This window comes from Perognathus longimembris, chromosome 22 (assembly GCF_023159225.1).
Source record: "Perognathus longimembris pacificus isolate PPM17 chromosome 22, ASM2315922v1, whole genome shotgun sequence".
In the NCBI taxonomy this organism is placed as follows: Eukaryota; Metazoa; Chordata; class Mammalia; order Rodentia; family Heteromyidae; genus Perognathus; species Perognathus longimembris.
In genome coordinates, this window is record NC_063182.1 from 14,139,509 (window position 1) to 14,283,687 (window position 144,179).

At 37.6% G+C, this 144,179-nt stretch overlaps 1 protein-coding gene across 4 annotated transcripts; it reads left to right on the plus strand.

Moving 5' to 3' along the window:
- The first annotated feature begins 17,531 nt into the window (after positions 1-17,531).
- On the plus strand, positions 17,532-115,219 carry Vcan (versican). 4 transcript variants are annotated; one of them, XM_048331153.1, is made up of 15 exons: positions 17,532-17,950; positions 28,880-28,955; positions 35,076-35,450; positions 37,652-37,826; positions 37,912-38,039; positions 49,583-49,876; positions 55,708-58,647; positions 72,775-77,973; positions 81,500-81,613; positions 83,439-83,552; positions 88,618-88,776; positions 90,289-90,371; positions 108,167-108,311; positions 112,715-112,897; positions 113,043-115,219. In XM_048331153.1, exons 2-15 carry the CDS (start codon positions 28,886-28,888, stop codon positions 113,168-113,170), a joined length of 10,107 nt encoding a protein of 3,368 aa, XP_048187110.1. In that variant the 5' UTR covers positions 17,532-17,950; positions 28,880-28,885; the 3' UTR covers positions 113,171-115,219. The 4 variants fall into 4 exon arrangements, with proteins under 4 accessions (XP_048187110.1, XP_048187112.1, XP_048187111.1 ...); XM_048331155.1 differs by lacking the exon at positions 72,775-77,973; XM_048331154.1 differs by lacking the exon at positions 55,708-58,647.
- The last annotated feature ends 28,960 nt before the right edge of the window (positions 115,220-144,179 follow it).

Sequence of the window (144,179 nt, forward strand, 5' to 3'; positions counted from 1 at the left end):
GTATCTGGTTGTCCAATCATTATCTATTGTAAAGATCATTATTTTCCCTATTAAATTACTTTGGCACCCTTGCTGAACACCAGTTGACCATGAATTTGAGGGCTTATTTCTAGACTCTGATTATGCTCCATGGATCTGTGTGTCTTTCTTCATGTCCTCAATTGACAACTGGCCAGACAGGAAAAGGTTCAGCTATGCAGCTTTTAGATATTTACATATTGATGTTCATAGTATCTTTTATATGCAATGAACAGAAAACCGAAAACAACCCAATTATGAATCAATACGAGATTGGATACATGAATGGGTACACATTATGACATATGCCATGCAGTAGAATAATATACACTAGTAAAAAGAAATCAACTATTGATGGTTACTATGAATAAATCTGAAAGCAAGTGGGAGAGAGAGAGAGAGAGAGAGTTGTCCAATTGTGATGAAATACATCTAATAAAGTGTATCATTTAAACCTTTTTTGTTTGTAAAAAGCCACAAAGTAGAATGTTTATTCTCAGAATTTTTTAAAATAAGAATAATTGGTTCAGAGATAGCCTGATGATTATTTTTGGGAACCACTACTACATGGGGCCTTGTACTAAGCCTCTATGTTCATTCTATCCAGCAATCTCCAAAGAACTCTCTGTAATAAAACTTGTTATAATGCCTATTTTACAGAGAAGTAGACTGAGAATTTCTCTTTGGAGAAAATGTGGACTAAATAACTTATTAATTATATTCAGTAAACGAGTAAAGCTTTATTTTTTAGATATGTTCAGCACATATTATTGTACATTGGGGTGATACTTACATACACCCACATAATGTACTTTGATCAACTTCATCCCATCTAGACAAAGTGCCACTTTTCAACCCAGGAAACCTGTTACTGCTTAAGCTATTATATTTCCTGGAGCAATTTTCAAATGACAAAACATAATAGGTTCTCTAATGATTTGAACTCAGTTGTGAGGGTTGAGAAGGAGTCAAAAGTATCTCAGAGGTAAAAACCAGATACCATCATTCACATCATTCATTTCTTATTGAAAATTTCAGAATATTTGGGTGTCATACACTGTTCCTGACATTTGGGATACATCACAAAAAACAAACAATAAGCACAAAACCATAGGGTACCCAGTTTTAAAACCTCATGTAATCTGTTCATCATGGTCTACAGAGTGGATGCCATGATGGAAATACAGTGGTTTCTCCCAGGGGGCAGCAGCAGGAGAGGCTGCCCTGTGGGTGGGGGAGGGGGAGGGGCAGGGAGGTTCCCTTCAAGAAAAATTCTTGACTCTAATAGTAGGACATTTACCTGGAAAACTGGAGGACTTGAGTTCCATCCCCAGTACTGCTGAAGGAAAGAAGGAAAGGGAAGAAGGAAGGAAGAGAAGGAAAATTTGTTGATTTGTCTAAAAAGCTGAAAGCAAAGAAAGACCCTTAACAGGATAAAGAAACAAGATAGACCAAGGCAGTTCTAAAGGATCAAAATGTTTTCAAAGATAGAAATCACTGAGAAATGACCTTTTGTGACAAGTGGTTAAAGAAAGAATCATAAATATTTGGGTTGGAATTTTTTGAAAAGGAAAAAGATTATTCCCTGGGCTGATGTAATTTACAGGAATATTTAGCCATGCAATGCATTGGGCTTCACAGCCCTGGAATTACAAAAATAGATATATTTGAGGAAGTTATCTGCAGTACTTGCTTCAGGTCACCGTGTGTGTGACCAAGAGCTCTAAATGCTTGGATCTCTAAGTAGTGGAACAGTAAAATTGCCGGGCTAGATTTACCTCCCCTGGTGCAGGGATGCTAAGCTTACTCCCTTATCAGTGCTCCCCTTTCCACCCTCTCCCCTGGGCACCCGACCAGCAGGTGGCCAAGGTGGAGCGAGGGACACGGGCTAGCCTAAGGTACACGTGGCCAAACGAGATCCCCTTTTCCTCCCTCCTTACCCACCAAGGAAGCCAGGCGCAGACGGATCTCGGAGACGCTTCTGAGAGCAATCCGGTTTATTCGGGAGGGGCTCACAGTAATATAGTAGTGATGACGAGGATTGAGCATGAGCTGGCGATAGGCTGGCGAGCTTGTCTGTCCAAGAGCAGCTCCCAAAGACCTCCCTCATGGGCTAACGTCACTTCCCATAGTACCGCCCTGTGTGCTCGCTGGCGCAAGGTGGGGGATGGTCTCAAAGCTACCCCTTCTGGTTCTGGACCCAGAAGGAGATAGGTGTGGCTCACTTCCAGGGCTGGGGGAAGGGCGGTGTCTCGGGAGCACTCTCTTCGCCCTTCCCCCCCTTAAGGCCAAGATGAATCCCCAACAAGTAAAATAAAACTAATGTGTGCATTTTAGCATATATTTTATAGTACATAAATAGTAACAAGACCACCTAAAAACTATTTTAATAAACGAGTAGGTGCTTTTCAAACTTGTTCTTATAAACTTTACACTTGTGGGAAATATTACAAAATTAGTTTTCTATATCTTTTCACTCATTAAGAAAATGTAAGTCTTCAAATACAAGATATTTTATATTTATCTTCCTCTCAGAGTTCCATTCTTACAAAGTCATTGCTTTATTTTTGTCAAGAAATTGTGTATAGTGTTTAGTAGCATGAACACATTTCTCAATTACCTTCTTAAATAGTCTCTGATTCTACTTCAATAGATTATTGAACCAATTTATAATCATTGCGTTAATTTTGGAGAAAGTCCCAAAGATAGCTTTTATATTATTTTGTTTTTACAGGTCAGAATTTCCTGACGATTTGGAAGCTTCGGTTTATGTTTATTATGGCTACCTCAGGGACTGATAGGAGTCTGAGAACATGGGTAAAGTTCTTACAAAAGTCCTTCTTAACAAGAACATTTCTATCTCTGAGGACTACCACCAAGGCTGAAACCATTCTCTTGTGCTACTTTAAAGCATAATGTCGGGGCAGGTGGGGGAAGAATGACACAGAGAGAGAGACAGACACACACAGAGACACACAGAGAGAGAGAGAAACAGAGAGAGAGGTAGAATAAAATGGGGTGATTATTTCCAAGTTTTCAAATAAAACTGAATGATGTAAGGAGCCAAATTATCAAAAATGAAAATAAAATATCATCACACAAGTGTTTATTAGAATGTCCAGGATGATAGGGATTTACAGAGCACTTAACTAAGTGGTTGAGGTCACTTAAATGTGATAAGTAATTTGGCCACACACTTCCCGGGCCCTCCCCTTTTCTGAAGAAGGGGAAGCAGAGCAGTATGCAGGGTGTCAGAAAAAATAGAGGGGGGGGGGTGTCTGGTGGAAACAGTAACAACTCCCTGAGGACTTAGAATATTCTCACTCTTTATAAATACAGTCTTGGCCTTTTCCTGGAAAACCTTATAGTCTGAACCAGTGGGCATCTCAGTCTGACATAACAACATAGGTCACATGAATGGCATGCATTTGCAACATAGATTGGTTGTTGTACTCTTATTTCTGCTCTTCATGCACCCAACCCTTTTTCCTTCTCCAAAAATAATAGAAATGCTTGACTATCTATAGACGTACATGGTATGATAAATAAAACAACACTGTGAATCAGTCCTATTTTGGCTACTTGAGGTCATTTTTTTCCTCTGAACTTCAGATTTTCCCCCATGAAGCTATAGTAATATCACCTACTTTCCACAGCAATCATGTGCTGTCAAGATTAGGAGATCATCAACTAATTTTTGTTGTTATTATCTTTATTAATATCATAATCATGTTTAGAGAATCAGAAATTGGAGCTTATCTGAGATTATAGTATCTTTGGGGCAAATATAATTCAGTATTCAAAATATTTTGGTCTTGAAAGACATAATGTGATGATTTGATAAGATCGAAGAAAAGCTAGAAACCAGTGTGGTCATTTGCTTTTAGTTTAATCAATTAGGAGGACTATTCTTTTTAAAAGCTAATTGTAGTTTCCCTATTCAATTTAAAATTTCCTACTGGCTACAAAGTTTTTGAATGTAATGTACCCAGAAATGGGTGTTATAATTGATCCCAAATCACTGTTTAAATATGGTTATAACAGCCAGGAGTCAATATGAAAGTAATTGAATGTGCCTCTGCTAATTTCACCATGTATAGTGATATATGGTTTAATCTGTAGCAATACAAACATTACTTATGAGTAGAAAATTGAATCAGTGAAGATTGCTTCTTTTTAAGATGATTTCCTGTGGAACATATTTGAACAAAGAAAAAGAATTAGACTTCAATGAATGATAAAATTTTGTGAATTAGGCTATGAACCCACACTATTTTTAAGAATGTGTCATAGGTCTGTGGAGACAAAAATCTAACTTCATAGTCTCTAATATTAGGCATATGTGTTTTAGAGAAATGGGGCAACAAATTCATGGCATTGTTTTGCTTTGCTTCCTCTAAATACAAAAACTTGCCACTTTCTCTTAAGGCTTCAAGTTTGATATGATAGATTTCAGGGATAAAAACTATACAGTACACTTGCTTTCTCAAGCAACAAATTATTTCAGTCCTCACTTAACTCTATCTCCCAGTTAAAGTGCAATGTTCAGCATAGGAAATAAAACCATTTAAATAAATAAACCCCACTGGGAAAATACTTTCTGTAAACAAAATTTGAATTCTGTACTTAATCTTTCTTTCTTCAAAAAGTCTTCAGGTATATTTGTTAAAATTTTAAGCCCTGACCCTATGTGTAGTTACTGGTACCTATTTCAATATTCAAACCACAAATCTCTTTCAAAATGTCAAGTAACTATGAGTGCAAAGGGATGTGGGACCTGTAATACTTTTGCTGGCACATGTAAGTAAAATATGGGCTATGGGTATTTAATGGATGAAAATGAAACACCTGTACATGTAGGTTTTATAACTGCACTAGTACAGATTTTCACTTTGACTATCGGATTTGAGAAATACGCTCTCTCTGAGATCACAAAAATAATATAAGAAACACCTCTAGTTTTATTTTTGTTTACCTTTCTTTCATTTCCAATAAATTCTGATCCTAATAATGTAACTCCACCTTTTCTTCTTAAGAATACAAAAATGTTATTACATTTTGCATTATAATGGAAGCTACTCATGTTCTTCCTTAGAATTTATCATCTTTGTAGGGTGTTGGAATCAGGGTTTATGAGCAGGGGGCTGCATATCTTTGACATGAGAAGTAGGGCTGTGTTTTAAGATGTCATGCTCATTCAGAGGACATCACAGTGCAGTGTGCAAGCTCTTTATATAATGTGCTCATTGTGGAAACTTCTTCAAAAAAGTTAAAATGATACTACCATAGGAACCCGAGATCCCACTTTGGGCATATACTCTCCAAAAATGAAATTGTGTTGAAGAGATAAATGTATTCCTATTGCAACATTAGTCTCCATAGCCACGATTCAGAAGCAACTTAAATATCCATCTAAGAATGGATATATATTGTGTGTGTTTGTGTGTGGGGGGGGGGTGTTGATAGAGAGAGGGAGGGCAAAAGAGAAGGAGAGGGAGGGAGAGAGGGAGAAAGCGAGGAAGGGAGAGAGAAAAATAGAAGGAGGGGAGAGCATTAAAAAGGCAGAAATCATGCCCCTTTGACATAGTAGATAAATATAGAGCCATATAACAGTACAGATAATAGAAGACAAATACTGCATGTTCTCACTTACCTGTGGAATCTAAAGAAGCTGAACTCATCAAAGTAGAGTTGAAGGAGTCAGCAAATAAGGACAACAAGGAGCTGTTGGTCAGGGGGTGCAGAATCTCAGTTATGTGATGAACTTGCTCAGATTGGAGTCCTAATGGACAGCATAGTGACTATACTTAATACTAAACTGAAATGTCCTCAAAGAGAAAATCCTAACTATGTGGATAAGTTAACTAGCACGAGCATAGAAATCATAGGACATACCAAAACATAACATATACCATGAAAAATACATTTTAAATTCATTAATTATAGCTTAATAGAGATGAAAAAGAGACAGAGGGGTAGAGAGTAGAGGATTGAAGATTAGAAAAGAGCAAGAGAACAAGGTCTTAAAAGTATATCAATACTTATGAAATCTATCTAAGATTAATGAAACTAATTTCAATGAGAAGGGAGAATTTGATCTATTGATTTGGTCAGAGACTGGATAGAAAGTAATTTTTCAGGTTTTTGTTTTTTAATCTTGCTGAATAAAATTTATCAGATTCTGGTTCAAGCAAGTCAAACATGTACCCACCTTTTTCGTTGTTTTTCTATTCCTCTCATTGTTTTCCTCTCTTCCCCTGTCTCCAAGTTAGCACTATTCTCTCCCCACTTTTCCATACATACCTTTATTCAGTCTTTTTAATTTTGTTGGTGGTAGTGGTACTGATGGTACTGGGGTTTGAACTAAGGATCTCATTCTTGCTCCATTACTTAAACCATGCCCCTTGTTTGCTGTGCACTAGTCATTTTTTCAGGTAGAATCTTCTGCTTCTGTCTATGATGATCCAGGATCCTGAACCTACCACCTGCACTTGCCATGTCCTGGGGATTACAGGCACACACCATTACCAAGCCCTGATTTGTTGAGATGACATCTTTCTGACATTTTGCTGGCACAGACTTTGAATCACTATCATCCTATCTCTGCCTCCCAAGTAGCTGGAATTAGAGGCATGAGCTACTGTACCTGGCATACAACTTCAGTCTCAATGAGGCATCTCTGGGTATTTTAGGAAACAGTTCCTAATTATAATTAAGTTTCTGGCATAGTCCCCAGATTCATGCATTCTTGAAACCTGCTTTTCTACTTCTTCTTTTCCTCCCCAAATGTAATTATCTCTGCCACAATGTATATTTTATTTTTATTTTATTTACAGTTTAATGTACCAGTCTGTATTTACAGCTGGTAGAAAACTGTTCATTTCAGTCTCAGAATACACAGATTCCAAGACATAAAATCACAGGAAATATATTGGTTTGGAATCTATGGGAGGAGGACAGAATTGGCAAAATTGTTCCTTAAGATCCCCTTGGGGAAATACAATCTCTATTGTCTCTTGAGTTGCTAGGAATTTTGTTTTCTCAACTCTAAGGGAAAAGATGCTTTTGTAGCTGCTGCAGAAAAGGTTCAAGATCATTCAAGGCTGCTGCTTATATAAGGTGAGGGCAGGTGACACAAAGGGAGGAAGTTGGGCCGGCCTTGAGCATCTTGCTTTCCAGCTACCTTTTAGTCTTATCCTTCCTCATTTTTTTTCTTATTTATTGCTAAAGTGATGTACAGAGGGGTTACAGTTTCATATGTTAGGCCTTGGGTACATTTCTTGTACTGTTTGTTACCTCCTTCCTCATTCCCCCGTCCCCCCTCCTTCTTTCCTTCTCCCCCATGAGTTGTTCAGTTGGTTTACACAAAATAGTTTTGCAAGTATTGCTTTTGGAGTCATTTGTCTTTTTATCCTTTGTCTCTTGATTTTAATAATCCCTTTCACTTCCCTAGTTCTAATACCAGTATATACAGTATCCAGTGTACTCAGGTAAGATTCAGTGATAGTGTGGGTAAAACCACAGGAAGGGGATACAAGAGGATCATCAACAATAGACACTAGGTTTCACATGGCATGTTGACAGTAATTACAACAGTAATATAACACTCATTTCCATTCATAGGGGCATAGCTATTAGGCTCTTGTGATCCTCTGCAGTGACTAGCCTAAACCTGTGTTAATTATTCCCTATGAGGGAGACCATAGAGTCCATGTTTCTTTGGGTCTGGCTCACTTCACTTAGTATAATTTTTTCCAAGTCCTTCCATTTTCTTATGAATGGGGCAATGTCATTCTTTCTGATAGAGGCATAAAATTCCATTGTGTATATGTACCACATTTTCCTGATCCATTTGTCTACTGAGAGGCATCTGGGATGGTTCCATATTTTAGCTATGACAAATTGTGCTGCGATGAACATTGTTGTGCTGGTGGCTTTAGTGTGTTCTTGTTTGTGGTCTTTTGAGTAGATTCCCAAAAGTGGGGCTGCTGGGTCATAGGGGAGCTCTATGTTTAGGGATCTGAGGAATCTCCATACTGCTTGCCAGAGTGGCTGAACCAGTTTACATTCCCACCAACAATGAAACAGGGTTCCCTTTTGGCCACATCCCCTCCAGCATTTATTATTGTTAGTTTTCTTGATAAAGGACATTCTTACTGGGGTGAGATGGAATTTCAGTGTTGTTTTGATTTGCATTTCTTTTATGGCCAGTGATGTAGAGCACTTTTTCATATGTCTCTTGGCCATTCTCATGTCCTCATCAGAGAAGTCTCTTTTTAAGTCTTTAACCCATTTGTTGAGGGAGCTGTTGGTTCTTTCTGGTTTTGTTTTGGAGGAATTTAGTTTTTTTAATTCTCCACATATTTTAGATATGAGGCCTTTGTCTGTTGTATGGCTGGTAAAGATCTTTTCCCAATCTGTGGGCTTTCTGTTTATCTTGAGAGTTATGTCCTTTGCCCTGCAGAAGCTCTGCTGTTTGATGCAGTCCCATTTGTCCATCCTTACTTTGATTTGTAGCATTCCTGGGTCTTTGTTAAGGAAGTTCTGTCCTGTGCCAAGGAGCCCAACTGTTTCTCCTACTCCTTCTTTTAGTGTTTTCAGGGTATCTTTTTTAATTTTGAGGTCTTTGATCCATTTGTAATTGATTTTGGTACAGGGTGATATATAAGGATCTAGTTTTAGTTTGTTGCAGGTGTTGAACCAGTTTTGCCATCACCATTTGTTAAAGAGGCTATCTTTCTTCCATCCTATATTTTTAGCTCCTTTATGAAAGATTAAGTAGGCATAGTTCTGTTGGTTCATTTCTGGGTCTTCAATTCTGTTCCATTGGTCTTCAGGACTGTTCCGGTGTTCTTATTACTATAGCTTTATAATATAGCTTAAAGTTTGGTATTGTAATTCCTCCACCACTGTTCTTTTCTGCTTAGGATTGTTAAAAATCATACACCATGATCAAACTGGATTCATCCCAGGAATGCAAAGTTGGTTCAATATACACAAGTCAATTAATGTAATCCACCACATCAACCGGAGCAAGGTAAAGAATCACATGGTTATATCTCTAGATGCGGAAAAGGCATTTGATAAAATCCAGCGCCCATTTATGATAAAAGCCCTGGAAAAATTGGGATTCCAGGGAACACTCCTGAATATAATAAAGGCAGTCTATGACAAATGAACAGCAAGCATAATTCTAAACAGTGAAAAGCTAAAGCCATTCACTTTAAAATCACGAGCAAGACAGGGATGTCCGCTCCCTCCCCTCCTCTTCAACATAGTACTAGAATTCCTAGCCAGAGCAATTAGGCAAGAAGAAAACATAAAGGGGATCCAAATAGGAAAATATGAAGTTAAACTTTCTCTCTTCGCAGATGACATGATCCTATACTTAAAGAATCCCATAGACTCTACTCCCAAGCTATTAGAGCTGATCGAAAACTTAGCAAAGTAGCAGGATATAAAATAAACCCTCAAAAATCAACGGCCTTTCTCTATGCTAACGACCCGAAGACCAAGGCTGAAATCAGGAAAGCAACTGCTTTTGCAATAGCCTCAAACAACATAAAATACCTAGGAATAACCTTAACCAAAGAAGTGAAAGACCTTTATGATGAGAACTTTAAAAACATGAAAAATGAAATTAAGGCAGAACTAAGGAAATGGGAAAACCTCCCATGCTCCTGGATTGGGAGGATTAATATAGTCAAAATGGCAATATTTCCAAAGGCTATCTACAAATTCAATGCAATACCCATTAATATCCCAGCATGAATGAAATAGAGGACGCACTCCAGAAATTCATATGGAACAATAAAAGCCTTCCTCATTTTTTAAAAAAAATTAGTGAGTCATGGGGCTTGAACTCTGGGCCTGGGCACTGTCCCTGAGATCTTCAGTTAAAGGCTATGTGCTCTACCATTTGATCCACAATTCCACCTCCAGTTTTCTGGTGGTTAATTGGAGATAAGAGTCTCATGGACTTTCTTACCTGGGCTGGCTTTGAACTATGATCCTCAGATCAGCCTTGTGAGTAGTTAAGATTACAGGTGTGAAGCACCAGCATTCATCCCTTCCTCATTTTAAAAAAAAGAATCACTCATACATTGGTGCCTTCTTTGCCTTAAAATTTTCCTATCATTGCTAATCTACTGCCTAAGCTTCTCCAGAACACAATGTTCTCTAGAGGATTCAAACAGGCGTTTACTAATGGGGAGGGCAGATGGGGAGAAACCATAAAAGAAATGAAGAGAGTGAATAAGGGAGTGAAATGACTCCTTCCTTTCTCCTGCCCATCATCCTTCCCTTGACTCCTTCCTTTCTCCTGCCCATCATCCTTCCCTTGGAGCATTTCATCTTGGAGTTTCACCCTGAAATCCCTCAGATGGGCATTACTCCACTCAGTCCATAGTTTAGTTTTATTTTGTCTGCTAAAACTTTTAAAATATAAAATATTGGACCAGGAGCCTCATATCTTAAGTATCTGGAACTCAGCAGCTATGCTCTCTCTAATTGACACTTTCCTTGCTGATCTCTATTGTTTACATCTCAGACTACTTTATTCTTTATGTTATCCTTATGATCTCAGGCATTTGAATTTGTAATGTTTCTCAAGGTATAGAGTATGTTTTTTCATATTGTCATCTCTGTTCTCTAACAAACTTCTCAGGGTAAAAGACACGCCTCAATATGTGGAGCTACTCCACTTTTCTTAATGTGTATGTTTATGTGTGTATGAATCTATGTATATATATATATGCATCTGTCTGTCTGTCTGTCTATCCGTCTCTGTATCACCTAGATCAACACCTATTGGCTTAGCTGTCTATATTGTGTAGGAAAGAGCAAAAGTGGGTAAAATGCAGTTTGGTAATTTTTTTTTTTTTTTTTTTTGCCAGTCCTAGGCCGAGAACTCAGGGCCTGAGCACTGTCCCTGGCTTCTTTTTTGCTCAAGGCTAGCACTCTGCCACTTGAGCCACAGTGCCCCTTGGGCCATTTTCTGTATATGTGGTGCTGAGGAATCGAACCCAGGGCCTCACGTATACGAGGCAAGCACTCTTGCCACTAGGCCATATTCCCAGCCCCAGTTTGGTAATTTTTAGCAACCTAAAGGAAGGACGGGAGAAAGGGAGCAAGCATGATTGGGTGTATTAAGTATCATGGAATGCTGCTAAGAAAGTATGTGTATAATGTGAGCAGATACATAAAGACCTTGATCAGGAGAATTTAGTGCTCATCTGGCTTGAACTTCACTGTTAATTCCTAGGGTAACAGTTCTCAGGACTTATCTACCTGGCTTTTTCTGGGAGTTGAGGTATCAGGGTGTCAAACTAGGTCTTTTAGAGGGAGAAGAGGCAGAGGTTCAGAATGGAGATTTTCCTATACTGGTGAGTGAAAGGTGTCCAGAGAGATAATCCCTGTGTTGGAGTAAGATCACTCTGGCTCAGACAAAGCAGCTGATAGAAGGATTTACATTCCTTCCTCAGAACCTGTGACTTGCCACCACCTTCTAACCCAAGCAAGGTAGCAAACTCACAACTGCCAGTCCTGCAATCCTATCTAGCCTTGGTAGTAGTGAGAACATTGGCAATGGTGGAAAATGTAATCCACACCTGGTCATTGTCCCTGAGTCTCCATTTCTGTGTAGGAGGATTTCCAGTGGTAGCCTCTATATCTTTAAGCCTAGAATGTTCCCTAGTTCCTTGTCCGTGTGTGTGTGTGTGTGTGTGTGTGTGTGTGTGTGTGTGCATAGTCTGTGTGTTATTCCCTGGGGCGGAGCCGAGCCCGGGGTGGGGGTGGGGGCATGGGATGAGGTTCTATCACCTGCTTGAAATGCCTGTTCACTTACCTCCTTCCCTTCCCAGTCTCCTCATCCCATGCTCTCCTGTAGATGTGTGGTGACCTCACCTCCCAAACAACTTGCACTCAAATCGTCATCCAAGAACGTGCTGCTGTGGGAATGCTCATGGAGATGGCCACTTCCACATGATGTGGGAAGGAAGAGGCAGCTGCAGGCAGCTGCCACCAGCTAGAGAAGAAGACAAAATTTCCCTACAGAGTTGGAGAAATGGGCAGTGGATAGGGCAGTTGCATCTTCTCAACTATGTTTCATTTTCTTTTCTTCTGAGGGAAGTTTTTACATTGGATTTTCTATTGAAAATCACATTATTTAGCTTCAAGTCATTCTGTTCTTTTGTTTCTAAATTCGTACAATTTAACAGTCAGAGACACTTAGAGTAACTGATTTCCTGGACCGTTTTGCTTGCTAGGATGGATGTTTAATGCTTCCATTCTTCCATTCACTTAGTTCTTCCTTCCTTCCTTCCTTCCTTCCTTCCTTCCTTCCTTCCTTCCTTTCTCTTTGCCTTTCTTTTCCTTTTTCTTTCTTTCTTCCTTTTTATATAGTATGATAGTTTGATTTATCAACTCTGGAAGACTTTCCGACACTTAAATAAGCCCAAGGACATGTTACTTAACCAATTGTTAGTAATATGAAGAAACTGACTTCTTCATATTAAAAATATCATCAATAAAGCTAATGCCTTGGATGCAATGCAAAGACTATGGGCATAAAGTATATTTTTCCAGTAGAGGAAATAAATAGGTTGAGTTATCATTCTTACTTGATTCATTTATAATCAATGATGTGCTTTTTCAGAAGAGTTTCTGATTAATCCAGCTAGTGCACATGAGAGAAAAAATGCTTTGCTTTAAGCTCATTGGTCATCATGAAGAAAAAAACTATAACCTTGATAATATTAATGAATTAATTTTTTTTCTCCAGACATTATAAACTAATTGAGAGTGAGAAGCTGTTCTTGCCATTTTGAAGAATTCCTGAACACCTTATATATAAAATAATGCACATAAATTGTGCTGAGTTTTTGAACAAAAGATATATTAAGAGTATTTGCTGAGTTTTATGTATATTCTTCTATTCACTTGCATCGTTATAACAGATATTCGAGTTATATTGGTTTGTTGGGTTAAAATATGGTTGTATATATTTGTGAAAATATCCTCAACCGCCTTAGTAGTCTCTTAGTATTACATCTTTTTCAACTGATAAGATACAAATAGGAAGCCTGCTTATTACTTTCATACCATTTTATTAACCATGCTGGTATTGTCTAGTATTCTCACCCTGCACTAATGTCTGCATTTCCTGTCTTGTGTCTCTCCTGTCCTTCCTTCTGAGGAACTAATGGTGCCTTTATGTTCTATTAGTGCAGAAGATTTCCTTAAGTTCCTTGTCTATGGTCCCATTGTAGTCTGGCTAAATAAAGAGACATGGGTGGTGAGTGAAAATAAGCAGCAACTGCGTAAGTTTTGCCACTTCAGCAAACTTCTGTGTTGTTCCCTGCCTTGCTTTTTGTATTCTAAGATCTCTACCGCATCCTTGTGTTCAGAAACAAGACTCTTCAGTTCTCAGTTCAGTCAGAAGAATGCTTTGTGGAAAAAAAGAAACACCTATATTTTTCATACTGTAAAGAAGGAAGGAAAAGAGTTGGAGAAAGTGATTACAGTGAAGATTTATTGTATCTTTGGTTTGATCAAGTTAGACTACTTTATGTCTTGGTCATTTCCTCTAAAAATAAAAAGATAGGATTTTTGGTGCTCTTCCGCAGGCAGCCTCCCTGGGTGAGTGCAGATGTGCTGAGCGGCTTGGCTGTGGTGTGGACCAGCTCAGAGTGCCTCTCTTCTCCCTAATGAAGTCATCTCCTCTCTGGGCAGCCCAGCCTCTCCTCTCACTCCATGTTGAAACTTGGCTTTGGCTTGCATAGTTCCATCATGATGTAGATGATCTTCTAGTTAAGTTCTGGAGAAATCTATCCAACCATGTACAAGAAAGAAGAAAACTACTCTAATGAAAGGAACATTTTACTGTAACATTTTGATTCTGGGAATACTAAATTTTATGGTTTTCTAGATATATTTTCTTTGTGTTTAATTTTATGTTTGTGTTTAATTTATTTGAGTAATTTATACACCTTAGGTTAAAGCACAAAGGGATTCTCACTATCATTTGGCCTTTTGTAGGATTCTTTTTTTTTTTTTTTTTTGGCCAGTCCTGGGCCTTGGACTTAGGGCCTGAGCACTGTCCCTGGCTTCTTCCCGCTCAAGGCTAGCATTCTGCCACTTGAGCCACAGTGCCGCTTCTGGCTGTTTTCTGTATATGTGGTGCTGGGGAATCGAACCTAGGGCCTCGTGTATCCAAGGCAGGCACTCTTGCCACTAGGCTATATCCCCAGCCCCTGTAGGATTCTTTTTTAGTTTTTAAATGAGACAATAAAGAGTTTATATTACTTGTGCTTTTCCTAGCAAATTAAAAATTTAGTGATGGATAGAAATATTGGCTGTCCTTATGTTATGTTTTATTCTATATAATTTATAACACTATCTTACAGGTTTTGGCTTCTTTTTCCTAGGATCTTTGGAAGCCAATAGTAGTGCAGTTATGGTGTACCATTCTTTCACAATTTAGAAAGCATACTCCGCTTGCTTGTGCCTAGCTAGCATCAGTCAGATCAGGAAACTGCAACATGAACTCTTCGTTTCTTGAATTTGAATAGGACTGGAATCTTGTCATCCCTAACCCAGCAACAGATGCTGCCATGTCTAATACCATTTCACCTTATCAACAAAAAAGGAAGACTGAAATATAATCCTAAAGGCCCTTGGAAGGAGGTTTAGATGAAGATAATGATGTTCCTTGGAGACCCACCTGCCATCGACACCTTTCTCTCTTAACTCATTGGCTGACTGCCCCTGACCTCAGCCAAGTTCTTAAAGACAAGATCTAGGCGAGAAAGCAAGGCATGTTGCTTCTGGCTTAAGATTTCTTGTAGACACCAGTATTGTGACTTAAGATCTTGCTTTATCTCTATCTAGCAGCTTAGAGTTTACATACACAACATTTCCAGCACAAAGACATGATTTCAAGAGGGAGTCTCAGAATAAGTTTTTAATTACTGTTTGATTTAGTCCTAAGAGTAAAGTAGCATTTAAAAATATAGTTGCAGCTAGAAAAACTGCAAAAGTACTAACAATTCAAAAAATTTTAGTAGTTGTTTATAAGACATTGCAGAATAAAAAATAGCTGCTTCCTTCTTACACTCCTTGAAAAGTTAAGCCATCAAGAATACATAGATACAGCTATGTATTCTATTGTGGATATGCATTGTGTGTGGGTTTTTTCTTTATTAAAGATAGCTAGAGTGAGAAAAATGTCTCAGAGAAAGAAAGCAAATGTTAAGGCATCATTTTCTTAGTTTTTTTTGATAGCCCAAAGAAGTGCTTAATTTAGCTAAACAATAGTTTTACACACCAAAGAGTCAGGGAATGAAGTATAAAGCTTTTTTTGACTTTACATATCCTGACTAGTTGAAACTGACTAAAAAAGCACCTTTGCTCTGTAAAACTAATCGGTCTAAGGATGTAATACCTAGGGATGTTACAGGACCTATAAATGGTAAAGATCTAGAGAAACATACTTGGAAAGAAAGTAAAAAACAAAAAACAAAAAAACAAAGGATGTAAGAGTAACCAACCCAAAACTTTCTAAATGATCCATCATAGGTAGATGAATATAGTGAATGCTGCTATTTCTTTTAAAAGGATATTTATCCATTATTAGTTGTTTCTGCTCTACTTCTCCTTTGTCTAATTGCTTAACTTACTTATATTAGGAAGATAGAGTAGGGTAATGGTCAGATCCATCACAACTCACACAAACTCTGTGATACTTAAATTAAATTTACTCACATTTAAACACAAAAATAATGATACATGTCATAAAGGTTCCCAAGAAAGGTCTGCTTTAATGTGTGGATTATATAATCCACAACAAAATTTCAACAAAAATTTATTTTGTCTGATTTGCCTTTCTTCTGTAGAGAATCATCTCGAGTCAAGTCTGTGTCTGGTCAAAGCTCTGTTGTCCTTTTTGTGCAGTCACTTGTGCACCTTAGTTTGTACAGGACATGAAAGGGTTGAAATCTGACTCCGTGCTATGACTCTGTTACTCTAAACATTCAACAGGATGCAATTTCAATTTTATGAATGGTAGTAGAGTCATTAGTAGAGTCATTGTGCTAAGAACAAATAATTCACTGCAAAAAAATAGATAATACATAGGACAATTATTTCCGTCTAGTAAGCTAATAATACGGTAGTGAGCTGATGAACTTTTATAAAGAAAATTAAAAATGCACATTTCGAGAATGAAATTATCCTAATCAAACTTCCACCTGTGTATCATTAAAAACCTATGGCCATGCTGATTGCATACAACTTAGAAATGTATATGGGTCTATGAAGAGACACAAGCTTTATATGTACTTCTGTAAATCCATGTTAAACCTTTAGAGAGAATTAGGAAAATACTCCCATATCTATATAAATTAAAGTTTGTAACTCCAGTGTTCCACTAACAGGTCACTTGGACTTATTTAGTTCCCATTGTATAAAATAATACTTGACTTCAAAGAAAAAGCAAAAAAAAACAAAAAAACAACTAAGTCCCTCTTTTCTGAGGGGCCGAAATCCTTTGTGTCAACTGGTTGACCCTTTGCCCTGCAAGGTCCTATAGGAAATCTTTTGTAGCACGGGGGGCTGGTGGGGGGGGGGGCGGGGAAGTTCTTCCATGTGGTGATGTTTACATAGCGAGATGAGCCTAAGTGAAACAGAAATCTCATGAACACATGAAAGATTGTGGTTTCAATTCCTGACAACAGAAAAACCACTGACACAGTTACTGACTGACTAGTTACTCAGGAAAATTAGTACATAGCCTCCTATCAGGGACACTTTAAAAGGCGGAAGGGGAAGATTAAAGGAAGTAAGCAAAGTGGAGACTTAAGTGGAGAGAGATAGATACTTGGGGCAGAGGGAAAAGATTGCCTTTGAATCGTGCATGGGATTTGCCTGGGGGAATTTCCTGTCCCATCCTTTATTACCAGGCTCTTTGTGTATTGTGGGGTGCCGCCGGGTTCCCCACAGAGCAGTTCCCGGGCTCTGGAAGGATCTCTTCCCCCACCCCCACCCCACCCCCTAGTGTCTCCTTTGGGGTGGCGGGAGCCTAGAGTCTGACGCTTCTTCCGATGGGACCCTCAAGCTCTGTGCGCCCGTACACACGCGATAGCTAAGTTCTTTGCTGCTTTTCCTGAGTTTCATGTGCTCCTAAAGAACTACCCGTACTCAATTGTTTCGGGCTTGCCTTCCCCACCAGAGCCTGGGGCTCCTTCCCCCAATTCAGAAGTGGCAGCAAGGGGGCGGGGGAGTGGGGGTGGGGCAGGTGTGGGAAGGGGGTGGGGGGTGCACGCGAGCCCTGGGCGGTGGAATGGAGTGAATCGCTGAATGGGGAGCCTCGTTGTCCCCCCAAGCCGATTGGTACTTCTTGTCAGGAAGAAACTCTAAGAGGTGGGAGTGCCTGGGGAGGGGGGGGGCAGGCCGTCCCCACAGCGGGTTTTCCGCCCCTCCGCCCGCCGGCTTAGCCCAGCCTGGGCTCTGAGGAGTGGCTGGAGCTTGCCGAGCGCTTTCTGGAGCCTGTGAATGAACCCTCCTCCCCTCCCTCCTCCTCTCCCTCCTCCTTCTGCTCGCCCAGTCTCCTCCTCGGTGCTGACGGTACCGTGATATAATGATGATGGGTGTCACAACCCGCATTTGAACTTGCAGGCGAGTTGCCCCAATCCTTTCTGGGGAAGAGCTCAAGACGCGAGGGTGCAGCCGCCGCCAGCATTGGGTCCTAGGGACAGAAGCTGGGACCGGGATCGGCGAGCAGCCCGCATCCTCCAAGCCCCCAGCATCGTCCGCCACCCTCCGCCGCCCTTCCCCAAGCCACCGGGCTTCATATGTGACCCGCCCCGGCGACCCGGAGCCCATCGCCGCGCTGCAGGCCAGTCTGCCCTTCGGCTGCAATCAGCTGCCTTTCAAGGTAATCACGTTTCTTTTGTTTCCCCCTTTAAAAAATAAAGAAAAGAAAGAAAACTTATGGGAGGGGGGCGATCTTAGGAAAAGTGCATTGTAATTGGTAGGGAGGTTTAAGGAAGGCAAAGGGAACTGTAAGGAGAAGAAGTTAAGAAATTATGTGCACTTAACCCCCTCCACCCCCCAAAAGGCAGGTAACTTTCAGGGAGGCTTCAAGAGAGAGGAAGACTGATGAGGTTCCTTGGTGCTGAAAAAGATCCAGACAAAAGAAGTCCGGGTGGGGTGAAGGAAGGACACGGAGAAAGGAGAGAAGGAATTTGTAGGGAAACCCCGCAAACGTCGTGGCATCTTGAACTGGACCAGGGTTGGGGCTCTTGACACCTTGGCTTTTGTTGTTGCTAACCGGCTCCAAGGAAAAGTTTGAATGGGGACTCCCGTGACTTGGCTGTGGACTCGTCCCCCGAAGCCACCTTGGGGCTCAGGCTACCTGGCTTCCTGGCCCCTGCTGTGTGGTCGGTGCCTAGCGTTCCTGGAAAGCCTCTCCCGAGCAGCCCCTGACAGGGCAGCGGGCTGCACAGGGGACGTGATCCCCGCGATCTGCAGGCAGTATGGGACAAGGGTTAGCAATGGAACGGTGCGGGGTCCCGGGCTTGGGTTCTTTCACGACTTGAGGGGTTGTCACAGCCCTCTCCACGAGCCCCCCCAGTGTTCTTTTGTCCTGCGCGCGGTGCGCCGGGGGCCCGCAGGGAAGGAGCAGGGGATGGGGGTGGGGTCGCCGGAGCCCCGCGGAGGTCCCGGAGGCGCCTGGGCGGGAAAGCTGCCCTGAACCCTAAGAAATGGGCGACACTTTTTTTTAATCCTCACCTAGGATAAAAACGAAATGGGGGCTATCGCTCCCGTCTCAGCGAGCCAACCGGCGCCTAGGACGCTCTCCAGACAAAGGTGGCTCGGGAGACCCGAATTCGGGGTCCATGGTCCATCCTTGGCGCGTGCACACCAGCGCCCCGCGGTTCGCTCGCTTCTTCCTACCCGCTCCCAGTCCTGGGCTCTAGTTGAGCAACTTTCCTAGGCGGTCAGTGGCTGCGGAGAGCGGAGCGCGTGCGGGAAGTCCCGGGCACGCCCTCCGCGGGAGCGCCCCGCCGCCTTGCGGGGGCCCGCGGTGCTGCGGGCGGAAGGGGGTGCCGGGGTGCCCCGGCGGCGTGTCGGTGTCCCTGGGCGTGGAGCGGTCCGGGTGTTAGCGCGGAAAGCCGTGTCAGAGCCTCTCGGTTCCGGCGGCGCCCCGGCACGTCCCGCCCGTCGGGGGGAGACGGCGCGGGGCTAGGGGGCGGTCTCTGGGACTCCCGGAAAGCAGTGTGGGCGCAAAGTACGAAGTCTACCCGCGTCCCGCTTCCCATCTTTGTGTCCCCCCCCCCCCACCTCTGTCTCCATCTTCTCCACCCTCCTCCTCCTTCTCCACGGTCTCCGCTCCATCTGCGTCTGCGTCCCCTCCCCCACCGCTGACAAATGAATGGCGAGTGTGAAATCCCTGCCTTCCCGGCCCGGGGCGGCCGGCAAGCCGGGGAGGGGCGGCCGGGGCGGTGCGCCGCCCGAGCCGAGAACCCTGATGTCTAGGAATAGAGTTTTGCGGCGGGAGTGGGCTCCCCCTGATGGAGACATTCAGCACAAGAGAGAGAGAGAATAAAAAAGAGAGACCTTCCCACCCAAAGCAAAGGATTCCCTTCCACACTCCTGTTCCACGTTGCGAGTGCCGCTTGTCCCTCTTCAGTCCACGATTTCCACTGTCGGATCTGGGATTTGGAGGAGTGACAAAAGAAGGGGGGTGGGGAGAGCGGGGAGGTTTGTGTTTCCAAGTGCCTGGGTGGTACCTTTCCGGGAGTGGCCTGGCCCTCTGGGAGGACCCCACCCCACCACCTGGTATTTTCAGCTTTGGGCATCTTAGTTATGCCATGTGTGCGTGTATTAAGAAAGGTGATTTAAAACGGCCGCGCTCACAAACCTTTTCTAGGTCGATGCCATTGCAAAACAAAGGCTCCTAATCCAGCACTTAAAACTTTCTCAACTTCCGAGCACGCGTCGCTAGCGGGATCTGGGGAACAGGCTGACGCCTGGAGGCAGAGGAAAGGGAAGGACGGGCTGGGGAAAGCCGGGGGACAAAGGAGGGGAAGGAACGGGGGCGGGAGCGAGGTGGGCAGATGCATGCAGGTAGCGGGAAGCAGGACTCGTTCGGAGGTTTTTGTTCGGAATGCCGGGCGTCGCTTTCAGACCCGTTTTCGTGCTCAGCGTGAACCGGTGCGGGTGCCTCGGCGCGCTAGGAGGAAGGGTGGGAAGGGACCCGAGGCGCAGAGGCGGTCCAGCTCCTCCTACTGGAGCCGGACTGAAGGCCGTCCTGCCTCGCTCAGCCCTCGCTGGGAAACTGAGCCCAGCACTTCCCTCAGCGCCCGGGGAGTTCGCCAGCCGCCACGTGGGCCGGAGCTTCTACTCCAGGCCGTAGACGGGTGTGACTTCCAGGGCTCCGAGTCAGCTGCCCAGCTGCACGGGCGGTCAGCGCAGCCTGGGGCCAGGGGCGCCGCCGCCAGTGGGGCGGGGCCGGGCAGGGGCGGAGCCCAGGAGGGCGGGGCCCTGGCTGGGTCCCGAGTCCAGCGGCCGCCCACCCAGCGCTCCAGGCTCGCGGCGGCTGGAGCGCATCCAGCTCCCACCCAGACAGCGCTACACGCTCTTATTCAAAGGCTTTTTTTTTGTTGTTGTTTGATTGTGTTACTTTTTGGGAATGATAGAGGTAGAGGAAGCTCCAAGTAAACTTTCTTGGCGTAAAAATGAGACGAATTTGTCCTGTGCTCCATGTGTTAATTTAAACACACATTCAGGTCTGTCTGAAGACTATTTTTAGTTAGGTACAAGAACCATCACTTTGGGGAATGCCATCGAGGGTAGAATGGCAGGAGATGGCCTTTGGACCCAACTGATAGATTTCCTCGAGGGTAAGCATGCCAAGGTTGCTGCTGCTGCGACTTTGAGGCCCCTGATCAGGAGCCTTGGAGCTGGCAAGCTGGTGGGAGGGGCTCAGCGACCTGAAGGAAGATGTGACAGACTATAGTTGCTGTCCCCTAGAGGTGCATTTTATATTTTCCTGGTTCTGTTGTGGAGGAACGAAGTTTAAGTGCTTTTTGTCCCCCCCTGTCACTTTCAAATGTTGCTAACTGGCCCTCTTTCCTTTTCCTTTCTGTCTAAAAGCTGTGGCCTACATTGTGCTGAGTACGGTTAAGCATTGTACCAAAGTCATTGTGAAGTAGTCACATAAAGTAGTAAAATACCTTGTTATGAGCTTAATATGAAAAATAGAAAGGTAATAATTAGTTGTCTGAAAAAGACTCGATTCCCAGTTTCAGAACAGGGTATCAGGAAGATAGCCTCAGGCTGACTTTCCTGAGTTCTAAGTAAGACCAGGGACATTCTGTAATTGGATGTGCCTGTCTCTAGCGCAGCTGTACAGAGTTCCAATAGCTTTCAAAGCAATTGAGCAATGACTTCCTCCAGCAGGAAGTCCCAAGTTCTTAATCTTCTTGTGGGTGGTAAAGAGAAGGATGAGATCCACTTAGAATTGATGCAAGAGTTCAACGTTTTGTTTCTCTTGGTAGACAAAAACGTTACAGTTCTCCCTAAATCAGATGGAAAGGAATCCCCTTAGGTTGATGTATTTTTATATTAATGTAGGCTTCCTCTTTTTCTTTGGTCTTCAAAACCAGAGGGAAAAGCCTCTGATCTATTCCATCCAATCCTCTTATCATACGATGCCAACTTCTGTTTGGAAAGGAAAGAAAAACCTAACTCAAAGCTCATTTTGATTAATGAGAAAGGTTTATCTATTGTCCCATGCTTTCTTACTTAGCTTTGCTTAAACACTTTGTGGTTAATGATTGGTCAGTAAATGAACATCCAAATCTTTGAGAGCACAAAGATCAACTAACTCTGCCTCCTCCAAACAAAGAACTAAGCTCTCCTTTCTTGGGGTTTTTTAAACATGCTTGTTGAGTTTTTTCATAGACATCATTAGACACCATATTTAAAATGGGAAGTATCTCAGTGAAAGACTATAACTTTTCAAAACACTGAGTTATTTTAAGGCAATGAATGAATGACTATAGAGTAGGTTATATCTTTGTGACCCACATAGGGGAAATCATTTAAGACAGACATTTCTTGGAGATTATGTGCTCTAGTCTGAGAAAATAAATCTACTTTTGCATAGGTTTGTGCTGTACCAGAAAACAGAAAGCCTATACTATCCCTGATTTGGAAACAGAATGAAGACTTAGAGACAAATGTCTTGGCCAGCCTCCATATGAATTTATGAATTATGGCCAGTTCCTTCTTGTACTTAGACTTAGTAAATTACACACACACACACACACACACACCATGTATGTATAGAAAGATATATAGCTATGTATATATATCTATATAGAGATCTATGTCTGTATCTATTTGTCTTTAGATCTCTATATAGTCATCTGGGTAGATCTATCATCTACAAAATAGTACAAATGTAGATCTACATCTGTATTTATTTTTATGTTTATGTCTACAGATATCCTAATTCTTCCTGCTAGGAGTTTTAAGACATGTTTACATTTATAAAATGAAGTCAACTATTTTGCAATTAAAACAGATAATGCATAGGACATTGTAGTCATGTTACTATTCAATGGCTAATTAAGCTCCGTCTGATGTATGTTGGTACAGATACCAGACTTGGGATCAGAAGGTTTGCATTGAACTCTCTATCTGGGAAAACCAAGCTCAGACTGAACATCTGGAACTTCAGCATCATCGTTTATTATATGAATATGTAGCTATAAAGACTAAAAGAGTAAAAGCCTATGAGGCTTTTAAAAAGCTTTTAAAGGCTTAAAAAATGGAACACTTAAAAATAGTATGTTAACATATTATGTAATATATATTGATCTGGTTGTACAATTTTAATAACAGTCATATACAACACAAGCCTTATTTCCTACTATATGTAGTCTTTGAGGGATATATTTATTTTAGGAGTTATTTAATTGCATTCATCAGACAGAGTTCAGAAATAGACTCAAATAACATGGTCTTTCGGTGGAAAAGAATATATTGATCAGCTCAACAAAATAGTATCTCTTTCTTTTTCTGTCATGTTAAATAAAATTTAGGACAATTAAGATACATTTGTGAAATAAAATGATTAATTTTTTAATAACTTGAAAAATGACTTGGGGAAACTATGAGATTTTTAAAAGGAATCTAGGAGGAAAGAAACCTGTTTTGCGCAAAACATAAGCCCAGAACTCATACCAGAGAGCACTGTAAGTCAGACCAAATAGCAATTAGCACAACTGAAAAGCAAAAAATAACACATTTGAAAATATCTACAATGGATGCAAGACACAGAGCTAATATCATGATATACTATTAACATTTAGAAAGAATTTTTTTAAAAAACCATGCTTGTTTAAAATGGAAAACTGTTAGATATTAGCAGTATCACGAATAGATATAAATGTTTTATTTAATTATAGGTAAAATTAATGCAGCTTGGTTTATAATTAAGGAATTACTCTTTAAAATACCAATGGGATGCTGAACCCTTTTTTATCAATGAGAGCAGTAAAGAAGTTTTAAGACACATTTATGGGGCTGGGGATATGGCCTAGTGGCAAGAGTGCTTGCCTCGTATACATGAGGCCCTGGGTTCAATTCCCCAGCACCACATATACAGAAAACAGCCAGAAGCGGCGCTGTGGCTCAAGTGGCAAAGTGCTAGCCTTGAGCAAAAAGAAGCCAGGGGCAGTGCTCAGGCCCTGAGTCCAAGCCCCAGGACTGCCCTCCCCCCCCTCAAAAAAAAAAAAAGACACATTTATGGTGGCTACCATAACCTACAGTCTCATAAACTAATGTGGGAATTATAAGTTCATTTTTTTAAAGAAAATAATCAGGCAATCAATGTTTTTGATATTTCTTCATAAAGCTTAACAAAATCCACATATTCTTTCACCTAGCAATTCTGCTTCTCCACAATGTCAAATAGACAAATGTCCCCAAAAGATTTCCTCTGCATTATTTTTTGCCTCTCCTGGACACAGGGCCTGGGAGCTACCCCTGAGCACCTTTTACTCAAGGCTAGAGCTCTAGCACTTGAGCCACAGCACAACTTCCAACATTTTTCTTAGTAGTTTATTGGAGATAAGAGTCTTAAGGCCTTTCCTGCCTGAGCTAGCTTCACATGGAGACCTAACTAGCTAAGATTACAGGTGTGACCCACCAGAGTATAACACTACTTGGCAGTATTTTGCTTTTCAATACCCTAAAGGCTTAGCATAGATAGCATAGATAACTGGATAAATAATGAAAATCTTTGCAGCTGCTAGAAATAAGAGCATTTTCTTATTGGGAACATGCATTTTAAATAAGAAAAGTAAAAGACAAAACTGTATAAAAATACTGCACCGAATTATGTTAAAAAAAAAAAGTCTCTAGTCCCCAGCATTGTTAACCAAGGAGCGAGACTCAAGGATACTCTCTAGGGCTTTCTATAATGGTGAGAAGAGAAAGGTAATTCTCAGATGCACATGCAAACTAGCAGTGTATTACGTAATGAAAATACTGCATGAGAGCGAGAAAGAGAGAAAGACAGAGACAGAGATACAGAGTCAGAGAGAGACAGAGACAGAGAGATAGAGAGGAGAAAAGAACTCCGCAGGCAAAGAATAAAAGAAGCTAAGGGATAGCAATACTGGAAAACTTAGCTAAGCCCAAGCTCAAGAATCCAGTTGCAAGCTACTAACAGTTTCACACAGTACCATTACTACTGTCGAATAGACTCATGAAATTTTATGTCAAGGCATGAACTATTTCTTTGTATTACAGTGATTTTTCCCGTAGAAAACAACTAAGGAGTGACAAGCTATGATACTCAATGCCCATTGCATTGTCCTTGCAACTAAAATACCCTAGAAAGTTGGTTGTCTAGGGGTACTGTTAGAATAGTAGATGGAACCACGGTGCCTGAGTCCTTAGCTCACCCCTCCATGAGCTTGACTTCCCTAAGACTGAGGGAGAACGTTGCCTCTTTCTCTGAGGTAGCCTTTCCCTAGTGTGAACCTCCTCTCTGCAGACAGTTCTCAGGGACAGGAGACCTGCTGACCTCGTCTCTTGTGTTTCTCTAGCAACCAAACAGTTTCTACCAGCTGTTTCTTGATTGTTCAATGACTTTTTCCTTTCCTCATTGACTTTCCTGAAGTATGAGTTTAAATATAGGCACCCGCTCTCCTATCACCCTGGTCTTGCCAGGCACATAGGCCCATTATCACTTACAGACACTACACACAAGATAGACCCTGAAGAGCAGAGGAGTGGAAATGGGGTGGGAGTGGTGCTAAAAACAAAGAAAGAACCTTTCATAAGCTCAAATGTAGAAGAAAGACAGTCTCTGCACACTTAAACACAGACATAGCTTTTGGCTAAGTGGGGGCAGTGATATGACCTCCAGTACCCAGGCCAAAGGGGCACAGGTGACGTTTGATAACTGTTGATTTGCCAGTTGGAATATGTACCCAGGGTTGCTAGATCTTCTGATGTAGCAAGACAGAGAAATGGGACTTGGTGTGAACAGCACAATTTCTAAGTTGGAGTGACTTATCCAAACATACATGCAACTTACAATATTGTACTCAAAATCTGTCTAATCCCTTTAAAATATTTATTTATTTATATTTATTTATTTATTTTTTTGGCCAGTCCTGGGCCTTGGACTCAGGGCCTGAGCACCGTCCCTGGCTTCTTCCCGCTCAAGGCTAGCACTCCGCCACTTGAGCCACAGCTCCGCCTCTGGCTGTTTTCTGTATATGTGGTGCTGGGGAATCGAACCTAGGGCCTCGTGTATCTGAGGCAGGCACTCTTGCCACTAGGCTATATCCCCAGCCCCTAAAATATTTATTTTAATATACTGGCTTCCTTCCCTCCTTTAGTTTTAGGGCCAATGATGTGTTATGCTTGTGTAGATGAAGGAAACTTTCCCATCCATTTAAAATATTAAAGACATCTTTATATGGATAAAATGTGACTTAAAGTGCATTTTTGATTATCTATCTTGAGTAAGCAATTGAGATACAGAAGGCCCATTGCTGGGACAGGCTCACATCTCCTCCTCTGGTCTTGCTTATTATGAGATTTGATATCCTGGATTCTGACAGGTATCAGACATTATTATTAAGTCATAATAAATATTTCAACTATACCCATTCAAATGTATTTCCCCTATTGAATAGCCCTACATACTCCACATACATATTTCCACTATTGATTAACCCTACATCCTGTCATTCCGGAGGGGCTATTCATACTTGCAAGTGAGTTTCTGAATAAAGAATAGAAGCACCAGTGATATATTTGCTTCTTAACATTTGTTAAGGGACTTTTCTGAACCTGGGACTGCATAAATATAGGAACTACTAGACTTAATAAGATATATTTCTACCCTTCAGAAGTCTAAAATTCTACAGAAGAGATAAGGCACACCTAAAAATAGTTATCCAAAGTATACCATAGTAAGTTATAGGTAAATTTATAAAATCAAAGTTGTCTTCTGGTTTTATAGCGGTTTATTCAGATAGCCAAGGTTGCATTATCCTTAATAGAATTTTATGATACAAACTAAACTGTGAAGTTTTTTCTTTTTCTTTTTTTGACAGTCCTGGGCCTTAAACTCAGGGCCTGTGTACTGTCCTTGGCTTCTTTTTTGCTCAAGGCTAACACTCTACCACTTGAGCCACAGCTCCACCTGTGGCTTTTTCTATATATGTGGTGCCGAGGATTCGAACCCAGGGCTTCATGTATAGGAGGTGAGTACTCTTGCCTCTAGGCAATATTCCCAGCCTTAACTGTGAAGTTTTTATCTTCAGTTTTTGGAAAATACTGTAAAGTAATTGATATGTAGGTAAAATAAACTCGTAAAATGTACCTGTTTGCTGTGGTATCTTATAAGATATTCAGAACTTAAAAACATACTTCTTAATTAGTATTTGTCAATATCTGTTAGCGTATCACAATCATTTACTACCAAAAAACAGATTCAGTTTTCAGGGTGCATTAAACATTTCACAATATATCCTTGCCATTGTGAATTACCAATTGATCTATAGAAAACATCAGTATATCATGTTGAAACAAATATGCCTCAGGACATATACAGAATCATAATACTTTAAAATTTTGTTTTAAAGAGTTTCTAATACTTATTTTAAGCCATATGAAGTAAAGCCAAAGTGCACAATAGCATTAATGAAAAATAATAACTATTATAAATTATGAAATTGAACTTGAGGACAAATTATGCTTGGATTCTTCAAACATTTACTTCTTTTTAATTCAGCTTTCCTAGATAATATAGAACTTAGTTTCTTTTTGTTTTTGTTGTTGTGTTTGCCAGTTCTGGGGCTTGAACTCAGGGCCTGAGCACTGCCCCTGGCTTCTTTTTTGCTCAAGGTTAGCACTCTACCCCTGGAGGCACAGTACCACTTTTGGCTTTTTTCATGTATGTGGCGCTGAGGACTGGAGCCCAGGGCTTCATGCATGCGAGGTAAGCACTCTCCTGCTAGGTCACATTCCTAGCCCCAAACCTAGGTGTTTTTGAAAAGACAAAAGAGAACCAAATCAAACTTCTGTTAGTGAAGATGTCTTCCTTTGTAAATAACAAAAAGGTCCAATATTATTCACACAGTAAAATCAGCTTTCTAGTCCAGTGACAAAAGTTTGAAAAATTCAATTTAGAAAGAGAAAGGTTGATTTGGGCAGAGTACTGGACGTTTCAGTCCATACGTGCTTGTACTTCTTGTGGCAAGGGAATATCTTTTATTTCTGGAGCAATGTAGTGGAGGAAGCTCCTCATGTGAAGGAGCCCAGTAACAAAAGAGAAGGGAGAGACCAACATCCCATAATCTACTTTAATGGTATTTCCCCAAGGATCTAAGACCTCCCACTAGGCTCTATCTCTTAAATCTTCCTCTGCTTTCCAGTAGTGCCAAGCTCCAAGCTGAGGATCAATCTTTCAGACATGGCCATTCAAGGACCATTTAAATCCAAATTATAGCAGTCCCCGAAACTTTTTTTCTTTGTGATTATAAATTCTAGAAATTCAAACAAGAAGGGATCATTCTGGGGCCTAGATTGTTAAATATTTTTCCTAAAGTCACACAAAATAATGGTAAAGCCCAGGATAGGATTTCTTGATTTTTTTTCAGTGCAGAATATTTTCTTTCTTTGTTTACTCTTGAGACCTTAGAACTGTTGGAAGTGTTTGGAAATCCTGACAAGTAATGGTCACTTTTGTAATTAATAGCTTCTCATTACATTTATTTTGTTTGTTCAGCCAGCTAGAAACTCACCCGAGTCTGTGTTTTAAAAAGCCCGCTGAAGTCTTTATTTTGTTTTGATGTCACCAATGGGTTTCTTCTCACTTCAAGTCTTACTTTCAGCATCTCTATTGCTTCTTCTTGTTCATCTTTGCCATCTTCTCTGGCTCTATTCTTGACCAGCGTACTGTTTCTAAATAGATTCTGTGGTCACTTCTCCCTCTGTGTGCCAGCTCCTAACCCTTAGTTTCTTGGGCTGTGGTCTCTATTGTTCTTCCCAGTTGTGGCTGTTACACATATCTATCTATAGGGCTATATGGTCTCAAATTGAGTTATGAAATTATTTTGGTAACTTTTGCCTTGAGTAAGACTCAAAGTAATAATTAGTGTTGAGATAACTTCTCCTCTTACAAGTCTCTTCTTGTTTTTACAACCTAAGAGGAGCTATTTCTTTTACCACACACAATGTACAAGTTCCATGTGATTTATCGCCTGCCACCAGCCTTAATGCTCGTGTCTTACTTTGCTTTTTTTTTTTTTTGGTCTTCTTCTAGGACAAGATGTTGATAAATATAAAAAGCATCTTATGGATGTACTCAACCTTAATAGTAACCCATGCACTACAAAAAGGTAAGTGTGGTAACAATTACTTTATTGCTAGCAGAAATTAAAATTTTATTCTGGGGGATAGAATGATGACAGTATTAAAACACCAGAACAAAGAATTGTCTTCTTGTTGTTGTTTTCTTTTCTTCCTTTTTTTATTGTAAAGATGGTAAGAATTGTTTTCTTAATTCTGCTGAATGTTTAAAAATTTTTGTTAAGATAATGTTAATACAAGCAATAGATTGAAATAAAACAGAAAAAAATAAGCTGAGGGTTAATGTGGCAAGTAGTCTTTCAATAATTTCCCACATTATTATTATTAGTAGTAGTATTTTATTACTTTTTTCAGTTATGGGGTTTGACCTCAGGGCCTAGGTACTATTCTTGAGCTCTTTTGTTCAAGGCTAGCACTGTACCACTTTGAGCCACAGACCTACCTCCAATTTTCTGGTGGTTAATTGGAGATAAGAGTCTCATGGACTTTCCTGCCAAGGATGGCTTTGAACCACGATCCTGAGACCTCAGTCTCCTCAGCAGTTAGGATTACAGGCATGAGCCCTAGTGTGCAGCTACTATTGTTTTCTGATAGCGTCTCACAATATAACCCAAACTTATTCTCCCATCTCAGATTCCTGAATGCTGGGGTTGTAGTTGTGAAGCATTACATTTGGCTGCTATATTTACTTTGAACTGCACATGAAGTTCATAGATAGTATTGGCATGTGGCTAAAATTTTCATTTTTTTCAATATTAGTTCTCAAAGATTTTTACTATGCCAAAATGTTTTTTTGTTATTTTTTTTTTGTTGTTGTTAATGGGATTTGAGCTCTGGGCCTCATACTTGTTATGTGAACATTCTACTATTTGATATATCACCTCCTCATCTGCAGTCACTTTTGCTTTAGTTATTTCTCAAATAAGAAATCACATTTATTTCTAGACTGGCCTGGACCATAGTCTTTTTGCATTCATGCTTCCGTGTAACTAAAATGACAGATATGTACCATCATGGACAGCTTTTTGGCTGAATTAGGTGCTGTGAATCTTTTCTCCCACTTTTGGCTTCAAACTGTGATCCTCCTCTGTCCACTTTCCAAGCGTGAGCCCCTGCTCCTGACTGAAAGAAAGACAAAACACTCAGGAGACTAGAATTTGAAAAGAATCAAGATTAAAAGAAGGTTGACAGCAAACGTTTGTACCCACCAGCCTCTGTCTTCTTTGGTCATAGAGCAAGACAAGTACACATGTACTGTTTTCCTTACCTTTAAATTGTATGGCCATTTAGTATGGTTCTATGATTCCAAGTCCGCTTTTAGTTTATGCAGAGACAGGCAAAGCATTTGAAGAAATAGACTTCAGATTTGCTGATCTGCTTCTGTCTTGTTTCTTTCCAGATGCTGCTGTTATTTTTCCTTCTCATTCACTTCATACTTGAGATAGTTTGAAATAATTTTCATTTGTATTGATTTATATTCCCTAGTTTTTTTTCCACATGATATTTCTCTTCCTTGGTACTCCACTTATTCTTGACAGTTCGACTTTAATTCATTCAAGAGTCTCACAATTTAAATGTGATATCTATCCATCCTTTCTTCCATTCACCTGTGATCGCCATATATACTCACTAACTACTATTTCACAGTCATTTCCTGAGTGCTTTCTTTGCATCACCTGTTACTTTAGGTCTTCAGGGACATACTGGTGGATAAATTGTACATTGTACAAGCTTTTGTTTTATTGAATCCTTACATGAGATGCAGAATAAATGAGTAAAATCTAGGTATTTTCTGATGAATGAAAATAAAAGAGCAACATCATAGAGACTGGCTGTTTTGTGCTTGTGTGTGTGTGGGGGGGGGTGGTTTGGTAAGGCCTCTTTGAGAAAGTAACATTTATGTAGGAGAATGATGTAGAGTAGTCAGCCAGCCAAGAGATGGCAAGACAACAGAACGGTTATATATTTGTAGACTAGTGAGCAAGTAGAAGGTAGGAGATGTGGACAGAGAGATAAGAAGAGGGCAGCCCATCCAAATAACTATACTCAACATTGGATAGGCTAGAAGAAGCTAAATGGAAGTTCTTTTAAGTATTTTCCTTTTACTCAGTCTCTAGTTCATGTATTTATGATCTAATCTTTTTACTGTTATTGTAAAGGAGATGTTCAGAGTTGTTACAGTTACATAAGTTAGGTAATGAGTATATGTCTTTTTCTTTTTTACAATACCACCTCTTCCCTCACTCCTAGTTTTTCCTTCCTGTCCTCATTAACAAGTTGTATAGTTCATTTTCAACATCGTGTCTACTGAATACCATTTCTTCATTTGTTCACCATTTATCCCTTTGACCCTATTGTTTAATTGTAACTACTTGAAAAACATTTATTATGTATTATAAAGAGGAAACTAAGGTACTAAGAGAAGTGTTTTGCTCAAAATTCTACATGCAAGAAGTAACAAAGTGAGGGAGGAACCAGGCAGTCCTTTGGAGTGTGACCCCTTCATTATTATGTAGCACACCCCATCTATTGGGGCAGTGTAGGTTATAGAAATTGTTAGATTGCCAAGTACAGTAGAAAACACTGGAAAGATTCAGCCCAAGAAGGGCAGGAGCTAATAAGTGGTTTTCAGATTCATTTAGTTAATCCTGTGAATATTTGATTATGTAAGAGTAAATGTTGCACCATTGAGAAGGCCATGGTGTCAGTCTGTGCTTGTGTAGCTTCCTTGTGTAGCTAGGTAGCTTGTGTCAGGTAGTGGCCACAGAGATGGAGAACTCTGAATTGAATGTGTGGAGGCAGAGGACTCACACCCACTAGTGCACTGCATGGGTGTGGTAAGGGAATAAGAGGATTCAAGAGTAAGTTGACTACTAAGATATTCACTTTCTTGCCTTTTCCAATCTTCCATTATTTTTTCTAGCCAATAGGAAAAAAAGGCTCTGCCCATGTTTCCATTTTTCCCCATGCTGTTATAACTATTAGAGTACATTCCACTTCTGTGACAAGTTATTTTCTTCCTTTTCTCCTAATTAGCAGGCCAGCTGGGAAAGGGCTGCCATTCCTATTATAAGAGAGGGCTTGACAGGCTTCCAGCACTTAAACATTTTATGTGTTGACTGATTGGTTGAATGAATGCCTCAATGAATGACCCAGGTAGCTATCAAAGTCTAGCATCTACCAGCAGTTAATAGTCCCAAGAATTGGTCTTCTTTAATGTTTTCAGGAAGTGAAAGTGAAATGCTCAGACAGGAAAGGACAATAACTGCCTATGAAGAGAATAAAGAGAGTGGGTTTAGAAAGGGATCTATTTGGAAAGGGGAGTTGGTTTGGGTGCCCAGTAATAGAAGAGGAATTAGAGAAAATAGTGAGCAAACAATCCTACAGTTAGGTTTGCATTTTTCCACTAAAGGATTCCACACAATGAAATACAGCAAAACATCATGTAGTTTATTTGAATGACTGTAATGACCAACAATGTTGGGTAATTTCTACATATCAGACTTTGTCTTTGTCCATGGTCACTGTTAAGATGTATAATTAATTTAGGGTTAATCTGGAGAGAATTTAAGTACTTGTGAAAAGAAAAGTGGAAAACTTTAAAGACAGGAGTAGAATATTTTATGAGCAGGAAATTTTAAGGCTCAGAGAAGGAAGTATAACAGTATTCTACTGTTGAATTGACATTAGTATGAACCATTGTCTGACATCCCTTATATCTCAAGAGTTCAAAGAGTAATTGAAAAACACTTTGTCCACTGGTCAATTGGCTTTATTTTAACACACAAAAAGGTTATTCAAGAAATACTACCCATCAGATTACATGCTGTCATAACCTTTGATTACTTACTTAGTTTTTCACTTGAATATTTTATTTTTATTAGCATATGTTAATTACACAAAGAAACAGGTTTTACTTTGCGATCCTCACACATGTGAAAAGTACTATGATCATATTCACTATTCTATTCTATTATTCTTCATTCTCATCACAGCTTTCCCCTCTGTCATCTCCCTAGTAATTCCTTTTTAACTTTCAGGAACTTGCTCTTATTTTTCTATATGTTTCTCTAATAGTTAAAAAAAAGTATTACAGTTATGGGCTAATGAATTAACTAGGTAATGATATTTATCAAGAAAGTCATAAATTCCCATATTCTCAATCAAATATTTATTTGGCCAGCCTCTCGTTCTCCCCTCCCCTTCTTGCTTTGCTCCTACCCCTCTGTATATACAGATGGAATTTGCATCATCCTTACTGTGCAGAATCTAGGGACAGAATGAGGAGTAATTGATCATTCATTACTTGGAACTTTCTCCCTTACTGTACTCATTTAGACCACAAAGCATCTGGTAGAACACTGAACTTTTTTGTTAGGATACATTTTTATTACTCGCCTTTTCAGAGTTTCAGTCAAGTTCCTGTAGGTAGCAGCTTAAAAAAAAAACACAAAAAAACAAACAAACCATTCATGATCTATATACATCATAGTCTCAAGTACTAAATTTATTTCTTAAACTATTTAGATTTAGTTAACTGAGTTCTTATGCTTCAATGATTTAAGAGTCAAGATTTAATGCACAAAGTGCATGACTACATAGCTTTTTGTTAATCTTATTTTAATGATTGGATGCTACAGGAACATATGTCAGATCAAATCATTAAAGTTTACATATCTTAAATATCCAAACAATAGATAATCATTAGAAAATAGTTATTATTAGTGACTATATAGGCATTAAACGGTGTTTTGCATTTCAGAAATGTCCTATTGGATGGATTAGACTTTATTTCATGTCTTCCCCTTCAAACTGAGCTTTAGAGAGTTTATTTTCTAAGCCAAGAAAGTCATTAAAAATCGAATTATCCTCGCTGATATTGTAAGTAGGAGTAATATGAGTAACTAGCACAGAGTCATTTTGGTAAAGGGAGAGTAGGGGGGGATGGGTGTGAATGTTGAAAGAAGTAATATTAATCACGATATATAGTATGAATAAACTGCTTTGTTAAATGGTAACTCTTGTCTGACTCCTTGATGCTAATAATTTTTGGAAAAAAAGGAAAAAAAGAAAAAGAAATTACTGTGGCTAAAGGCATGGTTCACAGGACACAACACCTGCCTGGAACCTGAGTTTAAACCTCAGAAATGAAAAAAATTAATAAATAAAAAGAAAACCAAACAAAGCCCCCCAAACCAAAACAAAATGAAAACAGTAACAGAAAATAAATGTACTTCACTTCCTCTGGAAGCTTTAACTTGTTGGTCATCTTTGTATGAAGTGGGCATTGTTTGTACATTAACAACAATTCAATTTTCTATTGTGATCAACACATTTTCTAGCGTGTTTTGAAGGTAGAGTCGGACTGGGGAGAGGGAAATGATTAAGAGTAAATGGACATTTCCTTTTGTATGCAGTGGTATTACGTTACAGTCAGTGAATTCTTTGCCATGAACAGTTTAAGAGTTTAAACAGAAAATAAGTATTTTTTTTAGAGTAAAGTGAACAGAAGCAGGCTTCCCCGCCCCTCCCCCCCCCCAGGATATAATGAGAGGTAATGTTTCATTGCAAAGTGATTGCAGCTGGATTTGCCATTCTAATGAAGCCTTTGGTTGAATGGGGCCCAAAGAAGGTCCTTCAAATCCCAGACTCCTTCATTTCTATGAAGTACTCTTTGAAAAGAAAATTCTCACTTCCTTTGTACAATGTTATGTTCATTTCCTCAAAGGTAATGTGGCAGTTATCTCTGACTTGTAAATAGCAACTTTCACATTTCAACTACTTTCTCTATCACTGGTCTAGTCTATTTAGCCCTGCACTATTGATTCTAGTCTGCTCCTCCTTCCATCCTTGCTTGCTTGCTCTTGCTAATGTCTTATTTTATTACTTTAAAAAAATATTACACACTGAGGGATAAATGAATGTGAACTCCATATTTCAATATAAAAATGAGCACTATTAGTCTCAATCTTTGCTTGAAAACTACTGAAATTGTGTGCTACTCTTTGTGTGCAAAATGGTTCAAATTATTTTGCACGTTAAAGATGTAATTAAACCACCGCAAGTGTTTCCTATCTGATCAATTATTTAACAGACTCAGATTAGGTTTTCTAGGAGTGTTCACTCTATCGTTTTTTTCTTTCTTTTAGTCAAAGTGGAAAAAAGTCCACCTGTTAAAGGCTTTCTCGCGGGAAAAGTCAGTCTACCTTGCCATTTTTCAACCATGCCTACCTTAGCACCCAGCTCTAACACCAGCGAATCTCTCAGAATCAAGTGGTCTAAGATCGAAGTGGACAAAAGTGGAAGCGATTTAAAGGAGACTACGGTTCTTGTGGCCCAACATGGAAATATCAAGGTCGGTCAAGACTACAAAGGGAGAGTGTCAGTGCCTACACACCCAGAGGCCGTGGGCGACGCCTCCCTCACCGTGGTTAAACTGCGTGCCAGTGACGCAGGCGTCTATCGGTGTGACGTCATGTATGGGATTGAAGACACCCAGGACACGGTGTCACTTGCTGTAGATGGTAAGATTTTTCCGAGTTCGTAAGAAAGTGATCAGCATAACACCTGGTTCGGAAGAGTGAAGGGCTACTCAGGAATGATTGTTACTGGGAGAAACACAATCATTAACTCAATAGTCTGTGTTTGTTACCAGAACTGAGCTGTTCCATTTTAGAGGCCAAGGCAGAGGACCTTGCCTGCAATCATCTCATTGGTTCCAGTAGTATAGTGGACTGGAAATAATGAATACCTCAAAACATGATACATGGTTTAATAATTTTTGCTTCAGTGTTGAACTCCATCAACGATTACTTTTCAAGACCATCAGGGCTAATTGACATTGTATAATTTTTACAGATGTGGGTACATTTTCATGTGCATATATACAACACATACACATAAAACAGTATTCCTTTTTTTCTCACTTTCTAAAACTTTTTATTAATTGTTTGTTTGTTTTGTGTTGCTTGGAATCAAACCCAGGGAATGAGGCTACTAGGCAAGTGTTCTATCATTGAATTACCTCCTGAGTGCTCTTTATGTGATTATTAAAATTTTAGAGTTTATTTTCACTAATTTTAAATTATAAGTTATATTGAATACATAAGTTCCTCAATAAATACCCTGATATATATCACAGAGTCTTGAAGAGGATAAGACTCAATAAACACTTGAATTAGATCAAAACAACCAAAAAAGTGAAAAAGAATTAAAGGTTAACATACCAATTGTTAATCACTAACTTTTGCAGTAAGACATTTTACTTTTATTCTTTTCTTAGTGGGGCTTTATGTGTCACTTGAGTTTAAGGTGGGAGACCAAGCAAAGAAAAATTACTTTAATTGGGCACACACAAAATGTCACAGCTCTTAGAAGCAGAATGTTTTGGCAAGTCATTAAGCAAAGTATAATATACAGACACGATTAAACTGATTTTCTTCCAAACCTCCCTTTTACTATAAAATATTTATCTTTTAGAGATACATAAAAGGTTTTTTTTTCTTAATTCAAACTCTGTATTGTTTAGGAAATATTTGGAATTTCAGACACAACAAACTAACATACAACAAACTAACCTGTGGATCATCTTGGAACCTACAAATTTTAGTTTGCATTTCTACAAATAGGACTTTATGATGTATCCACTGAATGTCCTAAGATAGTCTAACCTTTTCATCATTTAATCAGTCAAATGTATTTCTTTAATGTATTTCTTTGAAATCTCAAAGAAGTTTGCTTGTACAATTTTTCATCATTAAAGAATGAGCAATGGAATTGTTTCTTGCTCCTCTGGAACAATGAAAATCCTTTTCTTAATCTCCTTAGCCCCATGAGGTCTGCAAATTATTCCAACAATTGCAGATACTTACACAAATTGATCTTCCCTGCCATCAAGAGCGGCCCTTTGTCCCCTCCTGACTGTTGATCTTCAGTATATCTGAAAGATTTTTAATTACTGAAAGGATTATTTGAAACCCTGATCAAGAAAAATTTACAACCACTCAAGTTCTATCTTAAGTTTTATAAGATCAATAAAACTACTTAGAGTTACCAGATAGCAGCAGATATACTTTCTGACAATTTTAGAGAAGTACTAGAAAGGTACAAATTGGCATTTACTAATAGTTTGAGTAATGAAAGATCAGAATCTAGAAAAAAAAAGTCAGAGACTACTTGCTGCATGTGCTGGTCCCTTTGTCATCATAGGATGCTTCGTTATGATATGAGATTGCTAGTATTTCCTGCCATTTCTTCATTCACATACCTGTTTTGGAACTGAGAGATGGATACATGGGAGATGTAATATGAGAGCCAGAAGGTACCTTCCTGCTAACCACAGGAAAATTAGTAGGCATCAAAGAGGAGTAGAAAAATAAAACAAAAGAAAGCAAAACAAAATCCTTGGAAATCACAATTCATTCCAATTAACAACAAAAATAGTCTTAAGTGACTTAATATCACTTAATTTTATTACTAGGAACCACCTAGATCTCTTTCTTAAACATGTTAGCAATGTTCATGGCTAGGAAATTTGCTAATGGACCAGGCAGGGTAGGACAATTAGATAAATGATATTTTTGAACAAAGCTTTTTATGTCAAAGGATAAAGGAAGATGATAGTATAATTACTGTTACCAATTAAATGAGTGCTTTACTCCCATGAGAAATCTGCACAGTAATGTGAGAGATTTGGAACTGTCTGAAAATGCTATTGTCTTTGCAGGGGTTGTGTTTCACTACAGGGCTGCAACCAGTAGGTATACTCTAAATTTTGAGGCTGCAAAGAAGGCTTGCTTGGACATTGGAGCAGTCATAGCATCTCCGGACCAGCTGTTTGCTGCCTATGAAGATGGATTTGAGCAATGTGATGCAGGTTGGCTGTCGGATCAAACTGTTAGGTGAGAGATTTGGAGGTGCAGGGCTTCAACCCATTCATCGCTGTGGAAAGAAAACATAACACTTACAAGTCTTCATTCTCTCCAGATATCCCATCCGGGCTCCTCGAGAAGGCTGCTATGGAGACATGATGGGAAAGGAAGGAGTCAGGACTTACGGATTCCGTTCTCCTCAGGAAACCTATGATGTGTATTGTTATGTGGACCATCTAGATGGTAAGATGTTTAAGCTTCTGTACAAATTCTCTTACTGGTGTCAATTGCACAAAGTATTTCACTGTGATCATTCCATACATTCCTATATTGTGCTTTGATCAAATTTACCCCCTTCATTACTCTTTCTTGGTTCCCCTCCTCCTTTGCTTTAATTGTTGCTAGTGGATTTCATTATGCCGTGCTCACACTCGATAAACTGCTATTTTCAAACATATATGTATATATGTATACATAAAGAGAGAATTTTCCTCATATTCTACTCCATTATTGTGTCCTTTCTCCCTCCTGCTCGCACTGATTCTTCTGTAGTTCTATTCATAGTGAGAAAATGGAGAAAAGACTAGAAGCACACTTCAGTAGAGCAAGTCCTCATGCTTGTTTGAACTCTACACAGTAGCTCCTTATTTAAGTGACTACAATTTTGTGGTAAAATTATTTTAAGTTATAGTGGAAAAGGATTCTGTAGGTTAGAAATGACTTCCCCTATAGCAGTTTTCTTACAGTCCTGTTGCTCTTTGATTGCTTCCAATATACTTTTGGTACATTCAAAATAGAAGATGGCAAGGTGGTACCTATTCTAGTGAGAACTTCACCTAACACCTTGTGATGAAAAATCCCCATGACCCTAGGTATTGATATACTCCCCACAGCTCAACCATAAACTCAGAACTGCTCCAGAAATAGGTGGGTCTCATGTTTCTCCACGGATCTATTTTTACACTCTGATATTCAGAGCAATCATTCATTCCTTCTAGCAATGAGTACAGTTAAGAAGACAGTGATATATACTCATTAGAGATGTAGACCACTCTTGACATATAGCCTTCCTTTAAGGTGCTTAAAGTGTCATTGACTTGGGATGGGTCAGTTTTCCTCTTCCTGACTTGGAGGTTCTGAAAACAAGTTCAACAGTGTTGATATTATCCAAAAGGCACTATGCAGTGTTTTATTAAGGCACACGGAGAGCTGGACACCAGTGGCTCACACCTGTAATCCTAGCTGCTCAGGACACTGAGATCTGACTATCATGAATCAAAGGCAGCCCAGGCAGGAAAATCCATGCGACTTTTATCTCCAATAAATTAAAAAACAAACAACAAAACAAAACCTGGAAGGGGCACTGTGGCTCAAGTGGTAGAGTGCTAGCCTTGAGAAAAAGAAGCTCTGGGACAGTGCCAAAGTCCTGAGTTCTAGGGCTGGCAAATAAAAAACAACAACAACGTAAAAAATAAATAAATCAAGATACATGGAATGGAAGTTTCTATGCCTTTTGAAATGAATTCTTATGTGTCACAGCAGGTATTTTAAAAGCTTAGATATATGAATAATAACATTAAATGGAACTATGCTTTTAATTTTGATTGGGTCCACATAAAGAATAATCTCATATTTTTAAGCATAAAATGAGAAGATTGGATAATGTAATGTCTTGATGCCATAAAAGTCAAACTGCCTTTCTATTTTGACTGTTGGTGACGTTTGCTTTAAGATGTGATTGGGCTATGCTGGGCCCACATGACATCTCCTAGTGGGAATTTCAAGATTAGCTGTGTTCTTAAAAATGGAAGGAAATGGGAAGACTTGGAAAAAATTATACTAAGTGAAGTGAGCCAGACCCAAAGAAACATGGACTCTGTGGTCTCCCTCATAGGGAATAATTAGCACAGGTTTAGGCTAGTCACAGCAGAGGATCACAAGAGCCTAATAGCTATGCCCTTATGAATGTATAAGATGATGCTAAGTGAAATGAACTCCATGATATGGAAACGAGTGTTATAATCTGTTGTAATCACTTTCAACATGCCATGTGTAACCATAGCTTTTTGTTGTTATTGTTCCTCTTGTATCCCCTGCATGTGGTTGTCCCTGTGCTATCACTGTATCTCATCTGATTACCTGGATACTGTATATACTGGTATTAGAACTAGGGAAGGGAAAGGGAATATCAAAATCGAGAGACAAAGGATAAAAAGACAAATGACTCCAAAAGCAATACTTACAAAACCATTTGGTGTAAGTTAACTGAACAACTAATGGGGGAGAGAGGGAAAGGGAGGGGGGAGGCGGGAAATGAGGGAGGAGGTAATAAATCGTACAAGAAATGTACCCACTGACTTATGCATAAAACTGTAACCCCTCTGTACATCACTTTGACAATAAATAAGTAATTATTCAGAAAAAAGGTACAAGAACTTATAATAGTATATTAGACATAATTTAGTTATAACGCACTGTTAAGAAATTAGTGAAATTAGGATCCTCAAATAAGAACATGACAGTTAAAAATCCATAAAACAATCCTTATTTGAAAGTTTAATTGAGGTTTCCCATCAAGTAGATTTGAAGAAGTGAAATGGTTTTGAAATAGAGTTAAAATGATTAAACAGTTTAGAAAACTGGAAATACAATTGAGACTACAGATGTTCCTTGATTAGCAATAAAGCATATCTCCTCCAAATACCTTTGCAAATTGAAAATGTGTTTAATATGCCTAACCTGCCAAACATCATATCTTAGCAACACAGTAACTTGTGGAGTACTGGCCCTTTACTCTACTCTTGCGATCCCTATTCTGACTGGAGTCTGTGGCTTGATGCCAATATCTATATTTGAGAAGAGTATAAATGCACGTTGCTGGCAGTAGAAAAAAGTAAAATCTGAAGTATAATTTCTACTCAAGTGTGTTGCTTTAGCATGCAACAGCATCAAGTCTGGTCCTTGTAAATCAAGCTATATGATTTGGGGACCATCAATATTTAGGAATAGCAATGGCAATGTTGAGAGAAAATCCTATGGCAGCTAATTCCCCCATGTTTAAAAGTGGTAATGAGCCCAGTTGAGTCCTAGCTCTGCCAGTTCCTACTTGAGAGGTTGTGAACAAAACTGATATCTCAAGGCTCAATTTATTCTTCAGTGAAATGTGAACAATAGGAATATTTGCTTTTTACTTGCTGTATAAAGATTGAATGAGATAATGTATAAAGCTTTTATCACAGTGCCAAGTAAGTACTTAATAAGTAATAGGTATTATTAAAGTTTATGGGTGTCGAGGGGTTCTTTATTTCCACTGAATTTATAAGAAGGATGGAAAATTGCAATCTTTGAATTCGGTTGAATATAAGATTTTTTTGTGACAATGAATATTGTTAAAAGTTAAAAGAATTGCGAGAAGCAGTAAATTTATTTCCGTAGAAATTTCTTAAAATAGAATTGATCTCAGTGTTAGCAGTTATGAAAATCTATGTGCAGCATAGTACTTGAAAGGACACAGCAGTCAACTAGAAATGGGACGGACACTTTATGAAGCAGGGCTCATTTTGGACATGACAACGAATGCTGGAACCTTTGTATTATTATAATAACCATGGCAAATAAGAGTCTCTGTAATGTATTTCCTAAGATATTCAGAAATATGTGTCCTAAAGTTAAAAAAATCAGTTCTCTTTAATGAAATTAAGAGATTGATTTTTAATGAAATGACAATATTACTTATTTGGTTTTCTTATATCAAATGTGTGTAAGACATAGTTTCTTTTCTGTGGATATTTTATTCTCACAGGAGCAGATGAAAGTAAAGTGCTTTCCTTCATTGCTGAGCCATTTAGTTCTTTTTTTTCTTCTTCAAATTTTTATTATCAAACTGATGTACAGAGAGGTTACAGTTTCATACGTTAGGCGTTGTATACATTTCTTGTACTGTTTGTTACCTCCTCCCTCATTCCCCCTTTCCCGCCATGAGGTGTTCAGTTCATTTACACCAAACAGTTTTGGAAGTATTGCTTTTATAGTTGTTTGTCTCTTTATCTTTTGTCTCTCAATTTTGAGATTCCCTTTCACTTCCCTAGTTCTAATACCAGTATAGACGGTTTCAATATACTCAGATAAGATTACAGAGATAGTGTAGATACAACCATAGGAAGGTGATACAAGAACATCATCAATAGTAGAAGCTACAGATACACTTAGCACGTTGAAAGTAGTTACAACTGTGATATAACAATCGTTTCCATAACATGGAGTTCATTTCACTTAGCATCGTATAGATATTGGGCTCTTGTGATCCTCAGCCATTGAGTTCTTTGCAAATAAGTCAGTAATTCCAGTGTGTGCCCAGACTTGATAAATGATGAAGATCTGTATCCTATCTTTTCATGTCCTGCATTATTTGCTTCCCAAGTTTTCATTGCTTCAATTCCATTCCATTCCATTCAATTCCATTGCTTCAAAACCTTCTTTTTTTTTTTTTTTTTGGCCAGTCCTGGGCCTTGGACTCAGGGCCTGAGCACTGTCCCTGGCTTCTTCCCGCTCAAGGCTAGCACTCTGCCACTTGAGCCACAGCGCCGCTTCTGGCCGTTTTCTGTATATGTGGTGCTGGGGAATCGAACCTAGGGCCTCGTGTATCCGAGGCAGGCACTCTTGCCACTAGGCTATATCCCCAGCCCTCAAAACCTTCTTAGGTTGTTTATTTTGTCTTTTATCTCTGTTTCTGATTCTTACAAATAGGGTCTATGCTTTTTAAAAAAATATTAGCTTTAAGTAGTTGTACACAGGCGTTATTTAACAATGCAGTTTAGTACAATGTATCTTTTGACATTTCTTTATTGTTAAAGTGATGCACAGAAGGGTTACAGTTTCATACATAAGGCAGTGAGTACATTTCTTATCCAACTTGTTACCTCCTCCCTCATTTTCCCTTCCTCCCCTCCCCATGAGTTGTACAGTTGGTTTACACCGTATAGTTTTGTAAGTATTGCTGTTGCATTGGTTTGTCTTTTTATCTGTTGTCTCTCGATTTTGGTATTCCCTGTCCCTTCCCTAGTTCAAATACATGCATATACAACATATATTGATCAATGTCACCCCTTTCAACTTTCTCACACATTTCTTTCTTATCCACCCATTCTCTCATTCTTAGTTTTGTGAGATATACACTGGATTCTTAACTATCTTTGCCCCTTGTTCTCCTCTTCATTTGTCTACTCCTTTGCCCTTCACCTCACCATATTTCTTTTGGGTACCCACTTCCCTGAGTGTCTATTCTTTTAACAGTCATCATGGGACTGTTTATGACCATCAAGGCATTTAGATATTTTTACCACATTATACCTACTCAACATTGTGTACTGGTTTTTCTGTTACATGATTCCCCAAACACAAGCTGTCTGGTCTTCAAAGCCCCTAAAACCTATTCTAATGTAACTTATTTAACCTCTTGTGCTCAGTATCTCTATAATTCTGCTTTGGTCCTTTTAGAAAACACCCCTATTGCAGTCTTTCTGGTGTGCTGATCTTGCCTTATTTGGAAATTTACTGTTTCCAGGATTTCACCTTTGGCTATTCTATAGAGTTCAATTTATTTTGGTGTTTGTTTTTTGGTTGCTTTTTGTTCAACAAATATAAATGTTATTATTTTTATTTCTGCAAAGCTATTGTAACTTTCTAGTACAGATTATGCCATCAATTTGTGTATTTTCCTGAGCCACAATCAAGGACCTTCTCCAAACATGCACACATAATGCCCCTAAGTTCTTGGTCACTGCAAAATTGTCCCCAACTTGATCTCTTGGTGAAATTGGCTGCCACCACTACCTTTCTACTTCAGCAACTTAAAAAAAGTACTATGTTTTCCTTGCCAGTTTTACTGAAAATATACATTTTAAATAATTACTGGATCACCAAAACACTAATATTTCTCTTTGAGTTTCTTCTCTCTTTCTCTCCATCCTGGCGTCTCACAAGAATTTCCAATTCTTGCCTCTCTAACCCATCTTGGAAGCAAACTGTTCTCTCTGGGATTGATTCCAATAGGAAAAAAAAAACCTGTTCATCAAAATACAGTTGTGATTTTTTTTTATTAAACTTTTTTCTTTATTGTCAAAGTGTTGTACAGAGGGGTTACAGATTCATATGTAAGGCAGTGAGTACATTTCTTGTTCAACCTGTTACCTCCTCCCTCATTTTCCCCGCCTTCCCCCTCCGCCTTTCCCTCTCCCCCCAAGAGTAGTGCAGTTGATTTACACCAAATGGTTTTCTAAGTGTTGCTTTTGGAATGGTTTGTCCTTTTGTCAGTTGTGATTTTTTAATCTGCTACTTCCTGCTATTGAAGAAAGTGCTTTTATGATTTGTCTAATGCCACCATGTTAGCTTGTCCCAGACCTAGAACCAAAATATGAAAGTTGTCTTGTGAGCTCTTTACATATAAAAAACTAAAAATTAAAGTAAAGGCCTAGAATATCATTAGCCAGGTCTTACTGCTTACTTTGCTTTTTTTAGAGACTTTGATTAGACCAACATCCAATAGTAGATTAGGAAGTTATTTGATTTTTTCCTTGCTTACTTCAGATTGCCTTTTAATTCGAATAGAATTTAGTTTGTAATCTACAGACCACTTGACTGATGGAGATTTCAATAACTAGGATTTGTGTCCTATAGTGCTTATAATTTAAAATGCTCCACGTCATCAAGTAGAACTTGCACATTATGGTTCAGACAACCAAGAGACCAAGTCCAGATTTCAGAACCCCTCCATTCATCAAAATTAGTAATAGAATATGTTGAAAATGTTTTAATTATTCTCTGTATTATCATACAAAATTACAGATTGTATTTGTGACTGTGGCTTCTTAGATAGTTTTTGGAGATGAAGACACTAGTAGTTGCTCATGTTTCCAGTATTCAGAGATTCTTACCTCCAAGCCCTGGAACAAGGTGACCAGGCATGGCATGATGGTGGCAGCTCTGGAAGATGGTGCTCTCATTCAGCCATTGATTTCAACTGTGCTGAATTAAAAGCTGTTTTATGGTTGGGAATGGAGTGCAACAGTTGTATGGCTGTATTATTATTTCACCTCATCTTCAAGATTCCTCAGTAAAGGAACAGTCCATCTTGCAAGAAAGATGATGCAAAATGCTCGTCTCCTTCAAAATATCAAATTTCTTTAAAAATAATTTTATTGCATTATTAACTGGATTACAATCATTTGAAGTTGAGGGTCAAATATGAACTTTTGGAGAAGCCATCTGAGTTTTCTTCAACACCGAAAAACATAATTTTGGATGCAAAGTAAATAAAATGTTCTAAATTATTTCCTTCTGTGCATTTCAATTATGTAGAAATGCATGTATTAATTTTTTACCTATTGAGTCTGTATCTTTCAACCTTGTTGCACTAATCTAGGAGCACTGATTTCCTTTTTTTTGGTGGATTCCTTAGGATTTTCTCTAAATATTATAACCTTATATCCTAGAGATATAGGCGTTTTGACGCATGTGGCAATCAGTTTCTTTCAAAAGTCTTGAATCCAAAGAACTTTTTCAAAATACAGTGTTCATTTGCTCCTCAGTATGAAAACGCAAAAACAAACCAAACCCAGGCTGATTTTCCTGTGAAGCCATGTTGCACCTGCTAATCAAATAACTCTTTCAACATCAATATTGTGAAGTCTAAGATAGTCACAAACTGTTGGGAACCTCTTTCTTGTCCTAACTAAAATCTTCTAGCCTGACAGTGAGAAATAATAAACTCAGATTTCCTGAAAACACATTTACCTTTTATTGAGGGTCTCTTTTGTCTTTAATATGTATGAAATCTTATGTATTATGCACTTGCAAATATGGAGATACCTTTTATTCTGACTTAGAAAATATTAATTAATTCTGTAAGCTAATGGTAATATTCCAATCATTCAGTTGAGGCAAGGATATCCTATGGTTGCTCTATACTCCGTCATTTTAATGATTTTGCTGAGCAATTCCTGGGTAAAAATGCTAGCTTTTGAACATTTTGGATCACTTTTTTTTCTTCAAATTTTTATTATCAAACTGATGTACAGAGAGGTTACAATTTCATACATTAGGCATTGGATACATTTCTTGTACTGTTTGTTACCTCCTCCCTCATACCCCCCCTCCTCCCCCTTTCCCTTTCCCCCCATGAGATGTTCAGTTCACTTAAACCAAACAGTTTTGCAAGTATTGCTTTTGTAGTTGTTTGTCTTTTTTTACCCTTTGTCTCTCAATTTTGGTATTCCCTTTCAATTTCCTAGTTCTAATACCAGTATAGACGGTTTCCAATATACTCAGATAAGATTACAGAGATAGTGTAGGTACAACCACAGGAAGGTGATACAAGAACATCATCAATAATAGAAGCTACAGATACACATGGGACATTGAAAGTAGTTACAACTGTGATATAACAATCGTTTCCATAACATGGAGTTCATTTCACTTAGCATCATCTTATGTGTTCATAAGGGTATAGCTATTGGGCTCTTGTGATCCTCTGCTGTGACTTGCCTATACCTGTAGTAATTATTCCCTATAAGGGAGACCATAGAGTCCATGTTTCTTTGGGTCTGGCTCACTTCACTTAGTATAATTTTTTCCAAGTCCTTCCATTTTCGTACAAATGGGGCAATGTCATTCTTTCTGATAGAGACATAAAATTCCATTGTGTATATGTACCACATTTTCCTGATCCATTCTTCTACTGAGGGGCATCTGGGTTGGTTCCAGATTCTAGCTATGACAAATTGCGCTGCAGTGTTGGGTCACTTTTAATGTTTGGATTTGTTTTCACCATGGCTTGCTGTTTTAGTATTTTTTTTTTAATCTGCCAAGAAATATTTTTTTTAGTGTCCTAACCATGCTTACTCTTGAAACTGGAAGTCATTCATGCTATCATTTTACACCTTAGCCTTCTATTCTAGTTTGTTTCAGTAAGTTAATGTTCCTCAACAGGTAAATTAGTGGTACACCTTAGAAAAACAAAGCTTTACTTAATTAAGGTCATTTTTTTTCCTCTGCTCTAGCTGGCTGTTCATTCTACATCTGTACTTTGCACACACACACAATCAAGTTTGTAGTTAGTACAACAGTAGTTTGCCTTAAAGTATAAGTGTCTAGCAATGCAAGCAATTAAGGCACTTAAACTGATCTTCCAGCTGTAATAATAGGTCTAAGTTTTCTAATTTTGCGGCATGTGCATTGGCAGGCTGCCTTCTTTCACACTTGCATTGCATTCAAGATTAAGGCAAGTGTGACATTAGGTGAATAAGACCACTCATGGTGTTGTTGTTTCTTGTCTGCCTTTGTCCCTGTTGCTTGGAGCCAAGTCCAAAGGTGAGATGAATGCTCATTCCCAGAAACAGCAGTTAGCTTTATGAGAGAATGGGAAAAATGACGCTGATCCTTAATAAGAATTCAAAATATTGTTTACTTAACAAATATTATTGAATATACACACTATGTAATTGAGTTTTCAGCTTTTAAATTTTATTAGAGAAGGAGCCATTGCAGGGGTAGGGAGGGAGAACCTGTTCTTTTTTTTTTTTTTTTTTTTTGGCCCTTTTTAAATTTTTTTTTCTTAATTTATTGTCAAAGTGATGTACAGAGAAGTTACAGTTTCATATGTTAGGCATTGGATATATTTCTTGTACTGTTTGTTACCTCCTCCCTCATTCCCCCCTCCCCCCTCCCCCTTTCCCTCTCCCCGCATGTTCAGTTGGTTTACACCAAATGGTTTTGTAAGTATTGCTTTTGGAGTCATTTGTCTTTTCATGTTTTGTCTCTCGATTTTGAGATTCCCTTTCACTTCCCTTGTTCTAATACCAGATATACTGGATATACAATATCCAGTGTACTCAGATAAGATACAGTTATAGTGCAGGTACAACCACAGGAACGGGATACAAGAGGATCATCAACAATAGAAGCTACGGTTTCACATGGCATGTGGAAACAGTGATATAACAGTCGTTTCCATAACATGGAGTTCATTTCACTTAGCATCATCTTATGTGTTCATAGGGGCATAGCTATTAGGCTCTTGTGATCCTCTGCTGTGACTAGCCTAAACCTAGGCGGGAGACCATAGAGTCCTTGTTTCTTTGGGTCTGGCTCACTTTACATTTGTGTTTTTGGATTTCAGCTAACTGTCCTTTGCCAGACTAGATAATTAAGTATAAAAACCTATTCTTACCTCTACTATTTTTGGGGGGTAAATGTAATTTTTATTTCTTTTCTTGAAGTAGCTTTTATTAGGAATCAGTCTAATTTCCCCAGTAGCAATTTTAGATTTATATGGAGAGAAGCTGATATGGATGCTTCGCCTATTTTCCTCATGATGATTTCCCTTTTTCTGCAACAATATCATACACTCATTGCTCTTCATTTTAAATAATTGTTTGTTATGTCTGGCTTGAATCTGGTTAAAATTCAAACAATGAGAGCATTTGTTTCCCTCTTTTCTAATATATCACAGAATCAGAGTCTAGCTTCTGTGAGATAGAAACACAACCCACTACACTACAATAATAGGCTATCAATATTTTAGCCTCTTTGTACCATTTTTTAATTCCTTCTGCTAACTGCCATATTTGCTTAGATGTCCTCTAATTCTCTGTCTTTCAGCCACTTGTGTTCATGTGGAAAAAAACCATCATTTAACTTTTTTTTTTTTTGGCCAGTCCTGGGGCCTGGACTCTGGGCCTGAGCACTGTCCCTGTCTTCTTTTTGCTCAAGGCTAGCATTCTGCCACTTGAGCCACAGCACCACTTCTGCCCATTTTCTGTATATGTGGTGCTGGGGAATCGAACCCAGGGCCTCGTGTATATGAGGCAGGCACTCTTGCCACTAGGCCATATCCCTAGCCCCCATCATTTAACTTTTGTTGAATTTATTTTAGCAGATGGACATACTAGTTACCTAACTAAGATGGCAAGTTTCCAATCTTTAAAGTTTGCAGAATATTCTGTTGTAACATGTTAACTAACAATGAAGAGTCCCTCTTCTAATTGGATCTGGTGATTAAAAAAGAGAAAATGTCTAGGCTTTTCTTGCTAATCAGCAAATGGAACAGTCTCACAGACATAGCTAGAGCCCCTTTGATAGACTTATAGTGTCTGTGGAAATTAGAGAAAGCATGAGTTCTGGACAGACAGATTCCAAAGTGAATCTTCTGTGGGCAGAGCTAGTAAAAAGTTTCCTCCACAGGGGTTTGGCTTTCTTGAGCCAGCTGAGTGGGAGCCAAGTCAGAGATATATAGGAAGGAGGGTCAGAGAATTAGATATTAGTATATACAAACGGAAGCAAGGTTGGTGGTAGTTCAATATAGGGCTTTCTTTTTCAGCATAAAATTTTACACAGTATATCACAGATTCTTTCATTAGAAAGGAAAAATTCATTTCCTAGACAATATCTGAGGAATTATTGCAAAATTTGTGTTCATTTTAAAGACTTGATTGCGATTTTATTATTAAATAACTGTTTTATCATTTAATGACTGTACATAAATGACTGTACATTTTGTGGCAAATGTACACACAAACATGTGTATGTGTGGGTATACCTATCTTCCAAGTCACATACATATATAGAAAGAAACCGTTCTGAAGTGTTATTTTATTCTATTTTATGAAAGTAGCCATCGTATTTTCAGCTTATTACTTGATCACAAATTGCTACCTCGCCATGCCAGAAAAAAATCTCACAGGAAAGGAATGAATTGTGAAACTGACGGCTTTCCTCTCTTCCTTTTCCAGGAGATGTGTTCCATATCACCGCTCCCAATAAGTTCACCTTTGAGGAGGCTGCAGAAGAGTGTGAAAACCAGGATGCTCGTCTGGCGACTGTTGGCGAGCTGCAGGCGGCGTGGAGAAACGGCTATGACCAGTGTGATTATGGGTGGCTTCTGGATGCCAGTGTGCGTCACCCCGTGACTGTGGCCAGGGTCCAGTGTGGAGGTGGTCTCCTTGGGGTGAGAACCCTGTATCGTTTTGAGAACCAGACAGGCTTTCCTCCCCCTGATAGCAGATTTGATGGCTACTGCTTTAAACGTAAGTGTTTGATATCTTTTTTTTAAAAATTACAGCTTATAAAAGTACTTCAAAGGCATGCGTGGATGGCCAAGTAGACATTGGAATGGATTCCATGTCTTGTATTGTGCACAGAAGGTGAACAGTTCACTGACTTTCAAAAGTGAGGAAATCCAATGGCGATAAGGTTCAAACAACAAGTGTGGCGAATGGATTTCTAGTGGAGATGAGGAGAAGTAGCCAACAGTGGATACATTTACTTGTTTGAAAGCTTTTTATTTGGTCTTTGATATTATTCTTTCTTTTTTCTTTGAGCAAGCAGAGAATTTAAATTTTAATCAATGAGGTAAGTTTGGAACTGCTATGCTCCAATAGATGCTCTATACTTACCTAAACATAATCAAGCTATTAGTAAGAATACCCACAAATTTTACTTTATGTAAGACCCAATTCTATATTCAACTAACTGAAGTATAATGTATTCTCTCTGCAACGGGTAACATAAGTAGGATTTCTTTAATTTGAATTTATTGCTTAAAAATAGTCTTAAGTAATATTTTTCATCATTTCTGGTAAAACATTTTTGTACGAAGTTTTATAAAAGTCTATGTAAGCCATGAAAAAGCTTAAAAGTTTAGTTCTACTTTTAAAATTCATTTAAATGTACAGAATTTGGAAGGATAGATTTTGTTGTTGTTATTATTATTGTTTCTTGCCTGTCCTGGGGCTTGACCTTGGGGCCTTGGCGATGTCCTGAGCTATTTTGTTCAAGGCTAATCTTCCAATTGAGATGCAGCTCTACTTCTGTCTTTTTGTGGTAACTGCAGAAAAAAAGTCTCTCAGACTTTTTCTTCCCGAGATGGCTCCGAATTGTCATCCTCAATCTCAGTCTGAGCTACTGGAACCTGACATAGATTCATATTTTGAGTTTTATCTATTTAAGATGGACCAGATTTTGTTTATGGTTTTTCACCCTAAATCAGCCAGTATTATCTTTAAAATGCATTTACTGTTAAAGAGGTTAAAAATGCTTGCCTATAACATTTGGCTTTACTTAAACAATGCACAATGCCAATAGCTTCTTCAGATTTCAAATTCATTTTTTCAAGGATATTTTATGTATATTCAATTTTTTTATGAGTGCATGCTAATTGTATAAAGAGTTCTTGTGATATCATACATATATACAATGTGCTGTGATCAAATTTATCCCTCTATTGTTCTTTCTTATGCGTGTCCCCCTATTTTTAAAGTTTTAATAGATTTTATTATTCTATTTTCATGTATACACATGAAACACTTAGGTTTGTTAGTATATATTTGAAGATTTTGGAAATTTTCAAAATGCTTTGAGTAATGTCATCACAATAGTGATGGAATTCTGCACCATAAATTTTATGACTTGTTGCCTCAACCATGGTTCCAAAAGCAAAGAAACAGATTCTTGATTTTATCAAATGGAGAAAGAATTTTAAAGCCATTTGGTGAATGAATATTACAAAGCTTACTTTATTATCATTATTTTCCTTTTCTTATTAAAAATTGCCTACATAGTACATTTAAAATAAGTGGTATTAACTATGGTAAGAATTGATTTTGGTCAAATGAAAAGTTGAAAAAAATGAGTCAGTGAGTATCTGTGAAATCTAGTTTTCCTGTTCATTTTAACTGAATGAAAGTTATGCATTCTTAATTATACTTTGACCTCAGAATTAGGCATATTCTGTGCAAGTTATATGTACAATACTTTCCACAGCTCATCTCAAATGTCTCCAAGTGTAAATGAACCAAAGCAAATCAAGATTCATGACCAAATATTGCTTTATTTTTTATTAATGATCTCCACAAGAGAAAGAAATGATTCCTAGAAAGCCCATTCTAATATTTGATGACCGTTCCTCACAAATATGTTTTCTAATTATCTCGGGGATTGAACATTAGAGTATGAGCCCAATTTTTCAAGTTAGTGACCAGAATCTAAAGAATCATTTCCATTAAACACAACTGTTCAATTGTCCCTAAGCATTTTCATATTGAAAGAATTCACTTGTTTGAAAATTTAAATTTCTAATCAGCAAAAAAGTGATCTTACTTTTACTTTACTAGCTTTTTACATCCCTCTGTTACATTAGGTTTTGAACTAAAATTAGTGATTGAGAGGAGGCTAAATTAGTTCTCGCCATTTTGTATGATATTTTATATATTTATTCCTTTTTAAAATTGTTCTGAGGGCTGGGAATATGGCCTAGTGGTAAAGTGCTCACCTCGTATACATGAAGCCCTGGGTTCGATTCCTCAGCACCACATATATAGAAAAAGCCTGAAGTGGCACTGTGGCTCAAGTGGTAGAGCTTTGAGCATAAAGAAGCCAGGGACAGTGCTCAGGCCCTGAGTTTTCTGCCAGGACTGGCAAAAAACAAAACAAAACAAAAAATTGGTCTGTTCTTCTAACCTATGATAACATGTTTTTTTTTTTCTTCTCCCTACATCATAGTATTGATTTGAGATCAAACTAATCCTTCCCTAATTTGCATTTCAAAAATACATTCTGTCGGGCTGGGGATATAGCCTAGTGGCAAGAGTGCCTGCCTCGGATACACGAGGCCCTAGGTTCGATTCCCCAGCACCACATATACAGAAAACGGCCAGAAGCGGCGCTGTGGCTCAAGTGGCAGAGTGCTAGCCTTGAGTGGGAAGAAGCCAGGGACAGTGCTCAGGCCCTGAGTCCAAGGCCCAGGACTGGCCAAAAAAAAAAAATAAAAAAATACATTCTGTCTATTGAGCTTGAATCAGTATTCAATCACTCATAAAACTTTAGAAAATAGTTCAAATTATAATCTCACTGTTAAAATTTAGACACTTTCTTCAATAGTGAACCTATTGAATATCACTTCATTTGTGATTTCTTCCCATGCTCACACTTACTGGCTTATCACATTTAGTACAGAAGAACCATCCTTCTATCCATAATGTAGAGAGTAAGTAGTAGTTGAATCAAATATTATACTGTGAATAGGGTTTTTATATTTTATTACAAAATCAGCCTCATAAAATAAATCTGCCTCATGTCTCACAACTGAAGAATGGAGAAGATAGCTCATAGGACATAAAATGCCATAAGTAAAGTGATGTAAAACATCTGTGTGCTGGACAGCTGCAAAGGGTGGAAGAGAGAATTTTGTGGGAAAAGGAGCGTACTAATTTTTGTTGGATTCCTCAATAATGAAGTTGAAGGAACACTGGTAGTTTTCCAAGAGCAAAACATCTCCATGCGAATGTGTCTTCTGAATGACACTTAGAACAATAGAATCATGTTTTCATCTTCATAACAGTAACACAGTGGTTTTTATTCTTATGATATGTCTTTGTGGATTCTGGTGCTTTAAAAATACTTCCTTTTTGGGAACGGCTGACACAAATGGCACAGATGATCAGATATACTGAGTTATGATGGAAATCAGCTGTTAGGTTGACAAAAAAGCCACCCAACCCCAAAAGGAAGTCTGAGGTTTTTCCATTCCAAGTCATTGAATTAATTAACTTAATTGTAAGCAGACTCTTAAACAGTTCTCTAAAATGATTGAAAGTCCCTTTTCTTTTCTTTACTGAAAACAAAGTCACATAAATCTGCCTTTGTAAAGCAGATGCTTGGAGACATGTTCGTATCACTTTACTATGGAATAAGGCTCAAGGAAAGAAACAGCAAGCTGAACAGTAATAATTGACAATGACATATGTTTAGTTTTAAAATCTGAGTTGATTTTTAAAACAGTACAAAATATTTTCCTAGCATTTTAGAGACTTGCTTGTAAAAAGCTTGTGTTAAATCGTGTAGATACTATATTGGTAGGTTCTTTGTTTGGTTCCACTACATATCACCTTCTTTAAAGTTAATTTTATCAGCCAAGGAAATATGCAGAGAGAAAAGGTGAAATTAGCTTCTGGTTGTTTTTAATAGTAATACGGTTAACCTCTCTAATGTGCAGTTTTATGAGTTTATATTATGTTTCCATGGGAACTTTCTCTGTACATATTTTATACTATTTCCCTAAAGAATGCAGTTATAAGAGAAACATGAAATTTGGCAATTAAATGAGGTAATGGTTATGGAATCACAGAGGATGGAGAATAGAATTAAGCCTTTAAGTTGTTCATGTCAATCAAAGTTAGATCAATGCTTCCTTCAGGAAATGAAGGCAGAAAAAGTTTTCTTTCTTTCTTAAATAGGAAGGACAAAGTTATTTAACATATTCTTAAAGACTCCAATTCCTTTTTAAACTTTGTTAAAATAAAAGAGATAAATAGCGAAAGGCTTTAAAATAGTTTTAAATGTAGTTTAAGTAACCATCAAGTTTTCATTATAAAACTGATGAGTTTAGGCTCTGAAAAATGGTCTGGGAACTGGTGAAAGTTATTAACAGCTTATGCCAGAGGCCAAGCCTCCACAAAAAAAAAAAGAAAGAAAAGAAAAGAAAAAGAAAGAAAAAAGAAAACAACCAAGAAACTGTTAGTGCCTTATTCTAATTCAATGAAATTACATCATGTTTTCATTGAGTTTATTTATTTTTTTGACAGAGTGGATACAGCCAACAGGTACCAAAGTTTGTGTTCTTCTTTAGGATTACTAAAATTAAGACAAAAACAGTGTAGAATCGACAAGTACTGTAGTTTTTCATCAAGATCTGGCATTACCTGCTAATACAACTAGTATTAAGCTACAAAACAATGACTAGGAGTTTTCTCAAAAAAGTTCCTTTGGAGTTCAGCGGCAACTCATTTTTGATTTTTTTTAAAATAACGATTTCTTTCGAAAAACCCAATATATAATCTATTGTTTACAATCTATTATAATCTATTGTTTACAACACTGTCACTTTTAAATCAGTTTGAATTTCTATAAATAGACTGGTCATTATCTATTATATATCTGGCATCATTATAATACAGCATTTTATAATGATAGCTTACATTACATTGCCTGAGTCTATTCTTTCTTGATGATACTCTGGGTTGTTTGAGTGGTTTGTAATTATAGACCTCAGATACCTCATGTGGGTACTCTGCTTCCTGTACATTTCTATTTCATACTAAAGTAAGACTAAAACCAAGATGATAGACAGATATGATCGTAGTGTGGAGAACATAGAAATATTGTAGAACCACACAACTGCTAGCCAGCTCCTGCCAGATACATTTGATAACTTTAATTAGAAACTAGTCTACACAGTTGAAAGGAAGATGAAGACAAATGTCCAACACCTGGAATCAAGTGAAGAATGGTATTTAAAAGTTTAATATCCTGTTTTGATGAAAGTTCCACCTTATAGACAATGTCGTGGTTTATATATATAACTGGTTTCCACTTGATGTGGCTTTTTCTGTTGCAATCTGAAACACTTCCTTCCCCCAAGACACAGTGGAGTTTGAGAAGGCAGAGCTATGTGGACAAAGCTAGGAGGAGGGTACAGTACCAAGAATAATAATACCAATGGTTATTAGGCTTCTAATTGCTGCTGTAGTTTTTGATAAAGTATTTAGTGTATCCTATTTCCACGTTAGTAATTATTTTTTACTTATTACCTTAAAGCTGAAAGCAGTCATTCATATCTATGGCTTAAAACAATCATGACCCCTACCAGATAAAAAAATTTACCAATTTGTGACTAGTAAACAATCAATTAACTGTTCAGGGTTCATTCAAATATTCATTATAGACTCTTTTCTACCACAAAACAATTTTGGTTCACTTGAAAATATACAGGACACAACATACAGCAACAGTAAGCAAACACTGGGCATACAGCTTTTTATCAATGACTTGTCTAATCTACTCTTTGAAATTATTTTTCTAGCTAAACAGAATATATCAGAGGCTACAACTACCGAAATGAATATCCTCATAGAAACAGCAGCAGCCAGTTTATCCAAAGAACCACAAATGGTAGTCGACAGAACCACACCAATCATCCCTTTCACTACCAAATTACCTATCATTACCACAACGTTCCCTCCCGCAGGAAATATAGTCAATTTTGAACAGAAATCCACAGTTCAATCACAGGCTGTCACAGACAGATTAATCACTAAATCACCCATACCTGCATGGGATATGAAGAAGCCTTGGGATACAGGCAAGTCACCGTCTGCTTCAGGACCACCTGAAAAGCCAGACACAGTCGACATTAAGGAAGAAGTACTCAGAAGTACTACTGGTATCTCCCATCATGCTACTGACACATGGGATGGTGTCACAGAACATATGCAAACAGAAGAATCAGTTACACAGGCTGAACAAATAGAAGTGGGTCCCTTAGTCACATCAATAGGGAATTCAAAGCACTTTCCTTCCAATGAATTGTCTACCACTGACACACCATTTGCAATGGAAAAGAAAGCTATAAGCAGGATTCCTGAGTTGGTGACCACAAGGGACTATGGATTCACCTTGGGAGAAGATGATAGTGAAGACAGAACACTTACAAGTAGATCTGGTCAGAGCACTTGGGTCTTTAGTCAAATACCAGAAGTCATTACTGTATCAAAGACCTCAGAAGACACCACACCCTCTCGGCTTGAAGACCTGGAGTTCACATCAGCATCCACAATTGTTTCACCTGTAACTGTGTCTGACAAAGATGGATCCTCTACAGACAATGGGGAGGAAAAACAAACCAATGCTAGGATAACTGAAGAGTTTTTTGACCAGTTTGTACCTACTAGACCTTTTGTACCACAACATATTACAGAAGTAGAATTGTTTCCTTATTCTGGTGATACAATATTAGTAGAAGGAACACCCACAGCTATTCATCCCTCACCACAAACAGAAATAACACAACTAAAAGAAATAACAACAACACTAAGACCAGAAGAGAGAACAGATACTTACACAGATGATGAAATGCAAGAAAAGGTGACCACAGATTCACTGACACATAAACTAGAAGACGATTTCTCTGGAATGAAGATCTCTACACCTTCTTCTGAGCAAGTTGATTTTACAGAGCCTTCTGTGGAAATGGCAGAACCTTCTATTTCTCCAGCATTGACAACAGTGAAACTAAGAGTGATGCCAACAGAAGCAAGAGATGTGGAGGAAGTCGCCACAGCTCGTAGATCAGAAACAGATGACTTTCAAGATACTATCAAGTATGATGAAGATATTACAACAGCCCATATGACCCACAGTGCTTTCGTGGAGGTGGTCACTGTCTCAAAATGGTCACAGGAAGAAACCAATGCAACATTAAAGCCCTTAAATGACACAGAACATGAAGGAGCCCCCAAGTTCCCCTCGATCTTACTCACCACTGTTGGAGTGAATGGGAAGGATGAAGAAGCCCCAAGTTTCACAGAAGAAGGAAGAGGGCAATTTGCTTTTATTCCAGACAGTACTCAATCACCACTGGAAAAGTTTACTGAGAAAGACTTAACTTTGGGGAGATTCACAGTTCAAGAGCAGCCAACTCCACCAGTGGGCACTGCAGAGATGTCAACTCTGAGAGAGTCTACAACTGAAGGAAGAGTTCTACCTACCACAAGCCCAGAAGGTCAGGTTGTTCAGGAAACCCTGGAAGGAAGTTCTATGGGTGAAGAAGAGGTAGACGTCTCCAAACCGCTATTTACTCTGCCTCCAGTTACACACACCTCAGAGGCAGAAGAATTGGCATTTGTTAGTGATAGTAGCACTCAGGAGCCTACTCCTTATACTTCCCACACCATTCCATTTTCTGTATTTCCTGAGACAGAATGGGGAGTATTATTACCTTCTGCTACATCGGAAGGTGAAGTTCTAGGTGAACCCTCCGAAGACATACAAGTCATTGATCAGACTCTCCTAGAAGCAACTATGTCTCCTGAAATGTTGAGAACAACCATAGAAACCACACAGGGAACAACACAGGATGAATTTATTTGGAAAGAACAAACCACCAGAACACCAGTGCTTCCTCACACTTCTACCACAAGCATGCCCAAAGAGGCAACACCTTTTGAAGAAGAGGGTAATGGATCAGCATATACAGTCTTTGAAGATAGATTGGTGACAGGTTCTGAGACAGTCTCGGTTTTAGAACCCACGCCAGCTGGAAAAATTGAAGATGGTCTGGCATATTCACCTGGCACAATCACTGAGCACAAAGCAGAAACAGATGAGACGGTCACATTAACATTGAGCATCACCCCAAAAATAGTTGCAAGTACAGAACCTGGAGAAAAATATGAAGTGGAAGGGAGTACTTCAACAGAGTTTGTGTCACCTTTGCATCCTTTTAGCACTGATGTCACCACACTATTCAGGGAAACCACCACAGAGGAAAGAGAGAAAACATCCCTGGATGACATTGAGGTAGGCTCAGGATTATTTGAAAAGCCCAGAGCCACAGAACTTTCAGAATTATCAACGATTAAAACCACAGTTCCAAGTGATATCAGTGCAGTAGACAGACTTCACCCAACATCAGCATTTGAGCTGCCTTCAACACCCACTGAGAAGCCATCTCTAATTGACGGGGAACCCAGCGAGAAAAGCATGGTACTCGTTACAGATAAAACATCTCAGGTCCCTCCCCAAACCCTCACTGATAGGACAGCTAAGGAACTAGAAACTGGCATAGATAGAGAATTTTACTCAACTTCAAGAACTTCTGCTACCCAGCCAACAAGAATACCCATTTTGGAAAGCAAAGAGGCCGTCAAACCTCACGCATATTCCACTCCACAGCCCCCAGAAGGGACAACATTCCACCATGACATAAATGTTTATATTATTGAGGTCAGAGAAAACAAGACAGGTAAGTCTTTGCTTTCAAGGCAATCAACATTTTATATTGAGAGTTACTTTTGGTAACAAAAATAGTCAACATACCAAATCATGTCACTAGAAGATAACTGGAGTGTCAAAAATGTATTAGTTTCATAGATTTGGACAAGAATTCGAAGAATATGTTAAACAATTTGGAAAAATTGTTAGCTATGATTTTATGTTAAAAGCCATAAGGAGCCTTGCTTTGTCATCTAATATAACCAAATCATCATTGTTACATCACCTCAGAACATTCAGAACCAAGTGTTTTAATTTCAGTGTCTTTTCATACATTACTACTCAAATGTAGCACTAGACTGTGTTAACATTCCATTGGTCTGTAACTATTAACCTTTAGTTCTTACATGCAAACAGCTAAAATGATTTCCCAATATCCCTATGTGTGACAGAAAGACATCTAAAGATTTGCTTCGTTTTGTTTTTTTGTTCAATATTTTGCTGGTGTATTGTATAAACCTGGGGGATGGGTAATAGGTCTGTAGTTTGAATGCTATTCTAAATCAAGTTCTGCATATTTTAAACCTATTGTGTGTTATTTTCTGGTATTTTAATGTACCTTTAATACTCGATCAAGCTTACTTTTAAGAATTGCTATAATTTATTGTATTGGATAGATTTTCAGAAGGTAGATATGTCAGCAATACCTTTATTTAACAACAACACCACCATGCTGTGGTGTTGGTTTGCGATTTCGCTGTTTCATCTCTAGGAATGCTTATGGTTCCTACTCTTCTTTTCAAATATCTTAGGTCATTGGCAGAGTTCTTGAATGTTCTTCTGTTATATTGTACTACTTGCAATTGCCATTATCCAACATGACTTATTCTGTCAAAAGGGTAAGACCATATCACCTTTCAATTTGGTAGGCTGAGTTGAGAATATAAAGCATGTACAGTTCAATGGATTCATTCAGGTTTGTCTCTTTTAACTTTAAGATCACTGATTTCAGTAGGGGGCCCTATTATAATTTTAATATAAGAATCATAGAAATATTTATTTTTCCTTGGCATGGCTCTGAGAAGACAGACTGGAAGGATGAATTTTAGCAAGATTTCACTTACACTTGGAATATGTAGGGAGGGAGACATTTTCTGAAGAATGATACTATCCTCAGTTAGAATGATCAGGAGTGTGTGTGTTAAAAACAACCAGGCAACTTCGTTGTCAAGTTAGGTGGCATCCAGTGTTTTGATGGACGCTTCATTGTTTTATAGGCTCTGTCCTGAATTTTCTTAGTGTAAAAGTATATGTGTGGCAGTTAAGAGCATATAAGAGAACTTAATCTTTTTTCCTTCTGTAGTTTAAACTGACTAGGATTGGAGCATGATTTTTCTTAATAAGCTGTTTCATGGAAATGCCAGCATTTTTCTCTTCTATATTTCTTATCATCTTCTAAAACTGCAGAAGGAAAGTGAAGATATGCTAAGAAATAGGAGTAAGTGTTGCTGTTATCAGATTTTTTTAAATGACAGAAAAAATAACAGCAGTAGAGAAAGCAAATTAATGTGTTAAAAAGTAAATTACTAAAACCACTTAATTTGTTAATTTTGAAAGTACTTGAACAACTAAATATATATTTTTTTCTCAATATATATCATTCTATGTGTGTATGCATGTGTACACATTTATATACACACATGCTACAGTGGAATCCAACAATATAAAATAGTAAAATATTTTGAATGTAACAACTTCTATAAACGCAAAAGTCAATTATGGTTAGGATAATCAAAATGTAATATAGAAAAAGTAAAACTTGATCTTCCTAGAAGAGATATATGTCTCGAGGAGAATAAACTCCAACAAAACTGTCATAATTGGTTGCACAAAGGGAAGACCTGAGCAACCCAATATTGAATCAATTGATACAAAAGTCGAACTTTGTATGCAAGTTGTGAGCATAATTCAACTGAAATTGGGAAAATTGGTGTTTTCATTTTTTTCCACATCTAATACATGGGACCATGCTTTGCTCCTAAGCTAGTTTTGTTATGTGTTGATAATAATTATACAGAACATTGTGTGGAATGCTTAGTCACTCCATCAGGCAGAATTCCATTGGAGAAGGCATGCAAATATGGAGACTTCTAATTATCATCTTGAGTTTTCCTTGTTCTTTATATGTACTCTTCTCTTTAAGATTAGCAATACTATATATTTTCTTTCATAAGACAATGGTGTTTACTCAAGTCAGCTGCTCACGTCCACCGCTTTTATTTATTTTCTAAGAGAAATTTAATTTTCCAACATTTTAAACTAGGAAAACAGCAGTCTTTAAAATAGATGTTCAGTTAATGAGTTCCCAGGCAGGTGTATATATGAGAAAGAAAAAGTATACATATGCCTGGAAATATTGACCTTTTTATGTTTTCAGAGTAGACAGTCCTTGGTGCATGTCCTTGTGTAAATCTATTTACCACATTACAATTGCCCTTTATTATGTAGATTGTGTATTCAAATAAGCAAACATGCTACCTCATGCTATGCTTAACAAAGGCATTTCTAAGCTTTTCTGTGCTCAGCAGGGTGTACAACTCTTGATTTCTATTTTTATTTTTTTCTCTTTAAAATACTATTAAACAAAACATGCTATCCATGACATGCTTATGTTACATTTGCTTAAACAAATCCTAATAACAATTTAAAGTTCTGTTGCTAGAGGGTATCTGCAGTTAGCAGTTAAAAAATCTGAAGGAATTTTTCAGCTCATAAAACTTTTATGAGCTGAAAAATGCTACAGGGTGTGATTAACAATGGTTAAGGGGATATGAAAACCTACTCCTGTCTATTTCAAGAGTAATTTGCACACCTGCATTTCACAAAATGAAAGGGTTTCTTTATGAAAATGTGTAAAGGCTACAGGGTTCGAATGCATAGGAAGAGTTTCTCCAGTTCTAGAATTTTTTAAAGAGCACTACAAGTTAATCATCTCAAAGGATCCAAGTTAATAAATAGAACTATGAATGTTTTCACAAATAGATTTTAGCATCTTCAAGTCAAAGAAGAATTGGAAAATACATAGTTATCAAATACTAACATCATACAAATGCTTATCGTAATAGTATTATATTCTTTAGATAAGTAAATTCTTTAACATTTACAAGTTCATATGAGCTTCCCATGTCAGGCCTGTTAGCTTTTTTTATTTTAGACTTTTTAGATATAGAAACTGGTATTGGTGGCAAGGCCTTATTATTTTATATTATTAATTGGACTCATGAATGTTTATAATCTAATTTTAAATATTTTATAGAATTTTATAATTAAATAGGAAAATTATTTTGAGGTTTTTGGTTGTTTTTTTTTTTGTCTTGTTTTGTTTTTGCCACTCACTCCTGAGCACTATCCCTGACATCTTTTTGCTCAAGGCTAGCACTCTACCTTTTGAACCACAGCATCATTTCTGGCCTTTTCTGTTTATGTGATGCTGAGGAATTGAACCTAGGGCAAGCATTCTATCGCTAAGACACATTCCCAGCCCATATTTTGAGATTTAAAAAAAATGGATCAGATTCTGTTCTTTGAACAGCATCATACTAGAAGCTTCCGTATCTTCATAAAAGGGAAGTAGTGTTTGGCAATAGAGACGGGGGTTGCTTGCAAACCCCACTTTCTTGGAATATCTCTCTCACCTCCTATGGTAGTTTCTAGAATAATATATAATAATGCAGTTTCAAACCCATAACTGAAAAGAGAATTGTATCATCTTGACTTTAAAAAATCCCAAAAACTTTTAAAGTTGAGTTGTTCTGGGCTGGGAATATGGCCTAGTGGTAGAGTGCTTGCCTTGTATACATGAAGCCCTGGGTTTGATTTCAAAGCACCACATATATAGAAAAAGCCAGAAGTGGCACAGTGGCTCAAGAAGTAGAGTGCTAGCCTTGAGCAAAAAGAAGCCAGGGACAGTGCTCAGACCCTGAGTTTAGGCCCCAGGACTGGGAAAAAGAAAAAAGAAAAAGACAAAAAGGGTTGTTCTCAATACCTTTATTTCACTGTAATGTTACACATTGATTTTTGGATAGCTCTCTATGTGGTATTAAACAAATCCAATTAACCAAATGTAATTTCAATCTTATGTATCACTAGAGAGTATAGAGATGCATTTTCCAAGTATCACATGTATGCATAGAACTAAATTATCATCAAGCCCTCACATCTAACTCTGTACTACCACATTATTTCTGTGTTACCTCAGAGATAAATTATGAGACAACTAAGGAGTGCAGATGAGAAACAAAGGCACACTGAATCTGATTGTACTGGTCATGTGATTAGTAGCCTTGTCCCTCTTTTGAGCATTTTTGTAGCCAAGCAATTCTCCATGAAGATAGGAACAATATTCCCTTCTTTATTGGACTAGGTGCTGCCCGGGCCTTTAATTTCTAAAAGATCATACAATCTGGAAAGCCTAGTTCCTCACTAGCTATTCTATTGGTTTATTAAGATTACATAATTTATATTTTCTGACTATGCATTCTACCACCATGAGCAAATACCATGGTAAACACTTGTGCTATTGACATTGCACTATAGACAAAATTTACCTCTTTAAAACTACATTTCTAAATGAAACATCTTGTGCTTACAACACAAATAAAACATAGAAGATACAGTTTTTTAAACATAGAATATTAAATATAATATACTCTGAATACTTTTGTTTGTCCAATGACCTTGATGAAGTAATCAATCAATTCAAAGTGTTTTTTTCACAAGTTGTGATTTAAAAACAAAAGAGGTGTTGCATGGATAGCTGAAGGAAACTTTCTTATTTTCTTCCTAAATTACACCAGTACATTCTAAAATTGGCGCTTGCAATTACAACTTAGCCCTTACCCAAACCACCATGGAGTTAGGGATATTATCCAAAGACAAATACCACTTAATAATTATTTACAGCTATCTTGAGAGAGATGCACACATCATCTCTAATCAGAGTACAGTTGATCAAGAATTAGGGTCAGGTAAAGCTATAACATGCCCAGTGCTTTGATTTAAGGAGGGAGAAAAAGACATAGAAACCATACGCTCTGCTCTGAAGCTTTGAACTGCGTATTGTGGAGATAGTCTTAACATAATCTAATATAATTTTCAGACAAAAACATATAATTACACATTAGGCAATGTGATATGACAGAATGAATTATAGACTATGTCAGCAAAGGAAGGAATCAATGAAAGGAAGAAGTCAAAGAATATTTCACAAGAAGGAAGAGACTTAAACCCATCCTTGTTGGAGGGGTAGATTAAAAACAAACCACTGAGATCCTGTTAGTTGCCTATTGCTTCCCAACAGAAGCCCAGTGGGGCTAATGAACCCTAAGGATAACTGCTTTTCTAAATGAGGCTATGATAGAAGAGAAGACATGGCCTGCTTCAGAAGCTAAATTCTAAGAATTTACCCAGAACTCTACTTGCAGAAAACAGAGGTGTGCAGTCAAGTTCCTTGGGAAGGAATAGTCTCACTTTTTTTTTTTAGACTGCAAAGATTATTACATTCTTAAAAAATTAACATCATTTTCAGAAGTGTGTTGGACTTTGAGAAAAGCTATTGCCAAGACGTCTTGCAGTTTAGAATTATACACTTCCAGAGTTATGAGTGCTTCCATACCCAAAGGTTTATAATATCTTAATTGAAGTAGAGTCCTGAGGATGACTGAACAGGAACTCTGAATTGGGAAATCTGGAGTCTGGCTTTATTTTTGCTTGTCTGCATTGGGAATCCAGAAACTTCTGAATTTCTTTGTCAGGATTTTAAAATTTTGAACCAGAAGATAAAGACAACAGTCATTCATATACAGAATATCCTGTCAACTTTGAGCTATACTCTCCCTTCAAATCACAGAAGAAACAAAACAGAGAAGATGTATACATGTATATTCATATACATATAAATACAAGAGTAGCTCTGCAGATTTTTTTTTTTTGTGGGTCTGGGGGTTTGAACGTGCCTGGGTGCTGTCCTTGAGCCTCAGTGTGCTCAAGTCTAGTGCTCTAGCACTTGAGCCACAATGCCACTTCCAGCTTTTTTGAATAGTTTATTGGAGAGTCTCAAGAGGACTTTTCTTCCTGGGCTGGCTTTGAACCACAATCCTCAGATCTCAGCCTCTTGATTAGCAGGGATTACAGACATTAGTCACCAGCCCCTGTTTATACAGATATATTTGTGCATCTATATTCACACATTTGTTTAGTGTTGAATACATTACTAAATTTCTATTGTTACAACATTAAGATTATGGATTGGTATTGTAACCCCACAAGATTCTGTGCAGAAGGACTCTTGTGTACTGTCCATATGTCAGTTGCTGTGCCATGCCTTTCACATATTTAATATATTCTATGTGACTCAAGTACCAAACACAGCAATTGGTATATGAAAACTGCTTAGTACTAATTAATCTTCTTTCACTGATAAGAATTATTTTTCACTAACTTCTAGATATAAGGAATTTGTTTTATGCTTAAATCTGTAAAAATCATAAAATTCAATGTATATGGACCAAATATAACTACTTTGGTGGTTACATGATAAATTAACATATTGAATTGTTTCATGAACATATTAAAATTATTCCTCCGTGGCTCATGGTATTTTAGAGGGATGTGACTTTGAAAGCTCCTCTGAAGCACATGAAACTCTCAAAATTTAAGTATTGTATCAAGTCTATTATGGGACCTGAGAATGGAATCCATTAGCTTTCTGCTCTTTTTCATATGTGAAAATTGGGCTTATAATGTTGACAACTACCAATTAAATTCTTTTATTTCTTTTCACAAACATAATCTCTTTTTCCCCAAAGTCTTTATAAATGTCTCCAGCTATGAGGCCTAGCCTCTTCAAGCATATTCATAGAGTACATGGGCATTCCCCGCTGTGTTTTTGTTGTTGTCAAGGAAACCTCCATCACTCTACACAGGATTACATTCTTTTTTCTTTGAGCAGCTCTTAGATGTTTCATTTGTGAAGTGAATAAAAAGACATATGCACAAGTCTAGATAGTATTCAGAACATTTTTGGAGGAAAAGGCAAACTAAGGAAAGAGGTCAGCCTGGGTAAGAGGAGCAATAGGTTAAGATAAAAGGGAAAATGCTTTCAGAGTTTTCATTTTAATTAGGTAAAGCTGTAATCTTTATGATTTTAAAAGGACATTGTCTATTTTTTGTCAGTTTAGCAAATTTAGGAGATTATTTCTCAGTGAGGCCAGTTATACAATAAAAATAATAGTTGTTAGGGAATTATTTCATCTGCAGAACAGTTCTAAGATTTCCTGGTGGGGTATGGTAATGCTTTGCTTTGGTGAAAACTGGTTTATTTTCTGCATTTGCATAAAAATATTTTTATTTTTTCACAATGTTATTGATGTTACAGAAAAATATAACATTCTTTTGTCCTAGGGAATTACTATTTTTGCATTTTGAATATTTTTATCTTTAAGTAATTGTACAAGGGAGTTGCCATTCACCAAAGCAGTTTATGAATACAGTATATCTTGGTCACTATCATGCCTTTCAACATTCTCACCCACCATTCCAAACACACCTCTTCCTCTCTTTCATATCTTAACTTTAGATTGTTTACTGAATGTTTTTGCTTTTCAATAAAGCAGTCTATGTGTACAATGCATCTTTACCTGGGAGGGATTTCCACCATATTTTTAGGTATGAATCAAGAGTGAAACGTGTCTATTGGCAGGAAGGATGTGTAATTATTCTTAGTGAAAGATTTAATCCTTTGAAGGAAAACAATATGGTGAACCTTCTAATTACATGCAAATGATCAGGATACTATATACAATATTTCCCTATGAATTATTCAAAGTTTAAACCAGGAATACTTTTTGGAGTGAGAGAAAAAAACTAAATTGTATTTCATAATCCATATGTATGATGATTTGAAATATTGTAGTATACCTAGACTTTTTACATACATGTATAATCATAAGCAGGAAGTACTTTTGGCATGCTTTGAGTGACTTTATACTACTGTATGCCTCATGTCTCAGGGAATTATTCACTTATTTAACAAGATGCTTTGGAGCTTTTGGTTTTTCTAAGATGAGAAGAGGAGAGGTTTATGTGATACTGTATATTTCTAGGAATATACTTGATTGTTGTGTAAGTACCACTTTTGTTATTGAAAGCTTAACTTGATTATCTGCAAACACAATCTCCCTTCTCATCTTTTCATGCTTATTCCCACAGCATATTTGAGAATTTTGCTGAAATAAAGTCACTTGATCAAGCTGTGATGTATCATTCAAACTACTACTATCATTTAAACAAAAGACTAGTAAAATAAAAGAAACTAGTGCATTTGTTAAGTTTAGCTTAGTAGAGATAATTTTAGGGACTAAGAGAACTAACTCTATATACTTGTTTATGAAAAGCCTTTGTGTTACTTTAAAACATTTTACTTATTCTTCAGTCCTCTGACCAAAGTATTTTTCTGGTATTAGAATAGTAATCTCCCTGTCTCTGTCTCTGTCTCTCTCTCTCTGTGGTGTGTGTGTGTGTGTGTGTGTGTGTGTGTGTGTGTGTATACCAAATGATTTAGTACTAAAGTGAAAGTTGCAATAAAAGCACTGACTTATAGTTGGGTTTTGTTTTTTCCCCTCTATTTTTAATCTTTTCAAAGGCAACTTTTCAAAATCTAAACTACCAGTATTACTTTTTTTTCCCCATATAGCTGCTTCTTTCATCTTTTTTTTTAACAGTTGCCTGAAAATCCCATAATACTTAAATATTCTCTCTAGCAAATCTTTCTACTTTTTCAAAATTGGAAGTTACAAAATCCCCCAAGCCTTTTCTATAAGCAAGAAGACAATGATGTCTCCTTAAGTACACTTAGGCTAGATTACTGTATCTAAACACATTCTTTCCACTTGAAGGAACAGTATTATTGGCAGAGGAGTTGAGGAAAGGGATGTTTTACCTTTATTGTCTACCTTGTGTGAGACTATTAAAACCTCTCATCATTTATGTACATATATTATGCATTCCTAGTTGAGCAATATTGAGCTCCTCGATCTCCACAGGAAGCCTGTTAATATAAGATGGCATACTGACTGTATACCACATGGATAAAGGCTGGCAGAACTAGCAACAAAATATGGGTCACATGACTCAGTATTGATCTCCCTCCTTTGTTTCTGGGAAAGTTGTGTATTGGTAAAAATATCACATGATGTTCAATGTTTGATGTAAATAAGGATGTAAAAACATCTGAAATATTTGGGGTAAGGGTTTGTATTTTGATTATGTAGTCATTATTATTTGTGTTTCTAATAACATACTGAGTTGGTACTAATTTTTATTTGTGTGTGTGTGTGTGTGTGTGTGTGTGTGTGTGTGTGTGTGTGTGTGTATGTGACCGGGTCTTGCTTTGTTTCCCACGCTGGTCTGGGCAATCCTTTTGCCTCTAACTTCCAGTACAAGTATAGAGTGCCTGTACCATCACATTTCATTAGTAGCCCCTGAATTAGAAAATGTTGAACATTCAACATTTGGAATCTGGTTAAAATTCATGTAAGTTGGTTTTCTTTGTTTCTTAAGATGCTAGCTAGTTCTCAAGACCATGAAAAGTGATTGAAAGGGAAACATATGCTTCTATCTGGTTATTGAATCTGTGTGGCTGAAAATTCAGACTTCAGAAAGAATTCCAAACTTTCTCTCTTTAAATCCTGCAAGTATTTCTCAAGTACTTGGGTATGACTATCTCTTAGCTTTTGGAAATAAGAATGTAAGATCTTTTCTGTCACACACTAAAAGCAAATCTGTTTAAACAAAAATATGATCTTGATAGATAGCTTCTGAGTAGATTGGTATAAGTTACATTTAATTAAAACCCCTTAAATCAAATTGTATAATTCCCCACGGAGAATGTGAATTTTTACTAATGGCCTATGCATCATAGCAACTGTGTTTTGTGTCTGGTAAGAGTATGACTAGGAGACTTGTGCTATGTCTACAAAACTCAGCCATGAAGTACTTAAAAATAGTTGTGAATAGTTTGAGGTCAGCTAGCAATAAAGCTTTGTGTGAAATGCCATTAAAATATCCTATTAACTATCGTAGTAGTATATTCAAGTCAAGCTGTTAAAATACACTTACATAAACAGAAAAGACTATACATGTGCTCTGTAGAGTTCTGTGGTTTGACTCTTAAAACCAAATAAAAGTTATATTATTCTGGGAGTGAAATTTTAAAATAGAGCAGTCTTTTATAAGGATTTGTTCACCTAAGAGCTTGGAATGTCAATAGGTCCCTTCACTTGCTCTGTTACTGTGAAATACAGCAGATTGCCATTTTGGAATGAGACATACCTTTCACAACAGAACAGGTGTCTGCCTGACCATATTTCACAAAGAGGCTTTTCTGGGTTACAATAATTATAGCTATTACAATTCTCTAATAATATGTGTGGTAGGTGAGGGCGGTTACAGAAAAGGAAGATGGAAAGGTAATTTCAGAGGATGAATGAACAGAGGACCCACCAGAATTTTTTGAACTGTAAGAGATTATTGATGGGAATTTGGGAAAGAATTTACCTACCTATGTATACAGTCGATACATTTCATACCCTGCCTCCTCCGGCCATGAAATGTTAAGTGTACAGGAACAAATTAGATATGCTAGAAAAACAAGATAGAGATGGAGAGGTAGACAGTCTATTGGCAGAAAAAGTCCGAAGTAATTACCACTTGTCTCACCTTTAAACCATATTGAGAGACCCTGAGGACATTTGGAAGTTGAGACAATATAAACAATGAGTTTTACTAGACTAAATGTGAGAATTCTCCTTTTAGAAGAAATGAGCAGAATTTTTTCTTTGTCTCATTTTTCATTTTTATGTCATTTACAGTAAAACTTTTTTTAGATATCTGCTATATAACAGGTGGATGATAGTTGCTATATTTTCATTAGGTATTTATTTTGTTAAGTAGACTTTAGCTTCTCTTGTCTCAGAAATCTAATCACATCCACATATGATCAAAGATATTGGTTTGCTTTCCTGTTGTAACCACCTTACTGTTCTATTATAAACCTCAAATAAACAAACACTAAAATTTGCCCAAACTAATGTTTTATAGCACTTGTCAAATGTGCATATTGTTATTTTATTGCCAATCACTGTTCCTTGGGTACTTTGGTACTTTGGGTTCTTTGGTTGCCTATTGTTCTTTGGGTAATTATAGCAAAATGAAAAAGAGGATGAAATTGGTTGATATATTCTTGTTTTCTATTATTAGATGGGAAGTCAGATTAAATACCTGGGAGCAAGGTGAAGAAGTAATTTTAACCTAGAAATTAATTATGGGTTATTGGCAATACAGAAACTAAACAAGTTTCTCCTTGAAAGAGTGAGAAAAGAATGAAATTAGTCAATTTCTCTAACTTACTCCCAAAATATAGTTTTGTGGAGAGAGGATATTAGAAGACACATTTGAGTTACTGTAAGGTTGATAGACCATTGCCATTTGTAGTATCTGATACATGATAGATTCTTAGTAAATTTTGTGCAACCATTTACTCCTGGGATGATAATAATGATAACAAGGCATATATGGTTGTAATAGTGAGTTTAGTTTTTCAGAAAAACATCCAGTAGAAGTAATATTGAGTTTGTAAAATGTATGCAAAGTTTATGTATCTAATATGATTACATTAGTGGCACAACATAAAAGGGTTGCATGTGAAATGAGAATATAAGTTTAAGTTAAGCACATTTGTGAAACTCCACTTAAATCCCATGAAGTTGTACAAAGTAGTTATAACAGTCTGACTTTATTCAAGTATATTCAAGTAGTATTAATAATAAGACTATTTGATACAGTAATTAAATTGCTCATTGGAGTTTAAAGAGGATAATTCATGTGAATGGCATTTAAATTTATTCTTGCAAATATTTAAATGTTTTCTTCATAGTACTAAGCTTACCCAAACCGTATTGTGATGTAATTATCTGGAGATTTTGTTCGTGTCCTCTTCACGACATGTACACGACAGACACTGTAAGATCAGAGTAGCAAGTTCAGTGGGCTATTGAAAAATTTATTCTTTTCAATTATAATTTTTTAAAAGAAAGCACATAATCATTTTCTTGAACTTTGCAATAAGAAATCACTGCAATAGTGGTGGCATAAATAAAACTGTATTCATTTCATTATGTTTTTATAATATCCTTGATTTAGGCAATGATCTCACTGCTCTCTGTGACAGACTTCATTTATTTGAATACAGTAACTAGATGCCAGAATTTAATTGAAAAGCTGAGGGTATGGGATAGACTGTTGTGGACATGTGATGAACCATATGTGAAGTGTGAAATTTAAGATGGGAGGAATTATTGTTAGGCTAAGAATAAAGCAGACCTACACAAGTAGTATTTTAGTGAGATAATTTAGTGAAAATGTGATGTATGGATACATACAATAGTTCTTTGTTTTTGTGAGCTGTACTTTAATTTTGTTAGAATTAAAGATACAATGAAATTATGTGTGTGTGTGCTGGGCTGGTACTGGAAATTTAACTCAGAGTCATGTGCTCCAGTATTTAGTTTGTTTTGCACATAGAATCTTGTGCTTTTTCTTGGGCTAGTCTTGGATTGGGATCATCTTGTCACTACGTCTATAGTAGCTATGATTATAGGTATGCACCTCTATGCTTAGACCTTATGTTTGAATAAAAGTCTGTGAATTTTGGCTTTTTAAATTAAAAATATTGATAAACTTCCATAGGATCTGTATTGTTAGTTCATATAGTACATGTATATTTGTATTGATGTCCAGTAGATAAGAATACAAGCATGTGTTAGTGTGCCACTCTCAGTTGGATTCTCTTTTCCTGTTTAACAGCAGACACTAGCATGGATGGGAGAAGCTTCTTTGATTGGGAGCAATTCGAGGGAAACAATTGTTTTCGCCCTGAATGAAGTTGGGTGAGGGGCAGAGTTGATGCTATCATTATTTGTTCTTCCCGTGTACGCCTCATGTTCAGCCTCAGCATACAGCAGGGCCTATGTTAAACTGAAAATGACTTTTGTGGTCGTGTCCTTCCAGACACACTGCCTTTATCATGGCTTAGTGCACTCACAATCGCCTTTTTCACCGAGCTTTCACTGGATCTAGAACAGCTTTACTAGGAGAACCCTCTCCTAGGGCAATTGAAAACCTTCCTGATGAGGGAAAATACCTCAGAATTCTTTGCTTCACACAGACAAGGAGCTTGCTGGTATATTGTTGGTGACAAAAAAAAAAAATGAATGACATGTGACAATTCATAATACAGAGAATATTTTTCTGATTAGTATTATTTGAGGTATGCTCGCCAATAAATTTAGATGTGACTTGTGAACTTTCTTTGGAGAAAATCTGCATAACAAACTCAGTCGAGTCTAGCTTATATCCCACAGAGGATGAAGAATTCTTCTTTAGGCTCCACCCCTTCAGCATATCTTGATCTTGTGTATGGAACTTGTCTGAGCCCTAACTTCATTGCTGCTCTGGCTAGATATGTCTACTGTATGACAAATGGACTATAAATGATTTTCTCTTTTGTATGTCCACAAGTTGTCTTTCAAGCATATTTTTGAAGATGTCAGAAACAATCTCTTCTTGTTTCCTTCTTGAACAGAAAGAATCCATGCAACCCTTAGAGCAGCGGTAAATTACTTGATGTACATGGTCAGATGAAATGTTTTTCATTTTTAATGTTTTTCATAGTTCACAGAAAAAGTGAATTGCTATATTTCACAATTAGAAGGTATATGTAATTGTTTGCTTCATTTTTAAGTACATGATTGTTTTGTTAAGCATATTGTTGTTTTGACAACTCATTTCCATATTCTGAAAATGGGATTTGTTTTTCTTGCTGCAAATACAGAACAGCAAATTTGAAGATGGAAACCCACATGGAAGAGGGTGATTTTACTAATTGTGAAAACACAAATCTGAATCGTTTTCTCTGTGTGTGTGTGTGTGTGTGTGTGTGTGTGTGTGTGTGTGAAAGTAATCACCCTTGCTAGCGATTTCTTCTGTCACGCACTGCCAAATCTTCCTTTTAAGTATTGTGAAAACTCTCTGTTTTTTTCAGGTCGAATGAGTGATTTGAGTGTAATGGGTCATCCAATAGATTCAGAATCTAAAGAAGATGAGCCTTGTAGTGAAGAAACAGATTCGATGCACGATCTAATTGCTGACATTTTAACTGAATTACCCAGTGTCATAGACATAACTATCTATCATGGTGAAGGGAACGAAGAGGAAGATGATGACTGTGTGAATGGCACTGACGTGACAACAACCCCATCTGTGCAGTACATAAATGGCAAGCACCTCGTCACCGCGGTGCCCAGGGACCCAGAAGCTGCAGAAGCCAGGCGTGGCCAGTTTGAAAGTGTTGCACCTTCTCAAAATTTCTCTGACAGCTCTGAGAGTGACAGCCACCAGTATGAAATGACAGAAACAGAACTCTCTAATAGAGTCCAACCCAATGAATCCCAAGAAACCACTGATTTTCTGGAAATGACCTGGAAACCTGAGACTTTCCCTGAATCAACAGAGCATTTTTCAAGTGGTGAACTAGATACCTTCCCTACAGTCCCATTCATTGAGGGAAAAGACACAGAGAGAGCTGAATCCACCACGAAGAGAAGTTTTGAACTTGAAAACCTGACATATGAGCCTGATGAACCTGCACCTCTACTTCCTGAGGAGTCTTCAGGACACGCAGCCATTGACCAAATAGCTCAGAAAATGGTCCTTTCTAGAGCTACAGAAGCAACACTAGGTGAAGAGGCAGAAAATATTCCTATCACATATCCTCCCAGAATGCTTCCAAGCTCTGTATCAACATATGTGTCAGAGGAAGGATCAGTTACCCAAACAGGAAATCTACAGCCTGATGACTCCTTGTCTACCATAGAAAGCTGGGTGGAACTAATACCTGGACACATTGCAGAGTTCTCAGGGAGTTCTTCAGCCCCAATTCTAGAAGGCTCTGGGGAAGTAGAAGAATATAAAGATAAAATGTTTGCCTCAGCCACTGATTTATTCCAGATGAATACTACAGATGCACTCATTAATTTAGATTCAAGCAATAAACCAATCACAGAGAGTCTTTTTGATGTTCCTGAAACTCCTGTGTCTACAGTTTCAGAACAACCTTTGTTGCCTACTCAATTTTTAAGTGAAGTAGACACTTCTGACTGGGGCTTGAGTGTATACCTTGAAGGAAAGCAAAAGAAAGAGGAGAAGGAGGGAGCTACAGGTACAGATTCTAGAGCTGAGATACACTCTACAACACTTGGAGCAACAGAACTCCTCTTACCCCTTGAATCAGGAAGCGCCAGCATAGCTCCATCTAGTGACCCAACTATGGCCAATGAAAGTTTTTTGGCTCTAATGAGCCCCACAGAGCCTGGGAAGGAAATGAGAAATTCTACTCCTATCTTCACAGAAATGAATGTGACAATCAGTATGGGCGAACAGCCTTTTGAACAAAGTAGTAGCAGCAAGTTGAGGGCCCAGGAGGAGCTGTCCACTCTTCAAAGTAGCCCCATGTCTTATTTTATGGAGCAAGGCTCAGGAGAAGCTGCTACCACCCCAGAATCCATGACTGTTTCATTTTCACTAAATTTAGACTCTGAAATTCAAACCCCCAAAGAAGCAGCTGGCACCCTATCTCCTCATGTAGAAACCTCATTCTCCTCTGAGCCAACAGGACTAGCTTTGAGTACTGTCATGGACAGGGAAGCGATTGAAATTATAAACCAGACATCCAAGGAAAAACTGATTGCAGAAGTGGCAGGAGCACCAACTGACAGGACAGAAATGAGGAACTTTTCCACAGGAAAGCCTGTGGAAGAAGGTTTCAGTGGTGACTCTGGAGACTACTCACCAGAGTCTCATTCTATTACAAGTGGCAGTACAGTGATGGAAGGCTCTGGGTATGCATCAAGTACGAATAGTCTGATTTCACCATCTATAATACCTACTTCAGACCACAGCCATCTGTTGTCTAACTCAACAGGATCCAGTAGCTCCCTGGTCAGCACCTCAGCCTTCCCATTGGAAGACTTTGCAGCTTCAGCTGAGGGCTCAGGTGAGCAACTGGTCACAGCCAGAAGCTCTGTTAACCTGATGAGTCCCACTGGTATGGAAAACTTTTCTGATACAGATTCTTCATCGCTTGATCAAGGATTGGGAAAAGTGAGTGCCATGAATGAAACAGACAAAAGCGTCACCATTTTACCAACAGTAGAAGCTGAAAGTACTGTAGATTCAATAGAAAAGGGAGAAGTAAAGGTCAATGGCAAATTTTCAGCGGACTTTCTCCAAACAATAGAGCCAGCTACATTATGGTCTATGCCAGCAATCAGTTCTGTAAGCCAAACAGTTGAAAGTACAACGGTATCAGACAGAACGACTCAAGAACAAACGCCTTTCGAATTCTTCCAAAGTTCTCTTGTATCAGAACATACAATTTTTAATTCACAAGTAAATCCTGAACCCCAAACCCCAGATGATTCTATACTAACAACGAAGAAGACTTTTAGCAATGGTAAAGAAGTGGAGGAAGAAAGCATTTCTTCATTTCATATGTCTACCCCATATCCAGATGCAAAAGGCTTGGAGTTCTATACTCCTCTCCCTGAGACTACTGGAGGACCAAACTCTTCCTTAGCTCCTATCTTAGTGACTGAACTTCTGTCCACTGGGAATGTGCAAACAGATTCATCAACTGATGAGGATGGAAGAATAGAAATCTTTCCCAAAGGTATGAGACCAACAATTAAAGAGTCAGATACTACTGACCTCTTATTCTCTGGATTAGGGTCTGGAGAAGAAGTATTGTCTCCTCTACCTACAATGTCAGTGAATTTTACTGAAGTGGAACAGTTCATAAGCACATCATATCCCCACACAACAAGTTTAGCAACAAGCCTCCCAAGTGATAACGTGGGAAACTATGAGAGGATCACAAGTTCAGCAAATGAAATTAGCGCATTCATTTCCCAAACAGACACCATCTCTGAAGGGACAGAGTCAGTATCTGACACAACCTTAATAAAACTATTAAGTGACATTGGAGCAGAAGGACCTACTACAGTATCTCTTCCACTTTCTAAAGACATTGATCACCCTCCAAATCTGACCCTTAAATGGGAGGAAGAAATCCGCACCAGTGAACCACAAACCATAACTGAACAAACTTCTAATAAGAATTCTTCAGCTTCAGAACCTACAGAAACATCAACCTCTTCAGCTGTTTTTCTGCCTAGAACGTACAGTCTTGAAATGGCCAAAGAATTTATGTCAATACCAATGCCATCTGACATGTCTCATGAAAATTCTGGAGAAGGATCTGGAGAAATGAATGGTTTTGATTTATTGCACGCTTCTGAAACAACTCAGGCCACCAAGCAAGGAAACACTCCATTTGTTTCTGACGGTATCCTGGAAAAGCACCCGGAAGCACCATATGCTGATGCTGGGAATGCTGATGTGTCTCCAACCATCTCAGCAATGCTGCCTCTCCCTCCAAGAGCACATGAGACCACTTCACCTTATCCAGTTAACATGCTGCCAACTACAGTGCCACATGAGAGGCCCACAGAAGGTGGAACAGGTAGTTTCCAAGATCATCTTGGGGCTCTAAAGGAGTCTACCTCAAAAGCGAATAGAAGAAAAGCCACTGAAAATATGCTTGTAGATCTAGACAATGATATGGATTTACTACTGACAGTTACTGAGAGTAGCAACCTTGAAATTCTACCTGAGCTAACATCAGACAAAAATACTATTATAGACATCGATCACACTAAACCTATATATACAGATATTCTTGGAATGCAAACAGACATAGATCCAGAGGTACTATCAGGACCACATGGAAGTAATGAAGAAAACACTCAAGTTCAAGAGAAGATGGCTGCTGATAACCTTTCTTTAACTGAGGAACCATCGGAGGGTTCTGGTGATACGTTTACGGCTAGCAATACTCAGCCAACACACAGCGAATCCATGACTTTGGAAGACGGAAGTCTGTTAGATCACAAGGGTTTTGACTCCACAGTTGGGACTCCTGTTCCCACCAGAGAAACAGATACAGCTATTTTACTTCCCACAGTACCATCCCTGCCCATCCCTAGTAAGTTTACCACAGCGAATCCAGAGATCAAAGAACCAGAAATTAAAGCAATATCTCTGGATGACCTATTTGAATCCAGCACTTTGTCTGACAGTCAAGCAATTGCAGACCAAAGTGAGATAATATCAACCATAGGCCACTCAGAAAGGACACAGGAGGACTTGGAAGAAAAGAAATATGTAGACTCTGCTTTTCAGCCAGAATACTCTTCAGGAGCGGAGGAGGCATTGATAGACCCCACTTCCTATGTAAGTATGGCTAGTATCCAGCACATGTCTCAGAGTTTAACAGAAGCACCTCGCGGGCTGGGAGTATCCAGTCCCTCCTATGACACTGACACAGCGCCTGCAGTGTCAGTGTCTATGCAGCTGCCTTCTCAGATGCCGTCCTTTCCATTCCCTGCCTCCTCAGGCAGCAGAGCCCCTGAACACGCAGAGGTTATTGAGCCAAGTGCGGCAGCAGCTACTGAAGCTGGCTTATCTCAGAGGCCTCCAGAGGTTTCTTTGAAAGAAGCTCATACAAAGAGCGACACCACTGTCAAGCCATCAGTTGAAGGAGGCGTTCATAGAACCGAGGCTCCATTCGTATCTCCTGACACAGAACTTTCAGAAGATAAACCTACGTTGTCAGAAAACACGGAATCGACTGCTGAAGAAGAAACAGAGTCCTCCTATGATTCAACAGACAAAGGCAGTTATCTACTCTCTGGGGAAAGAATTGAGGTGTTTATCAGTACCAGAATGCCTGAGGCTGACACCATTGTAACAGCTGCTGGTGGAAATAAGTTAGAAGGTGCTACACAGTGGTCACACTTTACTTCTGCTTCTGCGACTTTCAGGGATGAGGTGGTGCCTACGCCCAGCCCCCAGACATCTGAGAGACCCACCATCCCTCCTTCTTTGGAAAAATACCCCAAAACTCATGCAGCTTTAATGAGAGGGCAGGGTTCCATAGTGGCAACACCAGAAAAGCAAGTGGAATCAAGAATTCTTGATTCCAATAATCAGGCAACAGTAGGTACTGCGGAATTAAATACTGAGCTTGCAGCATCACCACTTTCCCTTCTGGAAACTAATGAAACTGACTTCCTGATTGGAATTAATGAAGAGTCGGTGGAAGGCACAGCAGTCTATTTACCAGGTAAGATCACCACAGTGACAAGTCCATTTCCAAACCAGGAATCCACCCTTTGGTTGTAACATATATATGTGTATATGTGTGTCATTTTTATTGTGATGTTAAATCAGTGGAGATTTGAAAATATTGTTGGTATGAAAGCTTCCAGACCACTATATTGAACTCATGAGGTACAATGAAAGTAAGTATAGAGTATTTCTGGGCTTCACAAATGTACTTTGTTTTTTTCTTTCTTTTCATAAAATATCCTTTTTATTATCTTTAAGTGGTTAGTTGTACAAAGGAGTTACCATCCTACTTTGTACTTTTCTATGCTGTAGAACAACATATAGTCGCAACATGCATAAAATGAAATAGTGGTAAGAGAATTTAATGTGTTTTCACATGCGATTAGAGTAGTGCTTTTTATATGTTCTGTAGTTATGCACTTGGTTTGTTTTTTATTTCATTTTATTTATGTTGTACTAGGACGGGGGCTTGAACTTGGGTTCTTGAGCTCTTGCTCAGTTTGCTTGCTCACAGCTGACACCCTACCATTTGAGCCATGACTTCAGTCCAGTATTTTGTTGGTTGACTGAAAATAAGATGATCTCAGACTTTTCTGCCTAATCTAGATTTGACCCATGACTCCTCAAGGTCTTAGTCTCCTGAGTAGCTACTGTTATAGGCATGAGCCACAAGCACCTACTTTATACTTAGTTTTAAAAACAGAAGAAATATCCTGTTTTCCTGAACAACAACAGAAAAAAAAACACAAGAAAATCTCTTCCATTGATGAATGCTATTAATGAAAATCTGTGAGGCCTTTAATATCTAAGAGTAGCAACTAGCTCTAATAAATATTTCACAGAAAGTGCAACATCAATTGTACTTCACACATTTTCCTTACCTGAGATGGTGTATATAATGCTTTCAAACATAGTACCTAGTCATAGTGGGTATTTAGTATATATTTGTGTCTGCTGAGAGATTTGTACTTATTTACCAAATATATTGCAAGCATGAATTTGCTACTATTTCATAAAGAACAATTTAATATGATTTTCATCCAACAGTTATAAAGTGTAATTATTAGCTGTATGCTAAAGGAGGGTCAACTACTTTTCCAAGGTTATACATCCACAACTTGGCCAGATTTGAACTCAGAGCAGCCCTACTCTGAAGTCCCTGGTGTTTTGATTGACCTCTTCTGTTTTCCAATATAAAATATAACTTAGCAATAGATATTTAATAATATGTAACCCAGGAGTCTTAGAATATTTTCAAAGTAGAAATTATTTTCTTCTAAATCCAGAAATTTAGAAATCTGAAAATGTGAAGAAATCAGCTTTTGTATTCTTTTCCTGGAATGTTATTTTTTATATAGCTGAAAGTTAAGTTGCACAAGTAGCTGTTATCAACTAGTTTCTACTTAGAAAAAGAAATGTCAGTGCTTTAAGGGTTACGTTGGTTGGAAGTCTATGTGTTGTTTTACTGAATATGTTTTAAGTCGTGGCTTTCCTTAGCATCATTTTTGTGTCACTAGTACATCAGCTGGCCCCTCAGAAAGAGGAAAATAGAGAGCACATTTTAAGATAAACGACCTAGCGTTTTCTGTGAAATAAATAGATCAAAGACGGTTAACAATGGGTTTTTTGTTTATTATTTATTTATTTATTTATTGCTGTCGTTATATCCAAGCTGTAACTGATATCCTAGTAATCTGGCTAGCATTTGTTGTTTTGCAATTTAATTGAAATAAACTTTAGGCTGTTGAAAAAATGACATAAAAGCAATTGGCAGACTTTTGTCTACATATTATGAGAGTTAACTTTGACACATGAATGAGAATGTGTACCTGTTATCCAGACCACAGTGTTTCACTATGAAACTAGAGACTTTGTCTTCATTACAAAATGAACTGTCACTTAAGCTAAATTCAGTAAACCGTGTCTCACATAGGATTGCTGGGTCTGTGTTGGAGATTCAAGTTCTAGAGGTTAATACAAACTGTGGAAGGAAAGAAGGAAGAAAAGGAGGGATGGAGGGAAGGAAGGAAGGAAGGAAGGAAGGAAGGAAGGAAGGAAGGAAGGAAGGAAGGAAGGAAGGAAGGAAGGAAGGAAGCAATTCAGAACCTAAAACTTTTCTCCTACTCAGGACTTCTTTAGGTTCTTAGAAAGACCAAGTCCTGCCTCCTGGGGTTGGCATGGGGACTTGCATCTCTGGTTGGAATAGTACAGTGTGACTTTGATATTCACAAATGGGTACATGGCCTTGATTTCAATCTCATTACCAAAGCAGTATACTATCAAATATAGTTAGCAAAAATTGTTTTGAGAGGCTTTAAATATGTGTGGAACTCCAAGAGAAAGTGCCTTAAAGAATTGGGGTCATTTTAGGAGAAATTGTTAGACTCAGCTGAAATTACCTAATTTTAATATCAATTCCTAATTGGAATCGCTCTGGTCTTTCTGGTGTCCAGAACCAACTTAACGCTGAGAAAGTTTGATGACTTTGTGGATATAGTTTAACTTTCTTCTACAGCCAGTGTATCATCAGAAGTTAGATACTTCATGTCTAATGATTGCAGGATTTGGGGATTAAGACTTAATGATAAGATGCTTGTGTTCCATTTATAATTTTTTATCTTCATTGTTTTATTAAGCATGCGACTTTCATTTGGATTGAAGAGTCTGAGAAAAAGTATTCAAAAAGCAAATACCAACTTTTTATGAAAATATCCAAGCAGTATTACAAAATAAAACATTTGCTTAAAATGATGTAAATTGATGTTTTAAAAAATATATTGTATATGACTTGTTTTCACAAGCTTATGTTTCTGGCTTTTACACTGATCTCTTGAGAGGGTTGGTTGTATTTATGTTTTAACAAGAAAATGATTGTGAAATTTGGGTGCTTCATTTTAGATGAGGTTTTGTATTGGGTTTGTTTTTATAAGTAGAGTTTAATCCATGTGTTGCTTTTCTTCAAGAATAGTTTAAAGGAGTACATTTGGAACGTGTTTTTGGAAAAGGCATGTTAATGTAGCAGAAGAGACATCAGTGCACACTTTGGAAGACAGTTTCTGAGCATTAAGTGGTAAAAGGCAATAATAATTCAAATGATGGTAACCAGCAAGTCTTCTAAAAGAATGCATGTTCTGTGTATCCAGCCATTTCACATGAACTAACCTCGTTTAAAAGAAAACATTTTCCATCCACTGTGCACATATGTGTAATCATTTTTGACTAAAATCAATTGCCATTATCATGCCAACTAAATCTGCAGTAGAATGTATTTGTTGCCAGATATGGTATAAAATATTGCTTAAAAGTAGAAATGATTGAGTCCTAGAACTGAATAGATGTAATTTGTAACAATTATTTATAATGACAGAAAACACTCCAGAGTAAAGTTAATGTTAAATTTTTAGATGTAAACCGCTATGGTAATGCTTCTGTGATGGTAGCAATAAGTTTCATTCTATGCTAGAAATACATCCGAATCTTTATTCTGAGTCTCATTGTTTTTTGCTTTCCTGGAATGGTAGGACCGGATCGGTGCAAAACAAACCCGTGCCTGAATGGAGGCACCTGCTATCCTACTGAAACTTCCTATGTATGCACGTGTGTGCCAGGATTCAGCGGAGACCAGTGTGAGCTGGGTAAGATGAAGTTGGCCAAGACACTGCAGGTCTTTTCCAGAAACTGCCCTGCAGGAAATTTTATATTGTCAGATTTGATCAGATTCCAGAACCCCCATGTATCTAAAGTGAAGGTTAAATGATGTAAGTGTCTAAAAGTAATTTTTTAGGTCAGGAAATGGAAATAGGTATTTACTGAATTCTGTTAATACAACCAAGATTTGTTTCAGGGATTGTTGAAGATAAGGTTTACAAATGTAAAAACATAGACGTTAGCAAAAAAAATTTCTAATCTGTCCCTCAGTTCTGCATAGTAATTACATGATAAATTTAAGTATAATTTTCTAAATAATTTCTATTTAAAAACTGAAGAGTAAGTAAATAAATTAGGGCATTTAGAGCTGATGAGGTGAAGTGATTTTCTGTTCTGATATGGTATGGGACAAACCCTTCTTCGACTTTTAGCCTCCAGTCTAACCTGTCTCTACACAAAAAGTGGAGTTCCTGTCCTCTTTTTTTGAGGGGGCGGGGGTTCCATGGAATGTGCCTGATTCTTTATATTAAAATAGTTCTTCTATTCTTATGTTGTTATTTAGTTTTCCTTTCCTTTAAAAACCAAAAGTTTCTCTGTTTTGACTTGGTTGAATGTTTTTGCCTCATACTCAAGCCAAATGGATCTATAACACTAGCATATATAAGAATCATCCAGAGATTTGGGAATACGCAGATTATTGTTTCCATTCCAACATATTTGATTTAGTAAGTTGAAAGACAAGTAGGGAAATGCATTTCTAAAATCCTCAGATGATGTTGAGGTCATTATAGGACCACTCTTTGTGGAACTGGGAATCAAGGAAATTTGGAAGCAAACAAATAAATTTATCTTAGCTACAAAGGAGGCTGAGATCTGAGGGCTGCAGTTCAAAGCCAGCCTCAGCAGAAAAGTCAGTGAGACTCTTATCTGCATTAAAAACTATGGAGAATGTCAAAAGTGTTACTATGGCTTAAGTAAGAGTGTTAACCTTGAGCACAAAGAGGCTCAGGGACAGAGCCCAGGCCTTGAGTTCAAGCCCCAGGATGGCAAAAATAAAGAAAAAAGAAAAAAGGAAGGAAGGAAGAAAGGAAGGAAGGGAGGGAGGAAGGAAGGAAAGAAGGAAGAAGGGAAGGAAGGAAGGAAGGAAGGAAGGAAGGAAGGAAGGAAGGAAGGAAGGACTTACTTACCAATACTGGGTATAAAAAGGGTGACAGCTCCACAAGAAATGTACTCATTACCTTACTTATGTAACTATAACCCCTCTGTACATCACCTTTACAACAAAATTAACTATTATTAAAAAAATAGAAGATGATAGTCAGCAAAGTGAAGGATATATTGAAGAGGAAGTGGCCAAGGGGCTGTGATTTCAAAAGTCAGTTAGGTACATTGAATATTTTAGTACATTGAATATTTCTCATCAAGATAATCAGAATGTGAACCAAGATTGTATGTGGGAAGGGTAGGGTTTCTTATCTCCTTCAGGGCTAATTGGATCTGTCCAATAGCAATGGAAACAGTGTATTCTGAATGCATTTATATTGTTTGGTGACTATATTTTAAATTAGTTCAGAGTTTTTAGATTCAGCAACTAAAAATACAGTTTGTCAGTTAAATTTGGATTTCAGATAAAATAGTAATATATATAGTACGTTAATACATATACACACACTAAAAATTGCATTTATTCTTATAAAATCTGAGCTTCAAATTTGATCAGTTAACAGTGTATTACTTACTAAACTCACATTAAACAGAATTTTTTCCATCCTTTGCTAAAGTGTTTTCATGCCCTTTATAATTTTATTTCAGATTTTGATGAATGTCACTCTAACCCTTGTCGGAATGGAGCCACGTGTATTGACGGCTTCAATACATTTAGATGCCTCTGCCTTCCAAGTTATGTTGGTGCACTTTGTGAACAAGGTAGGAACCATTACAATAGCTGCTGGATGAATATTAATGATACTTTTCAAAATGTTGACCTTTCTGATATTCTTTTGTGTAAAGGAAATTCACAGGTTACCTAACTTTCCTTTTGTATGAATAGCTGGATTTCTCAACCATATTGTTGATATGATTATGGTTGTTTGACTATGATTGGTGATATATTGGAATTGCTGAATTTCAGGACATTTAAACCAAGAGAAAGATTATCCTTACATAATTTTTCTTGGAGACAACCTAGGACACCCTAGGCATTGACCTTAATGTAGAATGTGTTCCAAGGAATACTGAATGCAATGGTACTTGACATTCATGGACTTAATTTTCATAGTAAATCATATCTGGGTGATAAGTTGATATAATTGTTAGAATACATTAGGCTAGCATATACTATGAGAATGATAATGTAACACTATTTGCCAGATTTTTTTAAACTAAAGCACCTATTTATACTAAAAGCTTCTACTTTATCTAAATAAGTAAAAGACCTAGAATCTCATAGTCTCATAATTTCTATTTTATAGCCAACCTAGGAGTATACTTCAGGTGGTTAATGGTACTTTTTCTCAGACCATCAGTTGGAACCAGATTGTATGCTCAGCATATTCAACTTCACAGTACTGATTTCTTCTCCTTAAAGTCATGCAGTGGTTTGGCTTTCATAAAACTACCCAGTGCCAAAGTTCCATTCTCCCAGACAAAATGAAAATGTATTAGACACTCAGACACATTGGTTTGGCCCCACATTCTGCTTTGTGGTGTTAATCCAAACGTCATTACAATTAAAGAAAAGCTAAAGGCAGCATGGACTGGTTGACTGGTTTCTGTTACAATGGTTGGATGATGGCTAAGTTTTTAGGTTACTTTTTTGAAAATTTGTTGTGTAGGGTGAATTTGTTTTAGAATTTAAAATATGAAAATAGACCAAGAAAGATCTTTTCCTTAAAGCAGGAAAGTAAGAAAAATATTACTTCTTGAAGAATAGAGAAGGGTGAAATACTCAGAACATTCAGCTATAGTAAAATAATTGTTTTCTATTAGTTTTGAGTCCAAGGAGCACTTAAAAACATCATCTGTTCACCAAGTATTTATTAAGGTCCCACTATTTTCAAGATATTGCTGCACTGGCAATAGAGCTCTGAACAAAACCAAGGCCCTGATCTTGGTGACTTAATGTCATTCTGGACAGATAATTAAAAGAGACGCTATTCCTAGATGTTTTATGGTTTTCCAAAGGCATTGTTTCATTGGGTTGACAAGATATTTCTAAGCACTGTGTTAGAAAGTGAAGCTCAGAGAGGAAAAAGTATATATGCTTGTGGTCACCCTGTCTAGGACATTATTGAGGGGGAAAAAGTCAACTTGGGCAATAATTATCTCAGGTTTTGTCAATGTCTTCACACTCCTAAAACAATGTCCAAAGATAAATAAACTTCTTTACACATGTATCTAATGAATGGACTGGTAAACTGATTCCTGAAAAGGATTTTCTTTTAAAAAGACCATTGGAAACACAAAACTGTTTTATTTGATCAGTGGTGTCACTTAACTCCAGGTACATTGTTTTTGGTTTTCAAGCAAGCTTAATTTTCATTCACTACATTCTCTGAGCAATGTCCCATCCAGATCTGTTTACCCAGTGCAGCTGTGCTCTTGTGATTTATTGCCAGGATAGTAAGGACTCTTTTTCTCTTCCTTTCAGGTTGCCTAAGAACAAATATTTTCTTCATTAGCAGCAGCATTATTATCTAAACAGTTTTTAAAGCAAAGTTCTTTGATGACTGTGTCATTGTTTCTTCAGCTGACCCTTTCTCTTCATTAAAAACTCCTTAATGCTCAATAATTCTAAAGTCAGGACATATTTTGTTGGAACAACAAAGATAAAATCTACAAAGGCCTCTTGGAACAGTAGAGAAACAGGCCACAAAAATCTGTGATACATCTTGGCAAGACACATTCTTAGGACTTGAGATCTGTATAACAGAGGTGTTTAAAGACATTACCTATGACATAAAAAGAAAAATATTCAGGGGGTTAAGAGTGATAGTTAGAACTCCCATAATCATGAATAAATGTTCCATACACTACAAGTCTGGGACTTTTTCAGGTAACCTATGCACTATAGGAATTTTGAAGCATGATATGTCTTTCTATAATCTTCAATAATTTTTTAAGAAAATGTCATCCAAGGGGGCTGAGCATAGCTCAGAGAGAATGTTGCTTCTTAGTATTAGCAAGGTACTAGGTTCAAACTCAGGAATAATAACAACAACAACAAAAGAAACATAGAAGTAACATCCTAAAGACTTCCATTTAATAAAACGAGGTTATTATTTTTAGATATGATTGGAAAAACCAATCAAGTCAGATAGACTAATTCTAAACTTTCTTGTCAAGATAGCATCTTGGATGATGGTACTCGATGTGTAACCCTTTCTTTGTTGTTGAATTCATAAATAATAAATAAATTCAATGCAGTGTGGGATACCAAAATTCTTTAATTTGTTATTTTGAAAATGTATGTCATTAGAAAATTTCAGTTTACATAATAGGGATTGACAAATTATTGTACCTTGGTCTTCACATCTTGAAACCAAGGTCAAGATAGGAATGTACATACCTGCTACCTAAGCAAAACATTTGTCTTAACATGTTTTGGTGATATTATAACAAGAATATCTGGTACTGAGAATTTTATAAGGAAAAAAGATTTAGTTGTCAGTTTTGGATACTTGAAAGACAAACAGAAGTTGTCTCCACGTATTTAGTCTCTGGTGAAGGATCTATTACTACATCATACATGACAGAGAAGCAGAAAGGGAATCACAGGAGAGATCACCTGACCAGATAGGATTCAAATATCCTGGAGAGGGGTCCGGCTTGTTCTATTTGTAACAAGAAGAAATCCACTCTTACCAGACACCCTGTAGAAAATCATTGATCCACTTTGAAAGTGGAGCCTTCATGACCTAATTATCTTCCATAAAGCCTCATCACCTCTTAGTATCTCCATACTGGACACCAAGCTCCCAGCAGATGAAGCTGTGGGTGGGCAATTTCATATGCGAACTATAGCAGTATTGTAGCAATATCATAGCCACCATCCTAAATTTTATAGTCATGTTACCTTTTTGTAAAAGAGAAAGAAGTAATTGATGAGAATCTATTTTAATGACAAAAAACAGAAAGAAAAAATTAAAATAATTGAGAACAATAGAAGATACTTTTTTAAGTGCATGGAGTTTTCTTTGATGTATTATGTAAGAGATGAAGATCCACTAGAACTTTAAAATGCATGACTTAAAATAAATTATAATTTTGAAAGTTAAGGAAAATGATGGTGTTGCAATATCATAATATTGACTTTGGCAACTGTGGCATTCTAAATTATTCTCCAATCCTCTCCCCTTGAGAATGTTTGAATATAAAGACAATCCTCTCCACTTGAGAATGTTCAAATATAAAGATAGATTTCCCCTCCTCCTCTATGACTACGTCTCTGAATTCTCCTAAATGACTCTCAAAAGGAAAACTACTGTCCAAGTGGTCACATTTGGCTTCATTCTTTGGTGCGGAATGCTACTATTAAACCAAACCATCTAGCTTTGTCCTGAGTATTTTCCCAGGAGATTTGGTGATCTCCAAATAACACTCAAATCAAAGTCCAAACTTGCAGTGTAGATTATTCAAAACAATTAGTCAGCTGCCTGTAACTAAACAACAGGCCTGATAGTCTAAACTGAAATGGAGTCTGCCTTCAGAGATATACTGCATCTGTTGTATGATCATGGAATAAATCATGGAAGCGAGGAGAGAGAGAGAAAAAAAAGACAAATCCCTTACAATACATGCTTTCCCACAACTATATGAGGAGAAGGGACTTGGAGGAGAGCAAAAAGATCATGTTACAATCAATTTGTCCACCAAGTCTCATTGAATACAAGCACTTATTTAATGGAGTAGGATTTCTGTTTTACTGATTGGTAAAACACCCCCCCCCCCACACACACATATATACATACAGTAATCTGAAAGGTTTCCCTGGTGTCTGAAATTTCATGAACTTTTCAGTTTCATTATATTTTATACATAACTACTACTTCAATACCTTTGTATAGGGTTGTGGATGTAAAAATTGTTTTTACTAATCATTTCAATACAGAGTGTGGGAGAATCTGAATGCAGATTGCCAATGAGAAGACAGTGGCAATGCCAAGGCTACTTTCTTGAAAAGCCACATAAAATAAAGCTGAAGCCTTCTGTTGACATAGTGTCTAGAGATGTTTGAGCTAATAGCAGAGGAAACAGAGAAAGATAGGGAGGACAGGAGGAAAGGGGAGGGGAGCGGAAGGGAAGGAAACTTAAAGAGCAAGAACTTAGGTTATGTCACTTTAAATTAAGTTAAAAGCCCGGTGCACTTCAGTGGAAGTTCTTATCTTTTCTCCTTTTGGTGGGGAAGAGAGAACACATTCTGTATCAGCAAGGCTGCCTATTCATAATTTTTTCCCGTTCTGTGTAAATTTTATACAATCAAAGCCTGTGGGTCCCCCCTGCCCATATCTCTCTGAGTAGCAAAAAAGGACCACTTCCAGAGCTTTTGAAGTTGTTAAGCAAACAGTGTTGATAATCTGTTAGCCAGAATTCTTATCTTATCATTTGTGAATGATGCTCATAAGAAAAATCTTGTAGCTAAGAAATTAGTACCAACTGCTTCACAAGGAAATCAGCAGACACCATACCCTAAGTGGTTTTGGCTGGTTGCTCTTCCAGTATTTTCTCCTGTTTAACATGTCTTTAACGAAGGAAATTGCAATTAGATCCACATTTTCATTCCAAAGACATACAGCCACCCACTTTGCTAGGACTAGTTGGGCTTATTTTTATAATGATTTCTTTGTCATAGTGACCAAATTTATGAATCAGCTACTTCAGGGACATTGCCTAGATCTTGGCTTGGGTATCCTGTCAACACTTGGATGGGGAAGCCAAGTTTGAATGACGTAGGTGAGTTTAATAAAGTCCAGCCTTTTTTTTTTTTTCCCAGACACTGAGACATGTGACTATGGCTGGCACAAATTCCAAGGGCAGTGCTACAAATACTTTGCCCACCGACGCACGTGGGACGCAGCTGAAAGGGAATGCCGTCTGCAGGGCGCCCACCTCACCAGCATCCTGTCTCACGAAGAGCAAATGTTTGTGAACCGTATGTACCAGGCCATCGTGAAGTTCCTGAAACTCTACTCCTTGGGACCCTTTCACTTTTCTCTGTATCCAACTGAAAAGAAGCAGTTTTCTTAGTCTGACTCAGTTTTTTACATCCCTTGTCTGTGAGCTATTAAAAATCATCCACCCAGGGGCTGGGGATATGGCCTAGTGGCAAGAGTGCCTGCCTCATATACATGAGGCCCTGGGTTCGATTCCCCAGCACCACATATACAGAAAATGGCCAGAAGTGGCGCTGTGGCTCAAGTGGCAGAGTGCTAGCCTTGAGCAGGAAGAAGCCAGTGACAGTGCTCAGGCCCAGAGTCCAAGCCCCAGGACTGGGGAAAAAAAAAAAAAAAATCATCCACCCAAGTGTCTCTGATTTAGGAAACATACAACTATAAAACAGGAAGGCGTTACTTAGTTTAGCAAATGTTACTTATACATTGAATCATTAGAAATTGGTATTTGGTACATTGAATCATTAGAAATTGATATTTGGTCTTTTTATTTGACTTTCAAAAAAAGGGCCATTTCTTATGATTCAAATATGATTCTTGTAATTTCTTTAATTTCATAAGAGTTTTCATCACCTCTCTTTTGAATATTTGCATGTGCTACATGAAGTTCAGGAGGAAGTTTTCAGTTATCAGTTATTTCCATCTAGTTGATTAAGATTGAGTTGTGAGTAGCATCCTAGTCTTACTCTCTGTGCCCATAAATTCCTCTCAAATTTTTCAATTATTTTTAGCATAGAAAGTGAGCTACTAAGAATATAATAGGTAAAGGTTGAAAACTAAAGGAAGCTAATCTCAGAGCTATTTAGTAATGTCTTGCTACAGCAAACAGCAAGATATCTAGCTGTCTATTTTTATGTAGAAAATATATAGAACTATGATTCTCCTAAAACAGTTTGATGTTCTGGTGAGTTTGTGCCCACAGTGCTTTATATATTTTGGAGCTTTATTGTTAATGTGTAATTGGAATAGTGTTCAGTTAACTTTATTGCATGATAGTTGCCATTCAGTCATTTCAAAATAAAAATAAATGTGTTTTAAGATAAAATTTTCAGAAAAAATTTTAGCTTAAATGTTCACTGTTTAACATTCTTTCAGAAGAAACATCTGGCTATTAACATAGGGCAGACTTACTCAGCTTATTTGGTTGATGATTTTTTTTTAGCCAATTGAGTAGATTACCCCCCAAAAAAAATCAACAGAAGATTTATATAATGCATAAAGAGGGAAATCATTTTAAATATAATAAAGTGATAGAGAAACTATCAGCTATGTGTTGTGATTTAATGTTTCATAGTGTTTGAAAATTAGCCTTATAGTTTAAAGCATATTGTACAGAAGAACAAAGGATAAAATAGGACTAGTTTTTATGAACAACCAAATAAAAATCCATCCAAGAGAGAAATGCGTGATTCACTCTGAAAATAATTTCTACAGTGTATTTCCCATCCATATATGGAAAAATAGTAAAAATATCTGTGTTATTTTCCATCCAGGTGTGGGCCATGATTATCAATGGATAGGCCTCAATGACAAGATGTTTGAGCATGACTTCCGTTGGACTGATGGCAGCACATTGGTAAGACATGGTTGAAAACTGTGCTGTGCTTTGAGATGGGTGTTGTGTTGTGCTTCATGTTACAGAGAACACATCAGGCTGAAGGCACATTGAGTGCCTGGCTCAAGGGGATTTCTTCAATCAGGGAAGCATTATCATCGAGTAGCAGGATCTCCTATAGCTGTGGATCTGCTTAAGAAAAGAGTATGGCAGATTTCCACCAAGAGGGAAAATGAGGTCGCCAAAAGAATTGTGTTGAGTGTATCAATTAAACACCGCTGCCTAGGTGTTATCCAATAGTTATTATGTTTCCCGGGTGCTTCTGAGATGCAGACAGCATCCTAGTCCACTATGCTAGAAAGTAAGTGTAAAGGAAATTCTAAATTAGATTGAAAAGAAAGTGATAATTAAATTTTTTTTTTTTAGTTTTAGGTTTCTTAGGCCTTTGTGAGTTATTTAGGTAGATAAATTTTGTTTGGTATCTTCCTCTCTTCTCAAATTGAGTTTAGCAAAAGGGAAAGTATACTCTAGTATTGATACCAAAGGAATCCCTACTTCTAGAAGAGTTTCATGGACTTACTCAGTTCAGGAAAGTTTCTCAATGCACTTAGGGAAATGCCACTAAGCTCATGTTTACAAGTCCAGTGAATTCATATGCATGTTACTTGTTTTACAGGTAAATAAAAGGTCAGTCAGGTAGGTTAAGGTATTGGTCTGGAGTCACACAACTATGAAATGGTAAAGTCAGTATCTAAATTTTTTTTTTTTTTTTTTTTTTTGGCCAGTCCTGGGCCTTGGACTCAGGGCCTGAGCACTGTCCCTGGCTTCTTCCCGCTCAAGGCTAGCACTCCGCCACTTGAGCCACAGCGCCGCTTCTGGCCGTTTTCTGTATATGTGGTGCTGGGGAATCGAACCTAGGGCCTCCTGTATCTGAGGCAGGCACTCTTGCCACTAGGCTATATCCCCAGCCCTCTAAATTTGATTTTAAATACAACTTATTGTAATTGTAATTTAGCAACTTGAAATAAAACCTATTTTATTCTCTGTTATCACAATTTACATTAAATCAAGTTCATAAGTAGATCTTTTTGTCAAATGGAGAAAATATAGGAAAAGTATATTGTCTATAAAATATACTCTTGGTAAGTTCTAGAGACCACAACCTTATGATTAAGTCTTTTCCCTCTAAGTATCCTAGCTAGTGTACCAGTAATCATTACAATGGAATATTTTCTTTTGGCTTTGCCTAAGGAAATACTACTGGTCAGTTAGACCAATAGTGGATGTAGTGGATGTCTAGAATGGGTCATTATAATTTTAATTGAAGATAGACAATTTTGTTTCTATTGGCTTATTTTTTTTATAAATAAATACACTTGAGATGATTCAATATTTGAGATAATGAAAACTATTATAATCTTAATTCATGTATATTCTGTAGCATAGGTTTTTCTTTTAACTGTTTTCTTTGTTGTCAAAGTGTAATACAGAGGGGTTACTCATTCATATGTAAGGCAGTGAGTACATTTCTTTTACAACTTGTTACCTCCTCCCTCATTCTCCCCCTCTCCTCCTTCTCCTCTCTCCCCAAGAGTTGTGCAGTTGGTTTACACCAAATGGTTTTGTAAATATTGCTTTTGGAATGGTTTGTCTTTTTATCCTTTGTCTCTGGATTTTGATATTCCCTTTCCCTTCCCTCGTTCTAATACCCGTATAAACAGTATCCAGGGTACTCAGATGAGATACAGTGGTAGCATGTAGCATAGGTTGTGAGCAAGGTTTCCCTTGTTGAATTCCTGTACACTAGGTTTCTGTGACCCTTATTAGAATGTCTACCTCCCACAGATAATTTCATGTGAAATTACTTGTGAGTGAAAACTACCTGTGAATTCCCATCTCTTTTGCAGAAGCTAGAATGCGCATGACCAAAATGGCCAGTTTTATTTTGTACTTCCTTATATCCCTCAGATATAGACCACTTATTTTAAAATCTTACCTATTACATATCAGAGCATACCATAGCAGAAAGCTATGGTAAAAATATTTCTGCCCATGCGTAGAATAATTACATTTGTTTGGGTAAGATGTATAAAGGTCTACCATGTGCTGTACAATGACCTGGCTGAATCAAATTACCATCTGTTCCTAATTAGTCATTAGTTCTATGGGACTGATTGGTATGCTTTCATTCTTATCAGGTATATATTCTGTGATATTTATTCTGGTCTCTCCATTAGCAGTTCATCTCATGAAAAAAGTGGCTCTTTTTCCTGCTTTTTGTTTCTCATGATGCCTAGGATAAAGTTTTATCCCCTAGTTCTGTGAGGTTGGTGAATGAGATGGAAAGTTGGCTTCTTTGGCAGCTTTGTAGGGATATTAGGGAGTTTGTCTTCTCTCCAGGTTTAGATAGCTGAGTTTGACTCATCCATTGTCATCATCTATGTGGAAGCAGAAACCAAATTTTCATGTTTTTATTGATAGTGATCCTGGATCTCAGGGCCTGAGCACTGCCTTTAGCTTTATCCCTAAGGCTCTACTACATGAGCCAAAGTTCCAATTCCAGTTTTTTTACTTTCTTGGCCAGGCTCAATTCAAACCACCATTCTCAGATCTCAGCCTCTTGAGTTGCTAATATTGTAGGCGTGAGCTACTAATATCAGGATTCAATTAAAGTGTAGATTAACTTTCACAAATGCAGTGAAAAATAATCGAGTTGCCATTTTGATAGTCTAGACTGGCCTTAACTCTGGTAAATTAGTAAACATGACACTTTGTCAAAAAAGACTTACCTTCCTTGGAAATTTTCAAAAGAAGATAACTTAATCATACACCATAAACAGAATATTTGTTTAAATTGAAGACTATGGGCAGAGTATATTTACATTAGTACTTTGGTTTGAGGAAGGCAGCAAGTGAAACACATAAACCAGTGGTGTTTACAAAAGAAGCAACACAAGTACATCCAGGACAAACTGACCGACGCATGGTTTCATTCTGTATAAAATAAAAGTGGTCGAAGGAGTGTCTCTTAACTTTGAACACTTGGGAACACAAAAAGAGCATCTGCTCAAGAGCCTGTCTCCCTCTCATTTGACTGATCTTGAGCCCACTTTCCTGGTTTTAAGTCCACCCTTTCCTCTGTCCCTTTCCTTTCTGAGGCAGGCTAGGTGACTCTTAAACTCGTTTGTAGTTCTTTCTTCAGTCACCCATCTCCTTAACAGGTTCCATATGTGTGCAGACCTTTGAATCAAATAGCTCTCCTTTGTTTCACTGTTTACTTCAAGTTTCTTGCTTTTGAAAATATGCCTAATAGATGGCCGGGCCTTCATCTGGGTGAACACTATGTGCTTATACTTGGAATGGGGTTAAGTTGACTCCATGCAATTTGGAGCACTTTGTTTATATCTTCAAGTGATTTCTCTCCTCTTCTACATCTTCTCACCCCTCAGGTTTTTTTTTTAAAGATTTACTGGAACCTACCCATCCTGGGAGGTAGAAGAATATTCAAACAAAAGGCACTTTTGATATTTACCTCATACTGTCTTTGGATATTCTGTCTTACAACCCAAGAATAACAAACAAGTTTATATTAGGTCTCAATTTCAATGATTTCTTTTATTGAAATAATTAAGCTTTGCTTCCAATAAGCTTATGACATAATTATATCATATTTGTTGTGCTTTTTACAGTGAGACTAATTCATTTCATATGCTTATGCTAAATTAGTGATATTGTTTGACTAAGTCATCCTAAGTTGCCCTAACTCTTCAGATTTTGATTGATTTCTTTCTATATTATTGGCCCCTACCATAGGATGTTGATACTATTAGTTAAATGCCAAGTTCTTGTTTCCATTATATTAAATAATCTTTTTCACTGTTTATTTGGGATGTTTGCCTGATAAATGCCATAAAAGTGCACTCACTCATAAATGAAAGTTGTGTCTAGCCTTACCCTTGTGATTTATGTTTATTTTCTCTCAACACAGCTTTCAGTTGGTCTCTGGGCTTTCTTCTCATGAGTTATTCTTTAACTTGACTGTTAGTCTCTAGCAACAACCCATACCTAGTGCTGTTTTAGAACCCTTGACAAATAATTTAATTGTGAATTGCTTTCCCTGCCAACCAAGTTATGTCTTCAACTACATGGAATTAAGCCATTTGAGTTAAACACACATTGAAGAACTTAAACAAACTTCTCTTATCTGATGTCTGTATTGTGAGCTGACTTTTGTGTTGTTTCTTTAACCATTTGTTAAATGAATGAGGAGTCTGAAGTGTTTTCCCTCAGATCTTACCTTCCCCAGCTATGAACTTGTGTTACTCCCTCTGTATGATTCTTCAGTGTCACTCCATGTTTCCTGTGTCGAATGCGCATTATTTGGACATCACACGCAAGTCACCATTCCATTTGCTAGTATATTTCCTGAATATAGTGTCTCATTGCTGGAATAGAACCTGTCTTTGATGTGACTTGGCCCAGTGGCAAACATGTTGCCTCACCTCATGCTAATTTCAACTTACAACTTTCAACTGCCAAACTTGATCCTAAAATGCCTTCTCCCAACAAGCCATCCTGACCCGGCTTGGGCACTGCCAAGACTCCACTCCAGTGCTCCGGGTCTTCAGAGGCACTGTTCCCATTGTAGCTCAGACACCTGTGGGTTTGGCTTCCTACCAAGGAAAGCTCTGACACAGGAATTGCCTTCCATCTTCATTATTCTAGCACCTAATAGAGCAGTTTCCATAGGCTAGATACGGAGTCACATATTTTTCAATGAAGAAGTGATAAAATACATTCATTACACTCCCTTTTGAAGCTTAAATTAAGCATATTAAGCCTTTTGGTTAAATCTCCTTGTGACATGTATTATTTGTCTAAATTAACACTGTTTACACTTGTACTCACATAACAAAAAGAAAACCCACCCAAACAAAATAGGTTTTCAAACATAGCAAAAAGAAAAAAGAAACTCCCCTCAAAGGGGATCATGTATGTGCAAGGTTCTGAGTTCCATTCCAGCAACACCCCCCCCCCACGCCCACCCACACACTCACCCATAACAGCAGCATGTAGATAGAAAGCTTGTGAACGGTATTAAGGCAAAGAAAAACATATGTTTCTGTTTCTCCTGGACATGATGAGAATAAGGTCCACTGTTGTAGTAGTCACACTTTTGTAATACACTTTGGATGTTTCAAACAGGAAGGTTAATTCTAGCTCCTGCCTCTCATGCACGTTTGAGTCACATCACAGCAACTCTTCTGTGGAGATTTAAGAGAACAATTGCTCAGAAATTTAAAGAGAATGTTCTTTTCTGAAATAGGCATAGAATCCATTTGTTTTCTGAAGAAAAATGACTTTTCAAGAATACTGTTGTTTAGAATATAGGAAAACAAGCCAAAGAAATATCACCGTAAAAGTTCCCAGCTCATGTCACATTTTATGCCTGGCTTGAGCAAGGATGAGTTAGTTGTCACTGGCTGGCTAGAGATTTATTTATTGACCCACTATCTGGGGATAATCATTCCAGCACAGAGAAAGAGAGATAGGGCATATTTTTTGTAATCATTTGCATTTATTTCTCTATCTCCATACTTCCTGGTAATTTAAAAAATTTTTATTTTTAGCAACTAAAAACTACAGTATATGTCCATGAGACATTGCAATGAAATAAAAAGCAGAACTACTTATGTCCCCGAAATCCAATTACCTCACAGAACACACTCTCCAAGTAGTCCAAAGTTCAATTGTAAATCCTGGGATTTATAATCAGTACATCTTGCTCCTTCCTTTGTTGACCTTCAGGAATAAAATTGTCACAGTAGGAATTTTGCACTATCTATATGGCTCTTCTCACCCCTTCAGTGAGCAACTCAACTCCCAGCACTTTGGAAGCTCTGCTCTATCTTGAGAATTGGTGGCTTCAGTGGATCTGATGTAATTATTTCAAAGAAAAATGTTACTTTAGACAGAAGGTGTGACCCTTCTTTCCTTCCTTCCTTCCTTCCTTCCTTCCTTCCTTCCTTCCTTCCTTCCTTCCTTCCTTCCTTCCTTCCTTCCTTCCTTCTGTTTTGCAAAATAGTCCCAATTTAAGTATTTTAAATTATTTTTTATATCCCCTTCACATTTATTAATTTTTTGCACCAGTCCTTGGGTTTGAACTCAGGGTCTGGGATTGAAGTGACACCTCTACTTCTGGCTTTTTGCAGGTTAACTGGAGATTTCATCCTCAGACCTCAGCCTCCTGAGTAGCTAGGATTACAGGTGTGAGCCACTGCTCCCATCCCCTGTACATTTTTTCCCTTAAGTCATTTCTGCTGTGTCAGTGTTGACTGCTGACCCTGCAAGGCTGCTGGCCTCTCCTCGTCCTGGGTGGCAGTCATGGACTCCCTTTGTCACCCGTCACTCTATCCTATCCTTAGACATCAGGGCCTCCTCTGTATCTGAGTCTAGCTGGGAAGTTGCAGGGCAAAATACTGACTGAGACAAGTACAAGTCACACCCGCCACGTCTAAGCAACTCATCTTGTACGTTCATAGTTGGAGTATAAAGTACACAAGGCTAAACGATAGGATAGTTGTCCACTTATCCCTTTGTTTGTAAAAACATAAAAACGTACTCTATTTCTGGGTGACAGTATTTTCTTCTTTGGGTGTGTGTTTCAAGCTCAATCTGGCGCTGGGAAGTCGGTGCAGCTGCAATTTTTCTAACTCTCTCCTGTCCTGCTCTACCAACTTATCAGACCCGATGCTCAAGAGTCCCCCAACTGGTAGGAGTTCGACTTTAAATCTAGAGAACTTTAAAACACAAACAAAAACACCCTTCTCTCAAGCAATACTTTATGAGAGAAACCAGCTTTAAAAAACATAGAAACAAAAAAGAAGGAGCTATAACCGGACAAGAGGCACTTAAAAGAGGTGGGGTTAGGAGGCAACAAATCGCAGGCTGTAAACCACTATTCTTTTCTACAGGAAATGTATCATTATTGCTCCATCAGAAACACAAAGGTCCCTATCCTCCTTTCTCTCCCAGATGTCCTGGACTTTGAAAAGAGAATTTCGAATATTAACTAATTCTAGTGCTTTCTAGTCCTGTTTGTAAGCATCTGCTCAGTTGAAAGGATTGCTCATGATTTGGCAGAAAGCAATGCAAAACAAAACCCTCACAGAAAAAAAAAACAAAACACACCAAGTTTTAAGTACATAAAATAGTAGAGAGAATCTTAAATATTGAAAGGATGGATATTCTACAAATTACCCTGATGTGATCACTGATTGTACTTACGTATTAAAAGGTCACATTGTGCCCATTATCTATTGATAACCTTTATGTGCCAATAAAAGTATATTTTACAGTTTCTATTGCTTCTCCCAAAGAATGTTTAAGTTTTACATTTTAACCTACAAACCTTAAAATTTTTTCAATCCAATATTGGCAGATGTTATAGCTATAATGTGCTTTTAGTTCCAAGCCAAATGCCACTCCTCTAAGAATGTCACACTGCATATTAATATTAATTTAATTATAGTAAGCTTCACAGATTTCATTACATTAATCTAAAAGCCAAGAAATGCACATATTTTTGCCTCATCCTTTAGCTTGTTAGTCACGAGTATGAGGTTTTAAAGACTCCTTTTTACCAAAGACCACTGTGATAATGAGTGAAAACTTTTACTTGTGCTGCAGTGTCATTGGATTTCAAGGCAAAAGCTGGGTTCCATTGTGGCTACTTGAGAAATATAAGAAGTCACAGAGGGGTCGCTCTACAACACACAATCCTTCCTTCCCTCTCCCCTCTTGGAGTTCAGATGACAAGTGGTAGGTTGAATTCTGAATAAACAATGATTTACCCAATCATTTTATAATTGACAAGATTATCCTGGTGGTTGTAGGAGAAACCAAAAGGAAAAAAAAAAAAAGAAATCTTATCAATACAGTAGTGCCTTTCTAGAGGTGCCCCACTGAGGTGCTTTAGGAAACTTTAGAATCATACACAGCTGTTTAAATTTAACTGCTGATTAGCGTAAGTCAATGCATAACCATGGAAAAAGCAAAAAAAAAAAAAAAAAGGGGGGGGTGCGGGGTAAATGTTGAATGGGTTTTGGCACTTTGTTACTGCATTTGGATCGTTACTATTTCATGACTGGAGACCTGTACGAGCCAGCTTGGGGTTGAGGAACCTACTGGCACCATTCATGGCATGGTTTAAATACAAGTTGCTGTGTGGGGCTCTGCCCAGTCTCCCCTGTGTCACAGTGGTCTCACAGTGGGAGTAGCCCACACCCCTCTGAAAATGCTGTTGATAATTACGGCTTTGTAGGCCAGTGAGCTCACGCTATTACACAAGATTAGCGCTGTTCTCAAGAGTGGCCAGATTGTCTCTCCTGCACAGCGCTTTGGCAGCTAGAAAAATAACGGGCATGTTGCCACTTTAACAACTATCAGGAGACCCCGAGTTAGTTTTTCTTCCCTTCAGCATATTCGTGTTTGGTAGAATCCACTCCAGGCTGCCAGGGTGAGGGTAGTGACACCAAAACAAACGTCTCTTTCTCCTTTGAAACAAAGCTGCTCTTTTCTTCCCAGTTGTGGGTCAGTGAATTACCCTGTTCAACTTAAAAGACAACAGCAAAACCATAACGTACTGTAAAACATAAATAAATGAGGCCCTAGTCTAAAGAGAAGCAAAGGGTCCATCTACCTCACCGGGAAGTCATTTACCCTGAGCAAGTTAAATTAAACAAAGTTAAACGTACCCCCATCGCCTGCAAACACATGACTATTGTACCATCACCGTCCAGGGAGCAAAGTCATTTCAAAGTTATCAAAAGTCTGGACTTCTATAATAAGTAGTCTTCATAGCTTTTTTGTCAGATAATCCTTTGACTCACATTCTGAAATGCAGGGGCTATTTGGAATGGTTTGGCTGCATTCATTATTTAGTCAACCACTGGTTTGTTATCACTGTGGTTCCAGGCAGGTACCCGTCCTGCTGGGGGAAGAGTTTTCTATTTGGAATTTGCTTTCATTCTTTGGTGGTAATCTGGTTGGTTTTGGCATGAGCTGTATTTGGATTTAATTTGTAGCTCTGGGGATTCAGCAGCAGTACTATGGGCTGCAGGTGCTGAAAAGAGTTTGCACACCGAAAAGTCAGCTTTTAGTACAGGTGTCATGTTTTCTAGATAAGGTTTTCTCCTCAAAGCCAACTAGCTGTCGTTCGCATGGCAGACTTTAGTGTGGAGAGCTGCTTAATTAAGATCACTATTGCTCTACTTGACTTTGCTTCTGATGAAATCTCACTATGAATAGTAGATTATCATCAGATAATATTAAAATGAAAAGAGAAACAATAAACAATGGTGGAGGTGTGTTTTAGTCTCACTATGAATATTAGGTTATCATCAGATGTTAAGATGAAAAAGGGAAATAATAAACAATGGTAGAGGTGTGTTTTAGCTACAATGGCCAGTAAAGATTTGTTAAAATTTAATAAAGAAGACTTTTAAAATTATTCTTTTATTTTCTTTAAGTAGTTGTACAAAGGAGTTAACATTCACCCAATCAGTTATAAGTCCAAGGCATCTTGGTCCTTGTCACCTTTTTAGTAAAGGTATTTAAAGCACATTGAAAAATACTGTTGATCTAAGGTCTTTGAGCAGATTCTTTCTCTCATAAAACTGGGGGAACACATCCCAGATAATCCTTTAATCATTTTGCCACCTGGACTTAATCATGCTTGTTTAGAGGTAATTCCCAATTCTACTTTTTCAAGCAAGCATAGTAATACCGTAATGATGGATGTATACCGCCACCTAGTGGTCATCTTATGGTTCCTATTCCAAAACTGTGCATATTGACTGCACCAAAACAATGCAAGAATTACGTTCTATTTGAATTCAGTTCCTGTGGTTTTGAATAGTGTGAAAATTCTCGTACTGACTGCATGGCTGTTGTAAACATGCAAGTTAAATGTAGAATGAGCAGATTTTTCAAATATATCATGGAGAGAATACACATTATCAGATGCTTGGGAAAATCTTAGCAAGTAAGGTAAATATAAGGACTAATCTTTTCTGACCCCCCACTTTATACACAGTAATGGAACCTAACAGAAGTTTTACTTGGCTGTTTTCCTTGGTAGGTGAATGTAGAGGATTTTTGTGGTTTTGTATGAACCTTTTACACTGTGAATTAAATTAGCAGTGCCTGGAGTAAGACATATGGTAGATTAAGAGCAATGAGTGGATTGTTCAGGGGGGAGAAAAATCTAAATTATAGCTTAAAGTTTAGTAAATTCTCCATCAACTATAATAATGCATACTGTTACTACAGGGCGTCTGTGGGCATGTGTCAAAAATTATTTCTATCAATGGAATACATGTAATTGTCTAAAATGTGCTTAGCAAAATCATAATGGTTTTAAAATCTACTTTTCAATCTATTATTCAACATAATCAAAGTGGTAGTACATTTAAAGGCGTGAAAGATGGATGCCTGAGTTCAAGCTGAAAAACTAAAGATAAATATTTGGATAGGGAGATATAGTAGGTTTTTGACAGCTACGTATTCATTATTTCAATGCAAGTTATATGTGAGAGACCCAAAGCACAAATTTGTACTGTGCCAATGTCTGGCTAGTATTTTAGAATTATCTGATTAACTTTCAAGTTTATGTAACAGACAACTCAGTATTCTTATCTCAAGGGTTCTACTACTGTCTGCCCTGACAATCATTTCAGTTCTTGTCTGTTTTTGGCAGGAACTCATCTAATACATGAATCTGTGAATATGGATATCCTCAAATGTCTTAAATATATTTGTTTACAATGCAAAGAAATACCAGTACTTATATTGTCTATGTTGAAGTGTAGATCTTCAACTATGAGTCATAGAAAGATGAGATTTAATTCAATCTGCTTTTGGCAACTTTGCTTTTCTTTTATTTATATAATGCAATTTAGAAGAGAGGGAAAGACATCAAAATCTGTAGAGTGCCTGGCACTTTGGGGAAACTAGTATTGTGTAATTTTCTTTGTAATTATTTGAGCAAGTTGAGAAATTATTTCAGTAGAAAGAATGTGAAATGGATTGAGAATTCTGAAAGACTTGTAATTGTCCCTCACATTTCAACAAAACAGTTGCTCTTCAAACTACTCAGTCTTAAGCTGCCTGTTAATGTGTTAAGATGGTGGGATCTTCCATTGCTTTTCTGTTTGCTGGTTTGTTTTTGGCCCAGTAGAGTTTGAACTCAGGTCACAGAGCTTACTGTAAGGCACACTGTCACTTACGCCATGCCCCAACCCTTTTTGTTTGGCTGTTTTTCAAATGGGGTTTCTCTTTTATGCCTCTGTTGGTCTCAAATAAGATCCTCCTTTTTACATTTCCATCATAGCTGGGAAGATTGGCATGTGCCCACTATTCCTAGCTTCAGTTGAGATGAGAAGGAAAGGGAGGGGTATCAAGAACTTGGCTGAAACTGTCCATTAACCATAATCTCCTGATCTCTGCTAGGATTACAGACATTGAAATGTGGTTTTAAATCGCGATTCCTGAATGTTCTGAGAATCTTTGATCTTGTGTCCTCAGAACTTTGATTTTCTAGCTGACATTTTCTCTTAAAGGCTTCTTTCAAAATCTTGGTATAGAAACACGAATACTCTTTTGGAATGTTACAGGGAGTAGGAATAAGTTATTTGGTTCAAGTAGTTCGGTTCTCACATCAGCCTGCCATGTCCAGAGGTTCTGAGGCTTCCTTAGTATCTCTAAGGATGAGCTGGGTGGGGCCTGTCTGTCACAATGTCCTGCATGACCTGCTGAAAGCAGGGCTCAAAGAGAAAGCAAAGCAAACTCCCCTCTTGATTCTAAGGAAGAAGAAAAAGCTCCCGCTGATTTCCAAGTCTTGAATATATTCAGAATATGCTTTAGTCACCTGAGCAGAAAGTCATCCTCGCAATAAGGAAAAGGTGAATTCACTGCATCTTATCATCAGTGCCTTTGGCTCATAATGTGATTATAGTTATCTGCTGAGATTGTGGGGCCACCAGTCAAGGCCATCTATCTGGTATCTCTCAATGATGGCTGGAGCTTTGTGGACACCATAAAATCAAAGACACACCTTTTTTTTCTTTCTTATTTATTGTCAAAGTGATGTACAGAGAGGTTACAGTTTCATACATTATGCCTTGGGTACATTTCTTGTACTGTTTGTTACCTCCTCCCTCGTTTCTCCCCTCCCCTCCCCTTTTCCCTCTTCCCCCATGAGTTGTTCAGTTGGTTTACACCAAATGGTTTTGCAAGTATTGCTTTTGGAGTCATTCATCGTTTTATCCTTTGTCTCTCGATTTTGATATTCCCTTTCCCTTCCCTAGTTCTAATACCAGTATATACAGTATCCAGGGTACTCAGATGAGATGCAGTGATAGTGCGGGTACAACCACAGGAAGGGGATACAAGAGGATCATCAACAATAGAAGCTATGGTTTCACATGGCATGTTGAAAGTGATTACAACAGTGATATAACACTTGTTTCCATAGCATGAAGTTCCTTTCAGTTAGCATCATCTTAGGTGTCATAAGGGCATAGCTGTTGGGCTCTTGTGATCCTCTGCTGTGACAAGCCTAAACCTGTGCTAATTATTCCCTATGAGGGAGACCATAGAGTCCATGTTTCTTTGGGTCTGACTCACTTCACTTAGTATAATTTTTTCCAAGTCCTTCCATTTCCTTACAAATGGGGCAATGTCACTCTTTCTGATAGAGGCATAAAATTCCATTGTGTATATGTACCACATTATGGAACCAACCCAGATGCCCCTCAGTAGACAAATGGATCAAAGACACACCTTAAACGAATGTAAAATCATTTGGGTGTAGTAGATTACTGAAGACTTTCAAAAGCAGAGGTGACTCCCATTCAACACAATTTACCTCCGATATGGTGACCGAATCAAAGGAGAACTGCAAAGAGAAATCCCTTCCCAGCCAGTCTCAGTGAGAAAAATCAGACCAGCTCCTCGAAGGTCTGAGGCCATTCTCCTCTGTGCAGAAAACTCACAGAAGGAGTCTTCTCTTTTCTGTCAATGTGTGAGAGAAATGAATTATTATAATTCATTGGAACAAAATAAACAATTATAGTTTGGAGGACTGTGATGAATCACTTAAGCCTGCTACAAGATTTTTCTTTTCTCCTTTTACCATTAGAATTGGTTCAGAATGAGCTCTAGGGTTTGTGGAGACAATTTTCATGTGAGAGAAACTTATTTGTTATTTGTTGGATTTTGTCCAGGGTTTTGGAATCATTTTATTACTTTGGCACCTGAAATACTTAAATCCAGTTGGAGGAAGAAGGGGAAAACAATTTTTAATAAGTGACTGAATTCAATGTAATTGAAATGCTTTTCCTTTTTGGCACTTTTTAGGGATTTAATTGGAACTCTAAAAGTAATTTAACAACATAATATATAGCATTAAACAGTTTATACTAAGTAAGAATAATTATTTCTTAATAAAATGCAATAAAATTTTACAGTGGAATTGGCCTTCTTCTACATAAAGTATCTGAGTTTTCATCATAATTTTCTCTATCATCAGGAAAGAATGAAAGTACAAAATAATATTGTGTGCCCTGTCAGGCAAACAATTTTTGTGTTTCAACTCTTGTCCCTGGAGAGGTGACCAGAGCTCAGGTGGGAAGGAGAAACACAAGTAGCTGAGGCATAAACACACGGAGATATAACCAGCATTCTTTTTTTTTTTGTCATCTCGCAGATTTTTTTTTTTGTCAAAGGTTTTAAAATGAGTTTCCCCAACCCATGTTTGCTTGGTAGAATAATTACTAGTCTGCTCTTTCAACCCTAGAAAGGGGCCAATTCAGAATAGATAATAAGCTAGCATGTAGGTCAGTGACAAAGCTTGTGACCAGCATGTGCAAAGTCTTGGGTTCGATTCCCAGTGCCACCAGAAAAATAATAGCACAAAATGGATCATCCAAGATCATATAATGAGTTCAAGCCAGACTGAGTTATTTATTGAGAACGTGTCTCAAAAACGAAATGAACAAATAAGAAACTAAACAAAGAGGAGTTGTTCACCTAAGATGTTTGCTCAGAATTCCAAATGAGGAAAAGTAATATCCAGAGACAAGTGCTGAAGTTTACCCTGCTCATTTCAGAATTCCATATTTTTGTATGTAAATCAGCATGTAGGTGAGAAAGGATTGATCACAGTCATAAACTCCTAATTGATTCCCAAGGAGGCATTGATTCCCAACCTTAAAATTGAACTTAAAGTCAAAGATTTTTTATGGTCTATTCCTGTAAGTGGTGTTAAATTAGGCTGCAAAAGAGTTAAGGAGGAAACAAAGAAAGTTGTTAAAAAATCAAAATATCCAGACCTAGAAAAATGTGCACAATTAAGGCATCAGAACAAGATACTTGTGTGGTGTGCATCAGGTTTTCTTATAAAAACCATGGACTTCAATTTGGTTCTGCACCATTAAGTCACACCTCTGCCAAGCAACCATAGGAAGATGCCTTTTAAATGACTGCTTTAAGCCAAATGTAGGTCTCACCAAAGACAATTCAATCTTTCACCAGAGGTCTGGGCAGTTTAAACCTTGGGAATCACTTCATCAGCATAGAAGCTAAGTTCTATTTTGGTGTGAAAATGAAGCAATTTATTGTTCAGACCAGGAGGAAATGTGAGCTGAACAGCACTTGGCAGCCAAGTAAATGGGTCATTTGGAGAGATCCCCGGGGAAGTCCAGTAACCGAGGAAATCGATGAGTGCTATGTGATCCATGCACAGATCAACTTGTAATACTAACTTTTACTGATTAGAAAAATGTATTTATGTTCTGAGGAACTATGGAAAAGGGTATAGAATACAATATTAGTTCATTTTCTGTCAGATAAAGATTTTATACTATTTTACTGTATTTCTCTTTAAGTTTTATAGTTCAGAGAGAGCAGGATCCAAAACTATGTGTAAAGGTGTGTCACTATTTATGTAAATTTAAGACTTCCATTAGTATTTTACATTTTCTCATGGTTTTCAAAAAGCAGACTAATGGTTACACACTGTTGCATTTGGCTGGCTTGCCTGGGAGGGTCTGTGTTGACACGCGTGTTGCGAGAGTAGGCTTTCCCTAAGAACTTCTGAGTTAGGTTTTACTCTAGAGAAAATTAAACATTTTGTATTCTGATTTTTCCTGGGGGAGAGGGGAGAAACACCTTCATTAGGAACATTAAGATGAAGCGATTAAGCCCTATTGATACTCAGTCTCTGGACTGACTTCTTTTTTTTTGGTGCTGGTCCTGGAGTTTGAACTCAGGGCCTGAATATTGTCCCTGAGATTCTGTTTCTCAAGGTTAGAGCTCCAATACTTGAGCCACAGCACCATTTCCAGCCTTTTTCTGAGGAGAGTTTTGGTGACAGGAGTCTCATGGACTTTCCTGCCTAGGCTGGCTTTGAACCCTGATCCTCAAATCTCAGCTTCTGGAGTAATTAGGATTACAAGCATGAGCCACAAGTGCCCAGCCCAGAACTTCTTTTTTTTTTTTTTTTTTTCAAATTTTTATTATCAAACTGATGTACAGAGAGGTTACAGTTTCATACATTAGGCATTGGATACATTTCTTGTACTGTTTGTTACCTCCTCCCTCATTCCCCCATCCCTCCTCCCCCTCTCCCTTCCCCCCATGAGGTGTTCAGTTCACTTACATCAAACAGTTTTGCAAGTATTGCTTTTGTAGTCATGTGTCTTTTTACCCTGTGTCTCTCGATTTTGGTATTCCCCTTCAATTTCCTAGTTCTAATACCAGTACACACGGTTTCCAATATACCCAGTAAGATTCAGAGATAGTGTAGGTACAACCACAGGAAGGGGATACAAGAACATCGTCAATAATTGCTCAGAACTTCTTAAAAAGCAGGAGGTACTTGTCTTTTAAGTTAATTTTTTCATCATCAAGGAGAACTTTAAGGTACAATAAAGCAAACAGTTTGAAGGAAAAGTAGTTTTTCAAACTTGAGACTTTTCCAAACATGGTTTTATTAAAAATCTATGTTGTTATCATTTTTAAGAGTTTGTTTCAAATACTATTTTCTGGGCAGAAGGTTCATATTCTCAGGTCTGTATGCTTTTATTGCTCTTATACTAGTTTTTTTGTCCACAAAATTCCATTTCATAAATAAAAGGATATTTCTTTGTAGCTCTTATTAACCAAGTATTGAATATTAAAGACATACAGGAAAACATTTGATATTAAAAACACTTTGAATATTTAAAATTGGGAATTAAATCAATAAAAATTTTGACTATTAAACATTGCATATTTTAAAGAGGATAAAAAAGACAGTACTGGTGGGTGTAAGGAAATAGTAATTTTATAATTTCTTGCATGCTCTGAATTTAAAATGATTACCACAATTTAATTTTTCTCTGACTTTATCTTCTCCAAATACATTCCTTTACTCATCACAAACTTTAGACTTATCTGAAATTTAATTGAAGGAGAAATTACCATATCTGTAGAGGGAGAAGACAATCATATTATCTGCTGTCACACAGATAAGAACCAATATTTCTACCATTTTATGAAAGCGTCTCACCAGTAGTCTTGTCCCTAAACACAAAGAAACAGACAGTAGGCAGAGCCTACTACTAATACTCTAATAAAGGCAGAATGACTTTGAAAAAAGAAACTTTGCACATGTTAGCTAGGAGAAACCAACTCTAGCTAGGAGAACCCAAATCTAGCAAACTGGTCTCTTGTTTATAGTTTAAGATTACGTTCATGCATTGAAGTTTGTTATTCTTGAATATGCTTTAATATAATTATTCATTGCAAAAGAAGCAGTATTTTAAGAAAGTAATTGAATCAGAGAGCCCTGTATGTTTAACATCTCTGAGCTCCAAATTATTGCCAATTGGGTTGAATTACTATAAGAGATGCAACATAGCAAGTAAGTCATCCATTACAGTTGCTAAAACAATGACACATTACTATGATGGAAGGCTAAAAGTATTTCTGCTGATGTATACATACATGGCATTTAAAATATAGATATAGAAGGAGCCAGTAGAAAAACATTAAAGTAATTATCTGTGTACGTATTGCACAAAGAGAATTCAATATGTGGTACAATGTGTTTTGAAAGCTTATCTTTTATATCAATATACATAAAATTTTAATATATTCCTATTAAAAGAAAACAACTCTTAGCTCACAAAGCAAAACAATGCATAGTGCAAATAAAAATCACAACTAAAACTATGTAATTTTGAAAGGCTGTCTCCATACCAATATCTTAAACTTTTAAGTCAAACACATAATCTTGGATTTAAGACTTTCACATTAAATACAAGAAAATAAAATAATTTATAATGGGTCTGATAAGAATGAATCGCTAAAATTTCTATTGTACTATGATCTAAATTATATAAGATTTTATGTGTTACATGTAGTCTGGGAAACAACATGATTGACAAAAATAGGAACATGATTTTTTTCACTCCATTAATGTTAATACAGTTAATATATAATGACATTCCTTGAATGTCTATATTCAGATATCTAGAAAAGCTAAAAAAAATTCATCAAATATATAAAGAATAGATGCATAGAAATAAAGAATAGATATTTGAAATAAAGAATTTGAATCACAGTGTTTTCCACTCAGAAGTTGAAGGTCTTTACCCTGAAGCTATGTGGTCTATCAAAAACAGTTGGATTTATTCTAAGTTGTTTGCCATTGTTGCTCTTGTGTGAGTCATGGACTGTCAAGTGATTTTCATCTCTCTTCATTTCTGTAGCAATATGAAAACTGGAGACCCAACCAGCCAGACAGCTTCTTTTCTGCTGGAGAAGACTGTGTTGTAATCATTTGGCACGAGAATGGCCAGTGGAATGATGTTCCCTGCAATTACCATCTCACCTACACCTGCAAGAAAGGAACAGGTAAGGGTTACTCCACTAATACTGTATGCTTAACCTGCATTTAAATTATCCTTATCATTCAAGAAGAATGAGCTTCATTCTTTGATATGAACTGGACATATCATTGCCCTTTCTTGTTGCTCTGGAAGAGCAAACATTTTCAATACAATTAAAAGGTTGTTTTTAGTACTCACCTGGAATTTCAAGTGTTTAAGATAAAAAAAAAAGTGGCATTTATATAGGTAAGGTAACTAGCATATCATCACAGATATTTCCTTGCAAGCTTGTTTATGTTTATAAACCATGGAACAACAGTGGCATCCCAATGTCAGTAGCTCAAGGAACAGTAAAGGCATTTGTAACAGAAGTTCCTTGGTGAGAATAGTTTGGTTAACATTAAACAGAAAAAAAAAATCAAGACAGTTGCTTTCTAAATCTACATTGTGTTTATCATTGGTCAATACTTTTTCTAAAGCATTTGGTATAGACCTCTTCCTAAAGCAAATAGCTAGTCCCTTAAAAGTATTAACACCATTTTTTGATAATGGTAATAAAGATGAAGGTCTAGTCCCAGGCTAAGGCTTTTAGTTGCGTCAAATAAGAGGACAAAATACAAATTCCAAACATAACACCTACTTGATTTGTCTTTGATTTTAAAAGAGAAACACACATTCTAGTGGGAGAAAGAGAACACTAAGAAACACAATGTGTAGTCAGGAATCTCAGCTGCTCTCATGACTAGATTACGCGACTTATTGAAGAACCTTCTGTCCAGAACACTGTCCATATGAGAAGCTTTTCCTGACTGTGTGCCTTTCTGCAGCATTGCTCACGGAACTGGTAAAAATAGCAAATCAAGTATTTGCTGTTTTCCTTTTTCCGGTTTAAGAAGTGTTTAATAAACTGTCTTTATCCAAATGTTTTGTTTGCCTTCTTCGATCTCCAAGTGCTCCTAGATTCGTGCTTTTCTGTTTTTGGTCTAAACACTTATATTATCTATGTTATTTTTTTCCCTATAGTAGAGTTTCTCAACCACAGCTCTGTTGTCATTTGGAGCCTGATTATTCTTCATTGTGGGAGGCATTGGAGAAGGTTGAGCACCAATCCTGCCTTCTATGAGCTGAATGCCAGTAGCACCCTTCCCCTCTTCATAATCCCTCTGCATTGTGGTAACCCAAGGTGTCTCTAGCTGTGGTCAAATGGCTTTGGGGCGGGATGCAGAGTTGAGTAGCTCCAGGTTTACAACTCCAGCCCTATAGCAGAAAGAGTTTCACCACCAGAGCACTATGCTCTATGCTTGCCAATGGGAAATGAATACGATTAAACGTTGGCTCTATTAGCATGGAAGGAGAATAAACTCTTATTTCTTCATTGTCTGATCTTTAATTTTGTACACTGCATTTCTGATCAATTCTCTGAGAAATTTTATAGATGATAGTTGTCTTTTGAAAATATTTCTCACACTTTAAAGTGAAATATTAAGTACTTATATTTAAATATATAGAAAAAGTGTATTTTAAATACAGTTATTCCTATTTCTTTGAAATTTGTTATACATTTTTGGGGGGGGCAGTCCTGGGGCTTGAACTCAAGGCCTGACCATTGTCCCTGTCTTCTTTTTGCTCAAGGCTAGCACTCTTATCTATTGAGCCACAGCACCACTTCTGGCTTTTTCTATATATGTGGTGCTAAGGAATCGAACCCAGGGCTTCACATATACGAGGCAAGCACTCTACCACTAGGCCATATTCCCAGCCCCTGTTATATATTCTTGCTAGTCGCCATTCTAATTTTGTCTCCAATTCCCACTGTAGATAATGACCTAATTGCCATACTTTTCCCTATAATATTATCACATACGCCTATACCCTTAAAGGATAAATGACTTAATTTTGCAGTCTTGAATTTTATATAAATGGAATTATATTATTTATATTCTGCACCTTGTCTTGTTCAGCATTGTGCCTATTATATTTACCTATGCTGATGCATGTAGCTACATTGTCTTTGTGTGTGTTTCTGTATGCATTTTTTGTATGAATATCTCACATTTTGTCAGTTTCCTTCACAGTGGACATTTGGGTAACAGTATTTTTGCCATTATAAGTAACGTTTCTATGAGCGTCTATATACTTATTTTCATTAGTATTTTAGGAAATTCTGTAGGACACAATTCAAAGAGTAAAATAACAAAAAACATGCATTAATGCCAAATTATTTTCCAGTGCAGTTGCACCAATTCACATACCCACCAGCGATGTGTGACAGGCCCTGTAAATCCCTATTTTCTGCAAAGTTTGATATTATTGGACTTGGAATTTTTTTTCCCACTGTGATGGGTGTAAAATGTTATCTTTGGTGATCTAACTTGAATTTTCTTGGATACTTCACTCTAAATATATTTTCATATACTTACAAATTATAGCACTTCTGTTATAAGTTTTATCTATGTTCTTGACTTTATAGTTTTCCGCTTATCTTTTATATATTGATTTTTAAGGAGCTCTTTTTATACTTTTATTACTAGTCCCTTGAACATTATATTGACTACAAATGTCTTCTCCCAGTTTGTAGTCGGTCTTTACACCTTTTACCTTATAAGATTTTGATGAACATATTCTTAATTTTGTCTGAATGTTCTTTAGGGTTTAAACTTTTTTGTATCTTAAAATTCCATATTAGTTTGAGTTCATGAAGGTATTCAATATTATTTTCTGAACATTTATAGTTTTGCCTTTATATTCACATATTTAAACCATCTAAAATTCATGTTACTTGTATTTGCTGAGGCAGAGAAACATTTATTCTCTGAGGTGGAGAACCAGATCTAGTTTTCCATATGAATACCTAACTCTCCTAGTTTTAAATGCCTTTGTCCCTGCTCTTCCACGTTTCTGTCAAATGTCAATATATGTATGTGGATCTAATTCTCATCTACTTTCTTTTTTGTCAATGCCATACTCACTGAAATATGTTAGCTTTTTTTTATAGTCTTCATACATACATACTTTAAAAAGCTCATACAATCCTTGTGTTAGAATGATAAAACAAGGAATATATTGCCAAAGCATTAATTCATATATAGTGAATTATATAATTGACTCTTTCAAGCCTTGTATTGCTTTGGTCTCATTCTATGGTATCCTTACTAGTAGTATCTGGATCCCAAGGTAGATTTTCTATATCATAATAAAAATAGTGTGTCAGTATCTAGATTAGGGTCAGCAAAAGTAAGTTACAGGAAATCAACATTTGAGTTAAACCTAACTTTGTTATTTCAAAATAATGATTGTCGGGGGTTGGGGGGATGGCCTAGTGGCAAGAGTTCTTGTCTCATATACATGAGGCCCTGGGTTCAATTCCCCAGCACCACATATACAGAAAATGGCCAGAAGTGGCGCTGTGGCTCAAGTGGCAGAGTGCTAGCCTTGAGCAAAAAGAAGCCAGGGACAGTGCTCAGGCCCTGAGTCCAAGCCCCAGGACTGGCCAAAAAAAAAATAAATAAAATAATAAATAAATAATAAATAAAACAATAATGATTGTCGACAGATTTCTGTATATGTCAATAGATGTATCAACTGTGAACTTTCGATGTAAGGGTTTTGATACCGAAACATCATGGTAGTGAGATTTCTGGTAGTCACCATACCTCCATGTATAATTTCAGATCATGTGGCATGTTCTGCAGGGCTTGTGGTACCACATCATAAAACGTAGAAATGCCATAATGAGAGAATTATATTTATATTGTTATATTCCTATTAGAGATATAGAGCAAAGCACAATAATATGTAATGCAGCAATAACAAACTGGAGACATGAATGCAATTTGCTCTCCTGTCTGTATAGGGGATAGAAAAGAGCAAGTAAGCACAAGTAGGACTAGGCAGTGTTTTATTTACATGTAAGCATCTATGTCCACATTTCAAAACTGTGATGTTATAACTTGGAAGAGTTTTTTCTTTACAAGGAAATGGTATTAATAGCTAGTTGTTACAAATCATTATTGCCCCAAGAATCACTGGGTAACAAATAAAACTTGGCGGATGGTGATGATAAAAAGTCCATGTTATAAGATAGATAATTTTTAATTTGGGAATTTGTCAGAATAGAGGTGTTTCTACATGGATAGATGAATGTATGACCTTTTGTTTTACAGTCCTGTAATGAGAACAGATTTCAAATGGTATGATCTCATATCCAAACTGCACCCAGAGAATCATCTTATTTTTCTTGAGCAGTTTCAAGTTTTTAGTTCTAGATACTGCCTTTTATAAAGGTATAAGGTCTGGTGAAAGAGGCAAAGACAGAAAGAGACAGAGAGAAGGGGGTTGGGATGGGAGGGGGAGGAGAGAGAGAGAATGTCAGGCTCATACTAATTAAAATTAGATAATTTGGAAATAACCCAATTTGCTTTTCTTCAGTTGCTTGTGGCCAACCCCCTGTTGTAGAAAATGCCAAGACCTTTGGAAAGATGAAACCTCGTTATGAAATCAACTCCTTGATTAGATATCACTGCAAAGATGGTTTCATTCAACGCCACCTTCCTACTATCCGATGCCTAGGAAATGGAAGATGGGCAATGCCTAAAATAACCTGCATGAACCGTAAGTGGTCCTTTAGAAAGAATGGACAACCATGCTATAACAACAACTAGACATCCTCATTTTACCACTACAGTACTGGGAGTTTAGGGTATGGAGCAAGTAATATTGTTGTGTTTTCTTTCTTTTTTTCTTTCCTTCCATATAGCATCTGCATACCAAAGGACTTATTCTAAGAAATACTTAAAAAATTCCTCATCAACCCAGGACAATTCAATAAATACAACAAAACATGATCATCGTTGGAGCCGGAGGTGGCAGGAGTCGAGGCGCTGATCCCTTACATGGCGGACATGTGTTTTCATCATTACAGCCAAAGTCCTAACTTCTTGTGCCTTTCTTATCACCTCGAGAAGTATTATCAGTTGCTTTGGATTTTTGGATCACCATCCTGTCATTTTGGGTGGCTGTGCCTCCAAGATGTTTTCAGTGGAAGTATTGACACTCAAAAAAGAAAGTGAACAAAAAGGAAAGGGAATGTGGGCAGAAAAGAACCATTTCCAGCCTACCTAATTTCTTTAGCTTTCTGTTTGTCTCCAGTGCAGAGCATTTCATCCCATACTCCAGCCTTCTACTATTAAAAAAGCTTCTACTATTTAAAAAGCTTAATTCCAGCACCGATGGCCATGTAAATAAGATGATTTAATGTTGATTTTTTTAATCCTGTATATAAAATAAAAAAAAATCACACTGAGTTTGGGCATATTTAATGATGATTATGGAGCTTTCGAGGTCTTTAATCATTAGTTTGGCTGCTTTCATATAGTTTGTTTAGGCTGGAAATGGTCTGATTTGCTCGTTTTGTGTGTCACCAAGACTGAGGATGGCTTTTCCTGGACATCTAGCAGACAAGAGCTTGTAGGTCAATGCGCCTGCCTCCGCCACTGGTGCAGTACGCGTCTTCAGAATGCTGCGCCTGGCCTAATGAGGTCCTGATGGATGAACTCCAGTGTGGAACTCTTCTTTGCTGCATTTCTTTTCCTTCACCTACAAGAAAGGCCTGAATGGAGGACTTTTCTATGACCGGGAGCAATTTTTAAGGGTCAAAGTGCTAATTATTAACTCAACCAGGTCTTCTTTTTAATGGCATTCATAACACTAACTCTGGTAAAGTTTCAGCTCAAGGCATTGCAAATGGATAGAGACCAAGGGCTCTGGAGGGTGGGGGATTGTTAGAACAACAACACATACGTTGAAGAAAACCCTGAAATTTTGTATATATAACCATTTTAATCTTTTATAAAGTTTTGAATGTTCATGTGTGAATGCTGCAGCTGTGAAGCATACATAAATAAATGAAGTAAGCCATACGGATTTAATTTATTGGATGTTATTTTCCCCAAGACCTGAAAATTGATATAGTATGCTAGAGGTTTTTTTTTTTTTTAACTGTAAACTTTTATACGTACCCAGCTTGGAACCATATAATTTAGGTACTCTGTCCCTGATTAAATAATGTGATGGATAGACTGCGTGAAGTTCTTAAAATGAAGAGTGAAAAAGTGTTTAGCTTTCAGCAAGTGATGTTTTCCCATTCTAAGCAACAGCTTATGTGTAGAAATAGTGCTGACATTTCTTCCTGTTAGGTGGAGTATGTGTTTTGGAATTTATGCTGACCTCGTCCCACTCACTTTTCTCCCTGCTATTGGAATAAAGTGACTATTAAAGATGACTTTGAATCCTTAGCCACTTAATTTAATGTTTAAGGAACAAAAATAATAGAACAAAGACATTTAGGACACTCCTTGATTTTAGCTAGAGCAACATTAAGACTAGCCAGCAAACAAAATGCAAATTGAAATGATAGATTTTGGACAATCTAGAGAATATTAGCCTGGTTTAAATATTACACAAGGCACACAAGTATTGGTAAAGCACATGGCACCTCATAAATATATAAAACTTTTACATGTCTCATGTATCTGCTGGAATACATTTAATTTAAGTCTTTAGAAACAAAGAAGGAAAATAGAGAAGTAAGCAGACTCAGCTTGGTCCAACACTGATTCTTTTCATGCATCTTCCTTTAGCCTAGGAGGAATGACTACAGCTCAATGACACCCAGTGTCTAAGAAAATTCTCCTGCTTTTTGCATTAGATGTCATCTACCCAAGGGCTTTGAAACACAAGAAAACACTGTGCTAATTGATTCAGTTTTAGTTTTTCTTTTTTCATTACCATGCACATAATACAGTCCTGTATTTATATTATAACATGTATAGTGTAAAATGTGAATGACCTTTTCTGTGAATGAGAATCTAAAAATCTTTGTAACTTTTTATATCTGCTTTTGTTTCACCAAAGAAACCTAAAATCTTTCTTTTATGACATTGTGACTTGTCTGGTTATTTACAAGTTTAAATCCTAATGTGTGCCAACATTTTTATATTGTGGTTCCATCTCAGAGCTTGCATGACATGACTTTATGGCTAGTGTACATACCTGCAAAAACTGGGAGTAATTCTGACAGCATTGTCATTTTTATGCTAGCCTTAGCTTCCAATCTGTAAAAAGTAGAGCTAAGAAAGTGACAACTGCCATTAGAGACTTATTCCTGAGAACCAGTCATGTCTTCAGCATGCATGATTAATCTCACAAGAGGCCTAAGAAATGTGGGCTACTGTGGTCAGAATAGAGAGTTCAAGTTGTTTATTGAAAGTTAGCAGGTTATCTATGAATCCTGAATGATAGTGTCAAGAAAAATATAAAATACCGTGTTCCTGGTTGATGTACATTTAGGAGGCTAATTTGCCAGCCAGATGAGAATATCTATCTGATGTCAAAAACAGTGAGCCCTCATCCATTCATTCCTTCATTTATGCAAAGGATTTACTGTGTGCTAACAAGGCCTCCATAAAGCTTTTGATAATCTAGAGAATCACTAATTATAGTCTATGCAGCTCTGTAGAACATAACATAAAATAAAGCACGAAGGTGTCTTAAAATTATTTTGAGTTTAGAATTACTAAGACTACACAGGGAGTTGGACATGAATAAATATAGAAGAGATAACTTCCTTTTTTGTAATTTCTTTTACAAAGAAATTTAAATGAAAACCCCCCAAGGGAGTATGCAGGAGCTGGTCTTCTCCAAATATATTCTTATTAGATTTGTACAATCTTATCTTATTGATTGATCCAGGAACTAGTGGGAAGTGTGGAATCAAGGAGCTGTTCGATACTGGGACTGAGTTACAAGTTTGAGATTTGTACTACTTAAAGACAGGAGGTAGTTGTTTGCTTATTTTTCCCCTTTGGGTGTATTTCTAAACTGAGAGCCTCAGGCTTGCTGCTTGGACCATTCCCTAATCCCTTAATTTTAGATATTTTTGACAGGGTCTTGAATATTGCCTTGGTTGAGACTTGAACTGGGGTTGAGATTACAGATGTGAGACACTGCCCTGCTAGTCCAATGGTTTTTGTGCTTGTTTTGTCTTTCTTATGCTGTGAGTTGAACTCAGGGTCCTTTACTCTCACTTGGCTTGCTTGCTCATGACCAGCATTCTATCTCCTGAAGTATGCTGTAAGCACAATGTTTTTTTTGCTGGCTACTTGGGACTTTTTCTTGCTGTACTGGTTTCAAGCTACAATCTCCCAGGTCTCAGTCTCCTCAAGAGCTAAGATACCAGGACTGAGCCACTCGCCACAAGGGCTAGCCTGGATTGTTTTCTGTGTTTTTAAAGTTCAAATGTCACATAAGAAGATGTATGTGTCCCTAGCACAGGTGATTATTTAGCAAAGGTAGGCTTTGAGAATAGCTGAAGTGGGAAACAGGCAAGAGAGAATATGGAAGGAATCTATCATTTTAAACTTAGATCATTGTTGGTCTTAACTGAATTTTCAATATAGAAGTAAGAATTAGACACTGAAATGTCCAAAAGCTATTTGACAAGAAATCATCTATCATGTGCAATAAATTTACAAAGTTCAGAAATGGATAGCAAACTGAAATAGGATGCAAAAAGTTTCAGAGTCCGTTTTGTGAATGACCTGTGCATGGCTATTTGAAGGGGGAAAAAAATCTCTGAGCATAAATATGTTCCAGATACAGATAAATGATATTAAATATTTGAGGAATCTCTAATGTCTATCTTTAATGTGTTTCTTTCTAACATTAGGAGAGTACAGTTGTTTTTGAAGGAAAAAGCCCATAGTGGTAAGTTGGCTCTGATATTTGTGCATCTTTTTAACTTTCTGTGTTGCAACTTGCATTAACTAAACAAACCAGAACAATCCACCCAAAGAATTCTTTCCTAAAGCAAGTCTAAACAGAGAGTTTATAAAGTCCTTCGAATTAGGCATTCAATGCTGTATACTTTTCCCATCATTGCTCATTTCCATATGCTTGGATCCCAGTTGGACAAGAAAGAATAAATTCCCAAATGGAAGAGGAATAGTTTTTATTGAGATGTTTACAGAACAAGCAGTCTGGAGTTTAACTAGAATTAAAACCAGAGTTTTGTCTGAGTCTATCAAAGATCTTTGCCAAAAATTAAAATTCACTGCCTTGAGAAGTTAAAATGAAGTGATTTTTTATATAGTTCACTCAAATAAAACCTAAGAATTACACACTCCTTAGATTTTAAATTAGCAATAATTTTATATCATAAATTTAAACAATTGTAAAGGATTTTATGTTGGCCATTTTATTACCAGAATAAGTTAAACAATAACATCATTCTTTGAAATTTTGGTTTTTTCTTCTCATCTGTGGTCTAATTTTTTTCAATTTCGACCTCTCAGAATTTTATCTAAATACTAAACATTTATATGTTTAAAACTATTTCAATGATTAGGCTTTCAAACAATTTGTACTTAAAATTTGAAAATTAATTTTTTCTTATTAAATTATGAAATTTAACAGCTTTTAGAATTGATTGTTTATCATTGATTATTCATTATAATTTATTGATCAAAGCCATTACAAAATTTGAAAGAAAATATACATTAAAATTGTAACAATGAGATGATTTTCCCAAATCAATGTTCCATGGATAAATATTACCTCAAGTTAGATTGGCTGAGCACATTCTATTGCTTTCTGAGAACACATTTTTATGTGAGTAAGTAGATAGAAATACTAATTTTATTATGCAGTGCTCTTAATTTTTTAAAGCTCTTTCTGACTTGTTACCAAAATTCACATGTGAACTATAAAGATTACTTTCAATTATCTGTCACCTAATGTCACAGTGTTGTTCTTGTTTTTATAAACATGTAACTTGAAATGATAAATGCCACATACATCAAAATCACTCATTTTGGGGGATGAGATTATGGTTTTGTACTAGAGCACTTGCTTAGCCAGTGTAAGAAGGCCACGGGTTTTAAGTCCAATGTTATGAAAAATTATTATTTATTTTGAATTGTCTGATGTTTGTTTAGCGTATTTATATTTCAAAGTAGTATATGTAGGATTTAGGATAAATCAGAGGTATGTTTTTTGTGGTGGCTGCTTTTTGAAAAATCTCATTTATTACTTTTGGGGTGACAAAAGGGAGGTTATCTAACATTTGATTTGCAAAGATTTGTTTTTTCCCCTGTAAAATCATCATTAGTTTACCTAATCACCTGTAGGAAGGGAAAATCCTCAGGTCTTCCCATACAGAATGAAATATTTAGGGAATGGGAAGAGCAGCCTATTTTTTAGTGTGTTTTATTGGGAAAGAATAAGAAAGATGTTCAGAACATGATAAAATTAAGAAAATACATATGATTTAAAATGTTTACTTCCTAAAGACTTAAGACAAAACGTACAATAAAATAATTAAATAAATTTAAAAACATGAAAAAACAACAACAAGTGAATGTGTGGCTCCTACAGTAGAGTATCAGTCTTGCATGAGCAAGCCAAGTGAGAGCACTGAATACTGAGTTCAAGCCCCTGCACAAGCACACACAAAAAGTGAGAAAAGTAAAGACAATTTAACTTCCATAAAGAACCAACTAGGAAGCCATGTGTGTTTGTTAATGTTAGCTATGTGGGAGATAGAGATCAGGAGGACTGGAGTTCCAGCAAGCTTGGGCACAAAGTTGAGGAGACCCCATCTCAATTAAAAATTTGTGTACGATGATGTCTTCCCAGCTACAGTGAAGGCATGAATAGTAGGATCAAAGTATGAGGGTGACCTGTGGCCATTTGAAAAGTAACTGAGCCAAAAGGGCTGGGACATGACTTGGTGCTAGACTTCTTGCTTAGCAATCCTAAGGCCCCGAGTTCAAACTCCAGTCCTAAACAAATAAATGAAAAAGAGAAGATTTAAGAAAAGGAAAGAATACACACAACTAGCCTGGGATAGGAGCTAATACTTTAAATTCAGTGATGAGATCCTATAGGTTAGGAGAAGGCTTCATGAATTGAACTCAACATTATTTTGGTTTCTCTCTGTATTTCCATTACCTATATTGAACTCACTATCAATTCAGTTATGCATACTGAGCACTTAATGGAGTTTAGGCATCATAGTAGATATAGGGTTACAGTTATGAACAGGATTATCCAACTTTCTGTTCCTATAGACCTTCTAGTCTTAGGTGTAAAATTAGGAGTGGGTCAAAGTAGGAAGAGATGTGATGTCTCTAATGTTAAAATTTCTGTTCTTGTCCATGTTCTTGTTCTATTGTCCAGCTTTGTCTGATTCTACCATTAAGTTGGCTTTTTAAACTATTTCCTAAGCAGTTATTATGTCCAGCTTGTTAAATTTCATAGGTACATATGTCCCATATTCAAATCAAAGTATTAGTTATCCCTCACTATTTTATTATTTTCTGCTGGTAGAATCGAATATCACTGGATGGGTATTTACTAGGAGTTTCTCAGCTCACAGTTTTGGAAGATGGAATATCTAGGAGCACAGCACTGGCCGATGACCTCCTGAGGGGCTGGGCATGGTAGACAACATTATGTGACAGGGCAAATCAAGTTTGCTAGATTGGATCTCTTTCCACTAATCCCAGCATGAGGGTCTCGCCCTCATACCTCACCTAATTTCTAATTATGGGTCTATCTCTTATTGGTACAACAGGAATAACATCTCAGCAAGTTTCAGAGGGTCAGATATTTAAACCACCATGACATTACTTATACATGATTTTACAACTAAGACTTTAACAATTATCTATTTTCTAACTCAATAACTATACTTAAACAATCTCCAAGTTCATTACTTCTAAAAGTTTCTACTGTGAATTCTTTTCTCTCTGCCAACTATTGTCAATATTTCATGTAGCTTTACTCCTTATTTCTTTGCACCATTATCCTAATTGTTTTTCAGTTGACTATGATTGCTCTTTATGTCAGAATCTTTTTTTAAAATTATTTTAATTTTATTGATATTGTAAAGGTGATGTACAAAGGGGTTGCAGTTACATAAATCAGGTAGTGAGTATTTTTTTGAACAGTGTCACCTACCTTCCTTCATTTTCTCTCATTTCTTCACTCAAGCCCCTCCCCCACAAGTTGAGTAGTTCATTTTGAACGTAGTGTATAGTATCATTGCTGCCTTTGTTCACCCTTTCTCCTGTTGTTTCTGTGCCCCTTTACCCTCCCCCAAATTAATAATATGTAAGAGAAAGGAGAAAAAATTAAAATAAAAAACAAACAAGAAGAAAAATGACATTTCTTGAAGTTCATTTCTAGAAACATCATTTTATATGACCATACTTATTAAACCTTTGTGATCCTCTCTTAAGAATATTCTCCTTTGGTCTCACTGTATACATGTCTAGAGTCTTGTATAATTTATTATGTCCAAATGTGGTGGGGGTTCTTTTGGTCTTTTTACCATCCATTGTCTTTACTTATAGATTTATAGGCACTTTCTAGCTACCACCAATGAGAGAAATCATTCAACCTATGTTTCTTTGGGTCTATCTTACTTCGCTTAATATAAATGTTTGCAAGACTTTCCATTTCCCTTATGAGCAGTTTAATATTCTTTCTGATGGAAGCATAGAATTCCATATACATATAAATGTGTGTACATGTACACATACACACACATATATACATATAATTTTTCTCACATTTTCATGATCCACTTATCCACTGAGGGCCACTGGGTTGATTCCATATCTTGGCTGTAGTAAACAATACTGCAATAAACGTTGTATGCTGGTAGCTTTAGTGTGACCTTGATTGAAAGCAGGAAAGCAACTCCATTTGTAATAACCTCAAAAAATACCTAAGAATTAACAAAGATGTGAAGGACTTCTATTATGAACACTTTAAAATTCTAAAAAAAAAATTGAAGCAAATTTAAGAAAGTGAAAAACCTTCCATGCTCCTGGATTGGAAGTATTAATGTCGTTCTTCAGTGGCATAGAGAAAGCAATCCAAAAATTCACAGGGAATAATAAAAGGCCCCAAATAGCAAGAAAGAGCAGTGTTGGAGGAATATCAATACCAAATTTCAAACTCTATTACAAAGCCATAGTAATTAAGACATCTTGGTACTGGCATAAGAATTAGCCTGAGGACCAATGGAACAGGATAGAAGACCCAGAAATGAACCCACAGACCTATAGCCTAAATTGGATAAGGGAGCCAAAAATACAAGTTAGCCTCGTCAACAAATGGTGCTGTCAGAACTGGCCATACACATGCAGAAAACTGAAGCTAGATCTGTATATATCACTCTGCACTGAAACAATTCTAAATAAACCTCATGTAAGGCCAGATATCATGGAAGTATTACAAGAAGGAATAAGGGGAACACTAGGGCTCTCAGGCACAGGTGGAAACTTCCCAAGACCTAGAATCAAAACAAATCAAAGAAAGACTAGATAAGTAGGATTACATCAAACTGAAACCTTTCTGAATGGCGAAGGACATCACTGCCAAGATAAATAGAAAGCCCACAGAATGGGAGAAGATTTTTTACTAGCTATGCATCAGACAATGGTGTAATATGTAAAATATACTTAGAGCTCAAAAAATTATAACCCCCCACAAAACAAATCCTCAGAGAATCAATAACCTCATTTTTTTTAAAAAAGGGTAAATACTTAGAGACTTCTCAGAAGAAGTAAGAATGGCCTAAAGAAACATGAGAAAATGTTCAACATCTCTGGTCATAAAATAAATGTAAATCAAAACAACATTGAGACTTCACCTCACCCTAGTTAGAATGGCCATTATCAAGAAAACTAACTACAATGTGGCCAAAAGAGAACTCTACTACACTTTTGGTAAGAATGTAAACATGTTCAACCACTCTGGAAAGCAGTATGGAGGTTCCTCTAAAGGTGAAACATAAAGCTCCCTATGACTTAGCAACCCCAAATTTGGGCATTTACCCAAATGACCACAGAATTCTTTCCAACTGCCTACACAGCAAAATCCAACTTCACACCCACTTCTACTTATTATTACAAAATACCCTTTGAAAAAAACTTATTTTTTTTACCATGCTTTAAGAAGAAAGGAAAGGAGAAATCTGAGTAGATTTATTATCCTTCTTTCCATTAAAAACTGTAGATTAGGCCTAGGAATATGGCCTAGTGGTAGAGTGCTTGCCTTGTAAACATGAAGCCCTAGGTTCAATTCCTCAGCACCACATATATAGAAAAATCCAGAAGTGTCACTGTGGCTCAAGTGGTAGAGTGCTAGCCTTGAGTAAAAAGATGCCAGGGACAGTGCTCAGGCCCCTAGTCCCAGCCCTAGGACTGGCAAAAATGTAGATCATTCAAAACATCTTTCTGTTGTTGATGATCCTCTTGTATCCCCTTCCTGTGGTTTTCCCCGCGCTATCACTGTATCTCATCTGAGAACCCTGGATACTCTATATACTGGTATTAGAACTAGGGAAGGGAAGGAGAATATCAAAATTTAGAGATAAAGGATAAAAAGACAAATGACTCCAAAAGCAATACTTACAAAACCATTTGGTGTAAACCAACTGAACAACTCATGGGGAGAGAAGGAAAGGGGGAGTGGAGAGGGAGGAATGAGGGAGGGTTAACAAATTGTAAAAGAAATGTACCCACTGCCTTATGTATGAAACTGTAACCCCTCTGTATATCACTTTGACAATAAAGTAATTATTTTTTTTAAAAAGAACATCTTTCTAGCAATAGCCTGGTTCAGGTTTCTGGCAATAAACTTCTTTATCCAGGACTCTAAAAATAATAAATGAAAACAAAAAATTTAAAGATGAAAATTTATATCACTTTGGTTTTCTGTTCAAGAGTCAGCAGCAGGTATTGAGGAGACAAAAATGGAAGACCAGAAATGCTATCTGGATTTAATGGATATAAGTTTGTTCTTCCAAATACATGATGCTGCTTCTATATACCATTCTGTCTGGCCAAGAGATTGATTGCATGGACTGAATCTGTTGGGTGCAGATCTTGTGAACATTGTAGGACATGAGGGTACAACAGTGACATCACTGAGTATAACCCATTGGCTCCCTCCTACATCTCTAAGATTACAAATGGGATTTGGGTGTTGCTATAGTAACATGATTAGGTCTAATGGGGATAGCATTCTCCACATCACACTTGTAATTTTCACATTGCTTCTAAATGTTGTTCATTTTCAGTTAATGCTGAGAATTACTTTAGAGTAGTGCTTCTCAAAAGTATTTACTGATCAACTTGGTATTTTGTTAAAATGCAGATTTTGATTCAAGAGGCCAGGATGGGACTCTGAAATTATGTATGACTAACAAGGTCCCAAGCTGTGTGAATGCTACTGATATAAAGTATACATTATATATAGCGATACCAGTTCTCACATTAGTGTATAGCAGCAAAATTCCCACAGACATTTATTAGATTTTCCTGGTGTACTCAGCTCCCAGTTTCTGACTCATTAGAATCTAATCTTTTCTTCTTTTAAATTTCTAACATACCTACAGTGATCTAACTGTGCATGATCATGTAGGGTGTTAGTCTCAGACCTGATCTTACCTGGCAAGCTTATAAAATCTTTATTAATTTATTTATTTTTAATTCTTATTTTTGTTGTAAAAGTGATATATACACAGAGCTTATAGTTTCATAAGTCAAGTAATGAGTACATTTCTTATTTATTTATTTTTCTTTTCTTTTGCCAGTCCTGAGGATGGGACTCAGGGCCTGAGCACAGTTTCTGACTTCTTGTTGCTTAAGGCTAGCATTCTACCTCTTGAGCCACATTGCCCCTTCTGAATTTTTCTGTTTACATGGTACTGTGGAATCGAACCCAGAGCTTCATGCATGATAGGCAAGCACTCTACCACTAAGCCATATTCCCAGCCCATTACCTTCCTTCCTTCCTTCTTTCCTTCCTTCCTTCCTCCCTCCCTCCCTCTTTCTCTCTTTCTTTCTTTCCTTCTTTCCTTCTTTCTTTTTCTTTTTGCCAGTCCTGGGGCTTGAACTCAGGGCTGAGCACTATCCCTGGCCTCTTTTTGCTCAAGGCTAGCACTCTGCCACTTGAGCCACAGCACCACTTCTGGCCTTTTTCTATGTATGTGGTGCTGAGGAATCGAACCCAGAGCTTCATGTATACGAGGCAAACACTCTTGCCACTACGCCATATTCCCAGCTCCCCAGTACCTTTCTTTCTGAACAGTGTTACCCCTCTCTCTCTTTTTCTCCCAGTTTTGTCTTCCCTCCCCTTCCACCACCTAGTTGCATAGTTCATTTCCAACATAATGTCTAGTGAGTGCCACTCTTGAATTGGTTCACCCTTTGTCTCACTGTTTTTGTTCTTCCCCTTGCCCGCCCCAAATTAGAAAACTTACATACAAAACAAAAGGAACAGACATCTTTATGTCAGGAACCACCTCTCCTTCCCATCCTCTTCACCCCTACTCCCAGGTGTCACATGCAATCTGAACTAAAGCCTCTTGTGTCACCTTACTATGAAATAGGCTTGAAAATCATTGCCAATAGACCCCATAAAAGGACATTAAGGGTGATGTCAAATTTCATTGTAAATATGAACTTAATACACATAATTTTTGCTTTGATTGAAGGTATTTTCAATATATATAGCTTCAAGGGACAGGAAATCTCTAATCTAGCTTTCCATACACATGAGAGAGACTCAGGAGGTTAGGAAGATAACTCTTTTATTCTCATAGAGGAATATTAGAAGGTACCACTTGGGTAATAATTTTGTTTGTTTGTCATGGGGCTTGAACTCAGGGCTTGGGCGCTATACCAGAGCTCTTCAGCTCAAGGCTAGTGCTCTACCACTTGAGCCACAGCACCACTCCACTTGGTTAATTTTGAAATCTACTTGTGTCAAACTGGCTATATACTCTTGCTCCTACATTCTATTAACTTGGGTCTGTTCAATTATGGGTTATATGACAGAAGCGAATTACTGGGAGCTATAATTTGAAGTGACAGGTAATTGAATCTTGAATTCTCAATGAATATCTGTATAATGCATAATACATATTAAGCAGTAATTATTTAAAACACAAATGAAGCTGATTAAGTCACAAGGAGTTGGTGGCTTTTACTAAACTTGAAACTACCGATTATTAATGAGCCCAAAGAAACTCACCTTAATTTATCCCATGAAAACTACTTTTTGTCATTTGTTATTAGTTGTGACATAGTATTCTCTATAATTTTATTTTGGCTATGTACATTAGCCTCATGTAGTGTGAATATGAAGCAGAATGGAAGTTCTTAATTCTAGAAAGGAACAAAAATCTGTCTCACACTTGTATTAATATTTAATTTTTACTGATTAATATTGTGGAGTTGCCAACACTTGTCTTAGTGGAAATAGTGACTTCTGAAAGAATATGAAACTGGATTTTAAATAGGGTAGTATTATTTTGAAAGATCTGATCACTCACATTTTTTAAAATGGAAAGTCTCACTAGAGCAATGGATGCATGTTATCAATATGTTAGTGCTACACACTACAGTTAATGTATACTATATATGTATATATATATAACAGCAATGCATTTATTTATAACATAGGCTATATTATAAATAAAATTTAATTTTCTAGGTATTCCAAAACCTAGACCTCTTCATTGTACTCTAAATATAGCCTATTGACTACATAAAATCTTCAGATGTTCAAAGGCATCTCAAAACTAATACTCTTAATTCTTCTATCCATTGTCTCTACAGCTATATTACTACTATCCTGGTTAAGCCATCATAGTCTTGTATCTGAATTAAGTTCCCCTTTGTCAAGATTTCTAAAACATGCCCATTAAAACTAAATTCAGGGCATATCATGATGGAATATCCACTGGTCTGTGCCCGTATTTCCAGAAAGTCCTAGTGGCCCCTTATTTATGAGAGCACTCTACACAGCCTTGTCAGTTGGTTACTATCTCTAATGTCTTTTGCAGCACCTCTTCTCCCATTCCCATTCTGCTCCAGCTGAACTTGAACCTTCTAAAATTCCAAACTCCTTGTTTAACATTCTCAATGTCTTTAGGGTTTTTTTTGTATCTTTTAGCATGTCTTACACTTGTTGATACTGTTTATTAATCATTTTCTAGCATTAGAATGTAGGCTTGATGAGATGAAGTATTTTTGTCTTGTTTGTTGATTAGCATATCTATTTCCAGTGACTTCAAGCACACCTAGCCCTAGTAGGCATTCAATAAAATTTGTCAGAATTGAAAGAATTTAATAATGGGTTAGTTTTTTTAAAATTCAGACCTGGCCTAGCTCAAGGGCTTTGGGGAGGACTCTCCCTCCCTCCTTGATGAGCAGGAAATGTTCTTCTTTGGAGAGGGGAGTGGGAGAGGAAAGGAGGAGGAGATATTCATGCATTCAGTACGCAACAAGTACTTGCTGAGCCTCTTCTCTGTTCAAGCATCTAACCCTGAACCAGGCAGACCAATCTGGCACTTGCATTTTGGTGGGGAGTGAAGGTATCAGAAGAGCAAGAGGAGGATAGCACTTTTTTATTCTGGGGGATGCAGGAACCCATGGTAAAGGCTGGTAGGTCAGATAGAGGACTTCTATTTTATAAACCAAAAGAAGACTACTGAAAGCCAGTCAGACCTGGAATCTTAACTATTGAGGAGACTGAGTTCTGAGGATCATGGTTTGAAGCCAGCCCAGGCAGGAAAGTCTGTGAGATTCTTATCTCCAATTAACCATCAAAAAGCCCAAGTGGTCCTATGGATAAAGTGGTAGAGCACTAGGGCTGGGGATATAGCCTAGTGGCAAAAGTGCCTGCCTCAGATACACGAGGCCCTAGGTTCGATTCCCCAGCACCACAAATACAGAAAACGGCCAGAAGCGGCGCTGTGGCTCAAGTGGCAGAGTGCTAGCCTTGAGCGGGAAGAAGCCAGGGACAGTGCTCAGGCCCTGAGTCCAAGGCCCAGAAATGGCCAAAAAAAAAAAAAAAAAAAAGTGGTAGAGCACTAAATTTGAGCAAAAAAGCTCAGGGACAGTGTTCAAGTCCTGAGTTCAAAACCCAGGACTGGTCCATGAAAGCATACATACACACACACACACACACACACACAGACAAACACAGAGACATACACACACACACACACACACACACACACACACACACACACACTGCCAAGAGTTTAGTCCTGGGAACAGCAGAATCTTTAGAGAGCCCTCAGCCAGTTGTAGGGTGGAAAAATAGAATGAATGGAAATAAAGTGCTTCTTGGAGAGCCAAATATAAAATTTGACCCAAACAATTGAACAATTCTTGCTTATTTTCACAGTACCAGATAGCTGAATTCAATTTTGAATGCCAGAAAGGGAACACAGTTATTATTTGCAACATTTTAATACTTCTATTAGTCAACACAGACTTTTCTGTGGTGAAGTAAGGTTCCTCCCCCTTTTCTCAGTAAAGAGATTTAAGTATTAAAAATAAGTAATTGGGAAACTTTATTAAATAGATCTGTACTTGGAAACTGGAATATGATTTGAAACAATAAATTTATATTCTTTAAAAAATCAAGCTTTTACTGCATTGAATTTAGGCAAAACATTTCAACTCCAATGTCTCATTATTGTCTTTCTACAAACTGAAAAAGTAGAGTAATAGATATGAATTAATCTAATGCATACACTTTCTATTTAAATTTTGTAAAATTTTTTTCATAAGTTAAAATGCTTAAAATAGATAGTTTTATTTTGACACAAAACTTTGTTGTTTAATATCTTGTATGATGAAAGGGAAAAAAATGAATTTACTAAGTGTTTTGCTGGCAATTGTTCTATGTGCTATCAGTTCTCATTCAGGCCTATACTAAAACCAAAAAGTTGTGTATGGATGCTCTTAATGTATTTTATTATATTTACAGCAATCAGGCATGAAGAATATACAACTATTTAAACTGAACTACCACTTATAATATAAAATCAACTAGTAAATTCATTTTTAGCAAAACAAATTTTAGAAAGAATACTAAAAGATATTGTTCCATGTCACTGGCTTAACACATCCTTATGGCCTTGTTAGGCTTTTAGATACCAACATGAATTCAAAAGCTATGCTCATATACTTTGCTTAATGACTCACAACCCTTCACTTGTGAAAAATTTTATGTTTCAGAAATCTCTGTTATTTGGTGGGTAGAAAAGGAAGGAGAACCAAAAGGGAGGAGATGAAAATGGATTTCCTCATTCAGCATCTATGTATAAATCCCAAAATGATAGCTTTAATTATCTAAAAATTTTCTGTAAAACTATAATAGGTGTGAATGTATACTCATGTAGTCAACACACATATAAACGTATCATAATCAGAAATTATGTCAGACAATCTCCTAAGTAAAAAGAAACCATATTCTGATGAGAGGTAGACCCAATGACAAAAAAAAAAAGAAGAATGAGTATATGTAAAAGCAGAAGGAAGGAGAGTGACTTTGGAGTTTCCATTTTAGTTTTTATATTCCAATATTCAACTTGATTCTCGATGGTTTTCTATTTTTGACCAAATTTCTGTGTATAATTTATATCTAGCAACGAAATAGGTAGTAGCTATCCAGGAAAAACGGGAAATGTCTAGTACACACACACACACACACACACACACACACACACACACACAGAGAGAAACCTAAAATGGAGGATAATATCTAAAGATTCTTTAAAACAACAACAACAACAACAACAAAACCCCCTCAAACATCTTAGCTCTGTAAACTTCCTAAAAGCAATCTCCACTGATAGTCAATTCCTAGTGGGTAATTCTGTTGTTCGCCTGGTAGAAAAACCACTTTTAGTCTAGATAAAATGTAGTTGTACTTAAAGTGGCTTTGCCTGCCATCTTTGCTTCCATTCTTCCACGCTTACTTTGCAATTACCTTGGTTTGCAAGAAAAACAAGAATGGTCAAGATCATCTTTATGACAATAGATTAAAATGATCTTAAAGAACAGCAGAGCCTTGCAAGACAGGTCACTCCCAAATGAGGACAATGACTTATAATGATAAGGCTGTACTCTGAAGCCAGATAAATCATTTCATGAAAACTAAATCGTTCCCCTCTTGTGATGACAAAGATAACTTCTTCAGAACCCAGGAAATCCAAAACTGAGATAATGACCAGCCCAGCCTCATCTATAACTAGATCTATTAAACTGTACATTTCTTCTTCCTCCCCTTATCCCCATTTCTTCCGCTTTGTGGCTTGCCTTTATTCTTCCTCTACTTAAAGGTAATGGTTCTGTCTGTACTCTACAAGTGGCAGAAGTTCCATCTAAAGTTCCATCTTCTTGTACCATCATGAACTTAATAATCTCCCTTTTCTGTCATATTTCTTCCCTAATAAACTTTGGTATCACTTTCACTATACTATGCTTGTTTATTAACTGCATTGGCTTTGCAGTAACAAAAATACACCTCTTGTGGATTTCTCTCTCTCTCTCTCTCTCTTTTTTTTTTTTTTTGCCAGTCCTGAGCCTTGGACTCAGGGCCTGGGCACTGTCCCTGGCTTCTCTTTGCTCAAGGCTAGCACTCTGCCACTTGAGTCACAGTGCCACTTCTGGCCATTTTCTGTATATGTGGTGCTGGGGAATCTAACCCAGGGCTTCAAGTATACGAGGCAAGCGCTCTTGACACTAGGCCATATCCCCCAGCCCTCTCTCTCCCTTTCTTGATCTCTCTCTTTCTCTCTTTCCCTTCTCCTCCAAGCCTGTTCTCTCTCATGAATCTAATATATTCTAGGTCTTAGTGTTCCTCTTAAGTTTTGATATTGTGGATAAAGCAAGAACTGGAGAGATTTTGGAAAATTTCCTTAGAGGAGATTTTTTTCTTCATGTGGGCAGATAGACCTTACTGAGATGTTGTTTTAGGCTTACAAGATTGATCTAGAACATTTCATCTTATTTGACCTTACTGTGCAGCAGCTCTTATTTTTTGTGTGTGGTTTTGCCCTACTTTAGGGCATTTCTTATTTGAGGTCTCAACTGAAATTTTATTACATTTGTGAATGGCACTTTGCTTTCAGGGAGCTAGAATTTTGACCTCTAGCATCTCAGTATTGCCTGCTGCTAAAACCAGTTATTGGCTATTCAACGTTCCAGCTGCTTTCGGTTTTGTAGAATCATGCTGGACTTCCATGCCTCTTTAGGGATTGTCCAACAATTTGTAGAGAATATGTGTTTCATTCTCCGTGTTTCTCTCATTCTTCAGAAACTTACATCTCAAGTCTGATCCCTTAATGGCCTGTTCCTCCTGTCTTCCTTTCTTGGGCCTACTTCATAATTCATGAATGTGGAAAACCATTTACAGGGAAGAGTAAGCAGACATGAGTATCCTCTATCTCCTTAATTTCAAGATTATAGCACCTTATTTACATTCTCCCTAGTTGTTTAGCTTATTTATTTAATTTTTTTTACTGTTATCACTAATGCACTGCAAGATGCTTTGTACTGACCAGAACCGTCTATACTCTACTGTTGGGGATTATTATGGCCAGAAGGAAGGCTGCCCTTCCACCAGCCTTGGGACAATGGAAGTCCCTCCCACCTTCTGGCCTCCACCCCTTGGGAGGTGAACACGTGCGTGCCACCATGATGGGGTTGTCCTGCCCACAAAGGGAAGTTTCGTGATGTCACTTGATGAACGTGACCCCTAGCCTATGACTGGCCCTTTGGCCAGCCCCCTTTCTTTCCCGCCATTACTGCTATATAAGTGCCCTTCCATATTAAAGTCTTTGAGACGCTTCCCACCACCGCAGCGTGTCCCTGATGCCTTCCTTTTCGCCTCCGCCCTTGGTAACATGTGAGGGGACTGGGGGGAGGGGAGGCTTCAGCAACCCTTCCTCAACTTAGCGCAGGTCCATGTGAGCACGCCTTTGGCCTTCCGCTGGCGGAGGGCCAGGCTGAGTGCTCTTTCATAGAGTTTGTGGTTACCATTCTCCCCGTGGGGGGAGAAAGGGAGTTGTCCAAACCCCAACACTCTACTCCTTAATTTACTGTAATACAATTTCCACCCTACTGCTCCATTAAAATGTTTTTGATAGAGTACTCAGTCGCTTCCATGGTGCTAATTAATGCACTAGATTCTCATCATGCTTTATTCTACTCTTTCTGAGCAGAATTTGACACTGTTTATTTCTTGTTTTCAGGATTTATCCCATTCACTCTTGATTTCTTTGCTGACTTAGCTCATAGCTGGTCTTTTCTCTGCATTTCACAGTGTTCCCCATAGGCAATCTCATTTCCATTAGCCAAAAATGTTCAAATTCATATTGAAATTTATACCATTTCTTTAAGCTTTACTCTTTATATATAATGACCTATTTGAGTTAGATACCTAACAAAGGTTTCCAAGTTGAACATGTCTAACACTAAACTATTTTTGTGCTCTAGGCTTGTCACCTTTTTCCTTCCCAAGTTTCCACATCGTGTCTCTCAACTGCTCATAATTCTTTCCAAAGAGATGAAAATAACCTTGGTTCATTTCATTCTTCTTCCTCTGAAAAGTGCTTCTAGTTGCCACGGTAAGGGCCCTTGTTAATGTTTCCCAGCAGGGAAAAGCAGCCCTGTGGCCTTCTGGTGTAATCGATGGCCTGGCCCACCTCAGAAATGTACTCCTTGTCTTGGGAGATGAGAGGATAAATCAAGGGCTGGCCTTCATTCATTTTATTTCAACACACTAGGTATCAGTAGCTCATCTTTAGATTAGACCACCAATTCTAATGGAGTCTATTTCTTGGTAGAGGTATTGTTATGATAACCTTACTGTTAATTTGTCTTGGACTGAGTCTATAGCTCCAGAGACCACTAAAATAATTTTGCTATGGTATTTAAAATCTTATACAATTGCATTTACATCATTAAAAAGAAATGGAAGGACTATGGAAAATATGTTAAGCAAAGTAAGTCAGGGCCAGAGACACAGAGGCTGCGTATTTTCTTTCATATGTGAAAGTTAGAATTTTTGTTTGTTTGTTTACAAACATATAGCTTGCATTGTATGCAAGTATGCGTTAATGCATTAATTGAAATGCAGTAGGTTTAAAGGAGAATTTAAAAAAATGTAACTCCTTAGAGAGGCAAAATCATACTTCAACAAAATAAGCACTAGGAAGCAGGGACTTAAGGGGATGAGGGAGAGTGTGGCCAAAGGGAGGTGCGGGAGGGGGGGAGGAATAGAGAGAAGTGGGAGAGAATGCAGTAAAAACATTCAATACATAGCCTTCAAAACTGAAGGTAATTGAGGGACGGAGTAGGTTGTGAGGGATGTGTGAGATTACTGAAAGGGGAGACATTGACCAAGAAGCATTGTATTCATTAACTCCTTTATTGAATAGCAACTTCTTTGTACAGCTATTTAAAGATATGAAACATATTTTTTACAAATTGCATTTGCAATTTTTTGATTTGTTACTATGTCCCAGCTAATTTACGTCATATCCAAACAGAAATTTTAGTCATTTTCAAATCATAGCTGACTGAAAGCTTTACATTTATCATGCCACTTCATTTATGAAATACCTTAAACATGAAAAGAGTTATTTGAAAGAATGAGACCTTTGGCTAATACATTTCTAGAGAAATTTGTATAAATTAAATGAGCTTCTACCTTGTGGGCTTATTTATAACTCCTAACAGAGCATCCACTTACCCTGGGGTGACCTTGAGCAGGCGGCTTATATTTTCTAGCCCCAGATTTCTCACTTTTGCAATGGTGAGAATTGTGGCTCTGCTTTGGTGCTGTGATAAGCAACACTAGACTCTTCTCTTGCACTCTTCAACGCATTAGACCTGTATTACCTACTTTCATTCTCACAAGACTCCAGGTGAAGGTTTAAAATCATCTTTTACTTGAGGCCTAGAGAAACTCATAACTTGTCTGAAGTCACATCACAAGGAAATGTGAGATGTAGGAACTTTGTCATCTGGAGAGCCCAGTATTTGTCACCACAATGCTGAATTCCTGAACATTTTTCTCCAATGGGTGGTTATCTTTTGCTTTCAAAGTGATACTTAACTTTAACTGTCAAAACTACAGGGCCATAGGGTTTCTCTGTCTTAGTCTCTTGTGTCTTGTTTTTACAGAGTATTGGAGACTTGGAAATTTATAATGAATAGAAACATTTCATAGTTCTGAAAACTGACAAGTTGGTGCTCACAATGTTGAAAAGTTTAATGTCTGTTTGGAGTTTTAGGTGGTGTGTTTAATGCTACTTTCTCTGAGGGAAAGGAGAAGTAGAGTAACAACGTCCCCTACCTGGGAAAAGTCAGTAGAGAGGCTCAGCTTCCAGAAATCCTTTATAAGGGAACTTCAATCCCTGCCTCATCCCCTCATGGGGATGCAACCCTTATGATCTAAACACCTTAGAGTAGGCTCCATCTCTCAACACAGTTGCATTTGTGGAGATTAAGTTTCAGACACATGAGCTCTGGAGGAGACCAAAATAGGACAACATGGATCTAAACATCTGGTACTATATCAACATGTTCTGGAGAGATTAGCATTTGGATTGGTGGACAAAGCAAAGCAGATGCTCCTTCCGAGTGTGTATGGGTTTCCTTCAACCATTAAGAGAACAGAAAGATGGAGGGAAGTGAATGTTCTCTCTTCCTGCCTGAGCAAAGGCTTCCTTCTTCTGCCTTCCCATTGGAATTTATAGCATCACTATTTCTGTTTCTCAGGCCTTTGGACTGAAATATATGCCACTGTCTTTCCTGAGTCTTGAGCTTGCTGATGAAAGACCAGAACTTCTTAGTATTCATAATTGCCACAGCCAATACGTGTTTCTTAATTCTGTTACAATGGATTCATCCTCACCAGTAGAATGTTTAGGAATTGAGTAACACCCAAGATTTCAGCTACTTTTTCATCTGTTAACTGCCTCTAGTTGTCATTATAAGGGCCTTTGTTTTTGATTTTTATCAGAGCAAAACTTCACTTTGGTTTTCTGAGATGGGCTTTGTTGGGCCTGCTTTAGAAGTACACTGTTTGTCTTTAGAGATGAGAGGAAGCCTGGGCTGGCTTTTGGCTCACCTCTGTCACTGCTTTGTTTCTAGAAGGCATTTGCAATTCTAACAAATAAGTCATGCAGAACCTAAACCTTATGTTACCTACTTCATATTTTCTCCACTGTATCCTGCCTTAGCTTCGTTTGGCAACCATGCAGTTTAATCTTTAATAAAGCAATTCTGCTTTTGGATTTAACATTTCATGACCAAATTTTATCCTAAGGATAATTGCTTGATGACCCAAATCTAGTTGTTTTTCTTTTTTTTTTTTCAGTGCCCTCCGAAAGACAGTATATGCTTGTATTTGGCATTTTATAACTTTTAGGTCTTAAGGGTGAGAAGAACAGACTCAAAAGAAAGTGAACTTCTACAAGGTAGCATAATTGTATACCAGCAGAATACTGTGATGCTCATTAAATCATGCAATATGGAAGAGTCATGTTCTTATTCACCTATGGGCTGCAGAATCATTAAATAATGGAGTGAGAAAGGATTGGAGATAGTTTTCCAGATTCCATAAATATGAGAACTCAGAAACTAAGTACCTTGCACAATGTCATTTAAGGTCATTTAATCCATGCTGAAGACCATTCCTCCTCCTACCAGTGTTTATAAGTATAGAGTATCCTTTCCCACACTAAACCCATGTATGTGCAGGGAGAAATCTACAATCACAGATCCATTTGCATACTGTTTAAAATTTACATTCTGAAGTGTATGTTCAAATTCTAAGCATTGACACCTGTGAGCACAGTCTTATTTGGAAACATGGTTATTCCAGATGTATCTAAGTTAAGATATGGTCATACTTGATTAATGTAGACCTTGAATCCAATGACCAGAATTATTATAAGAAGATGGAGGACACATAGGAATGTATCCCTAAGTCCATATGAACATGGAGGCAGAAATTAGAGCTATGCAGTCACAAGCCAAGGAGCTCATAGAACTGTAGGCAACTACAAGAAGCTAGGAGAGATTCTGCCCTTGAATCTTTCCAGAAAATGTGGCCCTGCTGCCACCTTCATTTCATACTTCTACTCCCATCTCATTGGACAATCTATTTCTGTGGTTTCAAACCACCAAACTTGGAATTATTTTCTATGGCAGTCCAAGAAAAATAATGCAATGTGGCTATTAATATACTTTTACTTTTATCTAATTCAACATAAAGTTTAAATTTCATGATTCAGTTCTTTCAGGGAAGCAAATACTTAAACTCAATTTATATTCACTCCCCACCCATTTTTTCCAGAAAGAGTATTTTGCTGAAGCTACAAAGTACTTACAATTGTCTAACCCATTTGCCTGGGAACAATCTTATTTTTATCTCAATAATTTTTTATAAATCTGGCTGCTCCAGCAATTTTCCACCTTCTGTAAGGCAGAAGATTCTCAGAGAGGAAGTGTACACTCCTGTACAGCTATTTGTGTACGAGGATGTGAGTATTTGTCATGACAGGTCTACCTAAGAGAAAGTGTCACAGTCTTTTTTTTTTTTTTTACTTTTAAAAGAACATTCATTCATTTATTCATCTATGTGCCAGTCCTGGGGCTTGAACTCAAGGCCAGGGCATTGTCACTGAGTATTTTGGTTCAAGGTTATCACTTTACCACTTAAACCACAATTGCTAAGCTGGGAATGTGATTTAGTGGTAGAGTGCTTGCCTTACATGCATGAAGCACTGGGTTTGAGTCCTCAGCACCACATACACAGAAAAAGCTGGAAGTAGCACTGTAGCTCAAGAGGTAGAGTGCTAGCCTTGAGCAAAAAGAAGCCAGAGACAGTTTTCACGCCCTGAGTCCCAAGTCCCAGAACTGGCAAAAATAAAAATAAAAATAAAAAACCCCAAAACCCAAAACCGAACAAACAAAAACAATCCTCAATTCCATTTCTGGCTTTCAGTAGTTTTCATTGCCTAAAGAGTCTCACAAATTTTCTTGCCTCAGGTTGTCTTCAAACAGCAATCCCTGGATCTCAGCTTCCTGAGGTGCTAGAATTACAGGCTTGAACCACTAGTGCCCAGCTCTGACTGCACTTCAAAGAATATATTTCAAGCCACACACTGGAGGCTCAAGATTGTAACCCTAGCTACTGAAGAGGCTGAGATCTGAGGATCTCTGTTCTAGCCAGCCTGGGCAGAAAAGTCAAGGAAATTGTTATCTCCAATTAACCCCCCTCCAATTGGAAGTGGTGCTATAGCTCAAGGTGATAGAGCACTAGACTTATTCAAAGAGCTTAGGGATATTGCCCAGGCCCTGAGTTCAAACTCTACTACCAAAAAACCCAAAAAACAAACAAACAAAAAAAAAGAATTGATGAAAGTGTCACAGTCTTTTTATCCAAGACCCACCCTGTGTCTGTTCTCTCCTTTTTACCTTTGAAGTCACTGAAAAAAAGTAATTAAGCCCAATTTTCTTACATCCTATTTCCTGATACTTGCATGTTAGTTTTCTAAACTCTAAATCTCTAATTTGTTTTCCTTCCTTCCTTCCTTCCTTCCTTCCTTCCTTCCTTCCTTCCTTCCTTCCTTCCTTCCTTCCTTCCTTTATATTTTTTGCCAGTCCTGGAGCTTGAACTCAGGGTTTGGGCACTGTCCCTGAAATTCTTTGTGCTCAAGGCTAGCTCTCTACCACTTGAGCCACAGAGCTACTTCTGCCTTTTTCTGAGTAGTATATTGGAGATAAGAGTGTCACAGACTTTGCTATCTGGGCTGGTTGCACATGGCAATCCTCAGATCTCAGCCACCTGAGTAACTAGCCTGAGCAGCACCTGGCTAAACCTCTAATAGCTTTTCTCATCATTTTTAAAATACAAAGCCCTCAGTATTTATAGATTTGTCAGTTTTGTCTAACACACACCCCATCACTAAGGTGATATATCCAAAATATTTACTGTAAGGGCAGAAGACAGGAAAAGAAAAAATATTAGTGGGAATATATATATATATTCATATATACATATATAAATGAAAACTAGTATGAAAATACTAAGGATGTGAAAGAAACATATATGGACACAGAAGAGATATAATGATGACAACATGACTTTCTAGCTGCAAATACTAGGGCAAGTTATACTTTATCTCACAGAGACAGAGACTTTGTGTGTTCATTTACAAAAAAAATGGGGAATTAGAAGATTTAAGTGGAGATGCGAGGACTAAATTTAATAAGATAATTTATGCAGGGTTAAAGTATTTTCTTCCAGCAAAAGCATAATTAGGATACTGACTATTAAGTCTGCCATGTTGCAGAAATTACTTAAAACTAAGTTCCTGTGGAAACAAGCATTCATAAAATGATCAGAGGGGCTGGGAAGATGGCCTAGTGGCAAGAGTGCTTGCCTCCTACACATGAAGCTCTCGGTTGGATTCCTCAGCACCACACATATGGAAAACGGCCAGAAGGGGCGCTGTGGCTCAGGTGGCAGAGTGCTAGCCTTGAGTGGGAAGAAGCCAGGGACAGTGCTCAGGCCCTGAGTCCAAGGCCCAGGACTGGCCAAAAAAAAAAAAAAAAAAAAAAGATCAGAGATTTAGTCTACAGGCTCATTTTGAATGTGGTCTCCCATTGTTGCCCCAAATACTACTTTAGAGGATGGCTGCCTGCTCATTTCCTTCCTTTTCTGAGTAAGGACTATCTTGATGTGGAGGGTTATATTTTTAGTTCTTTCTTTGTGTTGTTATGGTTAGCTTTTGTGTGTTTGACTTTTGTGCTTTCCTGTATCCAGGTGAACACCATGTTAATTGGCCTGTCTTTTAATCTGGAATAAGGCCAATCTCCTCTGGACACTCAAGTGTGCTCTGTTGGAATTTTAGGAGTTGATGAAATGTGTGCAGAGAGCCTCTGTTGTACCAGGTTTTCCTCAGCTACCTACAGGGTTGTCATGCAGACGTGAAGCCACTAGATGTCATAAGTGAGAACACATTCTGCCACCTGCCCACAGTTTGTCAAGAGTGATGGCATAGAATCCTTAACTGGAGTGACTCCAGTGACATATTAGTGACCAGCTAGTCATATATCCGTGTTCTATCCTTACAGCAAGGGTTCAAGTGAGCTATACATCATCTCTACCCTTATAAGGAAGAACTCCACAACAGAAATCCTTTAGGAAGACTTCATTTTTGAACGCTGCAATGCAGGACAAAGGGGAGAAGAAATCTCATTGATGGAATCTCTACCCAAGAGAGTATCTTCATTAGTGCCCCCAGTATCCTTTCCTATGACTCTGACAGCTTTTGATAGTGCTTCTGGGGATTGTTCAGAAAGTATTTACTCCCCGCAAGGACATCTGTGATACTCACTAGTCCCTAGGAAAGTAGTTGCAAAGAAATTCAGTGGGCCTCGTCCTACAGCGATCATGGGAGAGGACTGAAGACACTGGCACTCAGTGAATCCAGAACGCGAGGCAGACTTCCTGCAACCAACGATATTTACCTCAAAGAAGCAGACTTTTAAAAGGTGTTTAGCTTTGAGTTAATGTTATAAAATCTCCTTTATTTCATGAACTACCATAGAAACATACGTATTGAGGAGAATTAAATGTTAACAGCTTTACAATTAACTTAATGTTCCAAAATGTTTACATTTAGAATCCGAAGTTGCCTCTTAGATAAGATTATGATCCTTGTCACATGCTCCTCAGTGACAGCCACTGGAAAAGCTGTCAAAGAAATGAGAAGAAAACACCCTACCCCCAGATAAATTGAAGCCGAAAATAAACAGACTCATAAGTTGGATAATGAATAGCATTAAAGCTCTCCCTCGGGGATCAATTTCTCTAGCGTACCAGTTTTAGCCAGACAATTGTATAAATACTTGGTCTCTGAGATTGCTTCATGTAATTTATCTGTATTTTATATAGGACCCTCCAAGGAATTTAATTGATCCAATACTTATCTTGCTGGTTACATTCCAGTGAAATAAAAAAAAATCAAGAGAGAACTCTTTATCTAAAATAACTAACCTTAGCAAAGAAATACAAGATTGATCTTATCTTTGTCTTTATCATTATAAAAATATATTATGTGTCCTTTATCTCTATGCTTATCATAGTCCATTTGAGTCAACTCATTTAAAAATCAATATATAAGTCAAGCAGCAGTGGCTCATGCCTGTATCCAGATACTTAGGAAGCCAAGATTTGAGATTGCAGTTTGAAGCCAATCCAGACGAATGTCTGTGAGACTCTTATCTCCAATTAAACACCAAAAAAAGCCAGAAGTGGAGCTATGGATCAAGTGGCAGAGTGCTAACCTTGAAACAATTGCTAAGGTACAGTGCCTGGGCCCTGAGTTCAAGCCCCAGGAACAGCGTCCCTCACCGCAACTCTCCCATTGCAAAGGGATTTTGAGTAGTGTCCATAGAAATTATGTGTGTGTGTTCTAAAATAAAAATAATCTTATTAGTATCTTCAGGATTACCCCTATAAGTAGAGTATCTAATCATACAAGGAACAAATTCTGAAGACATTAAGAATATGGAGAAATGATAAGAAATGGTTCTTTTGTCTAGACTGGTGATGGAGTTAAAAGTAGAAGGGACTGAGTTCTTTATGGCTATTACAAATTCCAGCCAGGATACACTCTAGCATAAGCTCATTTCTAGGTAATCATCAATTTGTTGCCCATGGTCAGAAAAAGAAGTAGTAAACAAGATTCTTCTTGGATAGAAATTCTAAAAGGTAGAGTTAACATGGGACTGCAAGTGGTGATATATAGATTCCATTAAAACACACACATATCCCAATGCATGTAGGTAAGTATCCAAAACAATAGAACAGTTTCCCAACACCTGGAGAAACATCTGTAACATGCAGATACAATCCACATTTGGTCCTTCAAGGAAAGTTGGTAGGGGCATTGAGAAGACAATCTTCAGCTGTCATTTTCCTTAGGTGCTGCAAATATTGGCCACTCACTCAAAGACAAATACTTTCCAAGATGACCCACATCCAATCACTAAAACCTTGAGCATTTCAGCACACTATAGAACAATTATCAAGTGCCATGAGGCCAGTCTGTAAGTAAAGTCAGTACGATTAAAAAAATAACACCCAAGGAAGCATGTTTTTCTTCTTTTCTCACAGATGGACATATGAAAAATGTGCTATCTGGTACAGATCCCTCACCACATATCAAGTCTCTTAGCCTCTTGTTCTTAGACTTCTTAGTTTCAGAACTATGAGAGTTCTGTTGTTTAAAATTGTGTAGTAAAGGCCAGTGGCTGTACATAAAATCCTAATTACCTCAGGAAACAGAGGCTGGGATTAATGATATTCCAGGCCAAGCCAGGGGGAAAAGGTTGCAAAATCCTGTTTCAACTAATGGGTATTCATGATGGCATGCATCTGTCATCCAGTCAATGAGGAAGGATGACTCTAGAAGGGTTCCACACCAGCCTGGACAAATTTTTTTTAAGACCCCATCTCAATAAACAGGGTAGGTGTTTAATATCCAAACTATGGTAGGAAATGTAAATAGACCAATCTTGGCAAATAGGCAGCCCATCTCTGAGACATAACCAAGCAAAAAGAGCTGTAAAGAAGCATGGCTATAAGCATAACCAGAGGAGAAAGGATTTGGAGCATGGCTGAAGTGATAAAGTGTTTCCCTGTCTGCACCAGAAAGGAAGGATGATTAATTTTGCACAGATGGAGAAAGCATCAATTTAAATCTACACCATCTCACCAAGGCGCCAAGTGAAGGGACCTGGGCATGAACACCAGCCTGTGCTCAATTTACCAAACCATGTCCTGCTTCCAGGAGTCAGTTGCACCTGTCCCACCCAGAGGCTACCTCCTTACCTGATTGCTTCAGAAGCCATGCTTAGTGCACTTTTGTGACTAAAACTGAGATTAAGGTGGATAAGCCAAGTGAAGGAGCAGCGTCAGAGGAGGGGATGAGCAGCCCTGAGAAATGAGATTCTTAGGGTAGTTAACATGAGGAAGGACCAGAACAGCTAGATGTTAGGAAGAAAGAAAAAACAGCTGAAAGAGAAATAAGATTTTGAGAAGGATCAACAAAATAAAGAATCTGAGATGTACTAAAATGTCTCTTTGTGGCTGGGCTGTTTTCCTTGTAGACATCCTGGTAATAAAATAACTTTATAAGTCAATGTGGATATTTCAGTTAAACTAGGTAAATAAGTGAACTCTACAAATCCAGTCAGTGGATGTTGGATAAAGGAATCTGATAATAGAAGGGAATTTGTGATGAAGGAAATATTTAAAGGGCTCTCCAAAATGGAGGTAAGAGGCTCATAAAATGTTTGGACTACAGATATCTATCTAGACAATAAAACAGCAGATTAAATTATGTTCAGAACCTCAATATGTAGATTAAGATGTTTTGGGGTTCTTTTTATGAATGTTTAATTGATCTATGCATTATTTTCTTTTTGCTGTATGGTGTGTGTGTGTGTGTGTGTGTGTGTGTGTGTGTGTGTGTGTGTGTGTGTCCTGGGACTTGAACTCAGGATTTTCAGCTCAGGGTTTCCACTGAAGACTAGCTGTTTGGTGGTTGATTGGAGACTTTTCTGCCTGGGCTGGCTTCAAACTGAGAGCCTGAGAGTTTAGCCTCCTGATTAGATGGGATTGGAAGCATGAACCACCAGTATATTCTTTGCTTTCCTTACATTAGTCACATAGTTCTTGTTCTTAACTTCTTAACAGACAATGAAATAACTTTCCTATCCTATAATAAATTGGTGATGATTTGCTTAGTATAAGCTCCCACCACTCCTGATGTTTATAGAACACTGATTTGTAGCCATTTGAATATGTGACTTCTAAATTGCAATTACTCAAGGCTCAAATCAGTACAACATCTGAGCTTGGATTGATAAGCAAATCCTCTCATCTTTTCATTTCCCAAATACTTGACGTTCCGAGAGTTAGTGTTTATTTTAAAGTTCAATTTTTTCAGCTGGGAATATGGCCTAGTGGCAAGAGTGCTTGCCTCATATACATGAAGCCTTGGGTTTGATTCCCCAGCACCACATATATAGAAAACGGCCAGAAGTGGCGCTGTGGCTCAAGTGGCAGAGTGCTAGCCTTGAGCAAAAAGAAGCCAGGGACAGTGCTCAGGCCCTGAGTCCAAGCCCCAGGACTGGCCAAAAAACAAACAAACAAACAACAAATAAAGTTCAATTTTTTCAACTACAAAGCAGGGTAATAATACCAAATATTTTATGGAATGGTTGAGGATTAAGTAAAATCACGTGTGTCTATAGCCCTTTGTTCAGGACTTAGTGCAGAGGAAGTGCCAAGTAAATAATAATGTCCCATTGTTGTTTATGTTGCTAGATGGTAAAAATCAGGAGGAATCCTTCAAAGCTCCTGGAAAAACTATGTGTACTGAAAACTGGATTGCACCAAGCAGAAACTATGGAGTTCACTGAATTACAGTGACTGGGAGCAAAGGTTTCCACTCTTCTGAGAGTTCCTGTCATCAGTAGACACAGCATATTTTTATATTTTAACTGCAAACATTTCATATTTTTCATAAATAGTAGTTTCTTATGTTGCCTCTTTCATATAATTTTCACATTTTCCGGCATTACATTTGCTTATGTTTTTTTTCTTCCATATTCTGTTCTGTTTGTTCGCTTCTAGTTGATCTTTCTTTGGAAAGGATTTAAAGTTTTCAAAACATCTCCAGACTTGAATTCAAGGGACAGCAATGTTAGCATCTCTCCTCTTATTTTTTTCTAGGATACTGGGTTTAGATATTTTGCTGAAAACACCTTGTCCTGCATCTCAATTCTTTCCCTCAGAGTTGAAATGTAGGGGCTGTTGAGCTTCTTGGAGTTGAGCTGTGGAGCTGTGTGCTTCATGAAGTAATAACAGGAAAGGAAAGGGAGGGTTGCAGGATTTCAGGGCATGAGTATAGTATAAGTACTTTATATATGTCTATGAAAATAGCATAGTGAAATTCACTAAAGACTATTAAAGCAAGTGAGAGGAGGAGGGCTAAGAAAGACCTATGAGAAGGAATAAAGTTGAGCAAAGTGCACTAAATGCAAATACATACGCATTATATATATATGCATTATATATATATATATATATATATATATCAAAATAAGACTCCTTTTCACAGTAACTTGGATAAGCTTTTTGAAAATGTTCCTTGAATGCCATGGAACTGTTTGGATGTCTGAGGGGAAGTGGTTGTGGTAAGGTGAACAATTTTAGCTGAATGTACTGTTTCAGGAAAAATCATGTATACATATATTTGGGCATGTGTGTGTGTGCCGCACGCTCATGTACACACACACATCTATGTATAACATTTACTTTGAGTATAAATGTACTCAATTGTTAAAAAAGTTGTAGAGAATGAGAGATAAGAAGACAGTGAGAGCAATTTCCAGCATCAGAGCCCTAGAAAAGCATATCCAATTGTAAATCATAGCAGGGTAGCTCTATCACCTTCTCATGAGAAAGGGCTTGAGGGGCTGGGGATATGGCCTAGTGGCAAGAGAGCTTGCCTCCTATACATGAGGCCCTAGGTTCGATTCCCCAGCACCACATATACAGAAAATGGCCAGAAGTGGCACTGTGGCTCAAGTGGCAGAGTGCTAGCCTTGAGCAAAAGGAAGCCAGGGACAGTGCTCAGGCCCTGAGCCCAAGGCCCCGGACTGGCCAAAAAAAAAAAAAAAGAGAGAGAGAGAAAGGGCTTGAATTTGTGAGAGGGGAAAGAAGCCAACTGTGCTATATTCACTACTCAATTCTATGAGCATTATAAAAAGCACCAGGACTGACCCTTAAACATATCTTAGGTTGCTGATTGAAGCTGGACTTTTTTTTTTTTTTTTTTTTTTTGGCCAGTCCTGGGCCTTGGACTCAGGGCCTGAGCACTGTCCCTGGCTTCTTCCCGCTCAAGGCTAGCACTCTGCCA

Coding starts and splice junctions, on each gene's coding strand:
- Vcan (XM_048331153.1), top strand. CDS start 28,886: ATGTTGATAAATATAAAAAGCATCTTATGGATGTACTCAACCTTAATA. Junction 108,312..112,714: donor CACCTGCAAGAAAGGAACAG/GTAAGGGTTACT, acceptor GCTTTTCTTCAG/TTGCTTGTGGCCAACCCCCT. Junction 112,898..113,042: donor TAAAATAACCTGCATGAACC/GTAAGTGGTCCT, acceptor CCTTCCATATAG/CATCTGCATACCAAAGGACT.